This window comes from Lutra lutra, chromosome 18, assembly GCF_902655055.1.
Source record: "Lutra lutra chromosome 18, mLutLut1.2, whole genome shotgun sequence".
NCBI classification, from domain to species: Eukaryota; Metazoa; Chordata; class Mammalia; order Carnivora; family Mustelidae; genus Lutra; species Lutra lutra.
Window position 1 is genome coordinate 4,050,616 of NC_062295.1, and position 140,502 is coordinate 4,191,117.

The window sequence follows — 140,502 nt, forward strand, 5'->3', positions numbered from 1 at the left end:
TCTCGGTGGTCAGGCCACCAAGACATCTGGTCCACATTCTGTACCCAGGGGTCTTCCATCACTACCATGAGGTTGAGGGGGGGATGCTTGCGCCACCGTAACTGGTCCATGTTAATCCCCAACTACCAATCCCAAAGCTTAATGACGAGCTCTTGTACATTTGTGTCAGCACGTGTTCCTACCCACCCCTAGAGGTTAAGTGTTTGAATTTTAACCTCTGCTCCATGCCTCATCTAAGCTCCGAAAAATGCCTGAGTCCAAAATGTGTCTCTCCTTGAACAGTATAAGTGTTAGACTCTGTGGGTTGCCAGAGACCCCCAAATCCAACACGAAGTGCCTCAAGCAAAAACGGGGATTTACTGGTCCATGTAATTGGTCCAAGAATGATAGTGGCTTCAGGTATAGCTGGATCTAGGTGCTTAAATTATATCCCCCTTTTCTTTTGATTTGGTTCTTCTCCACATTCACTTCACTCTCTTTCTCCATGTGGCCCACATCCTGGCAAGTGGACAATCTCAGCAAAGTGTTTTCCCCCAATCTCAGCAAAGTGTTTTCCCCCAATCTCAGCAAAGTGTTTTCCCCCAAAATCTTCCCCCAAAGTGTTTTCCAGGGTGGGCTCTAGTAGCCAACTGGGGCAGGGGACTACCTCCAACCCCTATATTCATGCCATCTTGGACTTGATGGGATGGTACTAGAATGGGGGAGAGGTAGCACCCTAAAGGCAATGGCAGGGAGGCTCACAGCCTTGGCTCTCAGAGTCCTGCCTTCACTGGGCATTCTGATTACCACCGGGAGGTGTCTAGATGCAAGAAACTGCAAGTTCTGATGGGTACTTCTGGTTGGTGAAGCACACTCAGCCCCTGTATAGGGGAGGCTGGACATGCCAAGGAGTTAACCCCCAGGAGAAACCCCCATCCCACACAATGAGAGCGTGTTGGCCAACAAACACCCCACCAGAGGCACAGCCCCAAGATGTTATCTGTATTCTCCTGGCTGCCCACAGTGGGGAGCTGCTCACTAATGCACTGTGTATTGGCTGCCTTTCCTTCTCTACCTCACTTCTCTGTTCCCCACCAGGGCTTCTTGGGGTCACCTCCCAAATAAACTACTTGCCCTCACCTCTTTATCTCAGGTTCATGGGCTGGGAGGGATCCAGGCGAATACAGGGCACCGGGTGTTGGGCAGGCATGACAGACCCCTATACAAACAGGGAGGGTGAACGTAGCCTCTTTGCTGAACCAGGGACCCCTCCAGCACGCCGTGATGGACCCTCTTCAGCTCCCTCTGGCCTGAAATCCAACAAGCCCATGCACAGCACTGTACTCTCCCAGCTCAGCTGCCAGCCCAGCCAAGGACAGAGAGAGACGCCCTCTGTGGAGGTCAGAGCTTCCAGGTCACGGGTTTCTACAGCCCATTGCCTCAGAACCTCTGAAGGTGCTCCCTGTAGATTCCCAGACCCCATACCCCTGAGATTTTGACTCGATGGGTCTGGGACAGGATGTGGACATCTACAATCATACAACATTCCGGGGGAAAACACTCTGACCTGCCGCTGGGCTCGGGAACTGTGTCTCAGGAACATGCCGACGTGATTCAAAGATGCTTGGGAACTTCTCCAAGCTCTTGTCAGTACTTCCTACCCCTGAACAGTGGGAGCAAAATGTCCAAGCAGCCCAGGGACCAGTTGTGCCCTGGAAAAGACCGAAACACAGAAAAAGACTTCCAGGTGGTGTTGAAACACAAGGTCCCCAGAGGAACATGTGAACTTGGTTGTTTCCATTTCTGGAAGGAGGACTTACAACGTGAAGAATTTGCCTAGTTCCTTAAATGAGCAGCTGCCCTCAGTTCCTGGACGTGCTGTGAACTCCACTCCTCCCTTCCCTCCAACCTGGGTCACAAGCCCAGAAAAGGGGCTGAATTAGGAGGTAGAAATGACAGCTGCCTGGCCATGGGTAGTGTGTGGGCTTTGGGAGATGGTTCACTAGGTGTAGGATCAACTATGCCCAGGGATATTGACAACCTGGCCTCTGGCTCCCACTGCAGGACCAAGACACAGCATCCTGGAGGAAGTATCACAGGCTGGCTCAGCAGGTCTCAACTTTAGGGGGACAGACAAAAAGACACACAGACCCACAAACACATTCCTGCAGGAACTTGGAGTCTGGGAAATTGTCCTGTGATATTTTACTTCTCAGAACCAAATTCTTCCTTTCTGAAGTGAAACTAGACCAGCAGAACAGTAGATGGACTGCAGGATGGGCTCGATTAGCCTCCTGGACCCAGGTCTCTTTGCAGCTCCTCTCACTAGAGGGTGGAGTCTGTCTCGGGGATGGAATCTGGGTGTCTTTGGACCAGCTCACAGAACACGGTGGAAATGAGGTCATGCCAGTTCTGAGCCGAAGCTTTGTAAAGCCTTTTGTGCTTCTCTTCCAGGATCCCCACCCCCACCCAGACCCCAAGCCTGAGCCAGCCTCCTGGGGGACCAGGCACCGGGTGGAGCTACGTCATCAGCTGTGGCCATCCCAGACCAGCCCCCAGTGGGCCCATCAGCTGTGGAAGACACACCAGTGAGCCCAGCTGAGATCACCATCCCCAGCCCCCATCAACAGAATCGCATAGTTGACCCTAGAATCATGAAAAATAATTGTTTTTTAAAAGAAGCAGTAACTGCTTGTTGTTTTAAACCACCAAGTTTTGGACTGGTTACACAGGACTAGATAGCTACCAGTTATAGTGTGTCTTAGCCGGCTCAAGCTTTGACTAATACCATACACTGGGCGGCTTACAAATAACAGACGTCTACTTCCCATAGTTCTGGAGGCTGGAATCCAAGATCAAGGTGCCGGCAAATTCAGTTCTTGGTGAGGGCCCCCGTCTTGGCTTCTGGAACAGCTGCCAGCTCGCACATGGCCTCTTCTCTGTGCTTGTATGGAGACGGTGCCCTCCTGTCTCTTCTTGTAAGAGCGCAAATCCCATCCTGAGGGGACCACTGTTGTGACCTCATCAAAAACTAATTAAACCAAAGGCCCCACCTCCTAATACTACCACATGGGTTGCGGGGAAGGAGAAGAGGGTTTGGGCTTCAACACAGGAATCATTGTGGGAGGATACACTCAGTTCATAACGTACGCGAGTCTCTAATATCTGCTGGGAGCTACAGGACCTCCCTCATCTCTCATCCCCAAAGATCTGCTGAGCACAGGGTAATACCCATTCGTCGGGGTGGTCAGGGGGAACTGCCAGGTACTTCCTGAAGACCCTCCACAGCCACGGGTTCCAAACGCAGATACTCACGGGGCTGGCAGGCCACAGACTGCCGGGGGCTGCGATGACCTGGAGAAGGCAGGCCCACAGAGGGACCGGGGATTCTCATCTCTGACAAGTCGTTGCCCTGGAAGGATGTTGGTAGGGGCTGTGGGCTCGCCCTCTTTTCAAAAGAAATCAGAAATCTTAAATTGTTTATCTCTTGACGTTTAAACGCTGGTAACTAATTTAAACCCCGGTAAGTCATGGTGCAGACTACACTTTTTCCTTCTTTCAAAACATGGTCCAGACCTGCCCATCCCCCCAAGTCTTGGCATCACCTGGGAGCTCGTGAGAGACTCGGACTCTTGTACCCCATCCTGGGCCAGAATCTGCATTTTAACAAGATCTCCAGGTGACTTGTATGCACCACAAAGTCAGAAACCCTGGATCAAATGAACAGATCAGGGAGCTGGACGTGCTCTGGGCTCCCCGTTTATGACCCTGGATTCAGGTGACAGAACCCCATCCTTAAGACCTAGGTACTTCCAGAAATCCACAATTCAGGCTTTAGTTGCCACCTGGGGGGGGGGGGCTCCTTTTATTATATCAATTTATTCAAGTGATAAAAAAAACCCCTCTCTCTGCGGAAGGATACCAAAATAGAAAGCTTGTAAACATGATTCCATCCCCCGCCCCTTCGAAGGAGCTCCCTGTGACAGGAAGTAGAATTCCAATTGGCAAATACTGCAATGAGGTCTGTAGAGAAGGGTCCCGTGTCGTGGCCATCGTCTCTGTGATCCATCCCTGTCCAGGGGGGCTGGCTGGCCCCTGCCACTCAGTCATGGTGCGGTCACGGGGCATCCTGTCACTAGCGGCCTCTGCCTCAGGAGGTCAGAGGCTCTTTGGCACACGGCAGGCCCTTGGGGGACAGGCCACCCAGGCAGCAGACACAGGCAGGCAGGGAAGGAGGCAGTCTCTCTCTGGGGAGCACGGTATTGCTAGGGTTGTGTGTGTCATGGCAGGCGACCAGGGGAGGGCCTGGGGCCAGTGAGGGGCTGAGGCACAGGTGCTATCAGAAGCTTGGCTTGGCACCGGGGCTGAGAGCACCCAGACGATCAGCGGCCTTGAGGTTTCCCTTGCAGAAACGAGGCCATGTCGAAATGAGCTTTCAGAGCAGGCCATGGCGGGCGGCTGGAGGCGTCAGTCCTTAAAGGGGTTGTGGGCATCCCCCTGCTGTTCCTTCTCCGCAGCCAGGAGCTCCCCGTTCATCTCCTGCAGTGGGTGGTAAACGTAGGCCCCATCCAGGTGCCGGCTCCGCTCTGCTCTCGAGCCAAGGAGCAAGGACACGTTCGCCACCGTGCTGATCAGCAGAAGGAAAACTAGGGCCAGGGTGAGGGCCAGCCAGGCGGTCCTGGGTGCAGAAGAGAGAGCCTCAACAGGGGGTTGTTGGGCAGTGCTGGAGGGGTTTCCCCTCCACCACAACAGAGGCAGAGTCGGGAGCCTCCAGGGAGAACACAACCACTGTTCGGGAGCAAAATGGGGCTGGCATGGCCAGGGGGCACCCTCCAGACACACATTCGGGGAGCAGTAGTGACAGTCCCTGTGTGTCATGCAGGCCAGCCCTGCAACATGTCCTGATATTTAAGAGAAACCATGAAAAGAAAAAAAAAATTTTTACGTGAATGTTGCTGATTTTCAGAAGCTGCTAATAAACCTTACTTTTATACAATTATACAATACAGTTGGGGATCTCACGATGATGCCCCAAGAAGCATCAGTTTGTATCCGTGCTCTGGGGGATGTTCCAGAAACCTCAAAGGAGACAGAGCAGGGAGAACTGCACCCCTCCCTCCCTCCAGGGGAGCTGACGGGGTCTTTCAATGATCCTTGTTTTCCTCCTTCATGTGAACTCTGTGGCTGAAGCCCTCAATGCAAAAGCAGACACGAGCACATTGCTGGGGGTGGGGACATGCTCGTCAGCCCCCCAGGGCTCCCCTTCCCTTGCCGGCAGTTGTCAGCTGGTCTGCAGGTCTGCACTGGGGAGGAGGGGCTCAAAGTCTCACACCTGAGGAGCCAGAACTTAAGACCAGGGGCCAGGCGCTCCTGGGAGCCACTGTCCCTGCTCTGGGAGCATTTTCAAAGGATGTTTCCAGGGGTTTTCTTCAGGTGTGGTTCTGGGCCTTCAGAGCCTCACCCCAGGCTCACTGAGTCAGGACATCCAGGAGGGACCTGGGATCTGCATTATTAATGGTAAGACTGTCCTCCAGGACATCGCCAGGAGCTTTTCATTCATACCCACACCTGATTCCCACCTCCAGTGTGGGTGGGGCTGGGCCATGAGCTGAGAGCTACAAGAAAAGAAGTTCTCAGAGTGGGGTCTCCATGCCAGCAGCATTACCATCCCCTGGGATCACCCTGGAAATGCAGATTCTCAGCCTCCACCCCAGACCTACTAAAGCAGAAACTCCAGAGACGGGACCCAGCAATCTATTTCAGCAAGCCCTCCCCGAGGTTTGCACTAGCAAACAGAAAGCCTGCCACAGAGCGGTGCTCGAGAAATGGTGTGAATTCCTCGGAGGTTGGCACTTCTGTACCAGACACCAGGACCCGAGAAAATAAGTGGCGAGTCTTGCAGGAAAAGGAGCCCCGATGCCCTTCCCCTTCGACTCCCACTGGGGTGGTGACCAGGGTCCTTCTCACCATCTCCCGGGCCCACTTGGGTGGCTGTGAGCATCAGCTGTGACTCTCTCTGTGCTTACACTGAAGAAACATCACCTGGGTGGCTGATGTCACCTCCCAGCCTTGCCCAGTCCCTGAGCAGGAGTCATACCTCACGGGTGGAGGGAGAGGGGGATTTCCTCCCATCCCAACCCCAAGTCCCACCAAATCTCCTACCCGGTGAGAAGGGAGAGTTCTCCTGTTCTAGGGGTGGTCTCGGATGGCCGGAGACATTGTTTCACTGTAAGACAGCAGAGAGAGGCTGACATGCTGGAAGGGGAGGGGTGTGCCCCATTTGCCCCCGAGGAGCCTGGGAGGAGCCATACCTTGGGAGAAGATGCTATTAAGGGCTGGTGCCTGGGCCAGGCTGCAGTTGCCAGTCTGGGGGTCACAGGGACACTGGTGCTCACACTTGCAAGGCATCTGGCAGCCTGGCCCGTGCCAGCCGAGGGGACACTCTGTGGAGAGGAGGCAGAAGGGGAGGCCTCAGTGGCAGGACCTCTCTGCACAGACAGGATGGGCCCCAGGTATGTGCAGAGCTGGGCTGAAGCAGAAGTGACCCCAGGGTTTCCCCAGGCTAGACCCTGGAGATGCCCCTGGGTGGCACTTCCTCCCAGCTGACTTGGGGACTGTGTAGCTTACCCTGCTCACAGGTGTCTCCAGTGAAGCCAGGAGGACAGGTGCAGGTCCCCTGGATGGGGTCACAGGCAGCTCCGTTCTGACATCTACACTTCATGGCACAGTCTGCCCCGAAGGAGCCATTGCTGCAAGCTGGCCCGGGGAAAGGGGAGTCATTTCAAAATCCAGCCCCGCCCCACCGGGGTGAGGGCCAAGAAGACTGCAAACAGATCTCAGTCACCCTAAGTGGCTCTGTAGGTTCACAAATGCTTCCAACAGAAAGTTAAGGAGAACACACTTCAAGGCAGACCCTGACACTGAGCCTTCCTGTCTAGATGGACAGGTGGCCAGGGAGCCAGGAAGCAGACATGGATGTGCAGGTGGGGACAAGCGCAGCAGCAGCAGACCGCTGGAGGGGGTGGGGCGGGCAGGCGTCAGGGGACAGGGCAACTGAGCTGGGGTCTGGAGGAGTGGAGCTGGGTCAGTGAGTTGGGGAGGGGCTGCGGCACCCAGCAGGTCAGGCTAAGGGCTTCATTCCTTTCACGTCCTCAAAAGAAAGCCCTGAAGGATTTGAAACTGTGGATGGCTGTGGTGGGTTGAACTGTGTCCCCCCAAAAGATACTGTGTCCTGGGGCACCTGGGTGGCTCAGTGGGTAAAGCCTCTGCTTTCGGCTCGGGTCATGATCCCAAGGTCCTGGGAATGAGCCCCAAATCGGGCTCTCTGTTCTGTGGGGAGCCTGCTTCCCCTTCTCTCTCTCTGCCTACTTGTGATCTCTGTCAAATAAATAAATAAAATCTTAAAAAAAAAAAAAGATATTGTGACCTAATCCTCAGAATCTGTGAACATGACCTCATCTGGACACAGAGTCTTTGCAGATACAATTAAGTGAAGACCATAAAAGATGAGGGCGCCTGGACTTAGAGTGGGCCCTAAATCCAATGACCTGGGCTCTGTGTAAGGGAATGGAGAGACAGACATGGGCAGAGACTGGAGAGATGTGGCCACAAGGCAAGGAATGCCTGGAGCCACCAGGAGTTGGAAGGGGTGGGAAGGAGCCTCCCCTAGACCTCTGACAGGGAGCGAGGGCCCCGCAAGACACCTTGATTTTGCAGTTCTGCCCTCTGGAACTGAGACAGCATAAGTGCTATTTCAAGCCACGCAGTTTGTGGAATTTGTTGTGGCCACTGTGGGAAACTCACGCAGTGATTTAGTCAGGCGAGAACAAGAAGCAGGAGGAGGAAAAAGGCAGCTGCCACGCTCACCCTCTCCCCACGGGGCCAGGGGTGCGGAGCACCCAGCCTGGCGGCTTTTACCTTCACTGCAGTTGGAGCCCGTCCATCCAGCTTCACAGCGGCAGCCAGCTGCCAAGACAAGACCAAGGAGGCAGGTGAGGGCCCGGGCAAGGCCAGGGCAGGGAGGGCTGGGAGCCCCAGTCACAGCTGCCACCCCGGAGATCCCACTCACTCTCTGTGCAAAGCCCGTGCAGGCTGCAGTTGGAGGGGCCACAGTCCAGCCTGTCGCAGGCCGCGCCCTGCCAGAAGCGTCCCGTGCACTGGCAGCGACCCTCCACACAGGTCCCGTGGCCGCTGCAGTCAGGTGGCTGGCAGCGGGGCTCGTGCACACACACCACGGTAGACACACGGCGTGGACAGCGCCACATGTTGTCCTGGCTGTGGGGTGGGGGGGACACAGTGTGTGAAGAGGCCAGGACACTGACCATCCCCCAGTGGACCCCGCGTACCCCCTACCATAGTTCCCGAGGGCTGTCTCTCTCTCCACTGCCCGTTCTCCAGCCTTTTATAGGTTCTTCCCACCCTGACAATCTCTTCCAACCCCAGGGCCTTTACACATGTTGTTCTTGCTGCCTGGAAGGTTCTCCCGGCCCTGCCTCGCCACCTCTTCAACCCTCAGAGCCCAGCTGAGGTTCCATTATGCTCAAAGAGGTCTTTCCTGACCTACAAAACCCCTTTCATTGGCATCGGGGACACTGGCACAGTATGTATAATTTGACTCTCTTCCTGGAAGCAGTGAGAGGCAGGGATCTCAGCTCTTTCTGCTCATGGCTGAATCCCCAGTGCCTGGCACGCAGTAGGTGCTCAGTCTTTGTTGAATGACACAGCTGAGGACAGGCCTGGACACAGACCTCAAGAAGGGGGCTCTGGCATGCTTACCAGTGATCTGATGGATAACTGGCCAAGGTCCCGTTGAGCACAAAGGTGGCGGAGCCCCCTCCATCCAGGTTGATGGCATTGACCACGTCCTGTTTCAGCAAGAACTCTGCCATCTCCCACAGGTTAATGCTGAAGCACAAGAGCATTAACGTTGACTGTGTCCACTGCCTTTCCTGTTTAACTGGCCTTCCTTTCCATGGTGGACAGTATCACCCCCACTGTGGCAGGCAAATTCCTAAATGGGATTTCCTCCCAAATGTCCCATCTTAACCCCTGCAAGCTGTGACTATAATGAGAGGTCACCCCCATGACTGTGTTATTTTACACGGCTCAGCTGTCCACAAGTGGGGACACTGTCCTGGATTATCTCAGGGGGCCCAGTGGAATCACAAAAGCTCTTAAAAGCAGACCTTTCCCTGGCTGCTGGCAGAATGTGGAGCGGGAGAGACTGCAAATACAAAGGGGAAGAAGGGACTGGATGCATGTTTGCTGGTTTGAAGATGGGGTGCGTAACATGCACAGGAAGGAATGTGGGCAGCCTGAAGGAGCAGAGGGTCCCATGGCCAACAACCAGCAAGAAAACACAGACTGCAGTCCTACAACCACAAGGAAGCGTATCCGGCTGACAACTCGAATGATCTAAGAGGATTCTTGCTCTGACGCTCCAGATGAGAGCCTTCCTGGCAAATGGCTTGATTTTTGGGGTACCTCCATGGGATACCTCCAACATGGAACCCAGCTGAGCCCTCCAGAATTCTGACCTACAGAACTGTGATCTACCAGATGGGTGCGGTTTGTGCTTGTCTGTTATACAGCAATAGCAAACCAACACACTCTCTTCACAGAGGAAGAAACTGTGGCTCAGAGAGGTTGAGAGACTTGTCAGTGGCCACAGGGCTAGCAGGTGGCAGAGCTGGGATTCAAGCAGAGGTCTTCTCCCTACTAACTTTGTATTTACTTCCCATCACCCTATCCAGGGCTCAGCAAGGCAGAGGCCTAAGTTGGGGAGAACTGAGAGGAAGTGTGTAGAGGGCGACGAGTTCCCAGAAGTGAGACAGATCTAGGAACGGTTTTGTGTGGGAAGGCAGGGGACAGGTGGATGTGAACATCCCCTGTTGGGATTCTGATGGCCAGCTGTCAGTGGGCTGAGGTTCCTCAAAGCAGGACTCGGCCCAGGCCTGGAGGTCCCAGTTCCTGGCACTCACCCCCGCTGCTCCGTCTGCCCATCTGCGTGGAAGAGCACCAGCTGCCCTTTCCGGTCATGTCCCACAGCTGTCCTGGCTGACATCACGTTCACGAATTTGCTAAAGGAACCTGAAAGAGAAGAAGCCTGGCTGATCACCTGGCTCTCTGGGAAGCCTCCTGAGCTCTGCCTGTTATTTTTGGCCAGTCCAATGCCGTTCTCCACCTCCTGGTCTGTGCCATCCAGTTTTTCACTTAGACATGTATCGTTCTGCCTCCCCTCTGCCCTGTCCCACTGATTCTCCACATAGCCGCTGGATGGCCCTTCTCAGGTGTAAATTAAGTGACATCAGCCTCCAGGGGAAAACCCTCTAATGACTTCCACTGTTCTCAGCACAAAACCCAAGGCCCAACATGGCCACTCTGGCCTGCTTCTCCTTCCTCATCTCTGGGGGCTCCCCCCTCACCATCCTGCAGCCACTTTCTGCTTTAGGGCTTCTGCACCTCCTGTTTTCTCTGGCTGGACTGTGCTTCTCCTCAGTTCTTCCTGTGATTTGCTTTTTCCAATCTAGGGCACCTCCTCAGTGAGGCCTCCCTTGACTGCTCGGTCTGAAACAGCCATTTCCACAACAGGGCCAGAGCATCCCTTCCCACCCTAGTATTCTACATCCCAGAGGTTCTCAAACTGAATTACCCAAGGGGTTTGTTAAAACACACAGGCCTGGGCCTCACCCCCAGGGATTCGGGATTCTGATTCACAGCTCCTGTCCTCTACCTGTCCCCTCTGCCCCCACTTTATTTTTCCTTCTTAGCACTTACCACTTCCTTTCAGCAAATTACATATCTATTTTCTTTCTTCTGTAAAGTCGCAAGAGCAGGGACCTTATTTGTCATAATCCCCATAGATCCCCTGTATCTTGAAACATACTTGCTCAAAGACTTAAGAATAGCTTCCCCCACCAGCCCAGAGGTCCTGGTTCTCAACAGGACTGTGCCGCACCCCGCCGCCAAACCTGTCTCCTGCGTCTCATCACATTCGGTCGCCTGGCTTTCGTTGATGTACACACTTCCGTTGCGGATCAGCCACACGACCCCACTCAGCAGCTGCACAAATGGATTCTTGGTTTCTAGCACCTCCTCTTCAGACAGGTACCTGGACACAGAAAAGGCATGCGATTCTCTTACCAGCAGGGACAACTGCAGGTAGCAGGGCTACCTCCTAGCTCCCCTCCTCGGTTGGCTGCTTGATTGCTCCTGGTGTCCCAGGAACCATTCTGTCCTGAGTGCAGCCTTTGTAAACAGTCTACACATCCCAGTTAATACTCATCTAATATAAACAATGATTCTCAACAGATTTCAAGTTCATCTTTGGCCTTCAACCTCCTAGGCCATCACTCTAGTCAAACGACCACCTGATGTCTACTGACAACTTGTAATTGGTCTCCTTGCTTCTACTCTGGTCCCTCCAACCCAGCCTCCAGCCAGGTTTAGAGCATGTTTTTGTTTTTATTTTTTTTAAAGATTTTATTTCTTTATTTGAGAGAGACAGAGTGAGATCAACGGAGAGCATGAGCAGGGATAGAGGGAGAGAGAGAAGCTGACTCCCCTGCTGAGCAGGAAGCCTGATTGAGCCTGATGGAGGGCTCGATCCCAGGACCCTGAGATCACCACCGGAGACAAAGGCAGACAGACTCTTCACCAACTGAGCCACCCAGATGTCCCTAGAGCATTTTTAAAAGATTTTATTTATTTATTTGATAGAGAGAGAGATCACAAGTAGGCAGAGAGGCAGACAGACAGAGGGGAAGCAGGTTCCCTGCTGAGCAGAGATGTGGATGCGGGGCTCGATCCCAGGACCCTGAGATCCTGACCTAGGCTGAAGGCAGAGGCTTAACCCACTGAGCCACCCAGGCGCACCCCCTAGAACATGTTTTTAAATAACCGAAGTCACTCCTGTCATTCTCTGATACTCTGTTCCTTCCTTCAGTCACCACACACACACCAAACCCCTGTGCATCTTTGAGCCTTACACTTGCTGTTCCTTCTGACTGTAGTTCTCTTCCTCCAGTTCTGACCTTGGCTAACTTGTGATTAATCTTCAGGTCTCAACCCAGAGGTCACCTTCCCTAAAATCCACCGTCCCTAAAATCCACACTCCATTTATATTGGTTCACCCTGTTCCTTGCTTCTTTACACGCATGCAATCTGAACTTATCGTATCATTTCCTCAGCTTTTATTTATTTTTCCTAGTAACGGGAGAGTTCCCTGAAGACAAAGCCTGTCTGCTTGTTCACTGCTATATCCCCAGCGCGCAGCACACTGCCTGACACAAAGCAAGCACTCGGTGATACCGGGAGATGAACAAACGCGGCAAGAAAAGTATTACTAGCCCCATTTTGCAGAACGCAAACGGACGCTCAGCTTTGTCAGGTGACTTGAACCCAGCACCACGGCTACAACCCAAATCTCAAGTCCTCTGCCCTCGACAGTCACGAGGCTCCCTGCCTTCTCACCCGGTGACCAGGGTCCCGTCGCGGCGGATCCCGAACTGCGCGTTCTGCAGCCCCCCGGCGCTGCTCACCCGGCGCCCGGCGCTCACCACGTTCCCCAGGCACTCGCCCGTGCTCATGCGGAAGAAGCCGCCGTTCTGGGCGACTCTGCAGCCAGCTGCCCGTGCCGTCTCCTCCACGGTGGCGCGGCGCCTCAAGGCGCAGCCGCCGGACCCACCGGGCTCCAGCACCGAGAAGGTGCGCAGGGGCTCTGCCACCCGCGTCAGGTGGCCAGGCACCGCGCGGTCTGCGAAGTGCGAGACGAAGGTGCGCACCGCCGGGCCGCGGGTGCCGGGGGTCGCCGGGGTAGGTGGCCAGCTCTCGTGGTCGCGACTTCCGGCGCGCACCCTTGAGCAGTCCCGGGCGGAGCGCGCGCGCGCGCGGGAGTAGGGCAGCAGCAAGTCGTCGTCTCGGGAGGCCCTGAGGGGACAGGGCGACCGTGAGCTCGGAGGGCTGTGTCCCCGGCAGAGGATCCCCGAGCCAGGCTCACGCCTCCAGACCTTTACTCACCCCCAGTCGAGGCCGCTGGTCGCCTCCGTGAGGAAGCCGAGCAGCTCAAGGAGGAAGAGAAGCCAGCGACCCATGGAGGCCGCCATGTTGGAACAGGGCCTCCGATCACGTGGGACTGCCCCACGTGACTCAAGATTTTTGGTGGTCGATTTCAACCCGGACAGACTAGCTTAGGCTCCGTTGGATATCGGGAGCTCTTCTCCTAAAAAGTTTACAGTTTTGTGTTTGTTTTGTTTTTTGTTCCAAAGGCACGTGACGTTGGGTTGTCGGTGGGAACGTTTCGTGTTAATGTAATTTCAAACTTCCTGGAGGTTCTAAGAGTAGTGTAAAGAGCTCCCATATACCTTCTACGTATATTTACTAGTTAACTTTTGTCCCATTTAGTTTTTCATTTCAACTTCATTTGCATAGGCCACGCCCCATTCCCCCCCAACCATTTGCAACCAAGTTGCAGACTTCGGGATCCTTCACCTTGATACTTTATATAATCTTTTAGGGACAAGGACATTTTCCTGCATAACCACAGGCTAAGTAAAAGTAAGACATTTTACATTAATAGTTTAACTAATCCACAGTTCATACTCAAAATTTGCCAGTTTTCTGTATGATATCCTTTAGAGCTATTTTCCCCACATCTAGGGTCCAATCCGGGAGTTACATTTCTTGTCGCGTCACTGTGGTCTCCCTGATTCTGGACCAGTTTCTCAGCCTTGGTCTCTTACGACCTTTGATGTAGTTTTGATTTGTTGGGTCCCCAATGTTGGGTGCCCCAATAACGGGTCCGTGATTAAAGGAGCAAGACTGACACAAAGCGAAGGTCTGGCAAAGCTTTATTTCGCACCAAGCATTGAGAATCAAACCGACTGGCCGGTGGCACACCTCTTACAGAGAGCGCAACCCCTCCCTGCCTCACAGACTAACTTTTATAGAGCAAAGGCCATGCGGTTGAGCCTGGCCACACACAGGTGGCCAATGAGATTGCAATACACAGAGAAAGCTGCACAGTCATGCTAGGTCACACACAGGTAGCCAATTGAACTGCAATTCACCCCATAGTAGCTATTTGAACTAGCCTATCACTTTAGTCAGAATGGGCACCCAAAAGGCACCCCAAGACGGGGTCCATACTCCTTGGTAGCTAGGAGACAGTATGCCCCCCCACTGATTGAATGTCTCCACCTGACCTGACCCACCCTTGTATTTGGGCTTTGTGACCTGGGACTGGTTTCCCAGACTTGCTTTTTTTTTTTTTTTAAGATTTTTTTTTTTAATATTTTTTATTTATTTGACAGACAGATCACAAGTAGGCAGAGAGGCAGGCAGAGAGAGACAGGAGGAGGAGGCAGGCTCCCTGCTGAGCAGAGAGCCCGATGCGGGACTCGATCCCAGGACCCTGAGATCATGACCCGAGCCAAAGGCAGAGGCTTTAACCACTGAGCCACCCAGGCGCCCCCCCCCAGACTTGCTTTTAAGTAAGTTCCCCTGGGGGGTGGGCAGGGTCAATTTAAGTTTTACCGAATAAACAACAAAATGGCAGTTCAACTGGGGTGGCTCCGCTCTGGCTGAATAGGCCCTTACAGATTGTCCGTGAGTTTTGGAGCTGAGGGCCAAGAAAGAATTCTTGAGACTTCTTTGGTGTGAAAAGGTGGTTTTATTAAAGCATGGGGTCAGGACCCGTGGGCAGAAACAGCAACTGCACTGGGGTTGTGAGAAATGGCTGATGATATACTATAGGGTTTGGGGAGGTAAGGACAAAGGGAGGTGTCCAAAAGCACTTTCATATACTAAAGATTTTCAGGCTACTGGAGGGCTTGCTATTATTGTCAAGCTAAGGTTGTGTCTACTGTCCTCCCCGCTCCCAGTAGCAAATTAAGATAGTTGAGAGTTTCAGGAGTAAGGTCATTCTTCCTACTGGGAGTCAGGGGAGGAGATGAATGGGAGGTGGGAGGGGTGGTTGTAGGTACAGGCCGTCTCTAGAGAGTTCTGACCTTCAGTCTCCTCCCAACTGTGTCACTCCTTTGACAAACACATAACGAACACGTAATACCTAAGCACGTAAGTCCCACGGAAATTCTCCATTTGCTGAGCAGCCTATTACATTAATTAAACAAGGAGGCCATTAGATTGATATGGCTTTATGCCATGTCTGCTGTTAAAAAACAAAAGTCAACTGAGTGAATTTAAAGATCAAATAGACTTTATTCAATGACTCAGGAATAAGGCAGCATCCCGTCGAGCAAATAGAAAGCTCCAAAGAGCTGTACAAAATGAAAGGCTTTTATAGGCAGAAAGGGAGGAAGACAAAGAAAGAGTGGATTGTTTCAGGCAAGGTCACCTTCCTTTGAGGGAAGGACAGGGCCTATAGTACAGATGACTTTACTAGCGCTGACCAGGTAATTGACTGGTTAAAGGTTTCATTCCTGGAAGAGGCTTAAACGGTAGTTAAGTCAGATATTAAGTCTTGGTTGGCTGACATGGGGCTTGGCATATGTTACTCCGTTGGGGGGGCTGTTGTCCCTTTTTTACTTTTTTAAAAGCTAATCTCTCCACACAGTGTGGGGCTGGAACTCAACGACCCTGAAGTCAAATGCTGGGGTGGGTGTTGGGCTGGCAGAACGAAAGGGCTACTTCAGATGGCGAAAGTTCCCACCACAAAACCTGAGCTCGGACAGGAGAACAAAGACCCAAGCAGGAATCTGAACCCCCCCCCCCCGCCCCCCCACCCCCGCCCTGGGCTCCTGTGGACCAATGGGACCCTGACAAGCGGGAATCTGAGACCCCTGTCCCGGGCTCCAGTGGACCAATGGGACCCCGACGAGCATGCGAAATATCCAAATAAGGGAAACTTGCCAACAGACCCCTGAACTCCCCTCGAGGCCCCTTAAAAGCCCCCTTCTCCCTGCCTTGGGCGTGACTTCCGCCACTCTGCTTTCCAGAGTCCCGGAACCTCGCCCGAGGGTGCCCACCTCCTCCCAGTGCAACTTTCCTGGCTCCCCTTCTCCTGAGCCCTGAAACTTCGCCAGAGAGTGCCTTTAATAAATCTTGCCTTGCACCCACTTTGCCTGGTGTTGTGTTTATCTCGCTGGAAAAACTTTACAGTGGGTGATCCTAAATTTCTAGAAACTTAGGAGTAGAGAAAGCATGGACTTCAATCTACTCTTGTTTACTGTGCTTTCCCCGGTAACCTCCCATAAGGGACCCTCCCAGCCCCAACATCTCTCGTCTTTAGCTGGGAGTGGTATTTAGAGTGACCGCTTAGGCCACTGCAGGGACTTACTCAGTTTTCCTGGGTCTCTCTCATGTAGACAGGCAGTATGCACATTTCTTACACTTCTTTTTTGTTTTGTTTTTCTCCTGTTAATTTGTTTCATGTCAACTTAATTTCCAGACCAGCCTAAAGAATCTTGCAGGGTAGTGGGGGAGGAACCTTACTTATACGTCTGGATATACGTATTGAGGTCACTGCCCCAGTGTCAAACATAGATGTTCCCTTTATCTACCACCTGATGTCATACAAGTCTAGGCCTTGGCAACCCCACAGTCCTCAGCCTTGGTGAGCATCAGCATCCCTTGGGAGTTTGCCAAGGAGACATGTCCCAGGAACCCTCCTGGGGGCTGAATGAGAATCTCTAGGGACAGAGCTAGAGAGTCCGCATGTTTGTTTGTTTTTTAAAGATTTTATGTATTTAAGAAAGAGAGATGGGGCGCCTGGGTGGCTCAGTGGGTTAAGCCGCTCGCTGCCTTCGGCTCAGGTCATGATCTCAGGGTCCTGGGATCGAGTCCCAAATCGGGCTCTCTGCTCAGCAGGGAGCCTGCTTCCCTCTCTCTCTCTCTCTCTGTCTGTCTACTTGTGATCTCTCTCTGTCAAATAAATAAATAAATAAATCTAAAAAAAAAAAAAAAGAAAGAAAGAGAGAGCACAAGATGGGGAAGGGTCAGACGGAGAAGTCGACTCCCCACGGAGCAGGGAGTCCGAGACTCAATCTGGATCCTGGAACTCCTGGGATCATGACTTGAGCTGAAGGCAGACACTTAACTGAGTCACCCAAGCACCTGAGAAGTCTACATGTTTAACAAGATTTCCCCAAGCTGGTCCTGATGCCAGTGGCCACAGGCCACACATGGAGAAACTCCTCTAGGAAGGTAGAGAGCCAGTGCTGGGTGTTTAGAATATGGGAAGCGAAGGCCCACCTCCACATTATGTTAAATGCCCGTGGGATTCATCTCCAGTGCGAGGCTGAGGTCTGGGGTGGGGTAGTGGTAAGGAGACTCATCATTGGTGTGTTTACCTCTTCTCAGTGCCCTACAGCCCTCATAACCCAAAGACGTGACAGTTCAAGTGGGGTTCATCTTGCAAATTTTTCTTCCCATGTTCTAGTTTGCCTTAGGATTCCCTTTTCCTGAAAGTGACTTATAAACCCAGATTTCCGCTAGAGTCATTGCCCCCCTCATCCCCACCCTTGTTGGGTTAATTAAGCCTTCTAAAAATGTATCACTGTCAGGGTCCAGTGACTAATCCATCTAGAATGCAGGAAGGACACGGGGTGAGACATAATCACCCCTAATCCGGTTATGGGCTGTCCACCCTCTCTAGGCTGTGTGCCTGTCTTGGTAAACTTTGTTTTGTGATGCAGTGTGTGGAAGAAATCCTTGAAGCCTATGGAGTGCCAAGTAGGTATTAAATTCCGGCCCTTGGTTCCTCAAGAAAACTAGCAACCCAGAAGCAAGTCAAACTTGTCAGCGAAATCCAGGACCATTTCCCTGTGCCTGACAACTTAAGAGCACTTTCAGGAAAGCATTCAGGGGCACCAGAAGAGGATTAGACAGAGGAGACTAACTCCCAAGAGAAAGATTTAGAAGAACCACTGGCCCCTGCAGGATTATTCAGCTGAGCACAGAAGGAGCACGGGTGTTTGAATTCAGATTCTCCAGTACAACTCCGTACTCACACAGGGATGATCAGCAGCTGTTTTTCACTCCGAAGCAAAGGAAGGTGATGGACTTAAAGAACCTTCAAGTCCAGGGGCACCTGGGTGGCTCAGTGGGTTAGAGCCTCTACCTTCAGCTCAGGTTGTGATCCTAGGGTCCTGGGATTGAGCCCCATGTCGGGCTCTCTGCTCAGCAGGAAGCCTGCTTCCCCCCTCTCTCTCTACCTGCCTTTCTGCCTACTTATGATCTCTGTCTGCCAAATAAATAAATAAATAAATAAAATCTTTGAAGGAAAAAAAAAAGAACCTTCAAGTCCAAAAGACTGGATTTTTAGATGATTTTTCGACCCCAGTCTTCTCTTGACATGCCTCTGTACATAGCCTGGTATCTGTACCACAGACAGTGGCTGGACCCATGATAACATTCCAGAAGGTCTTTCCTCCAACACTAGATTAGTGTCAGAGTTCCGAGGAATTGTATGTCAGCTGTACTTCAGGAAAACCAAACAAACAGAACTGTAGATGACATGCTCAGATATACTCACACTGAAGCAGAACACCAGGGAGGAAGCACGTTCTGGGAATAAGAAAAGGGCTGACAAGTCAGCTCTCCATGCCCACTGCTTCAGGACAAGCTCCCCAGATAACATGACATCATCCCTGCTGCTGCAGGAGGAAACACCCACCTGGCATCTACTGTGTTATAGGAATGGTTCTCGGTACCCTACAAAGATGATGGTCACAGCACTGCAAGTAATCTTCAGGCAGGTGCTGTAATTATCCCAGTTGTACTGATGAGGAAACAAAGTCACAGAGACGCTAACTGACCCTGCTGAGGACACAGAGCTCATCAGCGGGACAGCTGGGATTTGGACGCACACAGCCTGGGCACAGCTGCACCATTAATCACGATGCCACACTGCCTTTTGTCAAACGACACGGCTGTGGCAGGACACGACATGGCACTGTAGAGTTCCTTGCATGGGTATAAACATTTTATGTTCTGCCTTTTGTGACCATATCTCAAGTTCGGTATGACTTGAACTGTTACGTTCAGAGACCCTTGCTTCTCCCACTGGGAAAGATGCAACAGTTGACATCTGAACGAACTGCCTTTAATGCTCACGTTATGGGTCTCCTTGGAATTTGTGTCGTGACTTGAAACAGAGCCCTAGAAGTAGTCCCCACGGCTGAGAAACACGACTCGACTGCACTCTAAATTTATTCATCTGCTCCCACGCCTGCCTCCCACGCCTGGCTCCAGCCCCACATCACCTTCCCTGGCCCTGCTCCCCGAGGGGACAAAGCTGGGCTGCTTTGCTGGCTGTTTCTTCTGCTGCCTCCTCGTCAGGGCATGGCCCGGGCACCCGGGATTTAAGGGAGGGAGGACTGACGAACGGCATCCATTTTCATCTTCCAGTGGCAGACGTGGAGACATTTGTCTCAGCGACTACGGCTGGTGCCAGTGAGGACTGCCACAGCTCTCCACCTGCTGGGGGGTGTTCCGCCAGGACGTAGAGGAAGCCCCCCAGGGCGGCCACAGCCATGGCTGTGTTGTGGGAGGAACAGCCGTCTGGGGAGAGAGAGCCCTCCCTGTGAATCCTATGTGAATACTGGCCACAGTTCTGTCATGAGTGCTTTTCAGATACTTCCCCAGCCAGCCAGGTCCTGGGCCAGCCACCCATCCACCAGCTGCCATGAGTGCTGGCCACTATTGGCTCTCTTCTCCAGAGAAATGACCCCGGCCAGTTGGAGCCTCCTCATCAAGAAGGTTATGCCTCCTCCCAGTGACTTACTAATACGGGACACAAAAGACCAGCCTTCCATCTCGGGGGGTGGGGGTGACTCAGGTGCAGTTTCCACTCCAGAGCCCCCTCCCCTGGGATCTGACCTGAGGCCACGCCCTTGTCCAGCTCCTTCCCACTTCCCCTTGCTCTTAGGGCCTGCATGAGACCTTCTAGGATAGCATCCTGTTGCCCATTTTTGCAGATAGGGAAACCAAAGCTCGGTAGCAGGGCTGAGCTCCCCAGCCCTGGAGTCCCCAGGGCTCATTTCTTGACCTTAATAGCCTCTCTCATTCCTGCCTTAATCTTGTCTGGTCCCAGGTGACCCTGAGCACCTGCCTGACACCTGCTAGGGCAAGAACCCCTTTGAGGTTTCTTTGTTCTCTAACCCCCAAGTGGGCCACCCACCTCTGTTTCTGAGCAGGTGGGGAGGGAGCCAGGACTTTCCTCGCCCCTCACGGTCTTGGAGATGGGAAGAACCCCAGCTAGGGCCTTTGGAGGGAGGGAGAATGCAGGTTCCAAGGAGCCTAATTATGCATGCCAGCAGCTCACACTGTCATATGCCAAATACCATGGGGAGTGCTCTGCTTGGTGATCTGATACTAACCCCTAGCAGCTCTATGAAGGAGGCACTGGTAGGTCCTGATTTTATAAAGAAACGGAGGCTCAGGGCGCCTGGGTGGCTCAGTGGGTTAAGCCGCTGCCTTCGGCTCAGGTCATGATCTCAGGGTCTTGGGATCGAGTCCCGCATCGGGCTCTCTGCTCAGCCAGGAGCCTGCTTCCCTCCCTCTCTCTCTCTGTCTGCCTCTCTGCCTACTTGTGATCTCTGTCAAATAAATAAATAAAATATTAAAAAAAAAAAAAAGAAACGGAGGCTCAGAAGGGTTGAGTGATCCCCACAGTGAGGAAGAAGCAGAAGCAGATTCCAGCTCTGACAGCATGATTTCAAATCCTGTGCCCTAAATCTCCACGCTGGCTGCCCCCTGCTTCACGGGTGTTCAGGGGGAGTGCTCCAGAAGGAACGGAAGCACTGCTCCCTCCTGGGCAGTTCCCTCCACTGCCATCAATCTGTAGGGACCCTGGAAGGATCTCGGCCCTTTCTGCACCTCCCTCTCCAGCCCCAGCTCAGTCCTACGGTCCAGCTGTGTGCCTCTGGGCAGCAGCCAGCTCTCCAGTGTGTGCACAGCAGAACCTCTACCACCTGGCCATGGGTAGCCACAGCCCCCTGTGTCAGGGGCCTCTTGAAGTCTCCTGAGGACTTCTCTCCCTCCCCCAGCCCAGCCTTTGGGTTTGTGCTTCCACTTCCCTCCCTTGCCTACCTGCAGGCAGATGATGAGGCTACAGTGGGGCTCATGGGGAGACATTTAGTTACTGGAATCATCCACCAACCTATGCTGGGCATCTGCTCTGGGGGCTGGCTATCACATCTCTTTTTCTGCTTGTGTTTTATGGATATTTATTTTTTAATAATAATAAAAAAAGGAAAAAAATAAAAAGTAAAAAAGGAATCAGTTCTTCTCTTTCTTCTTCCTCCCTGTCTCCCATATGAAATCTTGCCTTTCTTCCCTTCCCGATATAACTGTATCTGATTCTCGGTTTCTCTACACGGTGGACTGACCACGCAATTTATCATCTCAACCAGGGATACTTCAGGGAGGAAAGGGGGTACTATTCATAATGGCTCTGGGACAAGAGGTGTAAGCTGGGGACATCTGGACACGTGGCCACGGGGATTGCATTGCTCACTTGCCTGTTGGCTCAAAGATTCCCTCCTGCCCTTTTTTGGCTCCAAAGCACAGTGCACTGACCCTTCCAAACTACATTTCCCAGGATGCCTTGCCCATCAGCTTTTGTCTAGGTTTGAGCAATAGCAGACAGAAGCTGAAAGAGGGGAGAAGATGGGGTACTCCTCCCCATCTTTGCCTCCTTCATGGCCAGCCCCTGCAGGCTCTCCTAACCCCGCCTGGCTCCACAGTCCCTCCAGCTCTGTTTCCGGTGAGGGTCGTGGCTTCTTGCAGTGATTAGTCTCTGGGTTTTCTCACTTTTCTGGGTTCATCTCTTGCAACACCTCTGAGAAGAGTTCCCTGCATTAAATTCCCCCTGCCTCAAGTTCCCGGTGCTGGTTCCGTTTTCCTGACTTGACCTAGACAGAGAGGGGGTGCTCTCTGTTGTGATTTTCAGTAACACGCTGAAACTTCTTTTATGTTCCCTTCCTGGAGACAAGATCTCTGGACTCCCACTTCCTACCCTGCCCTGAGGGAATAAGGCACATTTCCACTGAGGTCAATCTGTGTGCAGACTTTCTGGGGTGTGTCTTGGTTTCATGCCCAGAAGGCCCCTGGGTTATTTTCATTACCTGTAAATTGTTTTTCTCGCCTCTTCACTCTCCTCAAAACATGCTGTTGGCTTTGAACAGCTTTCGATAATTCTTCATCTTCAGCAGCTGGGAGAAGAGTTGAAAGGTGACCTTCTCAAGACGGATTTTCACACCTTACTCACCAAACCTCCCCCCGCCCTTCACAATACCTCAAGAAACTCAGGACTTGCCTCTGGAGGTTCTTCCAGAAGGTTCCTGGAGCACCTGTCTGCAGATCCTTATACACTGCCTAAATTTGTCCTCTGCTGATGTTTCTCCCGCTATGGTCCCCCAACTACCCATATCAGGACAGCTGATGAGGAGGACCTTCTTAAATATGCACGATCCACAGGCCCACCTTCTGTCTGCTCAGTCGGAAGGTCTGGGGGCCTCAGAATCTTCACTTTATCACCTGTTCTATTCTAAAAATAGACTACCTTATTTCAAAAGCTTTGCCTCTTTGAGCATCCCAGGCTTCAGCCTGTACTGGGAACCTCCTCTGTGCCACACACAGGACAAATGGCTTCCCATGTATTATATCTACTCCTCATAGCTCAGGAAGGAAATTATTATACCCATTTATCTACAGATGAGGAAGTCAAGGCTCAGCGAGGTAAAGAGGACCAGCTTCCCAGTGTCACACAGCTGGAAAGGGGCTGTGTCCTCTCTGCCTCCTCTTCTAGGTCACTTACGGCAGACATCTCCCTGAATATTCCCTCCCAAAGAAACTTCTTCCACATTCTTTTCTTTCTCAGCCTGTTTCTTCTTCACAGCCCTTATCAGAACTCACAATTAATTCACTTATTGCTTAATTTAGGCGGCTTCTGCCTCTTTTCTTCTGGGTCAAAGTATTCCCTGGAGCCTAGAAAGGGTCTGGCCCAAAGCAGGTGCTTAGGAAATAGTCACTGAAGCAATGCATTTGTTCCTGCAGGTTCAGGGGGCCAACACCTTCCAACGAGACTGTCTCCCATCCCGCAAAGTTTTGGCTTCCAAAGATCCAAACCCATTTCCACGTGTGTGTGGGTTCGCCCGTGTGTTCGCATGTATATATGTGTTGCAAATCTCTCTCTGAGCCACTAGGACCACTGTATGACCTTTCTTCACTTGGCCTAGAAACCCAGCCCCCCACCAGCCTCCCGCTTCAGCCAGGGTGGACGTGCACCTCACCGGGCCTCCCGAAGCATCCTTCGTGTGGTTTCTGCCAGTTGAGAATGGCCTCCAGCCACTGGAGCTTGTAGAAGTCCAAGAAGCCACTGATTCCACAGAACATGACTGGAAGCACAGACAGAAGATCCTCTACAGGCCTGGCCTCAGGCCCACCAGCTTCCACCGCCCAAGGCTGCACAGTGCCACAGGCCTCCTCCCGCCAGCAGATAGGGGCTCAGTGCAGTGGTTGGAAGAAGGCGACTGGCAGACTAGGTGCCTTGATGGGAGTCACTCAAGAGTTAGTGTCAGTAGAGGGATCCAGACCCCCACGGCAAGGAGCAACCACTAAGAGATGCCTTTCCTGCCTCATCTCTGAGCTGGTCAGTCAGTCCAGAGTTCCATCACCGTGTCAGCCTTGAGGGGCAGGAAGCAGTCACGTGGTGGCAGGTAAAATACAGGACACCCAGTTAAAGTCGAGCGTCCAATAAACACAAACGTTAATTTTAAAGCACAAGAGTATCCCCGGGAATGTTCAGGATATACTTGTACTAAAAATATATTCAGTTTATCTGAAGTTCAAAGTTACTTGGGGCATCTGTATTTCTTTTGCTAAATCTGGCAGCACATGAGTGGGTGTGTGTGTGTGTGTGTGTGTGTGTGTGTGCGCGCATCTGCCCCCGGATCAGGCACACCCCTCCGCTCTCAGTAGAGAGGAGTTCCCCGGGCTCACTGTTCTCCATGAAGATGTCCCGGGTTGGGTAGGCATATCCAATGGCCTCAGCTCTCCGGTTCAGTTCCATCATGTTGGCACAAAAGAGATTCATGTAGTGTTGGCTCTGGCGGAACAGCCCCTCTGTGCATCCCTTCTGAGGGGAAGAAACAGCCAGAAGGATGGATGACACACCCACACTCTGCTACAGGGGAAGGCTTGTAGTTCTGAGATGGTCTGGAAGGAGGCTGCCTTTGAGGCAGGTCTTTCCTCTTTTCCCAGAATTCCTTCCCCATCTATACCCCTGGACTGCTGGGGGATCCACCTCCGGGTGGAGTGTGGGGGGAGTGGGACGCGGATCAGAAAGAGCAGGGTTTGAGTCCCAGCTCTGCTACTCAGGAGTGGTGTGACCTTAGCCGGCCACGTTAACCTTTCTGAACCTCGAGGGTCTCAGCCACAGGGGAAGGGCGATGTGTCTGGGACTGCACCAGAGGCGCTCGCTTGGATGGGTGGTCCCATAGTCGGGAAGTACCCGACACAGCCTGATACTGGAGCGATATAACCACTCGCTGCTGCTGCATTCAGATTTCAGGCTAACCCAGCTGGCTAGCTTCAGTGCTGCTCAAAGTGTGGGCCACGGATTGGTCTCAGGGACGGGACAGGAGACAAGAGGTGGATTTGCCAATTTCTGTAACAGTGTATCAGAGTAGCTTTCTACCTGTCCAATCTAATAAGCAAAATAATTTTCCTTGTAATTTGATTGTTATTGTATTAACAGAAATACTGGATAGGGACAGCTTGCAAACAAACAATTTTTTTTTAAACCTGCCTAACTAAAACATTAAGTGTACCTGCTCAACTAAGAATATCTTTCTTTTTTTTTTTTTAAAGATTTATTTATTTATTCATTTGACAGACAGAGATCACAAGTAGGCAGAGAGGCAGGCAGAGAGAGGAGGAAGCAGGTTCCCCGCTGAGCAGAGAGCCCGGATATGGGGCTCGATCCCAGGACCCTGAGATCATGACCTGAGCCTAAGGCAGAGGTTTTAACCCAATGAGCCACCCAGGCGCCCCTCAGCTAAGAATTTCTGCACAAGAAATAACCTCTTTCAACGGAGATAATGAGCCTTACCTTTCTATATGGGGAAATATATATGCTTAAAAATTATTATCTTGGGGCTCCTGGGTGGCTCAGTGGGTTAAGCCGCTGCCTTCGGCTCAGGTCATGATCTCAGGGTCCTGGGATCGAGCCCCGCATCGGGCTCTCTGCTCAGCGGGGAGCCTGCTTCCTCCTCTCTCTCTGTCTGCCTCTCTGCCTGCTTGTGATCTCTCTGTCAAACAAATAAATAAAATCTTTAAAAAAATAAAAAAATAATAAAAAAATAAAATCTATTAAAAAAATTATTATCTTTAGGGGCGCCTGGGTGGCTCAGTGGGTTAAAGCCTCTGCCTTCGGCTCAGGTCATGATCCCGGGGTCCTGGGATTGAGCCCCGCATCGAGCCCTGCATCGGGCTCTCTGCTCCTCGGGGAGCCTGCTTCCTCCTCTCTCTCTCTGCCTGCCTCTCTGCCTACTTGTGATCTCTGTCAAATAAATAAATAAAATCTTAAAAAAAAATTATTATCCTTATTTAGGGCTCCTGGGTGGCTCAGTTGGTTAAGCGTCTGCTTTCGGCTCAGGTCATGATCCCAGGGTCCTGGTATCGGTCCCGCATTGGGCTCCCTACTCAGTTGGTGGGGGGGCTGCTTCTCTCTACCCCTCCCCATACTTGTGATGTCTGTCTCTCTCTCTCAGATAAATAAATAAAATGTTTAAAAAATAAAATTATAAAAATAAATTTATAAAACTAAAATTATTGGGGCACCTGGGTGGCTCAGTGGGTTAGGCCGCTGCCTTCGGCTCAGGTCGTGATCTCAGGGTCCTGGGATCGAGTCCCCCATCGGGCTCTCTGCTCAGCGGGGAGCCTGCTTCCCTCTCTCTCTCTCTCTCTGCCTGCCTCTCCGTCTACTTGTGATCTCTCTCTGTCAAGTAAATAAATAAAATCTTTAAAAAAAAAAAACTAAACTAAAATTATTATCATTATTTAGTGAAGTTTGAGCTCCTGGGCTTGGAAGAGCATTGGGGGCTGCAGAGGTCGGGGTGGGGCTGGTTTGTCTTGGTTTGTTTTTCTGGAAGCTGCTATGCACCAAATATTCGAAATCCTTTTCCATTTGTTATCGTTTACTGAGTTCTTTCTGCTGCTTCTCTTTAACTCTTTGTCTTTGTTTTCCCGATGCCTACAATCCAGTTTTGCATGCAGTGCGATCTGTCCAACTAGAATCCCAAATCCTGCCTCCCCACCCCCACCCCTAGTCTGGTTCAATATTATAGCTGACAGATGGCAGGCTACTCTAGCACAAGCCCCAAACCCCGCTTATTTTCCTGGTGTGTAGCATGCAAAACCGCACTGCCACAAGCCCCTTCTAATCTTTGGCTCTCCTCTGTGCGTGTGGCTGGCCCATGCAGGGCACTTACCATTCTGGCTGAGAGGAAGAACAGCAGCTGGTGGGAGAGGCCATAGCCCGAGCAGCGGGGCTTGGTCATGAGGGTCCTGCACAAGTCTGAGAGCCTGCAGGGCTGGCTGCTGTCTGTCCTGCGGAAGAAGTGGTTCAGGTGCCCTGAAGGAAGCCTGAGGACATGAAGCCTGTTCCGGTCCCGGTCCCCGGCCCCCCCACTGGTTATTAGAATCCCAGTATGTTCCAGGGACCCAGCTGTGCTACCCCAGCAAGGGGAGGCGACCCTGGAGTTATCCTGGATTGGGCAAGCTCCAAGGGGCTGCAACTTGCTCCATGGGACCCCCAAGTACAGTCCTTGGGGTCCACCCACTACCCTCTCCAGCAATTCTATGAACCTAGGGGTGATTCAGGGCTGGTTCCCAGCCCCCTGAACAGCAGGATGAAATTGTGAACTTCACTAGGCTCTACTCCTGCTTGCAGAGACCTACAGCCCAGTGAGGGGGCCAGAACCCTAGACAAATGTAAATTCTATCTATGGCTACCAGTGGTGCTAGGAGAGTCAGTCTACTACTATGGGAGGTCAGGGAAGGCTCTGGAAGAAGGATGCTAGAGTGGCTCGGAGGTGTAAGCAGGGTTACTTAGGCAGGGGGGTGGGGTGGGGCAGGTGGGAGGAGGACCACAGATGCCAGCGGGGCACAGGCAAAGATTTAAAAGTGGGACAGGGTAGGTCCTTTTGAGGGCCTGACAAGAGCCCCAGGGGCTGGACTAGAGGGGCCTGGAGACCCGTAAGGGCAGCAGGAGCTGGGCCTTTGTTCTGAGAACAACAGGAAGCTTCATACTGGGGGTGGAATGTTCAGATGCGGTTTTTGAAAGGATCCCTCTGGTGTGAGAGACCAGTTGGGTGGGGGGTGGGGGGGGCGGGGCGTTCAGGGCGTGGGGTGGATGTTTGGACCCTGCTGGAAGTCTCCAGTGGAGAGGGGGGCGGGGGGGAGGCAGCTTAGGTGCAACGGGGGTGAGAGAGGTTGGTGTCAGGGTGGCTGGGAGGTGGGGAGGCTGTGCCTGGTTCTGCACAGATCCTTGGATGGTGGAGACAGGAAGACTAGCAGAGAGCAAGTGATCTGGGTTTTTGGAAAGTGAGAGCAGGTGTAGGGGGCCCACCCTGTTCCCAGCAGCTGCACCAGACAGGAGTCACTGCGTTCCTCGGAGAAGGAGTCCTGTGGCTCAAACGTGGGGTAGACCATGGAGGCATCTGTGCTGGTCCAGGCATGCGGAAGCTTCCAAAACCCAGGCTGGATGGTTGGCTGGAACTCTGGCAGAAAGGCAGGACGAGGAGAAAACACCCAGGGGCAGTGCACCATGCCTTGCCTAATTGCACCCAGGCTCCTACAGCCCAAGCCCAGGAATTGGGTGTCCCTGCCCAGGTAGCCCTGACTACACACAAGCCTGCCCAAGGCTCTGAGCCTTGCCTGCTGCTTGCACATTATGTTTGAAACATTCAGGAAGCTCTCCTCTAAAAAAAATTTTTTTTTTAAACAATAGGAATTGGGGTGCCTGGGTGGCTCAGTCAGTTAAGCTTCTGCTTTCAGCTCAGGTCATGATCTCAGGTCTGGGGATCGAGCCCCAAGTCAGGCTCCCTACTCAGCAGGGAGTCTGCTTCCCCCTCTGCCTCTGCCCCTCCCCACAGCTTGTGCTCTCTCTCAAATAAATAAATAGATAAAATCTTTTTTTTCAATATTTTATCCATTTATTTGATAGACAGAGATCACAAGTAGGCAGAGAGGCAGGCAGAGAGACAGAGGGGGAAGCAGGCTCCCTGCCGAGCAGAGAGCCCAATATGGGGCTCGATCCTAGGACCCCGACATCATGACCTGAGCTGAAGGCTCCGGCTTTAACCCACTGGGCCACCCAGGAGCCCCAATAAATAAAGTCTTAAAAAAAAAAAAGAAAGAAAGATGTTGAGGGACTTCTTTAGGGTAACACAGGTTGGGATGGTCTTAAGGGCCAGGATGGGGCACATGGAGATCAGAGGTAGGGAGGGCGGGGATGTGGTGGTGTGCAGCTGGGCTGTTGTGTGAGAAGGAAGGGTGTACCGGCTAACCATCTCCTTGTTCATTCCCACACACCTGACTGGGAGCTGGGAGTCTAGGCGGCCGAACAAGCGTGAGGGGCTGGTTTTATACATCACCCCCCTCTCTCACCTCCGGAATGATTCACACCAGGCTTACAGGGTGGATCAGAGAGATACTAGCAGAATGCTAATATTTGGTGTGCAAAGGGCTGAATTATTTTTGAGATTTCTTACTCTCTGGGACAGATCAGACCTTCCCCTCTTGTCTAGGACACAGGCTCCCAAGCCTGGGGTGAGCTGAACAAGGGGAGGCATGTTCCATACTCCCAGCCACTCTGCCCTACCGTTCAACCCCTCCCCGTCTCATCACTCCCTGTATGGGTGGGAGAGGTCATCACAAGTTGGCCAGGGATGGCCAAACATTCCCCAGGTTCAGCCTGTGTGCTTGGCCCGCAGGAATCAGTTGGTTAATGATTGTCCCAGATTCTCTGTTACACCATGAGGAGTGCCCCCAGATGCTGTGTTCCTGAAGTAATGGGACTCTAGCCCCTGCTATTACCTCTTAGGTACTTGGGATCACTCAGCTTGAGGTAGGAGATGGATCTGTGAAGGAGAGGTTCTAGCTTTTCCATCAGCTTCCCCACACGCAGGCTCAGCTGCTGCATCTGGGGGTCCCGGGCCCACTTTTCCTGAACACCTTTTAGTTGCACTGGAAAGGAAAAGACTTCATTCATTCCATCATTTGACAAGCAATTTGAATAGAAAAGATTATCCAAACTTATGATGCTTATTGAACCTCCCTTTTCCCTCCAGTTCCTGAGAGGAAAGAATTGGCTGAGCTTGTTGGAAATTAGGCCTGTGGGGCTCAGCTGGGTGATGGGGGTGGGGCCAGTGTGCTGGAAGTTGGCAGCTAAGAATTTGGTTTCGGGAGGTGGGCCTGAGTTTAGATCCTGACTCTAATTCTTTCTTGTTGGATGACCAGAGAAAGATATTTAATTTCTTTCCATTTTACTTTCTTCATCTATAAAACGGGGAAATGATGGTCCTTACTTCTTAGAGTGGGGAGTTGTAAGGATTAAATGAACTAATGCATAGAGAGGACTTAGCATTGTCCATGGTGCAAAGTAGGCACTTAATAAAGTTTAGTTGTAAGTATTAATTAGGGAGATCTAAGGTTTGCTGTCGAAGAATGAGGAAGGGATTCGGATGCTGGGTGGAGAGCCGCAGTGTACAGCTGAGCAGGTTGTATACTGCACAAGGGCAGCATATATTCCTATCATGGGTTTGTGTTTTTTTTTTTATTAAAGATTTTATTTATTTATTTGACAGACAGAGATTACAAGTAAGCAGAGAGGCAGTCAGAGAGAGGAGGAAGCAGGCTCCCCGCTGAGCAGAGAGCCCGACTCGGGGCTCGATCCCAGGACCTTGGGATCATGACCTGAGCCCAAGGCAGAGGCTTTAACCCACTGAGCCACCCAGGCACCTCATGGGTTTGTATTTGTATTAAGACAATTTTCCAGCAGATGGCAGGCAAGCAGCTTGAGGAAAGAGACACCTTTTTCTAATTTTCACATTACAATTCACACCACTAGCAGTGGTTCTGCAGGGGTGGGAGAAAATGGTGATGGTGGGGAGATTAAGAGGTGGTCGAGAGAGGAGATGTGAGGGAAAGCCTCAGCACAGGGCTGGGAGGATGAGAGATGGCCTGAGTCCAGATAAGAACTTTGATGGGGAGGGAGGATGTGGTTTAAGAGTGTGTTAAGCAAGTCTTGTGGGGGGGGGGATGAGCTCTATAACACTCTTCTCCAGTTTTGGCTCTCTCCCTGCACTTGAACCTAGGCTGTCTGCTTCTGAAGCTCTGTTCCAGACTGCCTGGCTCTGTTGCAGCTGGAGGGTACTGTCCTGGCACCCAGAAGGGGTAGCCAAGTTAGCAATGAGGTGCACCCAACCTGGCTTCATGATGGCATTTCTCCCTGCCTGGGTGGCTGCTGCTGCCACCTTTTGGATCACCGTCCTGGCTGGCAGAGGCAGCTGGAGGGACCCTTTTCTCTCTTAGGGAGGGTCAATGTCCACTTGTCTAGCCCCAAGCAGAAAGGATTCAGGAGACCAATGGGTATCTTGTTGTAACTGGAACCCCCCCCCCCCAGCATGTGAACCCCTTCTCTCTGTCCTGGGAGGCTGAGAATGGAGATAGGACCTTCACAAAGAGTGCTGTGGCAACCCGCCAGTTTCCACACCCTTTCAAGGCCTTCCTGCATCATATGGAGCTGACCCTTGAAACCAATAAGAAATTGGGGAAATGATGGTGTGTGACCTCCAAGGCTTGGTTGTAAAAGACACTGAGGCTCCTGCCTTGCTTCTCTGAGGTCACTTACTCTGGGAAAGCCGGCTGCCATGTTGCCAGGGCACACAAGTAGCCATATGGCAAGGTCACATGGTGAGGCTCCTGCCAGCACTAACTTGGCAGGCCTGGGAGTGAATGGGGTGGCTCCTCCAGCCCCAGTCAAGCCTTCGGATGATCACAACCTGGCTGACATCTTGACTCCAATCTCATCTGAGACCCTGAGCCAGAACCCTTGCCCAACTCTTCCTAGATTCCTGACAAACAGTCATGGTGAGATGGTAACTGTGTTGCCGTTTTATGCACCTGTTTGGGGATACTTTGTTACACATCTATAGGTTATGGCAAAGGGATAGAGGAGAGCTGTAGAGAGGAGAGGAGAGGAGAGGAGAGGAGGGGAGGGGAGGGGACGAGAGGGGAGAGGAGGGGGTGGCCCTGGTCTGAGGCTGTTGTGTGGTGTTCTATTGGGCCTCCATTTCCCTCCTTCCCAGCCACCTCAACACTGTGATGATTCAGACAGTGGGCGCTGAGTCAGACAGAGCAGGGTTCTAAGCCCACTGCCTACACTTACTTGCTATGTGACCCTGGACGTTCTCTAAAGCCTGTCCCTGCATTGGTAAAAGGGGATAATCATAATGAACTTACTTCAAGGATTGTGGGGAGAAGTCAGCAAAATACCCCACACGAGCGTTAACCTTGTGCCAGCACTTAGTGGGTACTTAGCAAACTTTATGTTTTATTATCTCATGGACCCCAGAAAGCACACGGCCAAGGGAACCACCTGCCGTTCCTTCTCTTTCCGTAAGGAAATGACACGCCCATAGGACGGCTGCTGACAAAACCTGTTGTCTTGTTCCAGGAACAACAACAGCTGCTTAGACAGAGCCCAGTGCTGTGCCTGGGGTGGTCAGAAAAGTCAATGCAATGTCCACCCTCCCCTCAAGGGCTGTTGGAGGTCGATTTGAATATGATCAGCTGTGAAGCATTGGGAGGTTACTGGACCTCTCTGTGCCTCAGGGTCCCCACTTGCAGGGAGAGCAAAACAGAACACTTCCCCCTCTGGGCTGCTTGGAGATTACCAGCATCTAAAGGTACATTTGCCAGGCCACATGCTGTGGCTCTGTGGGGCCCTTTCTTTATTAAAAAAATAGATCAAAGAGGACGTCTTAAGACTGTATAAGTGTGGGGCGCCTGGGTGGCTCAGTGGGTTAAGCCACTGCCTTCGGCTCAGGTCCTGATCTCAGGATCCTGGGATCGAGCCCCGCATCGGGCTCTCTGCTCAGCAGGGAGCCTGCTTCCTCCTCTCTCTCTGTCTGCCTCTCTGCGTGCTTGTGATCTCTCTCTGTCAGATAAATAAATAAAATCTTAAAAAAAAAAAAGACTGTATAAGTGTAAATATGGATATGTTGACATTATATATTAGAGCATTCTCTTTGACTTAAAAGTTTATTTTTATTCCTTCTGACTTTAACAGAAATCAAAACAGGGCACCTGGGTGGGTTAGTCGGTCAAGTGTCTGCCTTCGGCTCAGGTCATGATCCCAGGGTCCTGGGATTGAGTCCTGCATCAGGCTCCCTGCTCAGTGAGGGGTCTGCTTCTCCCTCTCCCTCTGCCCCTCTCCCCTGCTCATGTTCTCTCTCGTGCGCACGCTCTCTCTCAAATAAATGAAATTTTAAAAGACAGAGAGAAATCAAAACATTTTCACGGGCCTCTGAAAGTAGGCCTCATGGGGAAGCCAGCCCTGTAGTTTATTACTATTATTCATTTCTAGAGGCATTCATTATAGGACAGGGCTGGGATTAAATGGAGACCCTGGTCCTAGCCTGAGAGGATCTTGGATCTTGGGGGTCTCCAGGATGGCACCTGGGGGCTCAGGAGTACGGGAAGGACACTGGGAGTCCAGGCATGGAAGCAGTCCTGTCCCAGGGCCCCTCCTCTTGCTGGGACCTGGAGTCCAGGTGGGTGGAGGTGGCAAGCTGCGTTGGCCACCCCCAGAGGGGGTGATGGGGAAGGGGGGCCTGGCCAGAGCCCCAGGCTGAGACTAAGTCAGCTCTTTGTCACTTAGGTCAAGGTGGCCTTTGGAGAGGGGCTCCTGTAACTGGAAGTGTGTGTAGGGCGTGGTTCCTTGTTTGCCTTGGCCTATTGTCAGCTCCTTCTAGAGGATCTTATATCCCTGAAAGCTAAACAAACACTTGGCTCTTATCTTGGAGCCTTCAGGTGGCTTAGGCTAGAAGTGGAGGGAGTGCACTGCAGCCTGATCTTAAGGGTTTCTGGTTTTTCCATAGCCACGCTCCCATTAAGACCCCTTGAGAGGGCATACACCCTCTGTCCATCTTGTTTGTGACATATCAGGACCAGCCCTATCAAATGAATCATTTCCTCCCAGGAAAAGAATAATTTCCAAATCTTTTCCCACGTAGTGTCTGAATCCTTTTTGCTCCTAAAATAATTGAGTACAGCAGGGCCCCAAGAGGGCTCCAAAAGGAGCAAGCCTTCTAGCAGAGTAGGGAGGTGACTGGCTGAGAACTGTTTTTCAGGTGGCCCGTCCAGGGGAACAAGAATGCACCCACCTTCCAGCACCCGGAACCCCACCACGCCGTCCAGGTTGATTTCAGGCAGCCTCTTCTTCAGGAAGGAGGTGGCTCCCTCCAGCGCCGAGAGGATAAGGCCCATGATGGTGGCCTGGCCCGCTGGGGTGTCCGGTGGTGCCAGCGAGGAGGGCTGCAGAGGGGGTGGTGGTACCAGCAGCAAGAGCAGGAGCAGGAGCCGTGGTCCGGGCATGGCTGGCCCTCTGCCTGAGGCTGGAGGAGTGTTTCAGTCCCAGGCAACCTGCCCCCATAGACACTCCTCCTGTCCCTTCCTCCTTGCTCCTCCCCTGCAGAGCTGGAGACAATTGGCGGGCAGGGCTGACCCAGCAGCCTGGGGTAGCCTGGACAGAGGGCCATGGGAAGGGCAGCTGGAGGAGTCTGCTTACAGCAGGCGGGGGTGGGGGGGTGAGGGGGCGGGGTGGGCGGCAGTCAGGCCAATCCAGGACTGGAGCCAGCTGGCTGCAAGCTCCCAGCCTTTCCTTCTCATTTTTTTTTTTTTAATTTTTTTATTTTTTTTATTTTTTTTTTAAGATTTTTATTTATTTATTGAGAGAAAGGCAGTGAGAGAGAGCATGAGCGAGGAGAAAGTCAGAGGGAGAAGCAGACTCCCCGTGGACCTGGGAGCCCGATGCGGGACTCGATCCCGGGACTCCGGGATCATGACCTGAGCCGAAGGCAGTCGTCCAACCAACTGAGCCACTCAAGCGTCCCTTTTTAAATTTTTTTTAAAGATTTTATTTATTTATTTGACAGAGAGATCACAAGTAGACGGAGAGGCAGGCAGAGAGAGAGAGAGGGAAGCAGGCTCCCTGCTGAGCAGAGAGCCCGATGCAGGACTTGATCCCAGGATCCTGAGATCATGACCTGAGCCAAAGGCAGTGGCTTAACCCACTGAGCCACCCAGGTGCCCTTTCCTTCTCATTCTTGATTCTCCAGGCCCATGGGCTAAGTCTTGGACCTACCAATTGCAGTTATACTCCAGATCTAAAAACATGGAAACGTAAAGGTTTTTCCTTTTCTGTTGTTTGAAATAAGTTTGGAACAAGCTTGTTTGAAACAGGATATTAACTGTAAAGGCGGGACACGTGGGCACTTAAAAATCATCCAGTGGCCACATTTTATTTTATTTTTTTAAAAGATTTTATTTATTTATTTGACAGACAGAGATCACAAGTAGGCAGAGAGGCAGACAGAGAGAGAGGAAGGGAAGCAGGTGCCCTGCTGAGCAGAGAGCCCGATGCCGGGCTCCATCCCAGGATTCTGGGATCATGACCTGAGCCGAAGGCAGAGGCTTAACCTACTGAGCCACCCAGGCGCCCCCACATTTTAAAAAGTCAAGAAAAGCAAGTGAAATTAATTTTTTTTTAAGTAGCCTCCACACCCAGCATGGAGCCCAACTCACAATCCTGAGGTCAAGGCCTGAGCTGAAATCGTGAGTCAGATGCCTTATCGAGCGAGTCACCCCTGCACCCAGGCGAAATGAATTTTAATGATCTATCTTACTTGAACCAATGGATCCAAAACATTTCAACATGGAATCAATATAAAATGATGAACTTTGTAACTTTTTAAATATCAGTTTTCTCAAATGAGGTCTTTGAAATGTGACATTTTATACTTGAGGTGCATTTCAACACAGGCTGGGCTCATTTCAAGAGCCCATCAATCACATGTGGCTGCTGTATTGTACACTGAAGACTTAGAGCCCTGCTTTGGCTTGTTCAGTGTGAACGCATATGTTTCCCTGCAGAAATTTTTAGAACAACATTTATGTCTTTATTTTAGAGAGAACACAGGTAGGGTAGGGACAGAGGGAGAGGAGGAGAGAGAGAGATAGTGAGAGAGAGCCAGAGAGTGATAAAGAAGCAGACTCCCCAGTGAGTGGAGAGTACTACATAGGGCTTGATTCCATGACCCCCAGATCACAACCTCAGCCCAAACCAAGAATTGGATGCTCAACCAACTCAGCCTCCCAGGTGCGCCCCCTGCAGAAATTTTTTAACGTTGGTTTACTGGGTCCTGTCCTGAACCTTGCTGGATGGTTACACGCACATGCGCCATATTGTCGTTCTAAAATCCAAAAAGTTCTGAATGCAGAAACATACCTGGCTCCCAGGGCTTCAGTTAACAGATTTTAGATCTGTAAAAAAAAAATAATAAAAATACCGCCACCAAAACTTTCATCTTGACGGTCCTTGTGGGCATGCTGTAGGTCAACCATTTAATTTCATTCTTGTCCCTCCCTCCCCCACCCCTGCCAACCTTTTTATACATTTTTTTCCCAAACATTTAAGAATGACAGCTTTATTGAGATATAATTCACATACCATAAAATTCGCCCTTTTAAAGTGTACAATTCAGCAGTGTCTTTTAAAGTAGATTCACAAGGTTGCTCAACTACCACCACTATCTGATTCTGAAACATTTTCGTTTCCCACAAAAGAAACCCGTCCCCATTACCAGTCACTCCCCACTCCCACCCCTGCCTCCTCAACTGCCCAGCCCCTGGCAACCATGAATCTACTTTCAATGTCCATGGATTTGCCCATTCTAGACATTTCTTAAAATTGGGGGAACTCTTCAGTATGTGACCTTTTGTGCCTGACTGCTTTCCTTCAGCCTGACGTTTTCCAGATTCATCCATGTTGTAGCATGAATCAGGACTGGATTCCTTTTTTAAAAAATATTTTATTTATTTATTTGACAGAGAGAAAGAGATCACAAGTAGGCAGAGAGGCAGGCAGAGAGAGAGGGGGAAGCAGGCTCCCTGCTGATTACAGAACCCGATGTGGGGCTTGATCCCAGGACCCTGGGATCATGACTTGAGCCAAAGGCAGAGGCTTAATGCACTGAGCCACCCAGGCACCCCAGGACTTGATTCCTTTTTATGGCTGAATAACATCCCGCTGTGCAGCTAGATCCCATTATATCGTAGCCATTCAACTGTTGATGGACATATGAGTTATTTCCACCTTTCTGCTACTGTGAATAATGCTGAAATAAATATTGCTTACAAGTTTTTGTTTCAAAACCTGTCTTCACTTTTCTTGGCCATATACCTATGAGGCAGGTGTTGGATCCTGTGGTGAGTCTATGTTTAACTTATTGAGGAAGTACCAAAATATTTTCCACAGGGGCTGCATCATCTTACATTCCTATCAGTGATATATGAGGGTTCCTCATGCATACGTTTTTGTTTGCTGACCCCATGACATTTTATTTATTTATTTATTTATTTATTTATTTTTAAGATTTTATTCATTTATTTGACAGAGAGACAGAGATCACAAGCAGGCAGAGAGGCAGGCAGAGAGAGAGAGGGAAGCAGGCTCCCTGCCAAGCAGAGAGCCTGATGGGGGCTCGATCCCAGGACCCTGAGATCATGACCTGAGCCGAAGGCAGAGGCTTAACCCACTGAGCCACCCAGGCGCCCTACACCATGACATTTTAATATTGCAGTTATACCACATATTTGTTTGTGTACTGTGTCTATATCTGTGCCTTACATATAGGGAGAGTTAAGTTTTTTTTTTCCTCCCCAACAACCATTTTTTTATTTTCCTGGGTGTGCCATTGAGAATTAATGTTCTAGGAGAAGCTCGTCACTATTGTCACTTCAGTTAATCCTGACAACAGCCTCTGAAGTGGGTCCTATTCTTTTTTTAAAAAATATTTTATTTATTTACTTGAGAGAAAGCAAGGGAGAGAGAGAGCCCAGAGGGAGGGGGAGAGGAAGTACCAGATTCCCCGATGAGCAGGGAGCCCAATGTGGGACTTGGTCCCAGGATTCTTGATCATGAGCTGAGCTGAAGGCAGATGCTTTACCGACTGAGCCACCCAGGCATCCAAGTGGGTCCTATTCTTATTCCCTTTTACAACTTAAAATCTGAGGCTCTAGGGGACAAGGTAAGTGGTGTCTCACAGCTAGTATGAGGTGGTGCAGGAAATCCAACGCCTGAGTCCACATCTTAAGAATCAGGTGATCCTACTGGGGTTCAATCTCCAGTCTCTAAAGGGGAAACTAACCCTCCTGACCTTTGGAAGGACTGAATTTCATATGTGATGTATAATAAATGGGCAGGCAGGACAAGCAGAGCTGGCTGAGCTCTGAAACACCTCTGACTGGTGATGCATCTTGCTCCTTTCTCCCTAGAGAAGCAATCCTGACTCCTTTGCCAGCCAGGGTTTCATCCTCTAGAGCATGGCATTTACTCTTGGTTTGTCATAACCATGGGACCTGGTCCTTAGACTCCTATTAGATCATCAGGGCAGAAGGGCCTGTTTGAGACAGGAAGTACCCTCCTTAAATTACAGGTCAGGAAAGCCAACCGATGGAGAGTGACTTGCCCAAGATAATGAAACCCACCAGGCTGAGGTCTCCAGATTCCAGCCACATCCCACCACAAGAGGGTGGACAGAGTGGGCAGGGTGTGTCCTCCAGCCTTACAGCCCCCGCACCTGCAACTGAGGGACTAAGGAGGCTGCCCTCCATGTCTGTCTGCCTATCCCTTCTATCTCTACATATTTACTAATCTTTCCTTTCCCTCTTTAGCTTAATTTTTAAGCCCTATCTGTGTCACTTACTTACTAATGGTGTGATCTTCAACATCCTTTTTGGTAAAAAAATGAGTCACAAGGCTATTGTGAGAAGCAAATGAGACACACATGCTAAGTCTTGAGCTGGGCTCTAGGGACACTGGAACCACATCTGCAAGGTGCTGCCCTGTCTAGGCTCTTATCAAAGGAGTTTTTTTCCTTTTAATTTTTTTTTTTTTGGTCCAGTGCATGAGTGAGAGAAGAAGCTTGAGGGCAGTGAGGGGGGCTTTACCAAAATGCTCTCAGTGTTTCTCAGCAAAAGGATCCCATCCAAAGTTAAAAGGCTATCACATGTACACACACTAAACTCTTTAGTGTGACTACTTTAGGGGGTGAAATGAGACTGTCAGTGGGAAAATCTTTCCTTCTTAACCACATACACTTTAAATCATTGTGTTTTACTTCCTTCTTTGTCCTTTTCCCTTTCTCTCTCTCTTTTTTTATTTTTTATTTTATTTATTTATTTTTATTTTATTTTATTTTTTTTTTTTGTCAGAGAGAGAGGGAGAGAGAGCGAACGCAGGCAGACAGAATGGCAGGCAGAGGCAGAGGGAGAAGCAGGCTCCCCGCCGAGCAAGGAGCCCGATGCCGGACTCAATCCCAGGACGCTGGGATCATGACCTGAGCCGAAGGCAGCTGCTTAACCAACTGAGCAACCCAGGCGTCCCTCTTTTTTTTTTTTTTTTTTTTTTAAGATTTTATTTATTTGTAAGAGAGAGAGAGTACACACAAGCAGGCAGAGAGGCAGGCAGAGAGAGAGGAGGAAGCAGGCTCCCTGCCGAGCAAGGAGCCCGATGCGGGACTCGATCCCAGGACCCCAGGATCATGACCTGAGCCGAAGGCAGTGGCTTAACCCACTGAGCCACCCAGGCGTCCCTTCCCTTTCTCTTTATAAACGTTTTATTCAAGTACAACATACATCCGGAAAAATGAACAAGTTTGCTGCTAAAAGAATTTTTTCTGAAGGACCACACCCACCCAGATCCAGAAAGACAACTTGAGGAGCCCTATTCCACCAGCTCGGTACTGGCCCAGTCCCACTCACACCCCGTCCTCCAAGGCAGGTCGTTCTCCTGACTTCTAACAGTAAAGGGGAGTTTTTTGGTTTTTTAAGATTTATTTATTAGATAGAGACTGAATGCACTAAGTGGGAAGACAGGCAGAGGGACAGGGAGAGAGACAATCTCAAGCAGACTCCCCGCTGAGCTTGGATGCCGGACACCCCCCACCCCCACCCCCAACCCCCGCTCCAGGATCCATCTCCCCACCCTGAGATCATGACTTCACCCGAAATCAAGAGTCCACCCTTAAGGGCCTGGACTATGTCATCCAAGCGCCCCTAAAGGGTAGTTTTGATTTTATATAAATGGTACTGGCCAATATGAATTGTTTCTGGTTTTGTTTTTTTTTTTTTTAAGATTTTATTTACTTGACAGAGATCACAAGTAGGCAGAGAGGCAGGCAGAGAGAGAGGGGGAAGCAGGCTCCCAGCCCAGCAGAGAGCCCGATGCGGGGCGCGATCCCAGGACCCTAAGATCATGACCTAAGCCGAAGGCGGAGGCTTTAACCCACTGAGCCACCCAGGTGCCCCTGTTTCACTGTATTTTAGGTTATCTTAGAATTTTGAGAAAAAGCGTTCCTAGATCCTTAGAAGGATCTTTACCATAGCACCACCAATTTTTGGCCAGCAGTGGCTCCTTCGAAGTTGCGTGGGCCTCCGCTTAGGGAACCACCTCCTCACCTCCTTTCTCTCCGCCCATCTCCGAGAGGCTGTATCTGAGGCTGCGCACTGCGTCTCTGGCGCGGGGAGGGCGGTCACGTGACTGCTATCGTCCCGCCAAAATGGCGGCTTCTTGTGTGGCCCTGCTGGCGGTGGCCACATCTCTGCTGCTACTGCTGCTGGTCTCGTGGAAGCGCTGGCGTCAGGGGCGCGCGAAATGGCACGTGATCATTGTGGTGCTCGGGGACGTGGGTCGCAGTCCCCGCATGCAGTACCACGCGCTGTCGTTTGCCAAGAGCGGCTTCTCCGTGACCCTTCTGGGCTTTTGCAGTGAGTGCCCGGGAGACTGGGAGGGAGGCTGCACTCTCAGCCTTTAACCAGCGGCTTTGACCTACGCAGGGGAGCTGGGGCGGGGACGCCCCTTCCTCCCTCCTACCTCGGGCAGCTCTCTGAAATTGGATGTCCTCGGTAGTGGCCCAGTCGGCCAGGTTTCTGCCCAGCTTTTGCTGGATGGGTATCTAGGAACAGCCAGCGTTAACGGAGTGACTGCCATATGTCAAGATTGTGTTAAGTGAACTCATTGCATAGTCTCACATCATCTTCCTAATGAATGGAAAGACGGATTGGAACCCAGCTGTGTGTGACTCCAGGGCCAGTGACGATAACCATACTTCCTTGTGGCTACTTTGTCAGTCTGTGTCTCAGAGGACTTGTCTCCTCTCCATTTCACACCCTCAGTGCAGAGTCTGCAGGCAGGAGAGGTTTCATTTGTGCTGCGCATCCAGCTTTTACTCTCAGTATGCAGAAACAGGATGACATCTTTAGAGGGTACCTCAGTCGTGTATCAGGGAAAAGGGGGAGTAGCACTGGTTGCCTCTGGCCCTGTTTTGAAGGTGTCATCAGAAAGTGGAGTGGAGTGGAACTTCCTAGGGGTCTGCCTGTTGTGGGGTAATTCCACCATCCAGAGAGCTCTAGATTGTCTGGAGTACCTACTGTGTGCCAGGCATTGTGTTAAGTAAATAAAAGTGGGTAAGATTCAGGCCCTCCCTCTGTGGGGAGAGACTGGACAGGAAGTGTCCTCAATGCTCTATTCTGGCTATGGGGAACAGAGAGAAAATTTCTTATTTTCCAAAACATTCTTCACTATTTTCCAAAACATTCTTATTTTCCAAAACATTCTTCACTATTTTCCAAAACATTCTTCACTATTCAGCCTGAGCTGCTGGATCATCTGACTTTATATTGCCCTGTCCACCGCATTAAAGGGGACATTCTTTTCAGACTCCAGACCCTATGATGAGCTCTTGCAGAACAACAGAATTCAGATTGTGAGTTTGACAGAACTTCAGAAACTTCCAGGTAGGATGCAGTGAACTCCAGATTCCTCTGAATCTGTGTCTGTGTTGGGTGGGTGGGGGGATCTACACATTGCCAAGAATTCCTTTGGGAGTAACAACTGTTTTTTGACTTGTAGTTGGGCCCTACATTTTCCAGTATGGAGTCAAAGTTGTATTTCAGTCCGTGCACTTGCTGTGGAAGTTGATATGCAGGGAGCCAGCAGCCTACATCTTTCTCCAGGTAAACATCAGCCTTGAGTCGTCCTATGAGAACCACTGTTAAGCTTCCTTTACTTCCCAGCCTTTTAAAATGTGCAAAATGTGGAGCACCTGGTTGGCTTAGTCGTTTGAGCATCTGCCTTCAGCTCAGGCCATGATCTCAGGGTCCTGGGATCGAGCCTCACATGGGGCTCCCTGCTCAGTGGGGAGCCTGCTTCTCTCTGTCCCTTTGCCACTTTCCCTGCTTGTATGTGCACTCTTTTTTTTTTTTAATTTAAGATTTTATTTATTTATTTGACAGAGATCACAAGCAGGCAGAGAGGCAGGCAGAGAAAAAGGGGGAAGTAGGCTCCCCGCTGAGCAGAGAGCCTGATGTGGGACTCGATCCCAGGACCCTGAGGTCATGACCTGAGCTGAAGGCAGAGGCTCAACCCAGTGAGCCACCCAGGCGCCTAGGCCTCTGTGTGTACTCTCTGTCTCTCTCTCTTTCTCTGTCATATAAATAAATAAAATTTTTGAAAAAAATGGAAATTGGTGAATAAATTGCATATTTGTGTGTGTATAGACTTATAAAAACATGAGTAGGAGCTTACGGTGTGTGTCCATTGTATTAATGGTACTCATTCATTCTGTTATTCTGTCATTATAGACAGAGTCTTAGACTGTACTTACTACATATCTATATGTCTGTATTAATTCATCCAATTCCTCACAATTCTAATAAGTAGGGTCTTGTAGGACCTGTCTTTTAGAGATGAAGAAACTTAGGTCTAGAGAGGTTCTGTAAATAGCCCTGTCATCACACATCTAGGAAATACTGGAGTAAAGATTTGAACCAAGTAGTTGGTCTGGTTCTGGAATTAGGCTCTCAGACTCTTCCATTCACTGCTTTTTAACATATGAAAACACCTTTTAACTAGCTGCACTGGATTCCAATATATGATATGCTCTTAACATACTTATTTCATTTTAACAGACATTCAGATACTTCTAGATTTTTCACTTTTACAAATAGCACAGCAAAGAGCATGAGTGACCATATGTTTTTTGCAGTTTCTTCATGGGGTAAATTCCTGTGCTTAATCAGAGTTCATGCTCTTTTTAACCTTTTTTTCCCTTTTTTTTTTTTTAAAGTAGGCTTCATGCACAACATGGGGCTTGAACTCACAACCCTGAGATTAAGAGTCACATGCTGTGGGGTGCCTGGGGAAGCACAACATGGGGCTTGAACTCACAACCCTGAGATTAAGAGTCACATGCTCTGGGGTGCCTGGGTGGCTCAGTCAGTTAAGTGTCTGAGTTTTGCTCAGGTCATGATCTTGGGGTCCTGGGATTGAGCCCCGTTTTGGGCTCCCTGCTCAGTGGGGAGAGCAGATCCCCCCCTCCCTCTGCTCCTCCTTCCCACCTGTGCTCTCTCTCTCTCTGTCTCTCAGATAAATAATAAAGTCTTAAAAAAAAAAAAAGAAGGGTCACATGCTCTATCAACATAGCAGTTAGGCACTCCGGAGTTCATGCACTTTTAAAATGTTGTGGTGTGTTACTAGATAGTCCTAGAATAAGGTTGGGCCAGTTTTCCCCCATCCAGTGGGGGTGCCTCTTCTCCCATGTCCTCACCACTGCTATCTATTGTTAGGTGTCTTAGAGGTCACGTTCTGCTAGGTGAAAAATGCACCTCTTTGGCTATTTTTTATCTCCTTGATTATTGGTGGCCTTGGGCTTTTCAGGATGGTCAGTTTTATTTCCTTTATGAGTTTTTTTTTTAAGATTTTTATTTATTTATTTGACAGAGAGATCACTAGTAGGCAGAGAGGCAGGTAGAGAGAGAGGGGGAAGCAGGCTCCCCGCCGGGCAGAGAGCCCAACATGGGGCTCGATCCCAGGACCCTGAGATCATGACCTGAGCTGAAGGCAGAGGCTCAACCCACTGAGCCACCCAGGCACCCCTCCTTTATGAGTTTTTACACCTTTTTTGGTGAGGAAGAGGGTCTTTCTTCTGCTTATTAATTACCAAGAGCTTTGTAAAGATCATTGACTCTTTGCCATGTATGTTGCCACTGTTTTCAGTCAGTTTATTGTTGACCTTGGTCTGGGTTTCCTTCTCTTCGTTCAAATATCTCTTTCCCAGAACCCCCCGGGCTTACCTGCCATCGCTGTCTGCTGGTTTGTGGGCTGCCTCTGTGGGAGCAAGCTCGTCATCGACTGGCACAACTATGGCTACTCCATTATGGGGCTGGTGCATGGCCCCAGTCACCGCCTTGTCCTGCTGGCCAAGTGGTGAGTGTCTGGGAAGAGGGTACAGACACCTTCCCCGAACTGGGTAGGAAGAAGGGCCAGTGCAGAGACCTGGTGAAGCTGGTCCCCCATGTGCTCTGTGGAGTAAGGGCAAGGCTGGGGGATTAGGCTAACTCTGGTTACAAGTAACAGCGATGGGCCTAAGCCAAGGCAGACTTTTGTTGGTCCTGAAACTGCAAAGTCCAGAGACATGGCTGACTTTCACTCAAAAAGCATCATCAGGACCCGCTCTCATTTCTCCGCACTCCCTCCTGGAGGTGTTTCTCATGTGCTGGGGGCTCTCCTGGCACTCGTCCCCACCCTGACAGGCTCAGTAGAGAAAGGGAGCCTCTCTGATTGTCAGGCTCTGACATCCCGCTGGGGTGAGGGTGCTGCAGTACCCTGATGCCTCAGGCTTAGGGGAAGTGCTCTGCTGTCAGACCTGGGGTCCCAGGTGCCCCCACATTAGATCCCCAAATAAAAACTGGGGGTGCTGTTGGGGGATGGGGACACAGGCCACAGTCTGCTGCAACCAGTGAGACAGCAGGAAAGAAGGGCCTGCGGGAGCAGATTGGATGCAGAGCAGGAAGAGTCGTGCTCTGAGCCCGAGTGGGCAGTATCTGACCCTGATGGGTCATTCACCGAGGGTAATAGCTGTGGCAGCAGCAGCAGCAGCAAGTGAACGTGGAGTACTTGCTGCATGCCAGGCCCTTTATCCCATTCAGTCTGTGCTGCCCCTGGTGGGGATGTCCTCTGGTCACTCTCCTTTTACAAGCCAGGAAACCAAGGTCCAGCACCACTTTGCTGCTTGCCACACAGGTAGTAAGTGTGAGGACCACAGTTCAGTCCCAAGCTGTCCACCTCTCTTGCCTTCTCCGCATCCTGAGTGAGGAATGGGCTGTGGTACACCAGTGGCATTCAGCAACCTTGAGTGCTTCCTCCCCTTTCACTTTCACTTGTGCCATGGGATCAGGGCTCAGGTCTCCACTGGGGGCTAATCTGCTGCTAACACCTCTCTCAGATTTTTAAAACCATCCCTTGGTAACCCACAAGCCCAGCCCCACAGCCTCTGCAGCAAGAGTACAGTGTGGGTAAGATTTAATAATGAAGCCTTTATTACATTTCTTCCTTTGGTGCCAGGAGAGCCTGGATTTTCCCTTCTGTAGAGATATGGTTCTTTCTTCCTTTTTTTTTTTTAAAGATTTTATTTATTTGACACAGAGAGAGATAGCAGGAGAGGGAACACAGGCAGGGGGAGTGGGAGAGGGAGAAGTGGGCTTCCTGCTGAGCAGGGAGCCTGATGTGGAGCTCCATCCCAGGGCCCTGGGATCATGACCTGTGCCGAAGGCAGATGCTTAACTACTAAGCTGCGCAGGCGCCCTGAGATAATGTTTCTAACTGTATTTAAGCTGAAAAGCGATAGGACTTAAAGGTGTAAAAGAAATAGTACAGGGTGGCTGGGTGGCTCAGTGGGTTAAGCCGCTGCCTTCGGCTCAGGTCATGATCCCAGGGTCCTGGGATCGAGCCCCACATCGGGCTCTCTGCTCAGCAGGGAACCTGCTGCCTCCTCTCTCTCTCTCTGCCTCTCTGCCTACCTGTGATCTCTGTCTGTCAAATAAATAAATAAAATCTTAAAAACAACAAAAAAAGAAATAGTACAGACGGAACTCAGCACAGACTCTGGGGAGGCACCTCACCGGCAACTCGATTTGGGAAACCTCCAGCCCTGTGCTCTTGTGTACCAGAAGGTATCAAGTCATGTGGGGGTGGTGGCAGTAGTGATGGGTCCCGGGGCTCCTGGTTGAATGGTGATACGTCTTTTCAGGTACGAGAAGCTCTGTGGGCGCCTGTCCCACCTGAACCTGTGTGTGACCAACTCGATGCGGGAAGATCTGGCAGAGAACTGGGGCATCAAGTACGGGCCTGGGGAGGCGAGGGGTCCCAAGCATGGTTGGTCCCAGCTGCAGTGCCTGCTGTGTCATGTTGGCGAGGCAGCCACAAATGCCCAGGGGTCTGGGGAGGTGATTACTGGTTTTGGGAACCCGAGGGGGAAGGAGACCAGACTGCCCATGCGGTTTTGGTCTTAGAACATGTCTCTGAGCTTCCCAGGTAATTCTGAAGCTTCTTAATGTCCTGGTCTGAGACTTGGATCCTCTGAATGCCCTTATTTTTTGGATCCCCTGAATCTTGTATGCCTTAGCCCTTTCTCTGGCTCTCTCTAGAGCCGCCAGTGATCTCATTGCAGAGCTGTGACCGTCTATGACAAGCCAGCCTCTTTCTTTAAAGAGACACCCTTGGACCTGCAACACCAGCTGTTTATGAAGCTGGGCTGCACCTACTCTGCATTTAAGGCCCGGTAGGTGTCCCATCTTCAGTCTTTATCTGTCTTCTCTTGTGCTACCTGCTATCCCACCTCTCCCCCACCTCCTCACAGCTGTCCTCTCTCTCCCCTGACCCTGACTCCTCACTGCTCCTGTGGCCTCTCTTGTCTCTGGCTGCAGACCTGGGAATCCCCTAATCCAGGGGTTGGCAGACCGTGACCATAGGCCTGCCCCTCTTTTGGTAAATAAAGTTTTATGGCTCTACAGTACACTCACCGAGTAATGCACCGTGCATGGCCGCTTTTGTTCAGCAACAGTAGAGCTGAGTTTTGCAACAGAGACTGGAGGGCGGGGCTGACATGGCCGCATCCTGACTGTTGGGAGCCTGCGGGCCTCACTCCTCACTCTGGCAGGAGATCGCCGTCCTGGGGCCCGAGGCCTTGCTCTGTGACTTCTCATGGGCTCTGTTTCTGTTCCTTCAGCTCTGAACGCCTGGACCCAGCAACAGAGAGGTCGGCCTTCACAGAGCGGGACTCTCAGAGTGGGGTGGTGACATATCTTCGTGGGCGGCCGGCCCTGTTGATCAGCAGCACCAGCTGGACAGGTCTAGGACCCCTCCGGGCACTTGGGGCTTGTATGAGTGCCTGGCTGAGCCTGCGCCCCATGTGTATTTGAGGACACTGGGGACCCGATGAGAAGGAGGGTGGTCTTGAGCTGGGATGGGAAGCATCTAGAAATTAGCCAATGACACTTTGGTCTCTTATCTTATAGAGGATGAAGACTTCTCCATCTTGCTGGCGGCATTAGAAAGTAGGTGTGTGGCTGTGAGCAGGAGCTTGTCAGGGGCTGTTGAGCCGTGAGGTGCTCACCTGGCCTTGCATGGTGTCTCCTGCAGCATGTTCCTGCCCGCAGGGCCACTGAGTGGGTCAGCCTAAGGGCATGGGTGGTGGAGGTGGTGACTCTTGAGTCCCCATTTGGGTCACTGACTAACCAGGCCCTAGATCTGAAATGCCACCTCTGGGAGAGTGATCTTGTGGTTGGGAGAGGCTACCTCCCCCGCACTGTCCTGTCCCCCAGCCTGCACTCACCTGATTAGATAGTAATCCTGGTTATCATTTTATTTTTTTAAACATAGAGTTTGAACAGCTGGTCCTAGACGGAGAGAACCTTCCTTCTCTGGTCTGTGTGATAACAGGTACTGCCAGGGATCGTCCATGTTCCCGTATGAAAGGGGGCGGTTACGGGGAGGGCGTGCAGAAGGCATCTGCCTTTATTAGGTGCCTTCCTCACACCAGGCATGTGGTGTTGGTTGTCTTGTCAGTCCTGACCACAGCTCTCTGATGTGGGGTTTTCTATACTGGCTTGACAGAGGAGGAAACTGAGGCTCAGAGGGGCCTGACAGCAGGATTGTGGCTTCTGGTTGAATCTTGGATAGCATAACCTCATAGATACTGAGTTTTACTTGGGTGCAGCGGTTTCCAGGCTTTTTTTTTTTTTTTTCAATGAAAGAGTCCACTTTAAAGAGCTCAACATAAAATTATTTCCTGAGTAGGCCAACGGGGAGAGAGAGAAGCAGAGAGCTGTGGTTGGAGCAGAGTCCTGGCGAGCTGCCCCACCTTGTACTCCCCTCCTCCTGGCCACAGTTCCCAGGGGCAGCTGGGAGCCCACTGTATACACTGTGCCACCTGGGGCATCACCCAGACATAGACCAGTCTGGGTGAGAAGTTGTATCCAGTTGGCACTCTGGTGCCTGGCCAGAGTTTATCCTGGCCACCTTCCCAGCCTGAGGCCCTCTTAATGCAGGTTGCTCGGGGGGAAGGACCATGGCTTCAGTGGTCCGGGTGCATTGCCCTTGGCGGTCTGGAAGGGGCCAGATGGGGACCTGATCACATCTTCAGAGTGTGGGCCTTCCGCTCACACCTCTGCAGGGTTCTGAGGCTTGAGGCCGTGGGATGGGGCCAGAGATGGGTCCAGTGCAGTGACTGAGATCTTCTTTGCAAGGCAAAGGGCCTCTAAAGGAATATTATGGCGGCCTCATCAGCCAGAAGCGTTTCCAGCACATCCAAGTCTGTACGCCGTGGCTGGAGGCTGAGGACTATCCCCTGCTTCTAGGTAAGGGCATCCAGCCAGCAGCCTACAGGGAGAGAGCTGGGGTTTAAAAGGGACATGGTGGGGACATGGTGGGGACAGAGTTTTTCTGGAAAGGGTCAGATAGTGAATGTCTCATTTGCTTCTATTGCATAATCTTTGTTTTGTAATCCTTAAAAAATTAAAAGCCATTCTTAGCTCCAGGGCCATAGACACACAGGCCTCAGGCTGGATTGGGCCCTGCTTAGGGGCTGCGTGGGGCTGGGAGATGCCACCTGCCAGGAACCTGTCAGAGGAGCTCTTGGCTATCCTCCAGGAGACCAGGCTGCTTCCTGATGTGCCAGCTTCTCCCACCTGCAGGGCACTAGACCTGTTTATCAGGGTTCTGTCTTCTCAACCTCCAAGCCCTCCATTCAGTCCTGCTCTTCCATCTGGGCAGAAGGGCTGGGCCTGGCCTTGGGTTGGGGTTCCCCATTCCCCAAGTCTGGGAGGGTAGTGGCTTGGGAGATGCAGAAATAATGTGTTAAGCACCATTGACTCCCCTAGGTCCTTCCATCCTCCTTCATCTTCCTTTCTCCGGGAGGGGGTGCTGGCCTCGTGCTGACATATCTTGAAAGGCCTCATCTTCCGGCAGTGTCAAGTGGAAAGCCTTTGGTTGGCAGGAGTTCCCAGGCAGTATTTAGTGATGTGAAGTTGTTTATTTGGCTTTATTTCCACAGTGACAGCTGGTTTTCTGTTGGATGTGCTATGGTCTTTTTTCTCCCCTAATATTGTGGTAAAACATACAGTAAAAATTTGCTATTTTAATGATTTTTCCAGTTTTAAGTATACGTACAACTCAGTAGCATTATTTACATACAAAGTGTTATACAGTCGTCACCCCTATTTCCAAAACATTTTCATCACCCCAAGCAGAAATTCTGAACCCCTTTAACAATAACTATTACTGGTTCTTTCAAAATACATCATGGTTAAGTAGACAAAGGGAGTCTGTTCGACTGAAACTACCCGTGATGGGCAGGTCATTTTCAAACAGGGCCGAGTGGCCGGGAATGGCTGTTGGGGACCACCGCTGTGTGTCTGCCCTTCTCCAGGCTGCTTGGCCAACTTAGCCAGTAGTATGTGGGGCTGGGGGCATTGTTAACCCTGCTTTCCATTCCCTATGCTGAGGTGACGATCCACAGTCCTTTCAGGATTTGTGTTCTAGGGGTGCATGGGCCTGCGCTCTGACTGCCCCCCTCGCCCCAACCCTGCAGGCTCGGCAGACCTGGGTGTGTGCCTGCACAAGTCCTCCAGCGGCCTGGACCTGCCCATGAAGGTGGTGGACATGTTCGGGTGCTGTCTGCCCGTGTGTGCTGTGAATTTCCAGTGGTAGGAGCAGAAACCGAATGTTCACGGAGTTAGGTTCTCAGATCAGCTGTGGTGGCGGGGCGGGGGTGGTTTGTCAGTGAGGTCAGAATTGCTCATGGAATTCTCCCAGAGAATCATGCAGCCTTGCCAGGTGGTCCTTGGGAGTAGGGCCTGTGGGCTTTCTGTGGGTGGGCTGTACCCTGTTGAAGGAGTGGACTTCCACTTAGAGCTGATGTTGAATAAAAAATATGAGTCTTAAATATTCCATTTAGGGAGCCTGTGCTCATGGATAGAGTGGTGGATGGAATTGCCTGCACAGCTGACATGGTTTTATTTCTGTGTCCCTTTTGTCTGGGCTCATAAGAGTTGAATTGGAATCAGTTAAATGAGTGTGATTCTGTCTCCACTGTTCCTGGCAAAGATGGGTGTTTGGAGAGGGCGGTGTTAGGAGAGGTTCTAGAAATAGTAGTCCCACCACTGGCTCAGGAGCCAGCCTCTGAATGGGAAATACAGGATGTTCGACCCTGAGCTCCGGGCACATTGGGATTAACTCCCTGTTGACCCAGAAAAGTCATCCTTAATGTGCCAAGTCTCCCTCTAGTGCGGTTGCCTTTTACCTTGTTTCTCTGCTGTGCAATTAAGAAAAAAAAATGGAGAGCTCATTGAGCACGTTCTCAGAGAAAAGAGCCTGTAGCAGAAAAGGTCAAAGTGTCCAAAGTCTTGGAATCCGTTTGGATTTTTTTTTTTTTTCAGTTTGGATTTTTAATGTGTATTTGTCCCTCGAGGCCTTTTTTTTCCTATTCAGATGCCAAATCTAAGAACAGACTCGCTGCAAGCAGACTGACCGTGGGAGGGGTGGGGTGGGAGTCTGGGTGGGCACTGCGGGCACCGCGGGGATTTTCCGGGCTCTCAGGTCTGTGATTCTCTCTGCAGCTTACACGAGCTTGTGAAACATGAGGAAAACGGCCTGGTCTTTGAAGACTCTGAGGAGCTGGCAGCCCAGCTGCAGGTAGCCATGTCTGCCCCCACGCCAGGCTGAGCTCTGCCCTGATTGTTTGCTCCTGTGTCTGGGCAGGCCTGTGCTGGGTCTGGGTGACAGCTGAGGCAGGGAGCAGTGGTCTCAGAGGCTGGGCCTCCCTGCGCTCTGTGTGGGTGCGGCCCTGACTGCCTTCTGGGTTTGTGGAGCTTATACCACTCAGTGATGCTGGAGCTGGTGGACCATGTGCTCTGTCTAGGGAGTGAGCCACTAGGGAGTGAGTGAAGGGAGCTTCATGAAGCAGTTTTGCAGGGGTGGGGGTGGGAGTCTTCAAATGGTGCTTACACTTATTACAAAAGATGGGTTCATCATTCTTGGCAGTTGAGACCAGGGACAGCAAACTTTCTGGAAAGGCCCAGGTAGAAAATGTTTTTGCTTTGCCATAGTCTCAGAAGTCCTCAGCTCTGCCGTAACATGAAAGCAACCACAGTCTGTGAGTGGGGGCTCATAGGGATGGGGCTGTGTTCCAGTAAAACTACTTGCAGAGACAGGTGGGGGCTGAAGTTGGCCCCTGGGCTTACTTTGCAAACACCTGATGTAGTTTAGCAACATGTAGTTTAGCTGGAAAGAACACAGATGCCGAGTTCTAGCACGTGGGCTGGACAGTGGTGGGCAGAGGCTGAGGGTGGGTGCTGTGGGTGGACAGAACAGCAGTGGCCAAGGGCTGCCACAGGGCATGGTGTGTGGATGGCGTGGATGGAAAACGCTGCAGTCTGGGCCGCACTGTCAAGGAGGAGCAGAGTAGGGATGGAGCATCGCTGGGACTTGAGGGGTCTCCTATGCCCCGTGAGGAAGGGGCTTGCTGGGTCTGGGATATCGGGGTCAGAGCTGTGTCAAGCTTAGCCAAGGTTGCTGTGAAAGCTGGGCCAGAGCAGGAGCTCTGGGGGCTCCGGGACACTGGTAGTGGTTCTTGAAGTGCAGTGACAGAGAGTTTCGGTAGGATCACTGGTCTGGGAGCCTGTGTTTGGAGGCAGACAGGAGTCTAGGCTGCTGGGAAGGAGGGACAGCTCTAGGGTGGGACCTGAGACAAGGGTGGGAAGCAGTGATGAGTAAGTTCTGGTCGTTATTCTTCTAGATGCTTTTCTCAAAGTTTCCTGATCCCGCTGGCAAACTAAACCAGTTCCGGAAGAACCTCCGGGAGTCAGAGCAGCTTCGTTGGGATGAGAGCTGGAAGCAGACAGTGCTGCCTTTGCTTATGGACCTGTGACTGCTTGAGCCAAAGACAGTGCTCCTGAGTGTGGCCCAGTTCCTCTTAGCCCTGGGCAAACGCTTTAGAACAGCGCCTCCCTGTGGACAGCAGCTGGAAGGACGGCTGTAGAGTGAAATTTTTTAATGAGTGGGAGTTTGTGGACCAGGAAGCTGGTTCAGCCTGGTTTCCTCCCTGGAGGCTCTGATTCTGAGAGACTCATGACCCGAGTGTTTCTTTCTCCCCACTGTATTACTTTCCTGTTATTTGCGTGTGGTACCTTCAACATCTCTGATCTGTTTTTGTCTTACAGTGTCTGCCTCTCTCCCAGCATCTGTCCCATTGTGTCCCTAGTATTTCATTCCTGCTGTAAGGACAGGTACCACAGCCTGCTGCTCTGTAACGTCTACAATGGGTTTGAAGCAACTTGGCTTCATGAGGGACGTGGGTGCAGGCTTGGGGGTGGGATGGGGAGACATACTTGATACATGTTTTTATTTGCATAAATGAAATGCTTATTTCTGAGCAAAAATTTTCATTTTTGATTTATAGAGATTTACTTAAGAACTAGAACTAGTGACAGAAAGAGGCACCCACTTGAATAGTTTATATTTTATTAGAACACAGTTTGCAGTCCTGATTCTGAATTTAACATTCTTCAAGCATTTAAGTCCAGTGAAAATTTTATCAGCTTTGCCACATGAAAATTCTTTCCAGGAAGGTGATTTAATTTTCATGTTAATCTTTAAAAATGTTTGTAAACCTACAGCATTAATTTCAAAATTTTCATGTCTGAGTGCTCTTCGTAGGGAAAGAGCTTCTGGTTGTGATGAGGCACTGCTTCCCATGGGATCCCAGCCCGGCCTGGAAATACAACATGTGTCTCAGGATGGTGGGGTCTGGGGACATGACACCACCTATATAATGTGGGGCTGCAGGACAGGCCGGGGGGTATATACAAACCACAGACTTCTGGGCCCCATCCAGACACCTAGAATCAGCCTTCAGGGATAGGACCAAGAATTGAGTTTTTAAACGGTACATGGCAGCCACATTTGCCGCCCCTGTCTTCTGGGCCATACCTTCCCTAGAAGGTCACAGACCTGTCTGGGTTTCCTGACCACTCAGCCTGGTGCCTGTTGGCAGAGGCTAGATATACACCAGAAGGGCTTACATCCTCCTCATAAGCACAGATGCCTGAAGAGCCTTTGGCAAGGATCATTTTGTCATCAGTTTTTTATGAATGAAAGTAATTATAAAAATGAAATATTAAAAGTACACAAGTGTCAGCGTTCCTGGCTGGCTTAGTCGGTGGAACTTGGGACTCTTGATCTTGGGTTCATGAGTTCAAGTGCCACACCAGGCCTAGAGCTTATTTAAAAAATATACGTGTGTGTGTGTCTATACTCCTGCCACCAAGTATCACAACTGTTAATTGGTCTATGTTCTTTCAGGTTTTTCCCTATATACATATGAACATGAAGAGGATTATTTTTAAAAATAGAAGAAGTTGGGGCATCTGGGTCACTCAGTTCGTTAAGTATCCGTCTCTTGATTTCAGCTCAGGTCATGATCTCAGGGCTGTGAGATCAAGCTGCATGTTGGGCTCCCCACTGGGCATGGAGCCTGCTTAAGATTCTCCCTCTCAAAAACAAAAACAAAAGAAAAAAAAAAAGGTTCTCCCTCTTCCTCTCTTAAAAAAAATGGGCTTGTTGGGGCGCCTGGGTGGCTCAGTGGGTTTAAGCCTCTGCCTTCGGCTCAGGGCATGATCCCAGGGTCCTGGGATCGAGCTCCGCATCGGGCTCTCTGCTCAGCAGGGAGCCTGCTTCTCCGTCTCTCTCTGCCTGCCTCTCTGCCTACTTGTGATCGCTGTCTGTCAAATAAATAAATAAAATCTTTAAAAGAAAATGGGCATATATATATATATATATAAATGGTGTTTGGTACTTTGCTTTCTTCACTTAAACTATAGTATAGAGATTTTTCATATAGTGTCTGAAGGAGGACTTCATTCTTTTTCTTTTTTTCTTTTTTTTTTTTAAAGATTTTATTTATTTATTTGTCATAGAGAGAGAAGCGAGAGTGAGCACAGGCAGACAGAGTGGCAGGCAGAGGCAGAGGGAGAAGCAGGCTCCCTGCCAAGCAAGGAGCCCAACGCGGGACTCGATCCCAGGACGCCGGGACCATGACCTGAGCCGAAGGCAGCTGCCTAACCAACTGAGCCACCCAGGCGTCCCGACTTCATTCTTTTTCAAAGCTACAGGGCACTCTGTCCATGGGACACGGGCACACATAGGGGGTGTTTGCCTATAGAGGCAGCTGTTGTCGGGGCTGTGCTGGGGAGGGGCGGGTTGGGGCACACGTGGTATCACACTGCAGCCAGGCTGTGTGAAGAAAGCCCGGGTTGGGCCTGGCACGTGACAGGGATTGCAGGACAGTGGCCGGTGGTTGTGGGGTGGGAGAGTGGAAGGTGGGAGTCAGCTGCCTGGCTCCACTCTGGAGCTCAGGCAGTCACTAGCCCCCATGCACCCCAGAATTTCCATGGGTGAGACTGGAGGATGACAGCACACCCCTCTGTGGTGCTGGGGGACTGACCGGTCTGAGGACAGTGCCTGGCCACAGCAGGGCCAGTTTGGGGTGTAAACGGCAGAGGCCCCCCTCTTCCAGAGTCCTCCCTGCTTTTCTTCCATTTACTGGGTGCTTAATACAGTGATAGCAGCAGCTACCATGTTCCCAAGTGCTCTCCCCAATGCCAGGTCCTGTGTCCCCTCCCAGGTGGATGTTCCTACCACACAGATGAAGACAGGGAGGTTAGTGGCAGCCCAGGTTCACCAGGCGCAGTTCCAGAGCCTGCACCCTACTGCTGTGTGGCCAGAACTCATCTACCCTGACACCCACTGGCATTCACCATCCTCTCTTCTCCGTTCCACAGACCAGGAAACGGGCCTGAAGACCCTTGAAACCTGCTCTAAACGCACAGTAGGACTGCTGGTCTGACCTCTAGGACTGCTGCATAAACTGCCTCTTCCCCTTCAGAGCTCAGCTCCCCGGCCTGCCTCCTCTGCTGACCTGGCCTCCTCCACCGAGCACCCGGGGGCGGGGTGGAGGTGGGGGTAGTGGGCCAATGGCCCAGAACTGACTGACTGTTTTCAGGGCCCCATTCTTTTACTCTGCTGATTCTGCCTCGCTGGAGTCCTGTGTGGGGGCCCAGGTGGCTTCTTAGAGACAGCAGCCCCTCCCAGGGCCCAGGGCTCACCCAGCTCGCTCGTGAACAGCTGGCAGGTCTCTGGGTTGCGGATGGTGAAGGCAATGTAGGCCTCAGGAGCCTGCTGGTTCTTCAGGCAAGCAGAGAGCCTCTGTAGGACTCTGACCAGGGAGAGGACAGTTTCTGGGCAATACAGCACATCTGTAATGAAAAAACTCAGGTTACTTGAAGGGCCTCACTCTAGGATTCAGGATCCAGAAAAGAGGGTGCCTGATTGTGCTGACATCAGCAGCAGGGCTGGGGCCTGGAAACCAGCAGCTTTATTAGAATCATGACATTGGACCAAAGAAGATGACATGGTTAAAAAGGAAAACTCTTCGGAGAGAAAAAAAGCTGCTGAAAAACCCTGAATGAAATGGAAAATATTCAGGACTCACTGGTGTTCCTTTAAAAAAAATCAGTTCTTTGACTATGGTCTATTTAGAAGATGCTTAATGAAATACCCCCCAAGCAGTTCTCTGTCTCAGACTTCTTGTTTGCAGGGATCTGCTGTTTTGTTGGCTGCACTGAGGGGCAGGGGGTAAACTCACTCCCTGTCAGCACCGTTACTTGGGAAGGTGCTGCTCAGGCTCTTGTTCTGGCCACTGTGGGCCTGGATGTCTCAGGGCTGTAGGCCAGGATCAGAGCCACAGCACTGTCAGCTGGACTGGGGACTGGGTGAACTCAGTGGAGGACAAGGGGGCTGTTGGCCAAACACCCCTTGTGTCAAGGACCGTGTCCTTGCGCCTGAAGTGTCTGGGCCCTTCCTTCCCCCACTCATCCCCTCAGAGATGAGATGTGGGGCTTGTCTCTGAAAGACATGGGGGCCTGATCTGGGACAGAGACGTGCAGGCAGAGCCCTTGGGGTCAGATGTGCAAATATCAGGCAACAGAGCTGTGTAGAGATAGAAGCAAGCGCTTACCAGGGTGGGGCACTCAGAGCTCCTTCCCTGACTCTGAAACCACTGTGGTTCAGCCCTAGGTCTGCCCCAGGACTGGGTGTCTATGACATGTATAGGAATCAGACGTGGTCCTGGGAGAATCACGCTTGTCCCTTGCAGCCCTGAAAAGATAGGGCTGCCATGGCCATTTTGGCCCCACATCTGAAGACTGGGGGGTGGCGGAGGCAGGGCTGCTGTTCAGCTCCCCTGCTTCATGGGGCTACTCTGGCCATTTCATTCAGATTCTAGGGAGGGACATAAAAATCTCTCTGCTCAGCTGCAGCCTGGCTAATAGGTCAGATGGCTTTGGTGCCCTGGGGCCTGTGCACTCCATCTCAGGCTTTGCTGAGAAAAGCTGGGTTCATTTATCCGAAGGAACCATTTTAACAGGAATACATGTGACCACTGTGTCAAGTGGGAGGACTGTGGCTTTAGGGCATCCAAGAGCCATGCCCTGTAGTTTGATGTCTCCCTGAAGGCCCACAGTGGCACTTCTACAAGTCTCATCATTCCTCTGCCTGGCAGAGTACACTGTCCCCTTCCCAGAGCTGAGCGCTGGGTAGAGCCGCTCCAGTTGCTGCGGGGCAGGAAGCAGTACCTGCTGCTATGATGACATCTGGCTGGAAGGCAGCGAGCTCAGGGGTCGTCACAACGTCCCAGTCCAAATGGGCCACCGTCACCCTGGGGCTCTCTGAGTTGTAGGCATTATGTTCTGGGTGCCTTGCAGGATCAGTGGTATCTGGTTCCAATGAGAGGCCATTGAGAAGGATGTTTCCTCGGAGCTGCTCAAGGACACAGGTGTGATAGTCGCTGAAGATGTACGTGCTGGGACAGCATGTCTTGCAAATGGCCAGGCCTGTGAGGCCAGCTCCACTGCCGAGCTCTAAGACAATCCTGGGTGGGAGAAGGGGACCTGTGTCTGAGACTGTGCTGAGAAAACTGGCCTTCCTGCCCTGCCCGGCACCCCGAGGTCACCTGTGAGCAAAGGCAGACGGGTTTTCTATGGCCCATTCTGCAAGGTAGAGTGCGGCGTCCCACGTGACCAGGCCGGTGGTGCCATGGGAAACGATGGCTGTGCTCTCAGAGAGTGTGACTGAGTCTCCGGAAGGCTGGGCCAAGACAGGGAAAGGATTAATCCAGCTATTAATTACCTGATTTTAAAAAGAAAAACATCGGGGCGCCTGGGTGGCTCAGCGGGTTAAAGCCTCTGCCTTCAGCTCAGGTCATGATCTCAGGGTCCTGGGATCGAGCCCCACATTGGGCTCCCTGCTTGGCGGGGAGCCTGCTTTCCCCTCTCTCTCTGCCTATCTCTCTGCCTACTAGTGATCTCTGTCTGTCAAATAAATAAATAAAATCTTAAAAAAAACAAAAACAAAAACATCACAACAGGTGCATGGTAGATAAGACTGTGGAACATTCTGCCACAGAATACTACACAGCAATGGAGAGGAACAGGTTATCACTGTACATGTCACCTGCATGGGTCTCGAGGACGTTAATGGTGCACAAAGAAAGCCAGTCTTGGAAGGTCACATGTTGTGGGATTCCGTCCCTCTCACCTTCTCAGAATGACAGGACTGTGGAGACGGAGAACAGATCAGTGGCCACCAGGGTGGGGTTGGTGGGGACTGGGGACAGGGGGGGCCCGAAGGAGGTCTTTGTGGTGACAGTAGGTCGGTATCTTGATTGTAGGGGTGCCCACACGGACCCGCATGTGTGGTAAATGAGGTATACCTACACATGCATGGTGTGTACGTCAGGGTCCTGGTAGTGAAGTCATATAAGTTAGGGCCTGTGTTTCCAACAGGGGAGTCTGGGGAAAGGGCACCTTTACTGTTCTTGCAATGTCTATGAATCTGTCATTATTAACAACAACAAAAAGTCACAACTCTCTGGCATCCTGAGCTACGCGTGAAAAGTCTTAGTGTGTGGGGCCTTCCTCAATTCAACCCAACATCTGGGGCCTGGGAATTCTCCGGCCCTTGAACTTTTCTGTCACCCTCAAAGCAAGTGTTTCCTGGAACATGCAGTCCTGAACTGTGTTCTCCAAAGTGGGGCATCTGAGTATGGCACTTCCGACACGCAGTCGCCTGGGGGCGGCTTCTGGCTATCTCTGAGCTCACAAACTCATATAGGAGACTCCGGTCTCTGCAGTACTGCGAGCACTTATTTGTTCATTCATCCATCCGTGCATTTTTCCTGAGCATCTATTACGGTGCTAGGGATTCACATGTGACAAGACGAAGTCATTCCCTGTTCTTATGGAACTTCCATGCCAATGGGGGTTAAAACCATAATAAACAAAGTAATTTCTCAGGTTTTCAGTGCTATGAAGAAGACAAAAAGGACTACATGATAACAGAGACTGGGGGAGGGCTCTATTTCAGATAGATTGGTCAGAAACGGCCTCTTTGAGGATGTGTCATGTGACCTGGGATGTGAGTATAAAGGAGAAGTGAGGCATGTGAGGTTCTAGGAGGAGAGCATTCCAGACAGAGGAGGTGCAAAGGCCCTGAGGCAGCATTTTAGTTGGCGAGTTCAAGGAAGGCAAAGAATGCCAGGGGTCTGGAGCAGAGGGAGAGCAGGAGGAACTAGAGGAGAAGGAAGGCTGCAGCAGGGCATGCAGGGCTTGGCAGGCCACGTGAGAAACTAGGATTTGAGTCTGAGTATGGAGGGCAGCTGCTGGCAGGCTCTGGGTGGTCGAGCGACACGCTCTAATTTACGTCTTAAATCAAGGGGAGCACTCTGGGGGTTCTGGGAGTGTGGTTCTGAATCTTCCTGAATCCCCACATACGAACAGAGTAGTGAGATTATGGACAACATTCAACAAAACTAGGTGAAGCCGAAGTATCAACAAGTGGGGGCAAACCACCAACAGACGTAAGACGTATGTGTGTGTGTGTTTGCACACGCGCGTGTGTGTGAGCAATGGCGCGCACAACAGGCCTGAAGACAGAAGCCCAGTAGCCAAGTGTTCACTGGAAATGCAGGTGCCAACTGTGAACCACAGCCCATGGAGAAGAGAACTTGCTGCTCTAGTCATCGGGGGTATGAGGGACTGAGGGTGAGGCCTACTGGCAACTACAAACACTGAGAAATGTGTGAGAAGAACAGAAAACACTTCAGACATCAAGGTACATGAGAAGAAGGTGAGAAAGAAAACAAAACATAAAAACAGATCGGCCCATTAGAGAAATGGAAGGTGAAAGTAGTGAAATTTTAAACATCAAAAAGAAATTAAGAAAGAGATTATTAGGAGCTGCATGTGCCCTCCTCACAAACTCATATGTTAAAGTCCTAATCCCCAGCACTTCAGGACTGGGACCTTATTTGGAGACAGGGTCTCTTCAGAGGGGATTCTCTCTCTGAAGTTAAGATGAGGCCATCAGGCGGGCCCTAACCCAATAAGACTGGCATCCCTGTAAGAAGATATTAGGACACAGAAGGCATAGAGGGAAGATGATGAGAAGACAGCCGTTGGCAGGCTGAGGAGAGAGGCTGGGAGTACATCCTTTCCTCACGGCCCTCAGAAGGAACCAACCCTGCCAATAACTTGATCTTAGACTTTTGGCCTCCTGAACTGTGAGACAATAAATTTCTGTTACTTAAGATACCCATTTTTGGGTACCTTGTCCCAGAAAATGAAAGCAAAGAACAAATACTAAACATTTTAATTCAAGAAAACATTCCTAAAAAACAAAAGATAAACACTGAAGGAGTCCACAACGCATCCAAGATCACTGGGCCAGAACAATCAACCTCAAGATATATTCTACTAAAATTCTGGACTTTAAAGGGAAAAGTCCTTTGGCCATTTAAGAGTGAAGGGCGTGGGGCATACACAGGAAAGAATATGAGGTTATTGCCAGGCTTTTCCACAGCAACACTTCATATCAAGGAAGATGGAGGAACATATTTAAGAAATTCAAGAAGAGAGGAAAGAGCACATTTTGAGCTTCACTAAGGACACAGTTTGCAATGGGCTGTATTCTTCCTGGGTATGGTAAGAAACCAATTCACTGCATTGACAAAGAAAGAATCAAGTCTGTATCCTGCCTCTCCTCTATGGGCTCTCTCAGTGGGTGACCAAACAGTGGATAAAGGGAGACATCTCGCAAAACTTCTCTAGCCAATGAATGAAAACAAAGTGACAGAATTAGAAAACCACCCTTTCATATTCTCCAATGAATTAAAGAATAAGCTTTGAACATTCATAACTGCTACCATGACAGATACGATGTGTGTCTCCTAGAGCCCCATGTTGTGTTCTTGCCAAAGGGATCAAGCAGATGTAAGTCTGACCGGGCCTCCCAAACCAGCCAGTTAGTGGGAAACAGAGGACAGAAGAACCAGCCGAATAGCACCACACACAGGTGAGTAAATCCAGCCTGTGGAAAGCAACACAGACACTGCCAGGGAAGAAACAGCTGGAGGGGGACCTGCACGTGAAGGGAGACTTCAAACTAGGCGGAGCTGATGGGCAAGAGTAAAGGCTGGTGTCCAGAGGTGCACGTGGGTGGGAGGAAACCACAGAGTGACTGCTCCAAAGGCCCTGGTGGTCACTTTGCAGCAATGGAGGGCTTGCGGGCTGGCTGCCAAAGTTCTGTCCCTTGACTGGAGTGGCGGTCACCATGGTGGCTGCCTTGCAACAATGTGGTAAGCTGTACATTTATTTTATGTGGTTTCCTACATCTGTGTTTTATTTTATAATAAAAGGCCCCAAACAAAACCCGAGACCCCTCTAAGTGTTGTGTGCAGAACGGACTTCTGTGGACCAAGAAGGTGTAACACCAGTCCAAGGGCTGCGGTATTTGCCAGGCCAGCGAGGATGGTGCCGGTGGGCAGCGGAGAGAGACTGCTGTCCTGTAACACCATCAAGTATTTACTGAGGACTGAGCACCAGGTCTCTACTATGCAATTATGTGCACGACCTGACTTAACCCCCAGCCACCCCATAAAATAGGTACTATTATGTATTGAAATGCTTGGTTTGCTGACGGGGAAAACAAGGCTCAGGGTGCTTAACTGACCTCCTCTAAGACCTCAGAGCTGACAGGTCAGGATTTGCACCCACTTGACGCTGACTGGAGTCTGAATTTCAACTCTGTGCGCAGGAGTGGATGTGTGGATCATTCGGGGAGGGAGCCCGTCTCCTACCAGCAGATAGCTCCGGTGGGACTGGGTGGGCTCCTCGGCCAACAGGACCTCTGCCAACGCCTCGTACAGCTCGTCCAAAGGCTCTGTGTGGGCAGCCTCGTGCTGTGGGTAGGCAAAGCAAGAGCTTCAGGCAAGAGGTTAAGTTGACCCTCATGAATCAAACAAAGGTTCCATGAGTTTACTTTTTTTTCCTGTTCTCTGGCTGGAGGATTTTTACCAAATTTGGATGGGAGGTTTGGGATGGATTAACTTAATACAAGCCACCTGGCATATGAAAAGTTCATGTGGTGGGGGAGCTGGACGGTATCTCAGGTATAGAGAGGGTGAGGGTAAGGTGTAGTCTAGGGCAGCAGAAATGGGACTGACTGCATGAGCTGCCATGTGACGGCGACAGGGAGCTCTGCCCTTCCATCATGATGTTGTGGGTGGATCAAACAACTGGTGCTTTTAAGTGAGCCTGGGCAAAAGCCACAAAGATGGGCACTTTACATGGCGTAGCCAGCTTCATCAATGGGCAAGCCTCTGTTGTGCACCTCACAGGGGCAGCAGCGGGACGGCCATGCTTCTGGTGGTTCTGTGGAGACCTGTGGGCCCCGACTAGATGCGCATGTTGGTAAGAATCAGGTGGGGAGGCAACGGAGAAGCCAGGATTGTTTCATGTGCTAAGCTTGGGTGAGACATGGCTCATGCATTCAGTTGCTGAAGATAGCAGGTCTGATGCTGATCACGAAGGAATCACCTCTCCGAGGTCCAGTCTAACGTGAAACTCAGCAGCTTTGGGCTCATTTTTAAAATACATCCTGTAGGGGCGCCTGGGTGGCTCAGTTGTTAAGCATCTGTCTTCAGCTCAGGTCATGATCCCAGAATCCTGGGATGGAGCCCCACATCGGGCTCCCTCCTAGGTGGGGAGCCTGCTTCTCCCTCTCCCACTCCCCCTGCTTGTGTTCCCTCTCTCTCTGTGTCTCTCTCTGTCAAATAAAATAAATAAATAAATTAATTAATTAAAAAAAAAACATCCTGTATCAGTCGGGAAAAGAGCCCACATCAGGTAGTTCATTGGGGAGAAGAGGGCATTGCAAGACCTAAAACACCCAATAGAGGGCAGTGTGGCAACCCAGATCTCGGCAACAGCAGGAATAGGTCTAGAACCTGTGGGCTGGCAGCCCGGGGGAGAAAGGAGCGGGGAGCTGGGACCACAGAAGAAATGCAGCTGCTGCTGGAGACCTCTTGAAGCCCAGAGGCAGAGATACCCTGGCCTCTCTTCCTTCTGCCCCCCATAGCCTCTGACAGGTCAAACCCAGCTAGGAACAGTTATACAGGGAGGCCCCTCTGACATACTGGGGTTTGCAGAGCAGGCAAAGGGCACGAGTTCCAACAGGCAAAGCCAGGCAGAGTCCACTTCTGGAGAATCAGGCAAGTCCCAGGTGCTGTCTGGCTACCAGACAGCGCCCATTACTGACCTTTCTGATGAGCTCGGAGAGAAAGCACCGGGCATACTTCACTGATGGCGGATGCTTCACACACAGAGGATGTTTCACAGTCTGTGACAAAGGACACAATGTGAGTTGCTAGACAGACCCCATTGTAAGTCTCCCACGAACTTCAAGTGAATACAAGGCAACCCCCATTACTCAAGCCCTCAGAAAAGATGTGTACAGACACAAGGGTTCTGGGTTCAGGTGACCCTCAAGAATCTGAAACAGTTAAGTCTTCAGATACAATTCCCTTTCTAAAAAAATTTCTCCACTACAGTGGTATAGGCTGACAGAACATTCTGGGCAGAACATGGAGCACATGGACCCAAGATAACACCCTGTTATAGACCGTATGTTTGTGTCCCTCCCCAGTTCATAGTCTGAAGTCTAAATCCCAATGTGATGGTATTAGAAGGCAGGGCCTTTGGGAGTGACTAAGTCATGAAGGTGAAGCTCCCATGAGGGGGATTAGTGCCCTTATAAGAGATCCCAGAGAGTTCCCTCAGTCCTTCCACAGTGAGGACTCAGCTGTCTATGAAGGAAGAAGTGGGTTCCCCACCAGACATTAAGTCTTTGGGCACCTTGATCTTGGCCTTCCCAGCCTCTAGAACCATGAGAAACAAATTGCTCTTCTTTACAAGTCACCCAGTCAATGGTGTTCTCTTATAGCAGCTTGAATGGTCTATGCCACCCCTGCCCAGCGCAGGCAGCATGAATTAGTTTTCAGTGGGGATGAACGTGGGACTGTCTGGCTCTGGAAAAGGTGAGATCGCAAACAGCGGAAACAGGCAGACCCGGCACTTGCTCTCCTGGAGCTAACATGCCTGGCTGAGGACGAGTGCTATGATGGCTGGGACAGAGGAAGATGGGGACTCTGCCTGCGGTGTGGTGGAGGGGAAGGGGGCTCTCAGGGATGACACTTCAGCTGATGTCTAGAGCAGCAAAGAGCGGGAGGAGCGAGTTCCAGGCAGAGGGGATAGTTTGTGGAGGCTCTGAGGCAGGCATGGTTTGGGAATGAGGGCAGAGCAACAGGGGTAGTGAGAGTAGGGGCCAGGTCACATGGAGGGACATGATTTGACTCATGGGCAACAAAATACACACACGACCCTTCAGGGGCTTTCTGGTTGGCTGGTGTTAGGTTTTAGCCTCAGGGTGAAAATCAAGAGTGGGCTGCCCCACAAGGACCTCAGAATCTCTGAGCTTACAGTCCTGAACGATGGGGTTGCTCTCAAGCCTCCCCTAGCCATGGCAACATCTTCCCCACACGGTGGTTGGACGATCTTGGTTCACCCTCCACACAGGAATTCTTAACCTAGGCTTCTTGGGTGGGCTTGGTGGTTGGAGGAGTGTCTCTAACTCCCAGGAATTTGTACATAAAATGTATTCTTCTGGTCCTATTTTTTATGGCGGTGAGATTAGAACAGGAGAGTCCATAGCTTTGGGTTTTCAGAAGGGTTCATGATCCTTAAGAGAGTTCACAGCCAGGGGCACCTGGGTGGCTCAGTTGGTTGAGTGACTGCCTTCAGCTCTGATCATGATACCAGAGTCCTGGGATCGAGTCCCGCATCTGGCTCCCTGCTCCATGGGGAGTCTGCTCCCTCTGACCTTCTCCCCTCTCATGTTCTGTCTCACTGTCTCTCTCTCAAATAAATAAATAAAATCTTAAAAAAAAAAAAAAAGAGAGAGAGAGTTCATAGCCAGAATGCATGTGATCTCCACTTGATCCACATGGCTAGGGTCAGGGTGGGGCAAGGCCAGCAGAGTGGCGGTCTTACCTGTACCCCTGCCCCGAGGTACCTCAGAATTCAAACCCTACATCAGAAAAGCAGAGCATAACTACATCTAGAAGAGACATGACTGGGCAAGACTTGCCTCCTTATTTTTTCCTTAAATGTAAATGTAAAGAAGAAAGTCTTTGAGCAGCTACCAAGTGCTAGAAGATTTTCCCATAGCTGTCATTTTGGTTTTCATTGTGGATGATTTCTAAAACAGCTCCCAAATTCCCTCCTCTCATGCAGATTTTTATATATTCTAATGTCTTCATCTAGGAAAACAACAGAGCCAGAGCTGCCTGAGGTGCTGCCACCTAAATGCAGTGTCTTTCTTTTTAAAGGATACAAGTGCACCCACTGTGCTTCTGTCACGTCTTCATGGGCAAGTCAGGAGGCTGGTGATTCTGTTTCTTACCTTTTGCAAAATATTCAGCAGCAGCTCAGGACCTGATGAGTCCCTTAATTTCTCTTCTAGGCTCTATTCAGAGAGAGAGTGGAGGGGAGAGAGAGAAATCTCAAGGGCATTTTCACAGGAACATTAAACATGCAATAGGACATGTTAGCAAAGTGCTAAGTGATCTCTCCCCAGGGACCGGGGGCCAGTTGGAAGTGAAAGCCACAGACTGGCTGAAAGCCTGAACTTGAGAAGTCCTGGGTTACACCTGGATGAGTCAAAGAAGAAACATCAGAAGACAGACTCTTGGGTCTGCATTAGCCCTGGCTGCTTAGGCTCGCTTAGGTCACAGAGCAGCTCCGTGGATGACATGGCCAACCAGGAATTACAGGAGGAGCAATGACATTGACACCTGATGGGCTCACCTTGGACTTGACATCTGAGTTACAATGGCCAGTTTATGCTGTCCTCTCTGACAGGGAACTCCAGCCCAGCAGTGAGGTCAGGTTCTAGAAGCAGACAGACTGGTCCTGGCTGGTATGTGACATCAGGCAAATCACTTCATTTCTCCAGAGTGAGTTAGGCTCTAAAAGGTCTATAAGCCTGGCCCTTGCTCTCTGACCTTGACTGCCACCAGCCCTGGCCTCCTTGCCATTCTTCAAGTGCAGCAGCCTGTTCTCACTGGCAGTGCCTTCCCACAGCGGGCTGCTTTACTGTTCAGGTTCTGGCTCAAGTGTCACCTCTTAGGAGAGGCTTTCCTGACTCCCCCTACTTTGATGATACATTTCCCTGTTTTATTGACTTCACAACCACTGTCATCTCCTGGTGTCTTCTTGCTTATTCATTTACTTGTTTATTCTCTGGCTCTCCCATCCAAGCAGGGCCTCATCTGTAATATGTACTGCTGGTTCCTGGTGCCTGGCTCACGGAAGGCATTCAGTAAATATTTGGTGGTGGAATAAAAATATTAGCTAACACCCACCTCACCAAGACCTGGACATTGACTTGGGTGCTTCAATCTCCTGTAATTCTGATACCAGCACCATCACTGTATCTCCCGCTTAATAAGAAAACTAAGGTATACGAGAAATGAAGTCACTTGCCCAAGGTCACACAGCTTGTATGGGGTTTGGCCAGGATTCAAAACAGGCAGGCTGGATCCCAGGCCTGAGCTTCCCACTACTGCACTCTACTTCTTTACTAATCAAGCAATCTTTCTGGTCAAATGTGAATGGTAGTAATAGTACCCACCGCATGACTGTTGTGGGCCAGTCTAAGTAAGCATTTATCATGGGCCTGATTCAGAGTAAGCACTCATTTCCTGTGAATAATTATAGTTGATATTGAATCCGGACCCATAGATGCTGTAATGAAGGTTTACATTTTGGGTTAAAAAAAATGAACATATTCCTTTCTGATCTGAAAGATCTCTCAGAATGCTAAATGGGTTAGGTCAATGAGGCACAAATGACTAACCATCACCCCTTAAGATGGGGCAGACCTGGGGGAGGAATATGTACCCAATCTGAGTCATCCCAGTGAACTCATGGCACATGAATTATGAAGGAGGCAGCATCATTAGAGCCCCTGCAATGGCAGAAGGAAGCTGCTGCCATGGTCATTTCCATGTGGAAGAAGGGCAGGTCTCCAGAGCAGGGGAGGTGAGACTTCTTTCGTCTCTCTTCTGGCCTGTTTTGAAGCAACAGCCCCCTCCCCACAGCCCCATCTCTTCCATCACGAGCATAAGAGCCTCAAACTGCCTCTGCGAGGGTTTTGTCCAATGCTGATGGTACAGATGAGAACACGGAGGCCTGGCAAGGGCGGGAGGTGTGGCGTCTGTGACTTGGTCATTGCTGCTCATTACAACTGGTCTCCCGGTGTCCTGAGGACGTTGACTGTTTAAATGGGCAGCAGCAATGGCTAGAACAACTGGCTAAACAAAAAAAGTAATGAAATTTATCGTGAATTGTCCGACCTAACCCCAGAGTGACAAAGGGAGGTGGGAGGAAACCCCGCTCTTCTTGAATTCGTGGACTCTGTGCAAAGGCAGCCAAGGGCGGGAAGGGCCAGGGGAAGAGGGAGCAGAAGGCAGAGTGCAGGCTGGGCCCCCCAAACTCGCGCAGGTGTGCCTACTGCTGCCCACCGCCAGCTCGCGCCCCCGGCGGAGCCCGTGGGACAAGAAGCGGACGCGCGGCCGGGTCCAGAGAGGGAGCCGGGACATCACGTGGCGGGGGGAACCGGGTCCGGCGCCGGAGCCCGCCCAGTCCTCGCCCCTCCACTGCCGCCCCTCGCCCTCCCTCCGCGCGCCCCACCGCCCACCTGCCAGGGGAAAGAGCGCAGTGTGCGCGCTGCCAGGAAGCGGCGCTCGAAACTCGGCAGCAGGCGCGCGGCCTCCGCGCTCTCCTCCGGCGCCATGGCGGGGCGGGGTGGGTCCGCGGCGTTGCCCCGGAGACGGGGCGGCAGAGGGGCGGGGCTGAGGCGTTGCGCAGGGGCCGGGGGCGGGGCCAGGAGCCGCCGGGAGTGTGGGAGGTGGGGAGGCGGGGCCACGGTGGGCTCGGGGCGGGGCCTGGGGCTTGAAGGGAGGAGTCAGGGCTTTGGCGCCAAGAGAGGGCAGGCGGGAGGCTACGGCTCTCCGGTAGCTTCCAGTCAGGCGAAGGGCAAGGTAACATTCTCGCTGTTCCCTCGCCTTCACGAGGGTCTTTTTGGCTGAGTGGACGGATGCGTAGCCCTCTCCCAGTTGCGCTCCTGGGAGCGAAGGAGCCTGAGGGCCCAAACGTTCCAAGGCTGCGTCCTCAGGCCGGTGGTTGGCGGCCTCAGGCCGTCGCCGCCCCTTCAAGACAAGGTGCGGGTTTGCCGCTCCGGGTGGGTAGGTGGCGCGGTTAATGGGCGAGGGAACGTAGGTTCTCAGACCTGACCCACCAGGGCGCCGCAAGATGAGTGGAGGGCTGTGAGGTGCGCCCCTCTGCCAGAATCTTAAACCTCCCCCTGGAAGCCGTGCGGGGTTTAGTCCTCTCTGCGGTCCGCGTGCTCTCCACAGCGCGGTGCCCTGTTCCGGCCGCGGCGACCTCGAACGGCCCCCGTGGTGGGAGCCATGCGCTGAGGTGCTCTCCAGAGTCGGGAGGGCGCGAGGAGCTTGGCAAGGTCAGCCTGAGGTCACGTCCTTTCCATGACCTGCTCAACACCAGGCAGGACCGCCCCCCCCCAACTCCTCCTGCCTTTGGGTCTGCCCCTAACCCATCCAGTCTTGTCTTCACCAGACACTTATTAAGCACCTACTGCATACCCAGTGCTGTCAGGGGATGCAACCGTGAGGAAAACCAGGAGTGGTCCCTGCCCTTCAGGGGCTCAGGAGCTCGCGCGGAAGTAGGCACCGCACTAACTACCACACAAATGCGTGTGGACGGGCTTGGCCACCTGTCGTGCAGGTGAGCTCCCGGAAGTAGGAGGACTTAGAGTAGAAGTTTGACTTTGGAGGGAAGGGAGTGTGAAAGGAGAGTAAGAGGGCTGCTGGGGATGGTGAGGATGGGGAAGAAAAGAAAAAAATAATAATTATTTCCATTAGGCATTACTGTGTCTGGAGTGAAAGGCAGGGTAGACAGCAACCCACGGGCGCTGCCTGCGGAGTCTGAGCTGTGTTCAAAGCCTAGCATGTTCACTTTAGCGCATCTCTCATAAAACTCCATTTGGAAGAGTCCAGAGCTAATTTGCTAAATATACTTGCAGAAGGTAGATGAGGGGGCAGATTAAATCTTATTACCCCTTTCAGATGAAAAACACTGAGCCCTGCTCAGCTATGAGAACAAGAGAGGAGAATTAATTCTAATTGAATGCATTTATTCTCCTATATGTTGTTCTTTTTTTTTTTTAAGATTTTATTTATTTATTTGACAGACAGAGATCACAAGTTTGCAGAGAGGCAGGCAGAGAGAGAGAGAGAGAGGAGGAAGCAGGCTCCCCACTGAGCAGAGAGCCCGATGCTGGACTCGATCCCAGGACCCTGGAACCATGACCTGAGCCGAAGGCAGAGGCTTTAACCTACTGAGCCACCCAGGCGCCCCCTCCTATATGTTGTTCTAACACCAGCACCCAGTGAGCACAGGATCCGACATAAGAATGATGTCTTTTATTCCCTTGACACTGTTGATTTTTTTTTTTTTTTTAGAGATTTTATTTATTTATTTGGCAGACAGAGATCACAAGTAGGCAGAGAGGCAGGCAGAGAGAGAGGGGAGGAAGCAGGCGCCCTGCTGAGCAGAGAGCCCGATGCGGGGCTTGATCCCAGAACCCCAAGATCATGACCCGAGCTGAAGGCAGAGGTTTTAACCCACTGAGCCACCCAGGAGCCCAACACTGTTGATTTAAATAAAGAGGGTGGACTGTGATTATTGCTGTCTTTACCCAGAATTAATGGTTTCTGGGACTGATGTTGCAGAAATCCTCTCAGTCACAATATCCTGAGGTAGAATCACCTGAAATATGACAATGTCTCAACCAGGGCTGAGTCTTGGTCCTAAGGGAATGAAGCTTCAGAACTGGGCCATGTGGATTGGTCCACTTCTGCTGTTTTGATCAGCTCTCTGCCTGCAGTAGACAATGAAAACCAATGGAAAGGGTCAAACTCATAAATACTAGGCTTGTTCTGTTAACACATACAATCGCTATTAATTGCCTTTCTTCTGAGGAGCAAAAGGGCATGTAGAGTCAATGCCATAATAAGTAATACTGTATGATGTTATTCTAAGATATTAATAAATCTAGGCTGGTTCAACCTTTCCTGATGCCATAGATGGGAGGTAGATTGGGAAAGGATCCCAAGTGAGCCATAGCAGTGACTTGCACACAGAAGAAGCCTTTATTTTGGTGTGTGGGCTCTTGGGAGGGACAAAGGTCATAAAGTTACAAATTTCAGATCTGAATCTAGAAGAATCAAGGCACTGAAGTCATTTTCAACATCCAGGGACCTCATAGGTGTGTGTTCAGGTATAAGTGAAGATTAGGATTGCCGTTTAACACAAAAACTACAAATTCTAGGGAGTGTTTATATGAAGAGAGGCTTTAGGACACATCCCACAGTCCTGCCAGCATCGAGGGGATATGTAGGTGCACATACTATATTACAGATTTGGCTTCTGGATTTGAGGCTTTTAATAACAACAGCAACAACAACAATAACAACAACACCAACAACCACAACCCTCTAATACATTTTAGCTGCATGGAATGGTTGCTTTTTAGAAATTATGCTGTGGGCATGGCAGTTTAATCAGTACCTTGAAGTTTTTCCTATATCTCTCCTATAGCTAATGGTTTCTGTAGAAAAGGACCAATTGATTTCTTTTTAAAATGTTGCTTCAGGGTGTAGAGACCTTTATAGGTCATGTTTCAACTTATAGGAAATTTTTATAGTTCAAATATAAATTACGTTAAATGTAGGCTTTGTAATGGAGTTAAGGTTAAGTAAAGTTCTGACTTTCCTTAGGTTGTTTATAGTGTTCAGGAGGCTCCCGCTCTATTGACAAAAGAGCTTTGTTAAAGCAGAAGAATGGTCAGGGTTGGGTATAATAAGGAATGTAGGTGGCTCAGTCTAATGATGTAATTATTGAGATATAGAAAGAGGTGCATCAGGGCTCTATAATGCTTTGGTTGGTGGCAGAACCAGTGTTACAAGTTGGATTGTGTTCCCCCACTCCCCCAGAAAGTATGTTGGAAACCTTAATCCTTGGTACTTAGGACCTTATGGTACTGGTGACCTTATTTGGAAATAGAGTCTGCAGATATAATTAAAATGAGGTCATCCTGGCTATAGAGGGCCCTAAATATCATGACTGGTGTCCATATAAGAGAAGAGAACACCATGTAAAGACAGACACAGGGAGAAGATGGCCATGTGGTGATGGAGGCAGAGACAGGAATGATGCATCTCTAAACTGAGGAATACCAAGGATTGCCAGCAAGCACCAAAAGCTAGAAGAGGCAAGGAAGGATTCTCCCCTATATATTTTAGAGGGAGCCTGGCCCTGCTGACACCTTGATTTTGGCCTTTTACCCTCCAGGTCTGTGAGACAATATCTGTTGTTTTAAGCCAGGTAGTTTGGGGTAATTTGTTATGGCAGCCGTGGAAAACTAATACAACTGGTATGTCATTTGGGAGGCCCAGTACAAAATGAAAATGCAGGGTCCTTGTTAAAAAAATCAAGAATTCTGAAATGGTGACAGTAGATTATTAAACCAGGTTGGGGACTTTTCTGAGCATTGGGCCTTGAGTGATTGCTCAGGTCGCAAATCAAACATCCTGGTCTTGTTGCTGGATTCTCAAAGTGCTGGATCCCCTTTGGCATGCAGGAAGTGGTTGAAGTGGATTATTACAATGTGCCCTGATTAACCACAGGAAACCCAAAGAACACTTACTTCTTTTTCCGACGAATGGCTGTGTATGTCACGCTAGCAACAAACAGAACTGCAAGGATTCCTGTGACAATCGCGAGACCAAGCACTGCCTTTTGGAGAGCCGATGTCTTCTGTGTCTCCGCTCCTGATAAAATATCAGATGGTTTTTAATTGTCTGATTATTAAGAGGCTGTTCTGGCTGCTCCTGTATCCGTGGGAAGTTTTCCATCCAGGCTCTGGTGAATATTAATTATGGAAATGAAATGTACATTTAACCCAAGAAAGTGCTCACTGTAAAGAAACCTTGTAGGGCAAGTCGTTGAAAGCCGATTTACTAAACGACCTATTCACCAAATGACCCATTTTCCTAATGACCACTTTGCCAAGTGACCAATTTGCTAAAAGCCAATTTGCTGAGAATCATCAGTTGGTGGGACATTTTGCTTATCAATAACCGACAATAGCCAAAGACCTTACCGCAGGCTCCCAGTGGGCTATGAGACAGCGGTAGGGGCCGAATAGTTCTAGCAACACTCTAAAACTTAAAAGAAAAAAAATCCTCAATAATTTGGTGAACTGTCATTCATTTAATTAGATTCCTACAAAATGGCCTGCTTCCTATAAGTTCACAAGAAGATCATGGGCAGTGGCTTAGAGTGAAAAGAGTGTCCTGTGTACTCTGTTCTAATTGAGCATAGTTATTTCAAGTATAATAAATCACCAATGGGGCACCTGGGTGGCTTAGTGGGTTAAAGACTCTGCCTTCGGCTCAGGTCATGATCCCAGGGTCCTGGGATTGGGCCCCACATGGGGCTCTCTGCTCGGTGGGGAGACTGCTTCCTCCTCTCTCTCTGCCTGCCTCTTCGCCTACTTGTGATCTCTGTCTGTCAAATAAATAAACAAAATCTTAAAAAAAAAAAAAAAGAAAAATCACTGAGCCGCGCCCAAGTTTCTCTCCGCAGAAGAAAAGCTGGCCAGTGTTTGCAAACAATTGAATTCTCAGAGATGATTCCATTCTTCCTTTATATCATTCGCCTTTAAGATTTTGAAGTCTTAAGAACTAGCAACCTTATTTACAGGAACCACCTCCTTCCCCCCTTTTTCAGCGGTGAGTGGAATGGTAAGGCTTCGTTCTTCCCCTTTGAGCAGCTTGCTTTCAGGCACCAGCAAGGATTGAGTTGCTGAATGAAGGCTGCTTTTCTGTATCTTGAAGGGGCGTCAGAGTATAGACTGCGTGCGATTTCTGAGGACAAGGATTATCACTTGACATTTTCTACGCAGAGGGTTCCTTTTGCCCCAAAGGCACTATGTGAAATGCCACCAACATGTGGAGGGATTCCCCACTTCCTCCTCTATCTGTTTAGAGCTGCAGCTGTCTTGCCCTGGGAGCACCAAAGCTATCAGGGAAACAGGATTATTCTGCTTGATTCTGCCACTAACCCCCACCCCCACCCCAACCTTTTGATGCTTTTCTCAGGACAGAGCACGCCATCAATTTTCTGTTGGTTGTTTTTGTATCGCACCTGACTGCTGGTCCTGTGAGTCCACAAGCATTTCCTGGGTGATGGCCAGGGAGCCATTGTGGGGTTCAGGGGTAACCCCCAGAAGCTTACACATGAGTGGGTAGATGTGGATGCTGTCAAAAGGCTCAGCTACGTGATTCTTCTTGAAATCTGGCCCAAAAGCTCTGAATATGGTCTTCATGTCCATGTGGACATTATCAAAGCCATGATCTCCCTTGTTGAAATATATTATAAGTCGCTGAAAAATAATAACAAAAAAGCCATTTTAGATTCCAGTCCCCCGAAAGAAAACTATCCTTATGTCAGGCATGTCAGATCCATGAGATCTTTGAAAAATTAAATGACAAGGAAGGACACTGCTCTGCAGGGCCAAAGAAAAGAGGAAGGAATGAAAGATCTTTAAGAAAGAGAATAAAGAAAGCATACCCATTAGACACAGCAAGAAGATAATACTGACAATAATAATAATAATAAGCTCAAACACAGGATCTCCGGTGATGGCCTCATGTGTTTTGCCACCTCCTCAATCCTAGAGAGAGAAGAGTAACACCTACTTCACTGTGCACACCAAAGCAGGCAGGTGGATGGGGATCTGAGAAGTGTATTCAGTGAGAGGCACTGAGATTCAAAGAATTTTCTGCCTAACGGCCAGTTCAGAAGGTTCCCTATTCCCTCAAACCTGGCTGGTTCTGTTGGGAATGTGACTATTGCGTTAAATCCCTTCACCTCACTCTCAGCTTGTTATATCATGAACCAGGCTTACAAAGAGGCCAGTGACGTTAGAATCTCTTCTTGGCAAGACCTTAGCTTTGGGCACATATTGTCAGTGTTCTGGGCTGTGTGAGAGATTGCAAAATATCAATAAATTGTTGCATTTTACTGTGACTATTTCCACCAATATTAAACAATAACCTTATGAGTTTTCTCATACCTGTTATACTCTGAATTTGTAGCAATATGGGAGTATACAGATTGCAGACATGATTATAATGTTTAACTCCTGTCTGTAGCCTAGGACAAGCATTCTCCAAGCTATACCTGGGATGGTCTTCTGTCATGTGATATTTAAATAGCACCTAAACTTTGTTCTGCCATGAATCATTAGTTGGTAGTTTACAAAAACCAGACCACCTCACTTATGTCTCACAATTAGCCTTGATTTTGGTATTTTCTTCTTTAGATTTGCTTATTTTTCATGACAACTTTCTTGAGATATGATTTGTATACCATATGTACAATTTGAAGATTTTAAAATTTTTCTCAGAGGTGTGGAACTGTCACCACAATCAGTTTTGGAACACTTATCATCCCAAAAAGAAACCCTGTACCCTTCAGCAGTCACTCCCCATTTTCTCCTGTCATCAACCCCCTATTCTAGACAATCACCAATTTGTGATCTCTCTCTATATATTTGCCTATTCTAAACATTTCATTTAAATAGAATCAGACAGTATGTAGTCCTTTGTATCTAATTTCTTTCCATCATCATAGTATTCTCACAATTCATTCAAGTTATAACATCTATCAGTACTTTGTTCCTTTTAATGGCAACATAATATTCCATTGTATGGATATACCATATTTCATTTATCTACTTATCAACTGATGGGCAATTGGGTTGTTTTCACTTCTTGGTCATTTTGAATGATTCTGCTATGAGCATTTGTATATAATTTTGTGAACAGGGTTGCTTATTATTTTCATTATTAGTTTTGATATGTGCAAAGGGGAACCAGCAGGTGGGTTTTTTGGTGGATCTACTTTTAATCCCAAATCACTTTTCTCTAGCTTTGGTTTATTCTTCATTAAAATGGGGGGGAGATAAGAGTATCTTTAGGGGCTGGGAAAACAAAAATGAAATAATTCATGTTAAAATTTTAGTACAGCGCTGAACAAGGCCTTGGTCAGGAAGGGATGTTTGTCATTATTATTACATAGTGGTAACATGGGACAGGGTTGGTTGGGTGGGATGTGAGCTTAGGGATGGGGAACACTTAGGAAACAGTGGATTACAACTTATATTTTCATTTTTTTCAGACCTGTTTCTCTCTAGAGGCTGTCTCCAAGACCCAAGATGATTTTATTCATTTTAGAATCAACTCACCCCATTGATGTTATAACCAGAGTCAGCATACATCACGATTGGCAGGACCCGCTGGTGTTTAGCAAAATGGAAGCGTTCTGGGAATTCCTCCTTCTTGTACACGTTGAGATGAGGGTGTGCATTCTTCAGCGCTTGGTAAACGGCTTCCTCTTGCCCTGGTTTGGGCAGGAGCATCCCAAAGCCACCATAATCCACAATATCAAACTTGACTAAGTCCCTGAACTTGATATAGTTAGTCAAGAGGATCTCAGTGACGTTGGGCTTCTTTTTCACTGTGGTCATGCCATGGTCTGATGTGATGATGACATTGAGGTTCTTGGTCAAGCTGTGCCTCTCAATGGCTTCCACCAGGTACCCGATTGTTCTGTCGATTTGCTGAATAATCACCCTTCTGTTCTCTGTCTCAGGCCCGAATTTGTGTCCCACGTTATCTGGCTCTCCATAGTACAGAGTGACAAAGTCAAAATCTTCCTTAGTGAACCAGTTCATGACAATGTCAATGTTCTCCCTCCACTCTGTCTCATTGCTGTCTGGGTGAGTGTAAGACTCTACCAGGGACCGCTGGACAGCCTCTCCTTTGTACTTCGCACCTCCTCCAGGATAGTGGAATGATGCCGTCTTCCTCCCCTGCAAGGATAAGAAGAAAATTCTATCAGGACTGTTTCTCATATCTTTTTCATAACAAGCAAAGCCTGGCTTGTTGATGTCCCTGCCCTAGTCCAGAGATATAGAGAACATGCGAGACTTGGAATCAGAAGGCGTTGGACTTCATTCCTGGTTTTACCAGGATTTCATCAAATCTATAACACCATTGCAAGACATGCTATTATTTTATGTGCTACTAGAAAACAAGTGCTGCCAGTTAAACCATGACACTCCACTGATGGTGAGATGCACTCCAGCTTCAGACATGGCAAAGTGAAAAGAAGTTCCTTGGAATGGAGGAAAATTGGTACATTCTGTTTTGGTGATGGTGAGTGAATTCTTTAATCTCTTATACTTCGTGTTTCCGCACGTAAAATGCCAAAAAGTTGATGTTATTTTTGTGAGGATTAAGTCAGCTAACTTTAAGATAAAGTGGTAGAGATTGTGTTTTGGCCTGTGGTAGGCACTCTTTTGTTTGCCTCCAGGTATAGCAAACCACCACAAAGCCTTCCCCGATGTGTGTAGTGAACACTTAATATGTTTGCCAGCCCAGCACCCACTCCCCCTCCAATGGTTCAGAGAACCCTGACTTCCCCTAGAGACTCTGCCCTTGCTTCATGACTGATTTGGGATGTGTTGTTTCCACTCAGGCTCCAGAGGTGGGATTTGGTTGTGGCCTGGCCAATCGGAGGACACTACTTCCACTGGCCACAGCAGTTGGTTCAGCCTTGGGCCCATGTCCCAGTCAGAGCCAAAGAGATTTGATCTTGGGACTTCTGAGGAGGAGGAATAAGGGCTAGAGGAAAGCTTTGGACCAGAAATCAGGTTGTTTTAACAACACACATGATGTCAAAGTAATGAAAATATTCTTAAGTGATCCCCCAAACAGAAAGGGGGTTGACAAAGTTTGACAAAGTTTGGTAAAATTGTTAGGAAAAAAAAAAAAGAATTTTATGTTTGCTCACCAATGAATTAACAATGAGATGGGCACATCTCACAAAGTCTTGTTGTTGTAAAGCAGCTCATTGACCAGGACATGGCACATAGTAGGGGCTCAGTGGATTTTGGTTTAATGAATGAATGTCCTACTTATTTGGGGAGCAAGTACTTTCCTTTGTCTCAGTAAAGCTATTAGCTTGAAGGCTGTACTGTGACACTTCCTCTACCACCCAATATTTGGATGTTCTGAAAAACACAAAAGTTCATTGATTTTAGTAGAACCGAGGGTGATGATGGTGTCACTATATTGATTTGGTATGGAGCATAAATGACCAGGAAGGTTTTTGGGATAATGGCACCTGGGTTGTGGCTATTTGGTTGACAAATGAGCAGAAAATTATATCCATGAGTAATGACAAAACTTAGAATGTCCTGTTTGAGAGAGAGAAGCAGGAAAGCAATTTGGAAGTTATGAGGGATGCTTTTGGTTTTCTACCCAGATTCCCTTGTTGGGCCAGTGCACTCACATTCACTTCAGCTGTTCCATGTTCTGGAAAATTACCTTCGGCTAAGTGGCCAAATCTTGCTTCACCTGGTAAGGTGTTCCATACTGCTTCTTCACTCCTAGCTGCCTATGGCCAGTGATTGACTGATAGGAGGACCAAAGACCAGCTTCCTTGCCTCAGGATGGGATAGCATGGGGGTGTAATTCATGCTCCAGAGCTCTGTGGGATTAGGCTGAAGCTGCTCTCTAACTGCAACCATAGCTCCCTTCTCTTCTTTCAAATCCTGCCCTGTCAGTTTCCCTCACTCCCATCTCCTGAGAACTCTCCCTTAGTGCCTTATATTCACCAAATCCCTGCCTCAGGCTCTGCTTTTAGGAAGCTTGAAATAAGATAGAAAATTTTTTAAAAGATTTTTATTTATTTATTAGAGAGAGAGTGTGAGCACAAGGAAGCAGTGGGGCAGAGGAAGAGGGGGAAACCAACTTCCTGTTGAGCAGGGAGTCTGACGTGGACCTCAATCCCAGGACCCTGGGATCATAATGGAGCTGAAGGCAGATGCTCAACTGATGGAGCCGCTGCACCTCAAGATAGAAGATTTTTTTTTTTAAAGATTTTATTTATTTATTTGACAGAGAAAAACACGGTGGGAGAGAAAACATAAGCAGGGGAAGTGGGGGAAGGAGAAGCAGGGTTCCCACTGAGCAGGGAGCCTGATGAGGGGCTTGATCCCAGGACCCTGGGATCATGACCTGAGCCAAAGGTAGATGCTTAATGACTGAGCCACCTAGGTGCCCCAAGATAGAAGTTTTAATGCTAAATACTTTTTAAGGCTCCAGAAGCTCTGCTATCCATTGCTATAGGTGAAACATTGGACCCTCTGGCCTCCAGCGTTCATTTTCTTTCATGTGATTTAATTTTATTTTCTTTAAAGTACTTTACCCAATCTGAAATTATCTTAATGTGTTTCTTGTTTACCGTCTATTTCCCTCCCTTAGAATGTGAGTTCCATGAGATCAGGGGCCATGTTGATTTTATTGACGACTCTTTTTCTGGGACGTGGAATGGGCTTGGCTCAGAGTAGGTGGTAATTGCTGGTTAAGTGGATTTTGAATGAATGCATGAATCACATCTCCTTTTGTGGGTGCAAAACCCATCCTATTCTCACTCCTGATTAACTTATGTAAAGAGTTATAGAAGCTCTTTCTTTTCTGGGTTCCAGCATCTTATTTGTAATCTCTTCAGGCAACACATTTTCATTTTTGATAATAGAATTTCTATGGTTGCTTTAACTTGCAAATCCTCTAATATTTATTTATTGCATTTCTGATTGGCATTACTCATAATTCTCAGTTTTTAACGGTGGTACTTTGTTTAACTTAATATAAATTGACTTTGCTCTGAAGTATGGAATTGACTGGAAGGATAAAACTTTCAACATTTTGTAGAACATAGTTTGACTGGCTACTTTATTATCTAGAATAAGCTGACATTGGCATTATGAGGGACTTAGGCAGCTCTGCATATCCAGTTGACTTCTTGATGTTTGCATGTTAAATCTCAGAAGTTCCTAACTTGAAATTGTTTTCTTGTGCTGTGTTCTCAACACACACCTTCTTTTTCTTTCTTTTTTTTTTTTTAAGATTTTATTTATTTATTTGAGAGATGGAGAGAATGAGAGAAAGAGAGAGAGCATAAGAAAGGGGAGGGTCAGAGGGAGAAGCAGACTCCCTGCTGAGCAGGAAGCCCGATGTGGGACTAGATCCCGGGACTCCAGGATCATGACCTGAGCCGAAGGGAGTCGCTTAACCTACTGAGGCTCCCAGGCGCCCTCAACACACACCTTCTTTAAAGATATCTCAAGCTGGGGGCGCCTGGGTGGCTCAGTGGGTTAAGCCACTGCCTTCGGCTCAGGTCATGATCTCAGGGTCCTGGGATTGAGCCCCGCATCAGGCTCTCTGCTCAGCAGGGAGCCTGCTTCCTCCTCTCTCTCTGCCTGCCTCTCTGCCTGCTTGTGATCTCTCTGTCAAATAAATAAATAAAATCTTTTAAAAAAAATATCTCAAGCTGTAGTCTTAGGAAACTGTGATTTTTTTTTTTCACTTTGCCCACTAGGGATTTTAAGAGTTAAACTGTTTCATGAAAGGAGCTCCAGAAAGAAATGTATGTTTGTGTGTGTGTACACACACACACACACACACACACACGACTCTATTTGGGACCCGGGATAATCAAAAGTGCTATTTTCAACAAATACTTCTGAGAAATAATCTGAGCATTTAATTGGATGCAAAAGAGTGGGTATTTACTATTCTACCCTTTAATTAGCATAATCAGTGTTTCCAGTAGCAATAGCAATTGGAAAATCGCGGGTTTTATTAGGTTCATTATTCTCCCTTAGTGTAGTGTTGCATCAATGTGGCTATTACTCTTAAGTTGCTTTTTTAAAACAAGAGTTGGTACTTCCTATAGGCAAAATCCTTTGCTTTTGTACAGAGTCCACCAAACTCCTCAGAACTAATCATTAGAACAGAAGTTTCAGTTTGGTTTTGCGTTTTGTCTTGTCTCTTCTTTTAGGACAGAGTGAATAGTCACAAGGTACATGTGTTTTAGGAAGGCCTCCGAACATTTCGTCATGGTTGTGCTTTGGTGGGAAGTATGTAATGGTTTAGGGAAAGGAGTTCCTCCTTCTAGGAAGTGATTGGGTGGAAAGACATGGACTCTATGTATGTGAAATTCAGAAGTCAAGGTTGATCTGAGTTGTTTTCATTGCTTTTCTGGGCTCTAGAGGAGTCACTGAACAGAAGGAACCAGACGGCCAAGATTCTATTTTCTCCCCCTCCCACACCCTTTCACAGGTCAGATCATTATTCTTAGAACCTTTATGATGCATAATAAAGACATGGTTTGGGCCAATATTGGAATGAATTATCTTGTTATTAATGCTCTAGGCAGAAGCAGCTGGCACCATCCTGCTCACAGCTCTTCCAAGTTTGGAAGCTATTGTCTATGAGACTCGGCTTACAGTGAAAATCATAGCTGCCCTCCCCACCTTCTCTCCAAATCCCCTCCTGGTTATAGCCTACCCTGGTCCTGATACAGACTTTTGGAAGCCATGGGGATCTCACTCAGATTATCCTCTGCCATTTCACTCCTTAATACGCTCTATAGCTCCTCCACAGGAAGGTGATACATGCTCCTAGGTTTTTATGGTTTTTCTGGGTCTTAATGTCATGGCTGCCTGCCTTTCTCTGAGGATTAGGACTTCTGAACTTGGTGAACCACTTCAGCCATTAATTATATTCCGTTATCAGGCATACTCATTTAAAATCTGAGCTTGCTTTGAATGGACCCTCTCCGTTCATACCCTGACCATTACTGAAGTCCTGCTGGAGTGTGGATATGTTCTTGGACTATGAATAATGGACTCAAAGGTGGCCAGGAATCCCATCTTTTAGGCATCATCCACAACGCATGTCAATTCTTATGTATCTTGTTAGACTCTGGCAGCATTAATGTCATGGAAGGAAAACATTTTAGTCCTATTAAAGGTGAATGCATCAATCTCCACAAAGCCCAGCTGGAGAAGGATGGATTTTCCCAGTGATGGTTAGAGGTTAGGCCACTCCATTATAGTTCTGCCTGGTAATTGGACCCCTGAATGACATTTAGGGCCATTTGGTATGCTGTTACTGCGGGGCTGACCTAGGGCCACAGGTTTGCTCTGATTGCAGCAGCTTTCCTGCCAACTCCTTGGGGAGCTGGCCAGTGGCCCTGTCCCATGGCAGGAGATGTCAGTGGTAGAATGAGATATACCAGCTTGATTTTCACTTGCCAAACCCATGGCGTGTTGTCAATTGTCTGGCCCTGCACCAGATCCTGTTTTGCACAACCACTTATGAATTCAGCAAAGAGAAAGAACACTCTGATTATGAATTGAGCAGAAGGAAACAGAGTCCTGAAAATAAATGGCAATGAGACAAGAACCATGAATAAGAAAAACTACAGGAAAGAATGCTACCAGAAACCTTGTGCCAATGAACAAATAGTGTAGCAGGAGACTAGAAAGGCCCTGGGTTTTGAACACTAAATTAATGAAGACCGCCCAGACCTCCCTAGGAGCAGGACAAATAGGTGATTCACTATAAAACCCATGGCTGGGGGCGCCTGGGTGGTTCAGTGGGTTAAAGCCTCTGACTTCGGCTCAGGTCATGATCTCAGCGTCCTGGGATCGAGCCCCACATCGGGCTCTCTGCTCAGCAGGGAGCCTGCTTCCTCCTCTCTCTCTCTGCCTGCCTCTCTGCCTACTTGTAATCTCTGTCTGTCAAATAAATAAATAAAATCTTAAAAAAAATAAAAAAAAAAACCATGGGGGCGCCTGGGTGGCTCAGTGGGTTAAGCCGCTGCCTTCGGCTCAGGTCATGATCCCAGGTCCTGGGTTCAAGCCCCGCGTCGGGCTTTCTGCTCAGCAGGGAGCCTGCTTCCTCCTCTCTCTCTGCCTGCCTCTCTGCCTACTTGTGATTTCTCTCTGTCAAATAAATAAATAAAATCTTTAAAAAAAAAAAAAAAAAAACAAAAACCCATGGCTGAATGTTTCAGCCAAGGAAGTAATATTATGTTAAGAGTTAAGAGTTGCTGAACCCTGAGTGAGTTAAAATCTTAGCTTTGCCTCTTGCTAGCTTTGTAACTTTAGAAGTTACAAAAAAGTTTGCTCACCTGTTAAGTGGGCATGATCCTAACACCTACTTAAGAACTGTTATAAATTAATAAATGTAAAGCACTTAAATCAGTACTAGGCACATAGAAGGTGTTATTGGTGTTATTTTCTTGAGGGGGCAGAATTTATTTGCATGGTTTCTGCCTTAAAGTGAAAAAATGTGACAGAAGAGGAAGGAATCTAGAGCATAACAGTTAAGGGAAAAATGAAGCTGAGATAGAGTCACTGACAACCCCCTTTGATTCATTTAGAGCTATGCTGTCCAGTACGGTAGTCAGTAACCACATGTGCTATTTAGATTTAAATTGAAATTAATAAAAATTAAATGCAATTAAAAATTTGGTTCCTCGGGGCGCCTGGGTGGCTCAGTGGGTTAGGCCGCTGCCTTTGGCTCGGGTCGTGATCTCAGAGTCCTGGGATGGAGCCCCGCGTCGGGCTCTCTGCTCAGCGGGGAGCCTGCTTCCTCCTTTCTCTCTGCCTGCCTCTCTGCCTGCTTGTGATCTCTCTGTCAAATAAATAAATAAAATCTTAAAAAAAAAATTTGGTTCCTCAGTCTCACTAGTCCCATTTCAAGGGCTCAGTAACCACGTGTGGCTAGTGGCTTCCATGTTCGACAGTGCACAGTTGAACATGTCTATCATCAAAGAAAGTTCCATTGGACAGTTCTGGCTTAGAGCTGTAGTGACCAGCTGAAGTGCTAAAATGATTCAGCCTCCTTTAATGACTAATAGTTTTTGAACATTTGGTTTTTAGCATGTTACATGCATTATCTCAGTTAACCTTCGTAATGGGCATTTTATGGGTGGGGCAAATCAAGCACAGGGAGGAGGGTTTTGCCCAAAGACAGGCAGCTGGAGAAAGGTAGAGCTGGCCAGATCCTTCTCCAGGAGTCCAAGTTCACAGCCTGCCTTCTGAGCGACAACAGCACACCACCTTGCAGCAGGACACACTCTGTATGCTGGAGCACAGAGATGAAGCTCCAGTGCAAGGGGATCTTTGGAGCAAAGGCTGGTGTCTTGGGGAGAGAAGATTCTACTCTGAAGCGATGACTGTGGAAGCTGTTTAAGAAAATGCAAAGCTGACAGCAGTTTTGGGGCTGGGACTTAAACATGCAGCTCTGATTTCTGCCTTTTTGAAGCAATAGTAAATGGCCACTGGGATCCTTTCAAGTGAATGTTCTCAGAGCTTTTCATGGTCTAAAGCTTCATTAAATGGTCAGCTTCATTCTTAAGGGCTTTTATGCTTACGTCTGAGGCAAGTGTATAAACAGATATTTATGAAAGGGCTGCTGAGTTCAGACCCTATGGTGAACCTTGGAGCTACAATCGCGATTCAGCCAGACTCTGCCCTCATGGAGACTCATCCACTGATAATGGTTAAATGCATATTTCATTTAATACTTACATCAAATCTATTACATAAGCACATCATCATTATTCCCATTACACATTTAGGGAAACATGTTTAGAGAAGTTAAGTCACTTTCTCAAGGTCACAGCTTCCAACCCTCATCCCACATGCTTAGGAATGAGAGGCGATATCCCTGGAAGCCAACCCAGGGTTTCTGATAGTACCTGTCTCTGGGCTGTGATCCAGAGGGGGAGAACACCATTGTCCCACCACTCAGTCTTGTTCTGTGTAGTTTTGAAGGAGTACTTCCATTGTGTCTCTGTATTAAACATCATGTTGTGAATGACTCCATGATCTTCAATCCAGCGACCTTGGGAATGAAAGAGGGAAGGTACTGAGAAGTTCTGTGAGTGGATACTGCCAGGGCTATCAAAGTGATCTTAAGACCTCTCTCAATACCCTTCTGGTCGGCCTACTTCTTCTGGGGGATTTTTGCTCGGGGCGGCTACCCTGGGGCTTCTGACTTGGTTCTCTGGAGGTGCAAATGTTGGTAGGCATAAAGGAAGGGCTAATTATATCTCACAACTGCCAGATTGGATCTGTTCCTGGAACAGACCTCACAGTCCTGGAGGAAGCTGGGATTGGCTGTGGAACCTGATATGGGAGGGAAGGCAGGGCAAGGGGAGGTCAGGTTACTTGGGTTGTTCTGTGTCTAGAAGGTAAGAGCCTAGAATTTGGATATTTCCTGTGGGATGATTTTCCTTATCTTCTGCTTGTGATGATCTGATTCAGTATTAAATATCCAGTGGACCTAATTCTTGGCAAACATCCCAGGGGTTTCCCTAGGACTCCCATACTGTTTGAGGAAAACAACGGAATCAGGAAGGATTTCTAGACATAAATGGCTATAGACTTACTTCTTTCTACTTAGGGAAAACAGATGTTGGAGAATGTGATTAAGCTAGATTATTCTTTTTTTTTTTTAAAGATTTATTTATTTATTTATTTGACAGAGAGAGAGAGAGAGAGAGAGAGTTCACAGGTAGGCAGAGCAGCAGGCAGAGAGAGAGGGGGAAGCAGGCTCCCAGCTGAGCAGAGAGCCCGATGCGGGGCTCGATCCCAGGACCCTGAGATCATGACCCGGGCCGAAGGCAGTGGCTTAACCCACTGAGCCACCCAGGCACCCTAAGCTAGATTATTCTTGAAAGCATAAGAATTGAACCAATATAGAAAAAAACCTGTGGTCTTAAACTGTACCAGGGAAAAGAGGAGTGTGTGTTGGGGGACACTGTAAAGAGTGAACCAAAAGATCCAAGGGGACAGCTGAGTACACTTCCTTACCTGCTGGACAGAATCCTCTGGGTGACCCTGCTGATTATAAGATAGTGACGATTTTTCCTATTTCCAAGTTAAATCAATGCAGGACATTCTGTGACTAGAACTTGATGGTCACGGGAACCAAGAAGGGAAAGCTCTCCACTAGCTCAGACTCATTGCCAGGCTGATGGTGGGTAAAATCCCCCTAGGATGGCCAAGGCTTTCAGGTGGGAAGAAGCAAAAACAGTTGTTGCTTTAGTGTTTCTGTCTTGTAGGTAGATCATGCTAGGGGCACTGAAAAGAAGTTGTGCTGCTGTCAGGGATTGGGGCTTTGGGGTCAAGATTCCTGGTCAGGGATCAAATTGGATGGTCAGCAGGGGAAGAGCATGGACTTAAGAGCCCAAGAGAGCTGGGTGCCAACCGCAGCTTGGCTTTTGAACATGTTGTGTGAACTTAAATAAGCCCCTAACCTGCCTGGCCTTGGTTGCCTGAATAATAGCAGGTAGGGTTTGTGTGATGAAAGCATGGCACATATTTACTGTCATGTCATAAACCAATACATTTCCTAAATTTATAGGGGGATTAACTCATCTAATGCTCCCAACAACTCTGTGAGGTGTCTACTATTATAGCCCCTATTTTAGAGATTTCCCCCTTTAAGGAAACAGGCACAGAGTTTGCTCAAGATCATGTAGCAGAACTGGCCTTTGAACCCAGGAGGCTTGGTTACAGCCCATGCTTTTTTTTTTTTTTTTTTTTTTTTTTTTCAAATAGGTGAAATTCACCTAGCATAAAATTCACCATTAACATTTTATTTATTTATTTATTTATTTTTTAAAAATTTGTTTTATTTGTTTTATTTGACAGAGATCACAAGTAGGCAGAGAGGCAGGCAGAGAGAGAGAGAAGAGGAAGCAGGCTCCCTGCGGAGCAGAGAGCCGGACACAGGGCTCGATCCCGAGACCCCGGGATCATGACCTGAGCCGAAGACAGAGGCTTTAACCTACTGAGCCAGCCAGGCGCCCCTCCATTAACATTTTAAAGTATACAATTCAGTAGCATTTAGTATGGTCACAATGTTGTGCAGTGATCACCTTTTTCTAGTTCCAGGGCATGTTCATCACCCCAAAAGGAGACTGTACCCAAGCAGTCACTCCCCCGTCTCCTACTAGCCTCTAATCTGCTTTCTGTCTCTATAGTTTTACCTGTTCTGGACGTTTCATAGAAATGAAATCTCACAATATGTGACCTTTTGTGTCTGGTTTCTTTTACTTAGCTTTATGTTTTCCAGGTTCATCCATGTTGTGGCATATTTCCTTGTTATAGTGTGGGAGCTTTCTCGTGGCTGATCCATGCCATATCATAGTAGGTAAAATGGAAGCACAGAGACAATTCACCTAGGCGTAGCTTGCTTTTGCCTTGGTTTTGTTTTGTTTTTTTGCCTGCAAATCCTGGATTCTGTTCTTTGTGACTCTTCCTGCCTAGTAAAGAGCAAATCACCCTGGAATTTACAAACACCTGGCACTTCCCCTTTTCTAGTGTTTATCCATGGTATTTTATATCACCAACGTTAGAATCAACTGAACTGCTTGCTAAAAAACACAAATTCCTGGGGAACCTGAGTGGCTCAGTTGGTTAGGTGTCTGCCTTCAGCTCAGATCATGATCTGAGTCCTAGGATTGAGCCCTAAGTCGAGTGGGGCTCCTTGCTCAGCAGAGAGTCTGCTTCTCCCCCTGCCCTTCCCCTCTGTTCGCGCCTGCACTCGGTCTCCCTCTCCCTCTCTCTCTCAAAAACAAAACAAAACAAAAAGCAACCAAACAAACCCTCACAAATTCCCTGGTCTCCACTCTAGCCCTTGCTGAATTCACACCTCTTGACTGAGGTCTGGGAGCCTACATTTCATAAGCTCTCCAGGTGGTTCTAGTGCCCCTGACATACCCTACTGACATGTCAGAACTATCGTTTTAGGAACTGTTAGTCATTCACACATACATGTGGGTTAGGTCTAGCAGATTGCCCATTACTCCAAAATCTGGGTTGACAGTAGTTCGCCTGAGGGACCAAAGTGGGGAGAGGCAGCTGTCAAAACCTGGAGTACTCCAGTATCTTGGGGAAGCAAAGCCACTAGGAGGATTTGGAGGGGGGATTGGAGGAAGCAGAGGATGCCATGGACACAGAAACTCCCCCCTCCTGGACCTTAATGATTCTGGCTTCCAGGTTCTGGGATCCAGATGTCAGTTATAATATCAGTCAAGTAGACTAGCTTGGAAACCAATCACAGAATCCATTTTCTACTCAAAGAGATGTTACCCAGGTTTCAAATACCTAACCTAAAATGAGTTCAGGGAGCATGACCCTTCTATTCTGTGGCATGGTTAGTCCCAGTAATTGCACAAAGGAAACTGTCTCCATAGTGTTTGGGTTATTTTCACCCTGACACTTAAAGGCATGTTCTAAATCCAGCCAGCAGCTGGGGACCACTAATGACCCAGCAGAAATTTCCACTGCCCCTTTGGTTCCATCTTCCTGTTGCTCTAGCTGTTTATCCTGGTTAAGGACCAATTCTAGAATGTGGGTAGAATAATAAGACAGAAGAGGGGAAAAGCTAAGAAATGAACAGCTGCAGGGAGTGGCAATCAGTTTTACTAAAACTGCATTTTCAACTCTGAAGACAATCAGTTACCAGGCTGGAAAGCTGCGTGAAGGCAACACTGTTGACCATGCCTGGGGTTCCAGTAACTGCAAAGGAACTGGTTTCACTTGGGTCAGATGACATAGTCCTTACTACAGTACAGTGCTACAGAAGGGGGACTGCTCTCAGAAGTGGGACATCCAGGTTTGGTTTTGGCTCTTGTAAGCACTTGCTCTCTCCCTGGGACTTAGTTTTCTCCCTGTAAAATGAGAGAGTTAATGATTTCCAAGGTCCTTTCCGGCATTATCCATTCTGAGTCTGTCATCCATGTCATTTCAATGTCTGCGATGTGGAAGTTAAAAAAGTAGGATAAGCTCTCCTAGAGAACGTGATTCCTACTGCTTGTTAATTATGCTTTAATCAGGGTACAATGCCTACTCACACACCATGCCATTTATGGCAAAGTGTGGGTAAATTCACCCAACTGAGCCTTTCAGGTGTGGGAACCAACCCAGCTAGATTTGACTCCCTTTTCTTGATTCTCAGAGACTGACATTTATTTATTTCCCAAATACTTGCAGGGTGAATTTAGGAAACCATCAAGTCTAGTGTTGGATCCAAATCCTCTTTCTCAAACGTTTGAGCCAAGTATTATCCTTGATGTCCCAGGGCATTTACAGCCTAGGGGAGAGGGGAGAGAGAGTTAAAAAAAGAGAGAGCATGTTCTCGAGTACCTGCAATGCTAGCAGGCACCTTCTCTTAGGATTCCCCTACTTGTAGGCCTTGCTGAGAGGCAGGTCTAGGCACCATATTTGTACCATGTGGCATCTCCTCCCCACATTCAGTTGGTTGGTGAGAAACCCAGTTCTCTCTCTCAAGACTTAAACCAAGAGCTGAAGTGACTAGTCATCTGGTGGTGGGCTCTGAGAAGCCTACCATGATGGGCCATGAACAGAAAGAGAAAGCTGGTGGTGAGTGAGTGAAACAGAGAAAGGGGAGTTCCTGGGGCTGACTGGAAGGACACTGGGCTTCTGAGAGCCAGAAACATAAGGTCTGGTTTCTCTAACTCCGTAACTCTAACTCCATTTGCCATTGTCTCTCGTTTGGTTCCCTTACTTGACTTTGCCTGGTAGAGCCTTACAGGGCAGTCCTTTCCCTTGAGCTAGTGTGAAAGGATTTCTGTGTTTTATGGCTGTTATTCCCTGACATAGCTGGTGATGAGTGCTCCAATGCTGAATAAAGTGCAGTGAGAACACAGAAAAGAAGGGAATCAGGGAAGGCTTCACAGAGGAGGTGACACTGGAGCCTCATAGAAGGCAAGTGCAAATGTAGTCCAACCTTGAACAACATGGGCTTGAATTGTGTGGGTGCACTTATACAACAGATTGTTTTTGATAAATACACTACAGTACTGTTAGTGTATTTTCTCTTACTTATGATTTTCTTTCTTTTTTTATTTTTTTAAAGATTTTATTTATTTATTTGACAGAGAAGCAGGCAGAGAGAGAGGAGGAAGCAGGCTCCCCGCTGAGCAGAGAGCCCGATGTGGGGCTCGATCCCAGGACCCTGGGATCATGACCTGAGCCGACAGCAGAGGCTTTAACCCACTGAGCCACCCAGGCGCCCCTACTTATGATTTTCTTAATAACATTTTCTTTCGTCTAGCTTAATTTATTGTAAGAATATAGAATATAATACATAAAATATGTGTTAATCGTCCATGTTATCGATAAGCCTTCTGGTCAATGGTAGGCTATCAGTAGTTAAATTTTGGGAAGTCAAAGTTATACATGGATTCGACTGTGTTACCTGTATCTGCCATGATTTTTAACTATTAAAACTAAGCAGTTCACTGCTTGGGTAGAAGTAGATAGAGGTTGTTTTATAATTCCCTGCCCCAGTTGTATCCATTGTCAGTTATGCCGCTGAAAGGATTATGTAGCCTGAGATTGCTTAGTTCTTTTTGTTAATGACCTAAACTTCTCCCGTGATATGCACTTGGAAATAAGTGAACAATATTGTTCAATTATGTTGTTGTAGACAAATGACCAGTTTGGCCATTGTTAGATGGCTTGAGAGATAGTTCCAAAGTTTGAACTAAAAATAGGGTTTGGCATCTACCCAGTAAGACTGCTGAAGGTCTTTCCTTTTTTTGATTATGATGATGAAAAAAATGGCTGAGATGGTGAATGACTTGCTTTTTCTCATCATCTCAGTCCTGGATTCTTGGCCCAGAAGCCCTGCTCTAGAACTTGCAAAGTTTTCAGTTTTTGTCACTGTTCTGGGCTATTCCTTGGCTTGTGATAGATGAAAACCACTCCTTTTATTCCCTTATCCTAAGGTCAGGACTGACCTGACTTAGACTGTAGACCTAGATTAGACCTGTCTAGATGCAAACCTTCATGGGCATTCAGATCATATGAGAAATGGGTGCCTGTGCAGCATTGATGTGGGCTGTCAGGGAGTGTCATTGGAATTGGGCACACATGGTATTCATGCCATTCCATCCTGCTTATACTTTCCACTTAGCATCCATCTCATTTCCTCTTGAATTTCAGATGATTGCCTACAAATATGTTTTTTCCATTAGTTTACAAGCTTCCTAAGAGTAAGGTTATGGCTCATTTATTCTGGTATCTCCCTGGCACAAAGCATAGGGATTTAACGCTTATTAGACATTCAACAAATGTTTGTTGAATTTAATTGAACAAACTTCCTCTTACCTCTGCCCCAGTTCAGGTATGATCTGAGAAAGTAGAAGATAGAACCTGATTTAGTCTGAAGTCATTTTTGGGAAAAAAGATATTTTATCAGGATTAAAAGAAACCATGCCATAACTTAATAACTTAATAAGGGCATTCCTCCCCCTCTCTTCCAAACATTTGCTCTGTTCCTAATTTTCAGATGTAACAGTGTATATTTACAGGTTGTCCACTTGGGTGTAGATATACTTTAATGCATCTATTTATTTAACAATAATTTGAGGAACTGCTATGTGTTATTCACTAATTCCTTTAAATTAATCTACCGTATAAACTATAAGCATATCTTCATTTTCCTTCTGATTTGTGATTCATTAATTTCACATTCCCAAAACCAAAGAAGAAAATAGCTGTTAACCAGCTAGTATGAAATCAGTGAGGAAGAACAGTTGCCAAATCAAGTCAACCAACCACCTTAAATCAACCCAATGTTTCATTCTTGAGCTGACAAGCCCATTGAGAACTACAGCCAAGACACTAATGGGAAACAGCCCCCACTGATGCTCAAAACCACACTTACTCAAGTTTACACACCCAGAGTGCCAGCCATTGATAACAAAAATACTTGAAATGAGGACAGGTGAGCCAATCAAAATTTAAAACCTTATCAATTCCTGCTGTAGAATTGGCTTGTCTCCAACACTAGCACTCATGATGGCAGCCCTTGTTTGGACAGAGAATATTAAACCCTAGCATATGCCCATTTTACTAAACTGCTCTTGCTCATGTGTAAGTGCAAATAAAAAATGCTGTTGTTGCTTCTTTTTGACATTGCTTTTTAATTATGGCTATCCATAAATCATTTTATCCTTGAACAAGACTTGAGAATGGCCCTAAGGCAGAGGCATGATTCTGTAAGAACTAGGCCAACAGAGAGTGGGCTTTCATACTCTCCACCTCTTCCTTTAATCTGCTGTCAAAAACAGAAACTTTATCTCTTTGAGTAGCTGGAATCCGCGGGCAGTGCTTAAGTTCCACCTGGGAACTCTTTTAACACACAGTTCTACCCTTGTCCTGCCTTACTGACCACTGTCACGGAAATGGAATCTGTCCCCTGCATTTTTTTCCTCACTTCATTTTCTCCTCTTACCACTATAGTGGACTGAATGATTACCCCCCCCCCCCACCAAATTATATGTCCATATTCTTATTCCCAGAACCTGTGAATGTTGCTTTATTTGGAAACTAGGTCTTCATGGATGTAGTTAAGGATCTTGACATGAAGAGATCATCCTGAAAATCATTACATGAAGAGATTATCCATGTTGGCTCTAAACCCCTTTATAAGAGACAGAAGAGGAGAGGACACAGAGAGAAAAGGAGGAAGCAGTGTGACCATGGAGGCAGATACTGGAATGGTGCAGCCACAAATCGGAATGCTGGCAGCTACCAGAGGCCGAAGAGGCAAGGAAAGATTCTCCCCTAGAACCTGTGGAGGGAGCATGGCCCACTGATACCTTGATTTTGGCCTTCTAGCCTCTAGACTTTCTGTTGTTTTAAGCCACCCAGATTATTGTACTTTTGTTACAGCAGCAATGGGAAACTAATATACCCATGCTGTCAGTTTCAAGTGCTTCCAACTTCTCTTACTTAAGGCCTTGGGATTTGGAGCAGTCACGATTTTTTTCTCAGTTGCTGTGGTGTTTGGGCTGACACTTTCTCCTTTGTAATCCATAGTCCTGAAACATCTACATCTACATTCTACGTGTTGGAAATTAGCATCATGACAAGTTAGGAAATAATCCTAGTTTTCCAGCCTTGCTTTTTTTTCAATTATTTCCATTTTTCCCTTCTTGTGGAAATGACTGATGTTGGAAGCACATCTTTTCTGTCTCCATCTGTGAGTTTCTTTGCTTTGTTCATCTGTGTTTTGGGGGGAACTGTTTTGGGACTTATAGGAATTTTTCAGTGGAGAGTTATTTCTGGGGAAGCAGGATGGGAGCTGATTAAGGTTTATAGCGTCTTCTAACTAGGTTTCCAACATCTACTGGGCTTGTATTGTTACCAGCGGCAGGAATTTAATTTCCTTTACCTATCTCTTTTACCTCTTTCAAACTCTGTGTTTTTTACTGGTTAGAGTCACGTGGGTGACTTTCGGCTCTCTGATTACAACATGTGATTTGTATATTATACATCTAGTCCACGGTTTCTCAACTAGGGGGGTGATTTTGCCCCCCAAGGAACATGTGGCTATGTCTGGAGACACTTGGTTGTCACAACTGAGGAAGGGATGCTGCTGGCATCTAGTGAGCAGAGGCCAAGAATGCTGCTAAACACTCTATAAAGCATAGGACAGCCCCCATAAGACAAAGAATGATTTGGCCCAAAATGTCAGTGGTGAGACTTTGAGAACCCAACCCTGGTCTTAAAGATCATCTAAGTACATTTGGCCATGCTTTCTTTGCTCCTGTTTCAGGTGGAAGGAGAGTCACGGATTCATGATGGGTTTTAACATCTATGAGGAATTTTTACCTCTTACAAATTGATTTTGGGATAGAATGTAAGCAACTTATCATTTGTGTAAATTGTGCCTTGTGCACCTCTAGGGGATACTACCCACATAGCATTCATGAAAATAACTTCCCTAGAATTGTGCTGTACATAGTCTATAGAGTTACACAATGATGGCTCTGGTTTTGGGGTTGCCCTAGTGGGGTTCTGGAATTAGGAGAGACTTAATTTCTGCCCGGTAGGGAAAATGATCCTATCACTGAGTACCCTTTCAAGAAAGGAGAAAATGTTGAGCAGAGAGGATCTCACTTTTATTATTCTGAACCACCCTCCAATTACCAGAGTCCCCTTTTCACCTCTGATCTATATCTATTTGACTAGATTTAAGATTGTCAGATTATAATATCACAGCTTACATTTTCCATAGCCTTTGTCTGAATCATGGTGGTGATAGTTTCTTACTGTCAGTAGGTTCCTTGGGGGAGAAAAATATATGCTGCCACCATAAGACTTCCTATCCACCCACCACTTGCTTGGTGGGATTTCCTTAGTTTCAGCAGCATAAGTTATTCTCACTGGTCCTCAATCACTTTGCAATAAAAACTGAGATTGCAGAAATGTTCACTGTCATTACCAGTGATGGAGCAGTAAGTACAGGCTTCTGGAGAGGGAGAAGGAATCTGGTGATTTAAACTAGCAGAACGAGCCGCTAACCCTCAGAGAATGGCTTTTCATTTTGGTGAGATCTGAAGGGAATTGGGACAGTTCAGGGAGAGTGGGGGGGCGTGCTGGGAGGTGGCTGTTTGCACGTGTGGTTACTGAATCCACAAGGAGCCCATGCCCTATGAACCACCCCACAGGTGAAGGTGTGATTTGTTGGGACTGAGTACTGGACTGCTGGACTGCACACCCTCATCAAAAGCCCCATCAGGCTGAGGAAACTGAGGGATAATACATGGGTGTTGTTCTAAGCCGTTACATTTGTGGTAATTGGTTCTGCAACCATGGAAAACTAATACGTCATTCTATTTCAAGAAACTTCCAGGAGCTGTGGCCAAGCCCCTGTGTGTGTGTGTGTGTGTGTGTGTGTGTGTGTGTGTGTGTTGGGGGTGATGAAGCCAGATGGGAAGAAAAAAACATCTTATCTTATCTTATAATGACTCATTTCTTGGGGGAGGGAGCGAAGTTGATTAACATGCAGGCCTGCCCAGTGCCCAGTGTTGGGGAGCTGGAGGGAAAATGTTTCCCCCAGAGCCAGGGCTTGCTTTGCACTTGGGAGCTTTGATCCTAGATAGGTGCCCCACTTCCACCTCTTGCAGGTGGTGCTGCGAGGGCTGATCATTGGAGGAAAAATGCACATTCTTTGTAAGGATGCAGATTGTCCCACATGGAGAGTTGATAAGGTAGGACACTTAAGAAATCCTCCCTCCCTCAGTTTTTTGCTGAGGACTTTTGTCCTCTCTGCTTAAAGGAGAGAATGCCATGGAAGAAAGCATGGACTGTGGGTATTTCTCCTAAGCTCTGTCCCATAGAGGAGCTGGGGTGCAGAAAAAGTTTTTGGGGGGACACAGCTGAGTGAGAACACATTTGCCTGTCAGATTCCCTGAACTGTCAGAGAAAGGAAACAAAAAGGCAGAAGGATCCACAAGAAAGGGCTCTTCATCTTTCTCCCTGGCAGAGCGACAGAGAAAAGGAAGCACCCCCCACCAAAAGATCCGTGGGATCTGTTGGATCTGGGAACATAGGGGACATGAGCCTGTGTCGTGGGCCAAGCCCTGTTAAGTGGCAAGACCTTGGAAACACTTAAGTGTAGTTGGCCACTGTACCAGCTTACAGTCCCAAAGGGGTCCCAAAGGGGATGCTCAAATAATAATTGTTGAATGAAGGAATGAATATGTTGGAAACCCTTTAAAAAAACTCTCCAGGAAGACTTTCTTTACCAGCATCAGGGAAAACTGATGAGGGCCATGTGACCTTGGCTGTGGGGTGGGGGGCTGAGATACCCACACACCTGACAGCACCCAGCCATGAGGAGGTCTGGCTGCCAGATGAAGGCAGCAGATGCTGTAGGAGGTCCACAGTCCTGACCCTGGGCAGCTAAGTCAGTTGTCTTAGGGAGGCTTGCTCATGGGTCCCTGTGCCTGGGACGTGGCTTTTCTTGGCCTTGATCCTTGCCTGAGACCACCTGGCCCTTGCCCCTTGATCTCTGTCTAGGAAGCTCAGAGGAGTGGCCACATGGCTTCTCGGACCTGAGTCTGTGCTGGAGCTGTGTGTCGTATTGCAGCTGAGACGTGAAGCCGTGTGACAGGTTCCTCCTCATCACCTCTCTTTCCTGTTAAGCTGCCTGGAGGTGTTCGCAAGAATACCAATTAATTAGTTGTTGAGCTGAGAGAGCCCCCTTTATCATATTTTGTGTCGGGCCTATACCACGGAATCTGATGAGGTCTTTGGGTGCTGGCAGCATGAATTTTATCCATTATTTTTTTCTATTATGGATGATTCTTTCCCACACTGGAGTCATACAAAGATCTGTTTGAGCCCAGCTCCTGAAGACAAATGCTGGGGATTTTATTGGGGCCTGGGGTGGCCTCTTGTTTCATTAACAACATACTCAAGATATATACTTGTTTTCCTAGAAGCTATGAGGATGGGCAATATTCAGAGGGGTTTGGAATGATTACATAATTAGAATCAAAGACACTGGTGGGTCATAGTCATGCTGGAGGGCAGGGATTGAGAAATCAGTGTCTGTAACCATCCAGAGTTTGGTAAGAATCTTACCTCTGTCCCAGAAAAGATTTGTATGTCTTTGAACCCAGATATCTCACCTGTAAAGAGTGTAACTGTCCTGACTTCAAATCACGATTATAAGAATTGAAGGATTTGATGATGATGGTACCTGCTTGGCATTTTCATAACCCAGGTATTAGGTTCCACCATTCAAGGCAGGGGTTTTCAGCTGGAGGCCAGTTTGCTCCCTGAGCAGACATTGGGCGATGTCTGGAGACATTTCTGGTTGTCACATTGGGAAGAGGGGGTGCTCCTGGCATCTATCTAGTGGGTTTACAAGGCCAGGGATGAGCTTGGCATTCCACAGTGCACATGATACTCCCCCTACCCCACGAGAGAAAAATCTGGTCCCAAATGTCAATAGTGCTGGCGTTGAAAAACCTTTTCTAAAGTTGAAGCAGAGTGAATGTTCACCTGCTCAATAAATGGCAAGTCTGCTTATAAATTGAGGGTTCAAAAGAACATGTTCTTTCCACAGTGGGCGAATTAAAAAGGTTGTTTGGTGTATGGCATTTTGTTATTTGTAGGTAATACATTTCACATGGTCCAAGATCTAAAAAGTACACAGGGGTTACAGTTCAAAGTTTCCCACGCCCTGCCCTTCCTGGAGGAACCAGTATATCCAGTTTCTTGTTTATTTATCCAGAGGTCTATACATCTATAAGTAATTGTATGCACATATGTATGCATTTATATTATATGAGCACATATAAACACACACATTCTTTGCCTCCGGCTTTTGTCACATAATCCATTTTGGAGATGGCTTCCTATCAGGGCACAAAGAACTACCTCATTTTCCCTTTTAAAGGTAACCGATTTTGCCATTCCATGGATGTCTGGTATTTTATTTAGCCATTCGCTTATGGGTGGCTAGTTAGCTTGTTTCTATTTTTTGCTGTGGTTACGAATGCCAATGCAATGAATAACTTCGTATGTACACTGTACTTAGTTTTCTACCCAGCAGATATATATCTGTAGGATAAAGCCCTACAAGTGAAATTGCCAAATAAGAAAATTTGTAGGGGCGTCTGGGTGGCTCAGTGGGTTAAGCCGCTGCCTTCGGCTCAGGTCATGATCTCAGGGTCCTGGGATCGAGTCCCGCATCGGGCTCTCTGCTCGGCAGGGAGCCTGCTTCCCTTCCTCTCTCTCTGCCTGCCTCTCTGCCTACTTGTGATCTCTGTCTGTCAAATAAATAAATAAAATCTTAAAAAAAAAAAAAAGAAAATTTGTATGTTCCTGATTGTATTAGTTGTTGCCAAATTACCCTGCATTGCAACTGTACCCATTTCCATTCCCCACTGGCAATGAGTGTAGGAGAGGAGCTATAGTGATTTTATAATTTTTAAAATTTGCTCCTACTGTTTATATCTTCTCATTGAAAACCTTTTGGGAATAAATAAAAGGTGGGCATGCCTTATAATATTTTGTGCCCATCATATTCTCAGTGTTCAGGGACCCAGAATCTGCCCATGGGAGATCTTTTAAGTATGATGAAGTTAATGCCACTGGGAAGTAGCACTCACTTTCTCCAGAAAAGGGCTATTTAGTTCCTGTTTCCTGGCACTAATAGTTCCCAAATGACTTGCCTCTCAAAGAGTTTACATATAGGAAAATCTCTCTCAGCAAATATCCCTCTGAGTGGTTGTTCAGCTTTATTTTTTAAGTTTCTGATTCAAGGGCCCCTTTGAGAGTCTGATGGAAGTGATAAAACCCTCTTCTGAAAAACATACCAGCAGTTTTGTCTCATTTCAGAGGCTCACTGGAGATGCTGTGGACCCCAAGGGAGTGGTTCTCTGGGTAGGGGTGAGGCTCACGCTGCCAGGCACCATTCCCTACCCCATGAGAGGTAGTATCCATGTGGATCCCAGGCTCATAGCTGGGCAGAACTTAGTTCTGGGTGGCTAGGGACACACTCGTTCCAGACCTGGCTTCTCTCTTGCCCACTTCTTGGCTAAGTGACTGATGAGTTTTTCAGCCTGAGCTTTAGTTTTCTCATCTGTGGAATGGGGACAACACTTGCTTTGCAGTACTTTTGTACTGGAGATACAGAAGCCAAAGCACCTAGCACATGCCCAGCTTCAGGCCCATGTTGGAGGAACAGAAACTATTCTTATTCTTACTTTAGTGAAATCCATTGCATTTTGGCAACTGGGATTCTGGAATGACCACGATCCTTCCTCTCACAGAGACCTTGAACATACCCTTCCCTCTGCCTTGAATACTTTTCCTTTCTCTTTGTCTCCTGAGGTCTCTTTCAGTTCTCAGTTCAACTGTTCCTTCTCAGCATTTTCCTGCCTCCAATTTCAAGTCAGTTTCCCTTGTTGTCTTCTGAAGAAACTCTCCTCTTCCTTCTCAATGCCTCTCCTAGTTGCAATGAGATCTGTTAGTGTATCTTCTTGTCTAATGTCTATCTCCCCCATTTGGACTACATGCTCCAGGTGATCTGTGGAGACTGGTGAGGCCAGAGGCCCTGAGGCAGTTGGGGGCTGGGTGGAGATAGAAGCAAATTACCTTTGTGATCTGGAGAGAACCGAGTGAAGGGAAGAGAGATGAGAGCGGCCAAAGGAGAGTGGGTCAGGGGCCAGGTCATGGGACTTTCTGAGCCACAGAAAGATAATTTTGAATTCTCTTCAAAGATCACATTGATGGGGAACCTGGGTGGCTCAGTTGGTTGTGTCTACCTTTAGCTCAGGTCATGATCCTGGGGTCCTAAGATCAAGTCCCATGTCAGGCTCCCTGCTGAACAGGGAGTCTGCTTCTCCCTTTCTCTCTGCCCCTCCACCCCACGCATGCTTTCCCTCTCTCTCTCAAATAAAGAAATACAATCTTTAAAAACAAAAACAAAGGGATGCGTGGGTGGTTCAGTGGGTTGAAGCCTCTGCCTTCAGCTCAGGTCATGATCCCAGGGTCCTGGGATGGAGCCCCACGACGGGCTCTCTGCTCAACGGGGAGCCTGCTTCTCCCTCTCTCTGTCTCTGCCTCTCTGCCTACTTGTGATCTCTGTCTGTCAAATAAATAAATAAATAAATAAATAAATAAATAAATAAAATCTTAAAAAAAAAAAAACAAACAAAAACAAACAAAAAAATCCCCAGAAAAGGCCCATAGAACACTGGTGTTGCTCCAACTCCTCAGTAATAAGCCAGGGAGTCATCTAATCTAATCTAGTTCTCTAAAGTTAATTTTTTTATTATTTTTATAAAGTTCTTTTAATGATTTAGTTTTGGGAAGGAACATTAGCCACCGTGGATGGAGGGTGGGTGGGCCTGGGGAGCAGGGAATTGGGGCTGGAGAGGTTGCAGCTATGGTCCTGATTCTCTCTGCAGGCTGGTGCCCTGTAGCCAGCAGGGTTTTAGAAATCATAATATTCTAAGCTAGTGCTTCTTCCAGTTGCATGAATTGCCTCAGTCTCCCAAGGGCTGACTGAGATTGGGCTCTGTTTCAGGGAATGACAGATACTGGGGCTTCCACCAGCATTGGTGGACTGGCTACAGATTGAAACTTACCAGAGATGGTGGTGAAGTGGGATGGGGAGGTCATTGTCACAAAGGGTGGCGTGAGGTACTTGGCCTTCACGCCCTCCAGGGCCAGACGGTCCATGTTGGGGGTGTCCACATCCTGGTCATAGTTCCAGCGGAAGCCATCGAAGGAGATCAGCAGCAGCTTGTTGAAGTTCTTCCTCCCGGGGACAGGGTGGCAGCTGGCCCAGGCCAGCAGGACAGATAGCAGCAGTGTGAGGACCCCAAGCCCTGTCATGCCGCGAGCACCACACATCACAGAGTTTATGGGCATGCTCCCATTTTCTCCCTTTTTTATCTGTGGTTGAACAAAGTCCAAATTGATAATTGTGCCTGAGCTCTGTTGTGGGTTAAAACACCTGGAGTGTAACAAGATGTCATGTTTTACGTGATGAAAAGTTCTGGAAATGGGTGGTGGTGATGGCTGCACAACATTGTGAATGCGTTTAATACCCCTGAACTGTACACTGTAAAATGGTAAAAATGGTAAATTTTATGTTGTGCATATTTCACCATGGTAATAGAAGTCAAACCATGTGAAATACTTTGGACTTTTATGTCAATTCCACTATTGTGAAGATTTGAGGAAAAAGACTGGTGTTTTCCTTTGCTCAGTATATTCTGTTTTTGTGGGGAGAACAAATTATTGTTTTCATTCTGACTCTGAAAGCAGCCACCATGGATTGAGGACCTGAGAGGGCCAGGAACTATATACATATTATCTATTCCATTTAATTAAAAAAAAAAAAAATCTAAGGGGGCGCCTGGGTGGCTCAGTGGGTTAAGCCGCTGCCTTCGGCTCGGGTCATGATCTCAGGGTCCTGAGATCGAGCCCCGCATCAGGCTCTCTGCTCAGTAGGGAGCCTGCTTCCTCCTCTCTCTCTGCCTGCCTCTCTGCCTACTTGTGATCTCTCTCTGTCAAATAAATAAATAAAATCTTTAAAAAAAAAATCTAAGGTAGGTTATTAGTTGGAAATTTTCCATAAGAATTTTAAATAGTTACTGTGGTTAGATGCAGATAAGATAAGATTACCATTTTAACCTTTCAGACATGTACAAATTCAGTGACATTTAGTGCATTACAATGTTGTGCAATTATTACCTCTATCTAGTTCTGGAACTTGATTTCATCCCATCAAAAGGAAGCCCTATGACCATTAACAGTCCTTCCTCATCCCTCCCTTACCTAGTCTCTGGTAACCACTAATATGCTTTGCTTGGATTTACCTCCTCTGGACATTTCATATACATGGAATCATAAAGTATGTAGTCTTTTGTGTTTGGCCTCTTTCACCGAGCATAATGTTTTCAAGGTTTATCCGCGTTGTGGTATGCATCGACATTTCATCCTTTTCATGGCTTGTTAATATTCTACTGTGTGGATATGCCACATTTCATATATCCATTCACCAGCTGATCAATATATATTTTTTCCCATCTTTTGCCTGTTGTGAATAGTGCTGCTATGAATATTTGTTTGAATACCCTCTGCTTTCCACTTAATCTTTGCAACATATCTATGAGGTGGTGTTTACTTAGTAGCTAAGTAAACAGCTCAGAGAGGCTATGGAACCCCTTCAAATTCACAGAGCAGATGTGAGGCTGGAACTGTAGTTATTTATTTATTTATTATTATTATTATTTTTAAAAGATTTTATTTATTTATTTGACAGAGAGATCACAAGTAGGCAGAGAGAGAGGGAGAAGCAGACTCCCTGCTGAGCAGACAGCCCGACGCAGGGCTCCATCCCAGGACCCTGAGATCATGACCTGAGCTGAAGGCAGAGGCTTAACCCACTGAGCCACCTAGGTGCCCCCTATTTATTATTATTATTTTTAAAGGTTTTATTTATTTATTTGACAGACATCACAAGAGATCACAAGTAGGCAGAGCAGCAGGCAGAGAGAGAGGGGGAAGCAGGCTCCCTGCTGAGCAGAGAGCCCGATGTGAGGCTCGATCCCAGGACCCTGGGATCATGACCTGAGCTGAAGGCAGAGGCTTAACCCACTGAGCCACCCAGGCGCCCCTGGAACTGTAGTTTTTACACTTGGCCACATGGTTGCTGGGCATGGGAGGGGTGTGTTAAATCCCCCAAGGACACAAATTGCTTTGAATACTCTTAAGCATCTGCCCATTCACCCCACATTCTTTGAGTCCTAGGTATAAGAGATACAGAAATATAAATGAAGAGGTTACCTTTGGGTGGCTCAGAGTCCAGGGGACAGGCATACAAGTAAAGTGTTACATGCAATAGAAGGGCCCTGCTAGAGATGTGCGTGAGAAGTGATGTGGGAGCAGAGGTAGAGGGTCCCAACCTGGAGAAGCTGGGTAGGGGAGGGTTTTTTGGAGGAGGTGATGCTAGACTTGAGTTTTGTAGCCTGGGAGGAATTAACCTTTCGGAAGCACTGTCACTCAGCCACTGATCTGGACATGACAACATCTGCCTCTGGCCTCTTCCTGCAGATACATGGGTGACATTTACCTTTGCACTTTTAGAAAGATCTGTGCCTTGTATAAAGATGTCATCAATGGACAGGAGTTGAAGGTCTGCTTAGGTATTCAGGGGAAGTTTTTGGAAGATTTTTGTCTTGACGTAGGTGTACTGAAGGCTGGATATCAGACCCAGGTGGATAACCTATTTCCCCCTTGCTGCAATTGCCTGGAGTTCTGTTTCAGGTTTTTGCTTAGGTTGAATCTTCGGGGTGAAGAAGTGGTATGTCAGGGGAGCTCTATTTTTTATCTGTATACCTTGGCTTCTCCTACTAATTAGCATATGTTTTGCTATTTGAGTGATTTGCATAGAATTTTGTGATGAGTATGCAGCATTGTGGTTGAGTGTGTTTTGAAGCTTTCCAGGTTGAGCATGTTTTGAAGCTTGGGTTCACATCTTGATTCTGCCACTTACTATATATGACACCTTGGCGTAAGTCCCTTAACCTCTATGTCTCTGTTTTCTCTGCTATAAAAAGGAATAATGATATATTTCTGAAGGTTGTAAAACTTTGATGAGATACTGTACATTGATTGGTAGGAATGTTAACTGCTAATGGGATATCCATGTTCTCCCCCTAATTTCCCAGCCCCGTTGTAATTACAGCCTATGTACTGTGAGTGGAAGCCACATGCATCACTTCCAGTCTACATTTGTCTAGGGATAGTACCTAACCATTTCACTCTTTCATCCCCTGCCACCCCATTAACTGGAAGTCTTGTGTTAAGATGATAGGCTTTCCATCATTCTGGGTCTCTGATTGACCACAAGGAGCATAGTCTCTAGCCAATCCATAGTAGAATGGAGTGTTGGAAATCAACCTTTGTTGCTGAGCCATTTGGATTTTGGGGCTCATTTGTTACTGTGGGATAACCCAGTCTATCCTGGTTAAAGCAGCAGGTAAAGCATTTACGTTGGTCCCTAGCAGTATAAGTGCTTAACAGTTGTTGGTTGCTTGTAGTGTGATGATAAATTGCCCCTGAAAGTTTTGTTATTTGATCTGATGATGCCAATGATACTATTTTGTGCTTGGACAAATTTGACTTGGTATTCCTTGGCATTCCACCATATGGGAGGGACAGATAATTGAGGGGCAATAAAGCATTGTTATCTGTAGTTTGTGTCCTTGCATACCCTTGGTGGCTATGAGAACAATGTATACTACCCTTGAGAAGGCCAGACCTGGAGCAGAGTTGCTGTTGATCCCAGAACTGGGACTATCCAAGGAGAGAATCTTGATTCCCTGGTGTGTAGATTCTCCAAGGTGACTGGAATACTTGTACTAAGTGATTTGGCCCTTTGGGAATTATATACAATTGTGTAATTGTAATCAGGTAGGCCCTTTTTGGGACAATCTATACATATCTCTATATTTTGGAAACACAGAAAAAAATAGTTAGCAGTCATGCAACAGTCTGCCACATCCACTGAAACATCCCTGAAATGCCATATTTGGTGTAATCAGCAGAATTTGGTGGAGGTGGTTGACTACAGAAAATTCTCATTATGGTCACTGTGATGCTTATGGTCACAGCATTGTAGTGTGCCTGGTTTCTTTTTGGTAAGTTTTGGTTTGGAAAGCATAAATCCATCATTTGTTTATCAGATGTTTATTGAGCACTGTGGATGGAGTGGAGGATGAAATATGGAGGAGAGAGTAAATCTCTTTCGGCCACTATGTTTTTAAGCTGTCTAGTACTCAGCTGTGGGACATGAGGCTTGAGTGTCTCAGTTCCACAAGCATCTTCTAGCCATACCATCCTGACTGTCATTTTTTCTTGCAAGTGCAGCCATCTCTAGTTCCTAAAGATTTTATTTATTTATTTGAGAGAGAGAGAGAGTGAGAGAGAAAGCATGAGAGGGTAAAGGTCAGAGGGAGAAGCAGGCTCCCCGATGAGCAGGGAGCCTGATGCAGGACTCGATCCTGAAACTCCAGGATCATGACCTGAGCTAAGGGCAGTCATTTAACCAACTGAGCCACCCAGGTTCCCCCACCCATCTGTGGTTCTTACCTTCTTTTGTGTGGTTCATATATTAGTCATGGAAACTGCTATAGAATTTCAGTGTGTTGTGTCAAACTTAAAGATACCATTAAACTTTGTTAATTTTCAAGAATGCCGTTAAACTTTTTGGGGTGCCTGGGTGGCTCCATTGGTTAATCATCTGACTCTTGATTTTGGCTAAGGTCATGGTCTCGCAGTTGTGAGATGGAGCCCCAGGTTGAGCTCCCTGCTGGGTGTGGAGCTTAAGATTCTCTTCCTCTTCCTCTGTCCCTTCCTCCTCCCTCTCTTAAAAAAAAAAAAAAAAAAGGAAAGAATACCATTAAACTTTTTAGAGAAATCTGTATATTTAAGACATAGTCACTGGAGTGGAGATGAAGAATTCCAAATAGATTTTGCAAACCATCCCAGAATGAGGTAATAGGTAGAACTCTTGGTTGCTAGTGACAAAAAACCCATTTCTTATTAGTCTGGGTAAGAAGAGGGACCATGTTTTAGACTGGTTTTGCCCTGAAGCAGACCCTGAAACAAGGATGGAGGTCAGGTAGTTTGTTGGGAGGTGATCCCAGGGAGCACTAATAGGGGGGTGGGGAAGTGATTCAAGGAAGGGAAGGAGGCCAACACGGATGTTTCAGTCTTGAGTGTATGGAGTGCTAGAATGATGAGTACTATGGGCTATGGGCATGGCTCTGCTACAGGTTTTTTAGGGCATGATTTCCCATGTCACTAAAATCATTTTGCAGAAAGGCAGGGATGCAGCCGGGTTCCACAAGCAGGGACTCACATACCACCAGATCTCTCTATTTCTGTGTCTGCCTTTGTTTGCATATCACCTTAATTTTCTTTCACTCAGGACTGGTTTTCTCCATAAGGTGAGGAATGTGACCACAAAAGCTCCTGTTTTTCCTCATTCCAGAGTTCCTGTCATCACAAAGAAAGACTATATTTTCCGGTTCCAGTTAGGAAAATTAATCCAGGGAAAGAACTCTGATTGGCCTATTTAGATCTCTGGACCAGTCAACTGTGACCAGAGGGCAGGGTCATAGAAGTCATGGAAGCCTTCACTAGAGCCACATGGCTGGAGTAGGAAGAGGTACAAGAGTCAGTAGAAGGGAGGGGTGGTAGGTTGAGAAAACAACAGACATCTGTGATGTAAGGATCTAGAAGGCATCCTGTTAAACCTAGTAATTATTGGGACTTAAGGAAACTTTTTAAATATAAAGTTTCCTTTTAGTTCTTTCAGGTTGATTCAGCAGAAAGGAAAAACATAGATGAACTGAACACTTCCTGTGCACAGGTTGTTGCTATAGATTCAAATCCTTATTGATGGATCCAAAGATCAATGAATTCTCAAGTGATGTAAACTCTAGTAGGGACTGCTTATGATGGACCAAAGTTAAGTAAGAAGAGAATTGGCATGTAAGAATTCTAATTTCTTTCTTCCATTGCTTAGGTCTGGCTGGCAGTTATGCACCTCAAAGGAGGGTTGCATAAAAAGGGGTGTGTGTATGTGTGTGTGTGGTAGGTGGTTTCCAAAGATGAATGCAACATCCCACAAATGCTCTTTTGCCATGCGATTGGGAGCCATTCCATTAAGAAGTGGACTCATTTCCTTCCTCTTGAACCCGGGCTGGCCTGTGACTTGCTTTGACCAGTAGAATGTGGCTGAGGGGATCGTTTCTGACTTTTGGTTCTAGGCCTTGAAAGTCCCTGTAGCTTCCCTTATTTTTGCTCTCTTGGAAGCCCTGGCTCTTCTGCTCAAGAGGCTGTGTGGAGAGGGCCTCTGGAGGATAAGAGGCCATGTAGTGGAAAACTAAGTTCCCTAACCAATAGCCAGCATCATCTGCCAGGCATGTGTGTGAGGCCATTGTCAACCTTCTAGTGCAGCTGGGCCTCCAGCTGCAGGCAGCCATGACAGTGAGCCCAGGTAAAACCAGCAGAGGTAATGACCACCCAACTCATAGATTCATGAGAAATAATAAATTGATGTGGTTTAAAGCTACTTAGTTTTGGGTGCATTAGGACTAGCCCATGGGGGTGTGAGCATGTGGGGTCTGCATTTCCCATCTGCTGAAGATCCGTAAGTTCACAGAATTCAGTCCAGAGCTGACTTATTTCCTTAATGTCCTCTTGTTTGAAACTTCTTTTTTTTTTTTTTAAAGATTTTATTTATTTATTTGACAGAGAGAAATCACAAGTAGGCAGAGAGGCAGGCAGAGAGAGAGGAGGAAGCAGGCTCCCTGCTGAGCAGAAAGGGCTTGAACCCAGGACCTGGGATCATGACCTGAGCCAAAGGCAGCGGCTTAACCCACTGAGCCACAGGCGCCCCTTGTTTGAAACTTCTATGAAAAATTTTTAGAGACTTAAATTTTTAGAGCGGTTTCAGATTCACAGCAAAATTGAGAGGAAAGTATAGAGATTTCCCATACATTCCCTGCCCCTACACATACACCGCCTCCCCCACATCAACATCCCGCACCAGAGTGGGATATTTGTTACAACTGATGAACACATCATAGTCACCCAAAGTTCATAGTTTATATTATAGGTCACTTGGTGTTGTACATTCTGTGGGTTTAGACAACTTCCATGAAATTTTCAGATTAGGACCATCTCAGGGAAATCTCAAATCTCAGAAATTATTTTGCCCCTTCCCATGTGGTTGAGACTTATGAATTCCTAAGAAGTCTCTGACATAAAAGAAAAATTTTACAAGCATATTCTTGTGGCTTCACTTCAGCAAGATTCACATCAGGTGTTGAAATAAGTGCTAGTGTTATTCTAGATCATGTTCTTGAAGACTCACATGGTCTCCAGATTAGCAGGTTTCAGAATGGCCTCCTAGCATCTGTGACATACCTGGAAGGGTTGGTTCAACTAGAGTGGACCCTCGTCTCTGGGGGCTTATGTACTATTTCTTTTTTTTTTTTTTAAAGATTTTATTTATTTATTTGACAGAGAGAGATCACAAGTAGACAGAGGGGCAGGCAGAGAGAGAGAGGGAAGCAGGCTCCCCGCTGAGCAGAGAGCCTGATGCGGGACTCGATCCCAGGACCCTGAGATCATGACCTGAGCCAAAGGCAGCAGCTTAATCCACTGAGCCACCCAGGCGCCCTTATGTACTATTTCTTTAAGACAGTGCCACCTCCTGTAAATCCTATGAATCTCCATAAATCTCCTATAAATCTCCACAAACACAATCCCAGAAGCATTGATGAAATACTACTTTAATTGAAGATTGTATTGAAGAATCGAACTTTGGTAAAGCTCCTTGCTATATGGCCACATCACTTTCTCCTTCCTCCCCATAATTTCTCCTCTCCACTGTCTCTAGCCACAGCCCTTTCTCCAACCTCATTCTGCCTTTCAAAACACCTTCAGCTTGCTTGCTTCCTTTAATAAAATCTCCATCTAAACCTGCATACCCCTGGGGGGCACTGTCCATTTAGCACATATGGACATCCACCAACATCATCTTCACTACTCCAGGCAGGTATTCTGGTGTGAATTCTATGCCTGTTGGAGAATTTGTTCTTATACTCAGCCAATCCCTTATCCTGTACCTTCAATCTCCTGCCCCTTGTTTGACACCGTGGGCCACACTGAGTGAGTTGAATTCCTATTTCTTGCAGCAGATGTTTGAATGTGGCCATATTTCCACTTATTCTCTTTTCTCCCTTTCTCCCTCCCTCGATCACTCCCTTCGTTTTCCAGACCTGGGTTGGCATACTTTTTCTGTAATGAGCCAGAGAATAAGTATTTTAGACCTTGCAGGCCTTACAATCGCTGTCACAACTACTTAACTCTGCCACTAGCATAAAAAACATGAAAAACAGCCAGACAGTACATAAATAAATGGATGTGGCTGAGTTCCAATAAAACTTTATTTATAAAAACACACATCAAGTTGGATTTTGCCCACAATCTATAGTTCCCTGACCCCTGCACCATTCTCTTTAACCTGAACATCTCTAAATCTTTTCACCATTGCTTACTTGGTGTGGCTTTGATTTTCTTCCCTATTGTAGTAACTGTTTCCTGAATGCCTGTTAGTTTGTCCATGTCTCTTAAAATATGGCCCCTAGAACAAGATGCAGCATTCTGCAAAAGCTATAATGTAATTCTCTCTCATGCCTCATTCTGAGCAGGACAAAGAGAACTTGGGAACTCCAACCTCGTGAACATATGGTGACCTTCTCAGTGAAGGTTGTAAAACTGTTAATCCATAAGGTGAAAGGAGAGAAACTGGAAGCATGATCTATCCAGCTTGAATTTAACATTTGATGCACAGAGATCTCTGACTTTTCTGATAGAGATTTAAAGGGGAGACTTGTCCACATAAAATACCTTCTATGCCCAAATGAGGATCCAGAAGATGATCTTGTGAGCAGAACTCCCTGAGAACTGAGAGGAGGAGAAGAGGTGGTGTTAGGAGAGTGAAAATGTCAATAATTAAGGCTATGACCGTGTTGGGAGAGGCGAAAGATGAAAATTAGACTGCCAGGCATGAATAATGAGAAATCTTTGATGGAATTAGCAGTGCAGAACAGATACTAAAGGCTTCTTTATTCCTCTTATAGTCAAAAGTTTTTGCTTAGGCTGGATGGGAGAAGAAGAAGCAAGTCCCCTTTCACTAAATATGGAAGGAGGATTTTGGAAAAGGTCTCAGAAGAAAGAGAGACACATAGGTGTTCCTTGGAGGTACACAGAAGCTGAACCCCCTTTTAGCATAATGAAAGGATTGGGAAGTAGGGGATGTCATTCAATCAGGTCTTCACTTGTCCAGCAATATCACCTTTTAAATGTTGGCTGTTCTCATAACCTAGTCCTGACACACTTCCCTGCTCTCTCTAGACTTGCTCGCTAGGTGAGCCCATCTATCCCCATAGCTTTAGCTGACATTTATGGGCTGATGACTCCCAAAGGTCTATCTCAGGCTCAGACTTCTCTTTTGAACACCAGACTTATACATCCAGTACTTTTTCTTGTTTTTTACACTTGTCAACAAAATTGACATGTCACATTTAACACATTCAAAGCCACCAAAGCCAAACTCTGGCTATTCATCCTCTTCCCTCCTTGTCCCCAACCCAAGCCTCTCCCATTCTTTAAGTGGCACCACCATCTACCCAGCTGTTTATTTTTTTTTTTAAAGATTTTTTTAAAAAATATTTTATTTATTTATTTGACAAACAGATCACAAGTAGGCAGAGATGCAGGGTGGGTGGGGGGATCAGGCTCCCTGCTGAGCAGAGAGCCTGCTGTGGGGCTCGATCCCAGGACCCCGAGATCATGACCTGAGACAGAGGCCTAACCCACTGAGCCACCCAGGTGCCCCTACCCAGCTGTTCAAAGCAGTAAGCTAGGCATTATCCTCTTTTGCCCTTTACCCCCATCATTAAGTTCTGTGATTCTAAACTTTATCTTAGGTTGTCTATTCTCCCCATCTTTACGGTTCCTATCTTAGCTCAGGACAGCTGGGTTATGGCAGCTCCTAACTGGTCTTCCTGCTCTTGCTACAGCCTTCAGCAATCCATTTCCCACCTGGCAGGAGCTAAAGTGATCTTAGGACTCCTGCTTTGGCTTCTCATTGGGTGGAGAATACAATTGAGTCCTTGAGTCAATTGAGTCAGTCAGTGGGCTCCTGCCCACTTCTGTACCTCCTTCCTGCCTTCCTCCCCTTTACTTCCTCTTCTCCGGTCACCCTAGCTTCCTTTCAGTCTTTGAACCCAGCAAGCCCCTTCCCATCTTAGGACCTGTTCTTCTCTGGGAATGATTTCCCTCAGCTTCTCCCCAAACTAACTTCTTGTCCTTTATGTCTTAGCTTAAATGTCCTCACAGAGAGGTCTTTTCTGACCCCCTTTACGAAGTGGACTTCCTGTTACTCTCCCACCTCAGCCTCTTGCTTCTCCCTTTATGGATTTTCATGTTTTTTCATTTTGTATATTTATTATTATTATTATTATTATTATTATGTCTCTTCACTAGCCCATGAGTTCCTCAAGGGCAGGGCCATGCCTAACTTCTTCATCATTGGATGCCAGCACCCAGCACAGTGCCCAACACATGAGGGCTGCTCAATAAATAAATCCATTTTGAAAAGTAAAGTAAACAGAGATTTACTTCTTTGAACTACACATAATAAGCTTGAACACTTTGTTCTTTTCTTAGTCAGACATTTTGTGTGCAATTAGGCATACAATAAATGATGATGGGACAACATCTGTGTCTTGCCTGATGTTCATCACCAATCATAAATTAGTTGTGCCTCTTTTGACAGTTCTGTTTTCAACCTAATGATTTGTTTCTTTTACCTCACGGCTGTTGGCTTTTTTGGTTCTGTTTGCCTGACAAAGTGCAGATTATGTTGGTATTTGCTCTTTTATTTATAATGTCATTAACTTAAAAAATGTTTTTGCTTTCAGTAAAAAGCCCTATTTAGGGAAGTGTATTAGTCAGGATGGTTTGGGTTATGCTGTTGTAACAACAATCCCTAAATCTCAGCTGTGCAGGGCAACAAGGTTTATTCTTGGTCACGTACATGTCCAATGTGTGTCTGGGCACTGTGGGGTGGTCTCTCTGTTCTAGTCGCTTAGGGATCTAGGCCGAGGATCTGTATCCATCTGTATATGTCTGCTTGACATCCATTGTAGGGGAAGGGAATGTGTGAATCAGAGTCTCTTAATTCTTCCACCTAGTGGTGACATAAGTTACTTCTTCTCATGTTTCACTGGACAAAATAGATCACACGGTCATGCCTAACTTCTGTGTGCCTGAAACATGAACCAAATAATTGTGAACAGCCTTGTTGACTACTCCCATCAGTTACACAGAAGACCTTATTAAGGTGATTCCCCTGAAATTGAAATCCATTAGCCTTCAGAAGATATGTGCATTTCCAAGCTATTCTTCGGTACTGTTTGGTTTCAGAATGTCAGACTTAAGACTTTTGTTAGAGGACCGTATGGTGTGATGGTTAAATGCAGGCCTCTGATGCTAGTTTGTGTACGAACAGGTGCCATTTCTTTTCTTCTCTTCTCTCTCTTTTTTTTTAAGGTTTTATTTATTTATCAGGTGCTGTTTATACTGCTTCTTGGCTGTGTGATCCCTGGCAACTTTTTTTACTTTTTCATGCTTCTGCTTCCTCATGAATAAAATGGAGGAAATAATTAAAATAATTACGATATTATTATTATATATTTTTAAAATATATTATATGTATATATTTTAAATATATTTTTATTAAATATATTTATATATTTTTATTAAAAATATCTGTATAATCTATCCCTATAGGGATAGCTCAGTATTTCAAACATATGGGTTCAAAAATAGTATTTATTATTATTAATTTTGGTAGGTAGTTACTAAATTTTCTCAAAACCAGGAGTTCAATAACTTTGAATATTTGGTTGAGATCCATCATTGAAGGAAGTGATTTCTGAAGAGCAAGGCTGGGGGAGGGGGCAAAATTTAATGGGTGTTTTAGATTGTGGACTTCAGTTGTATGCACCTGGGGCTGAGTTCTAGCTTGTGCACCTTTGCTAAGTTCTGTCATTTCTGTTCACTGACTTCACTAAATTCTATCGTTTCTGTGGGCCTCAACCTCATCGGTAGCAAATGGAATTAATAGCATCAAATTTTCAGGCTGTGATAAAGATTATTATGTAAGAGAGAATGGAAACTTCCCTCAGTGATCAAAAGTGGTGGCTTACTTCTATATTAATTTTCTATTGCTTTATAACAAGTTATTACTGGCTTAAAACACCACCAGTTTATTATTACGTGTTTTCCATGGGTCATGAGTCTGGTCAAGGTCTCACAAGGCTGCAACCAAGGAGTCAAATGGGGTTGGAGTCTCATCAGAGGCTTGGGGTCTTCATCCAAGCTTATCCAGTTTGTTGACTGAATTCAGTTTCTTGTGGGTCTTGGGCTGAGGACCTCAGCTCCTAAGAGCTGCCCCTCTCCACAGACAACTCATAGCATGGTTGTCTGCTTCTTCTTGAAGGCCAAAAAATGAATCTCACTGAAACTTCACCTCTTTAAAGGGCTCACATGATTAGGTTAGGCCCACCCAGAATGATCTCCCTTTTGCTTAACTCCAGGTCAACTGATTAAGGACCTTAATCACATTTGAAAATCTCTTTGCCTTTTTTGCCTTTCCCGTGTAACTCAATCACAGTCATGTAACTCATGTTACATGTAATCCCATGTAACTCAAACACTGTTCACACTCAAGGATGGGGGGTTATAGAGCACATGGACACCAAGGAATGGGGATCTTGGGACCATCTTAGAGTTTTGCCTACCACACTTACCTTCCTCTAAGAAGAACAGGTGTTGGAGGGGGAATTATCACAGATGAGCACATCCAGAGGTCTAGAAAGCCTGATGTTGGGTTCAGATGGAGGAGGCCAGGAGGAAGTATGTAAAACTTTGTCCATTTTTGCTTCTGTTGAGGCTGTGCCTTCCTAAGCCAAGACCAAGATTAAGACCAGGTTGTTTAGATTTTTCTTCCTTCCTCCCCAAGCATGGCCTGTACTCTCCCAGATCTCCTGCTCCCAACCTGAGACCCTTCAGCTATGAGGTAGAATCACCAGGTGCCATGATCAGAGATGTAGGTGAGCAATAGGTGGAGTCAGGACAGAGAAATTCCCACAGGACGTCTTCCCAGTGGCTTTGCAGACTGAAGGCAAAGGAAAACAAACCTCAAGTGGAAAAAAAAAAAAACAACCTCAGAGAGAAAACGAATTTTAAGTGGTGATGTTTTTTCAAAATCTGCCAGATGTCAGAGGCTCTTTGAAATCAAACAAACGCTGTCTCAGTTCTGCAGAAGGAGGCCTGCAGGAGCTGATGTGATGTGCCGAGAACCAAACTGCCGGCCACCTGTGCAGGAAAATAGTCTCTTTTTGTTCATGGGGCCATGGGGCACACTTGATAACAAGCAAAATACAAGTCAAGGTCAGCTAGAAACAAAAAGCTACTAACACTGAGGTCTTTAAGTTCCCTGGCAAAGCCTTGAGCATGGCAGGGTCACGCCCTGGGAGCGAGCTGAAAGGGTCATTCTGAGACCTCTTTCAGAAGGCCTGTGACAGAGGCCCACAGTTTCCCTAATGTGACTGCAGGGGAGCAAATGAATACCCAGGGAGGTGTTGAGCTGGCCTGAGAGCCCCTTCACTGCCTCTGCAAATCCAGCTCTGTCCGCACTTGGAAACTGCTCTTAGTACTTGTCACCATCTGCCCTACAAAACGGATGGCAATTGCTTGCTTGTACATCACTGCCAAGCAAGATGGAGAAGGACCCTCCTCTGTCAACAAAAAAGGTGGCATGATAGAGTAAGATGGGGTGTCAGTTTGGATTATGAAGGATTCTTAGAATTGATATAATTCCAAAGGGGGAGGGGGAGCCTCAGCCAGCCTGGGTTTGGAATGACATTGATAAAGCTGGTGGTGCTCAGTGGGATACAGATTAGAAGAAGCCTTTGTCCTCGCCTGATGCTAAATGGACTGCCTGTAAGATGAACTAAAATTCAGAGTTGAAAAACAATTGCAAAAGACCACATATCATTGAGCGTTGTTGATAAATGTTAATGAGACAGGAGCAAGCACTGAGATTGGGCAGTATTGATTAAGAGAGGAAATAAAATGCACCAAGTGGTTCTTGACAATCTGCATGTCAATGACTGCATTTTGTTTAAAGTATCTCTTGCCACAGCATACATCCTTGTAAATCTGGGGTGTGATATATGCTGTTGTCTCCTTCCCTTCTTCCCTACTCTCTCTATTTCATTCATTGTTGCTCATTCATTCATTCAACAAGTATTTGAGTCCCTACCACATATCCACACAGCACCAGGTACTAGAGTTACAAAGGTGGGCAAATAGACAGAGTTGTTTCCCTTGGAGTTTACCTGCAGTGGTAAGAGGGATGCTTTAAAAGGCAGTTCCAAGGCGGGTGGTGGCTGGGTGGCTTAGTTGGTTAAGCTCATTTTGGCTCTGGTCATGATTTCAGGGATGGGAGATGGAGCTCTGTGTTGGACTTTATGTTGTGAGAGGAGTCTGCTTGAGGATTCTCTCTCTTCCTGTCCCTCTGCTCTTCCCCTCCTTCTCTGTCTCTCTCTAAAATAAATAAATAAATCTTAAAAAAAATTCTGATTTTTGGGCGCCTGGGTGGCTCAGTTGGTTGGGCGACTGTCTTCGGCTCAGATCAAGATCCTAGAGTCCTGGGATTGAGTCCCACATGAGGCTACTAGCTCCGCGGGGAGTCTGCTTCTCCTTCTGACCTCTCCCTCACTCTCTCATGCTCTCTCTCACTCTCTCTCTCTCAAATAAATAAGTAAAATCTTTAAAAAAAAATTCTGATTTCTAACTTCTACTGAAAGCTCAGAATATGTGGCACAGTCAGCCAAAGCTGAGGGCTGGCTGTTCTCTTACATGGGGACTCAGTTTGCCCTTGTCCCCATCTAGTCCCTTAGGCAACTGATTCAACAACCCCAGTTGTCACGGTAATTCTAGTGTTTATGTAGCTTTCCTCCTGGGGGGGTTGGATATTGAAGGAGCAGGTATGCTCCTCCCACATTTTCTACCTTTCTGTGTTTGCTTTCCACCATGGCTGCTGTAACAAAGTACCACAAACCAGGTGGCTTAAGACCACAGAAATTTATTCTCTCAACAGTTCTGGAGACAGAAGTCCAAAATGAAGGTGTCGGCAGGGCACTGCTCCTTTGGAAGGCACTAGAGAAGCCTCCCTCCTGCCTCTCTCCCAGCTTCTGGTGTCCCCCTCAGGTTATAGCTGCACCCCTCCAGCTGCCTCCATCACACATGGTCTTCTCCCATGCCTCCTTCATGTCTTTGTGTCTGAGTCTTCCTCTTCTTTTTCTTGTGAAGACACAAGTCATTGGATTAGCTCTCCCCCCACCCAATCCAGTATGACCTAATCTTAACCTAATGGCATCTATGAAGATCCCATTTTCTTTTTTTTTTTTTTAAAGAGCAGTTTCCCATGGCTCTTTTTTTTTTTTTTTTAAAGATTTTATTTATTTATTTGACAGAGAGAAATCACAAGTAGGCAGAGAGGCAGGCAGAGAGAGAGGAGGAAGCAGGCTCCCTGCTGAGCAGAAAGCCCGATGTGGGGCTCGAACCCAGGACCTGGGATCATGACCTGAGCCGAAGGCAGCGGCTTAACCCACTGAGCCACCCAGGCGCCCGAAGATCCCATTTTCAAATAAGGTCACATTCACAGCGGAGGGTGGGGGAGATAGGATGGGGGAGTGGGGGCTGGGGCTGGGGCATATCTTTTTTTTTTTTTCTTTTTTTTTTTTAAAGATTTTATTTATTTATTTGAGAGAGAGACAGTGAGAGAGAGCATGAGTGAGGAGAAGGTCAGAGAGAGAAGCAGACTCCCCATGGAGCTGGGAGCCCGATGCGGGACTCGATCCTGGGACTCCAGGATTATGACCTGAGCCGAAGGCAGTCGTCCAACCAACTGAGCCACCCAGGCGTCCCGGGGGGCATATCTTTTTAAGGGAACACTACACGGTTAACTCCACTCACTTCTAGCTCCCCTTCTAATCCCTTCCATTCCAACTTCCTACACCCTACCCTTGGAAATTCCACTCTGCCCCACATGCCATTGCCTGATGCTTTTTTTTTTTTTTTTAAGAATTTATTTATTTGACACAGAGAGAGAGCACAAGCAGGCGGAGTGGCAGGTAGAGGGAGAGGATGAAGCAGGCTCCCTGCTCAGCAGGGAGTCTGACGCAGGGCTTGATCCCAGGACCCTGGCATCATGACCTGAGCTGAAGGCAGAGGCTCAACGGACTGAGCCACCCAGGCACCCCTGCTGGATGCTTTTTCAGCATTCTTCCTCCTGGCCCTGCCCCATTCCCACTCTTCTTTCAATCTCAACCCAAGCCTTACCCCGCCCCCTGACCACCCATAAAAGGTCCTTATTTTTTCCCAAATGGTACCCCATTCCTTGAAACTGCCTTTTAAAGATTTATTTTATTTATTTTAGAGAGAGAGAGAGAGAAAGAGAGATTGAGAGTGTTGGGGTGAGGGAAGGCCAGAGGCAGAAGGAGAGAATCTCAAGCAGACCCTGTTCGGAGCACAGAGCCTGATGTGGGGCTTAATCTCGTAACACTGAGATCACTACCTGAACTGAACCCAAGAGTGGATGCTTAAGCAACTATACAACTCAGGTGCCCCTAGAAAGGAGATTAAAAAAAAATGCATAAAGTCCTCACTTTTGAATATTGGCAACTAATCAATAAAAATTTAAAAATGCCATGCAGACAAACCCAAACAGGTCTGCAGCCCTGATTTGGACAGTGTTCTAACTGTTTGAGGCCTCATGGGAGAAGTTTAAAATATGAGAAATCATCTACGTAGTCACACAATTATTTTTTTTTAGGGACAGTATAAAAATGACCAATTTCCCATTAATATTGAAAAAATACACTGAAGAAAGACTCTGAGTGTTGTCTAAGGAGACCTAGAATGACCATCTCAGAGACAGCTGAGGTTTGTAATTGTCCTTCTCCCAAACTTTCTAAGGTCCATGTCCCTACACATAGAGAGGACTTGAGGCCCTATTCAGAAGACACTGGGGACTTCAGACTTTACGTACAAGTCACATAGGGATCTTTTTTCTTTTTAAAGATTTATTTATTTATTTATTTGAGGTGGGGAGGGGCAGAGAGAGAATCTTTAAGCAGACTCCGCACTGAGCATGGATCCCACAACCTGTGAGATCATGACCTGAGTCAAAACCAAGAGTTGGATGCCTAACCAACTAAGCCATCTAGGTGCCCCTAGGGATCTTAATAAAATGCTGATTCTGATTCAGCAGATCTGGGGAGGGGGGCTGAGGTTGGGCATTTCTGACGAGCTACTGAGTTGGTGCCAATGTCAATGCAGACTGGTTTGAGAACCTCACTTGGAGCAATGAAGTTTTCAAGGACCTGTGCTACCACTGTGCACATCAGAAGAGAAGTTCCCCAGCTGTGACACTCACTGCCCCTAGCCTATCTCCCCACTACCTGGGGATGGATGGGGACCTAAGTGGGAGAGGTGGGAACCACGGGTACCTTCACCTTTTGGAAGCAGGGAGTAGGGAACATTGCTCAAGGTGCCAGAAAAAAAGGTTTTAGGGAGGTTCCTCGTGCTGCCTTTGGCTCAGTGGATGGAGTGGTAAAAGATCAGGTCTGAAAGTGAGGAAGCAAAGGAATTTGGAGAGCCAGCTGCCTTCCCTGGACCAAATTCCAAGTTTGGCCTGTTGGAACCCTGTTGTCTCTGCCTCACCCAGGCCTGGAACATCTGGCCTCTCTTCCCATGCAAACATTTTTCTTTGTACTCTTGGAAGAATTGGACCCATAGATTGAATCCACCTTCAGGCAGTTTAACTTGCATGGCCAGCACTTACTCAGCAGATAACCACCAGCCTCATTAACCTTGGCTCGTTCTCAAGAGGCTTTGGGGGTGGGGGCTGGGGGTGCTGATGGTCACAGAGCTTATGAATTATTCGTTGATAATTCCTGAAATATGTTGGGGGAGCAGAGTCCTTTATTTTGTTGAGTAAATATAGTTGGCATTCCAAGCCCTATTTGTTGGTATTGTTGATGTATGCATACATGTGTATTGTGTGAGTGTTGATGTGCCTGCACTCATTTAAAAATGTATTCATTTATTTGTTTATTTGTTTATATTATGTTAGTCACCACACAGTACTTCATTGGTTTTGATGTAGTGTTCCATGATTCATTGTTTGCATATTAACACTCAGTGTTCATTGCAATACCCATCACTGGGCTAACCCATTTGAAATGCTGAATAGTGACTTCTTCCTGGAGGTGTCTCTCATCCACTTGGTATTGCCAGGAGATCTGAAAAACCAGTGCCCTGGGTTCTGTGAGCACCATGTTCCTCAAAATGTGGTCCTTTGCTCGTCTTTGTCAAATCACCTGAAGAGCTCACTAATATGTAGAATCCTGGGTCCTACCAGGGACCTGCTGTATTAGACTCCCTGGCATTGGAGCCCAGGAATCTACCTTTTTATCAACCTACCCCAGTGACCATGATGCACAAGAATATGGAGAATCGTTGCCAAAGATGAGACTTAGAAGGTTCTTTCTGCATGTCAGCTGGGTCTTTCCCCTTATCTTTGGGTGGTTGTCTTGCTTTGTGATATATTTTATATTACAAAGTATTTGTGTTTCTCAGGGATTATTGGTCTGAGTTTTTAAATGATCACTGTGGCCCAGTGTTGTGACATTCGCTGCTCACCTTCATTTCTTCATGTTCTGTCAACAGCCCTGGTTATCCTCTGGGGACTCTTGCCTCCTCTACTCTCCCCAGGTCCTACAGCTGCTAGATAGTGGAGTCGGGATGCAAGCCCAGGCAGCCTGCCTTCAAAGTCTGCGGTCTTATTCACTGTGGCATGTGTCACAGACACTGCTGGAGGCCCTGCCTACTTGTTCAGCACTCACATTCCTTTGTATGCAGAGGTTCTTTCTGCACCCATGTTCTGCTTGCTCAGCCAGTGCATGGCGTAGAGCCGATTACCTGGAAGTTACCATGCCAGGAGCAGTCCTCAGCCAGCCACCAGCAGGGGTGCATTGTCAGCCTTCCAGCTTCCTTCTTCAGAGACATGCCGTATATAGTTTCCCTGAATTGCCCAGTGCAACTGAGCCCCACTTGCCCACAGCAGGGCCTGCTTATCACTCTTCTAGTATTGGCTTCTTCCTGTCAGCATCTTATGTCCCCACTCCCCTATCAGGACTTCTTTTAGGATCACCTCCCAAATCAACTATTTGTAACCAGACCCTTATCTCAAGGGGTCTGCTTCTGCGACATCATGTGCTTAGACTGCCTTAAGCATATTATCTTATTTAATCTTTGCCCCATCCTTGCCTGGTAGGAACCATGATCAGCCACATTTTACAGGTGAAGAAAATGAGGCTTGGAGAATGGAAGCCACGGCCAAGCTTAGGAGTGGAGCTCCACTCCAGCCAGGACTGGAGCCCAGGTCTGCTGGCACCAGTGTTCAGTTCTGAGTCTGCACTTTGTATTGTGGAGCTTGTGGGTAACTGGTGGGTAGCGTGTGGCACGTGTTGGATTGGGCTTCCGATCTGTTCTTGCCATGCTTCCCACTCCTAGCTGAGAGGGGGATCATGGTACTTCTCTTTAAATTTACAGTATGGGTTGAGAAGGTGAGAACCTGACCTCAGGTGTGGCTGCCGTACTCCTTGTTAAGCCAGTGTGCCCACCTCAGGCCTGGCTAACTTGTGTACTAGCCTTTTGATAGGGACTTGAACTGAACTTGGCAGAGTGAACTTCAGCCAAGACAGATCCTTTCTTGTGGAGCGCTCCCCAATCCTCGCCGCCCCTGGCCTAAGTAGAGCGCCCCCCACCTCCCCCCATGAGCCGACCCCTGGGTCCCGATGAAATGCTTCTTTCAAAACAGACTTTTCCTGGTGGGAAACCCTTCCAGGGTTTTTGTGTTGATCAATTTCAAGCCTATGATCTTGTTTGCAGCTGCCCGGGTTGTTCCCAAGGTCTGCCTTCATGTTATAATTTTGCACTTGAAGCCTACAGGCTATTCTGACAAGAGTAGAATTTCTATTTTTAAAAGAATAAATAATAAGCTGCTCTGGAATAGTAATAACTTCCAGAGCCTCCTTAGGTCCAGTCTCTTACTTGTTCTTTTGGTGAATTCATTGAATTCTCAGGCTCCACAGGTGTGAGGAAGTGAAGTCAAACACTCACCCAACAAATATCCATGGAGTGATTAATGCATGGAGGCCTGTGAACGTGTAATGACAAACACGAGGAAGTTTATTATGGAAAAGAAATAGTGATATGAGAGAAAATAACAGTGGGCCAAATTTTAAAACCATTATTGGGTTTGCTGTATTGATTATTAAAGGATTTGTAGATTTTATAATTAAAACATTATAGATCTTATAATTATTATTTGTAGTAAAAATTATAGATTATTCTCCATACTTACTTCATATCATAAGTGGGATTATTCACCAACTAGCTGTTTTTTTACTTTAGAATATATCATGGACCCCTTTCCAAGAGTGTACATAAGGGCTGCTTCATTTAAAAAAATTTCTTATCGGGGGCACCTGGGTGGCTCAGAGGGTTAAGCCTCTGCCTTCGGCTCAGGTCATGATCTCAGGGTCTTGGGATCGAGCCCCGAATCTGGCTCTCTGCTCAGCGGGGAGCCTGCTTCCTCCTCTCTCTCTGCCTGTCTCTCTGCCTGTCTCTCTGCCTACTTGTGATCTCTGTCTGTCAAATAAATAAATAAAATCTTTAAAAAATAAATTTCTTATCAAAGTATATTTGACACACAATGTGAGATTAAAATTGTTGAAGACTGACTCATTTAAAAGTCGATTGATTGGGACACCTGGGTGGCTCAGTTGGTTAAGCAGCTGCTTTCGGCTCAGGTCATGATTCCAGCATCCTGGGATCGAGTCCCGCATCGGGCTCCTTGCTCAGCAGGAGCCTGCTTCTCCCTCTGCCTCTGCCTGCCATTCTGTCTGCCTGTGCTTGCTCTCTCTCCCTCTCTCTCTGACAAATAAATAAAATCTTTAAAAAAAAAATAAAAAATAAAAGTCGATTGATAGAAACTTTCAAACATGGGGGCGCCTGGGTGGCTCAGTCGGCTAGGCATCTGCCTTCAGCTTGGGTCGTGATCCCAGGGTCCTGGGATTGAGCCCCGCATCGGGCTCCCGGCTCAGCAGGAGCCTGCTTCTCCCTCTCCCTCTGCCTGCCATTCTGCCTACTTGTGGACTCACTTGAGCTCTCTCTCTCAAATAAATAAAATCTTAAAAAAAAAAAAAAGAAACTTTCAAACATCCACAAAAGTTGTGAGAATAATAAAATGAATCCCCTTCACCCAGCCTTAACAATGATCAACTTCTAGCCAAACATATTTCGTCTGATTGACCCCATCCAATTCCTCCCCTGCTCACATTATTTTGAAGAAAATCCCGAACATTATTATCCCTGGATTTATAATATAGACTATAATCCTTTTTTTTTTTTAAATGAAGTCTTTTTTTTTTTTTTTTTTTTGACAGGGAGAGATCACAAGTAGATGGAGAGGCAGGCAGAGAGAGAGAGAGAGAGAGAGAGAGGGAAGTAGGCTCCCTGCTGAGCAGAGAGCCCGATGCGGGACTCGATCCCAGGACCCTGAGATCATGACCTGAGCCGAAGGCAGCGGCTTAACCCACTGAGCCACCCAGGCGCCCCCTTTTTAACTACTGTATAATATTCCATTGATAAATATTCCATAGTATATTTATCCTGTCTTCTATTGATGGGCATTTCAGCTATGTTTAATCTAGGTAAAGACACATTTTCTAGTTGTAACTGTGGAATTAAATGAAACTCCCCGCCCCCAGACTTGAGTAAAACAAAAGTACGCTTTATGGGTGCCTCCTGCTACTTCCATACCTAATGGGGAGGTAGAAAGGGGTCTCTGAGCTAGGCAGTAAGGAGTTTAGTTTGCTGGCCATGGGGTGGGGATGGGGTGGTCATCCTCAGAGCCTGAGAGACCCCACAAAGAGTGTGATTCAGGCCATCTGGTCAGAGAGACACAGTGGTTTCACCAGTGGGTCTCAGGAGAACACAGAACAGACTCAAGCGAATGCTGTAGTTTCCTAAGGCTTCCACAACAAATCCCCTCAACCTTGGTGACTTAGAACAACAGAAACTTCTTTCACGGTTCTGGCAGCCAGAAGTCTGATATCAAGGTGCTGGCAGTGTCACACTTCCTGCTAAGGCTCAAGGGGAGGATCCTTCCTTGCCTCTTCCAGCTTCTTGTGGCTCCTGGTGTTCTTTGGTTTGTGGCTGCATTCCCCCCAGCCTCTGCCTCTGTCTTCCCATGGCCTTCTCTCCTGAATATCCGTGTGTCTTTTTCTGTCTCTTATAGGGACACTCTCATCACATTAGGACCTGCCCTAATGACCTCGTCTTACCTTAATTATATTTGCAAAGACCCTATTTCCAAATATGGTCATATTCTAAGGCTTGGCATAGACAGGATTTGGGGGTAGAGAGAGGGATACTATTTAACTCACTACAGGGAGTGTCCTGGTATACTTGCAGTTGCCCTAGGCAAAAGGCTGGGGCTTTTCTGAGGCTGAACGGGTGTTACTGTGGCAGCCAGGCACTCACAGGCGAGGTATGGAGCAGTTAGGGAGGTATTCACCAGCAAGCAAGTCTCAGCAGGTGAATGCGAAGGTCCACAAGGAGCCCGGAGGTTGGTCTCTCTGGGCATGGTTCAGCAGCTTCATTGATATCAGGGCTCCGGGCTGGTTTTCTGCAATTCTCTTGGGTTTTCTCTCTTGGTTACAAGATGGCTTCTGTGAGCCAAACAGGAAATCTTTACATAGCTCCATCCGAAGATGTGAAATATATGTGAGGGAGGGAGTGCTGGGGATGGCCAGGGTTATGTGTGTGTGTGCGTGCGTGTGTGTGTGTGTGTGTGTGTGTGAGATGGTGGGGAGAGAGACAGGTATTCTTACGAAGGAGGAGATGTCTTTCCTAGGAGACCTTCCTTTTACATCTCCTTGGTCAAGACTGGGTCACATGGCCACCCTAGCCGCAAGGGAGGGTGGGAAAGCAAGCATCTCTTGTTTGACCTCCATAGACAGAGGCAAGAGAGAAAGAAAGAACTGTGGAGGGATCTCTACCTATGGACAGACAACCCTCTCAAATCAGTAGCTTTAGTTATTTTCCTCACACATAGCACAATGCTGAAAAAACATGCTTGTCCATAAATATTTGTACATCCATGATTGTATTTTGGGATGTGAGGTTGCTGTGTTCAAATACCCTGTATGATCCTGTTGGAAGCTTTCTTCAGGCCTGGATGTGGATCTTGTTTGCTTATCTTCAAGCCGATCATAGCCCACAGTTTTCAGGGACAACTGAGCAGGAATATGCATTTCTTTTTCTTCCTCTTCAAATTCATTTTCTCGACCCGATGTCCCTTGCCTGTTTTGGCAGTGAGGTTCTCTGATGACTCTGGAGCTGTTGTATACATTATTCATACGTCTTTTTATATCACCTACTGTGGCACCAGCTGGGGACAGCGAATACTACAAACATGGCACCAATAAAAAAGAATGTGTAATCAGTCTTTAAAAATTCCTTCTTGTCTGCCAAGGGCGGCACGTGAGGGTGGAAAGTGAGCAGCTGGCTGGTCCTGCTAATTTTGAGGAGGCTTTACACTGAAAATCATGGTGGCTTCACCATCAGTCTCTCTCTGACCTCTGGGAAGAGGCAGATCCCAGGGGCCTGAGCAGATTTGATGGGGGAGAGAGCATATCTAATGCCACAAGTGAGAGGAAAAAGTAAAACATCTTCTCTAGAAGTGGGGGTATCATTACCAGCCTTATGCTTCAGATGCCGACAGAGAGGTGGGGTTTATTGGTTATTGCTTATTTGTTGTTTTCCTTCCATTTGGTTTTATTGAGACACAATATTTATACATAAAAGTGTACTCATCTTAAATTTGCAATTTGATGATTTTTTATACACCTATACACCCTTTGTTGTGGTTCAGTTGTGTCCTCACAAAAGATATGTGGAAGGTCTTAATCCCCAGGACCTCAGAATGTGACTTGATTTGGAAACAGGGTTGTTGCAGATGTAATCAGTTAGAATGAGATCATGCTGGATTGGGGTGGGCTCTTAGTCCAATATGACAGTCTTTTTTTTTAGTCCAATATGTCTTTTTTTTTTTATTAAAAAATTTAAAAATCTATTTGAGAGGCATGCACATTAGCAGGGGTAGAGAGAGAAACAGACTCCCCACCAAGCAGGGAGTCCGATGTGGGGCTCAATCTCAGAACCCTGGGATCAGGACCTGAGCCGAAGGCAGACACTTAACGAACTGAGCCACCCTGGCGCTCCTCACAGGTGTCTTTTTAAGAAGAGGGAACTTCGGACACAGACACACACACAGTGAGAAGGCCACGTGAAGGTGAAGGCACAGACTGAAATGATGCCTCTACAAACCGAGGAAGGCAAGGATTGCTACCACAGCCACCAGAAGCTGGGAGATGCCGGGAAGGATTTCTCTCCTAGAGCCATCAGAGAGCATGGCCATGCTGACACATCCATATCTCAGACTTCTGGCCTCCAGAACTGTGAAACAACAAATTTCTATCACATTAGGCCCCCCACTTCCTGGTCCTTTGTTATGGAAGCGTAGCAAACGAATATACCCATGTGATCACCACCGAGATGTGGATACAGAACCTATTGAGCACCCAGAAGTTTCCCTTGGGCCCCTTCCCAGATTATAACCTCTTTCTCCACCTGAGCTTACCATCTGCTCTGATTTCTATCAGCATTGGTGTGTTTTGCCTATTCTTGAACTTTGTGTCACTGAAATCGTGCAGTAGGAGCTCTTCTGTGTCCGGCATCTTTCACTCAGCATCATATCTGTGAGATTTCTTCATTGTGTTGTGTGTGATGATTACTGCTGATTTTTTTCCCATAAATGTTTACTCATCGCCTGTGATGTGTTGTGGTAGGCCCTGAGGCTATGAGGACTACAGGGGTTCTCTGTCCAGTTTGGAAGAAAGAATTGTAAATTACACACCATGAGATGATGTGGACATGTGTTGATAAGGGTTTGGACTTTGGGAGCCAGCAGGGCAGAGCACAGGGAATCCAGGACAGTCTCCACAAAAGTGGTAAAGATCATACTGCACATTTTGGGGTGGTAGCCTCGTTTGAGTGGAGGCATGGAGGGGGGTGCAGGGATTTGTGCAGGTATCTGTGAAGAGTCTGGTGTGGCTCAGGAATAAGACATCACAGGCAACTGAGAGATCTTTATTGACTAGTGTAGGGATTGGTAAACTATAGCCCTTGGGCCAAAACTTGCCCACCACCTGCTTTTGTATATAAAGTTTTATGGAACACAGCCACTCCCATTCTATTTATTTATTAATTTATTATTTTATTTTTTCAGTGTTCCAAAATTCACCGTTTATGTACGAACATCCAGTGCTCCATTTAATCCATGCCCTCCTGAATACCCACCATGAGGCTCACCCATCCCCTCACTCCCCTCCCCTCTAAAACCCTCAGTTTATTTCTCAGAGTCCACTGTCTCTCTGGTTCATCTCCCCCTCAGATGGTTCATCTCCCCCTCGGATCCAATTCACTATTCCTTTCCTTCTCCTAATGTCCTCCATGTTATTCCTTATGTTCCACAAGTAAGTGAAACCATATAACTAACTTTCTCTGGTTGACTTAGTTCACTCAGCATAATCTCCAGTCCTGTCCATGTTGATACAAAAGTTGGGTAATCATCCTTTCTGATGGCTGAGTCATAGTCCATTGTATATGGACCACATAATCTTTATCCATTCGTCTGTTGAAGGGTCTCTCTGCTCTTTCCACAGTTTGGCTATTGTGGACATGGCTGCTATGAACATTGGCGTACATATGGCTCTTTTTTTCACTGCATCTGTATCTTTGGGGTAAACACCCAGTAGGTAAACACTCTGCAATTGCAGAGTCATAGGGTAGCTGTGTTTTTTATTTTTTGAGGAATCTCCACTCAGTTTTCCAAATTGGCTGCAGCAGCTTGCATTCCCACCAACAGTGTAATCCCATTCTTTTACATATGATGTATGGTTGCTTTGGCATTATGACTGCAGCCTTGAGTAATCATGACAGAGGCCATATGGCCCCCCAAACCTAAAGTATTTACTATTTGGCCCTTTAAAAAAAATAGGGGATCCCTGGTCTAGTGTATGCCGGAAGTTGGTCCTAAGTGCTCTTTAGTTATATTTCTGTTCTGTAATTACAGTGACCCTGCAAGAGAGCCATTATTGCCCCTACTTTAAAGATGAGGATCTTTAGGCTCAGAGTGGTAGTCATTTTTCAAGGTTGCAGCCAGCAAGAGGAGGAACTGGATGCGCCTGAGTTCGAAGGAACTTCTCCAGAGTAACTGGAATCTCTTCAACAATTAGCAATCATTGTAGGAGATAGTTTGAGGCCAGATTACGGAGAGTCACTCATGCATTTTCACCTTTGGGCAATGGGGAGATGGTGAAAGTTCTTGAGAAAGGGAATACTGTGATCAGGCCAGTTTGAAATTATCATATCCCAGTGCTTTGCTGGGTGTGTGGTCTAGAACTCATCAAGTAGGGTTTGTATACCTCCACAAAATTTTTCTCAGGAGGATCATTCATTGTGAGGATCATTCATTCAAAAGTGCCGACCAGTATCCTGCATTGCTGAGTTTTGTCTTTTTGGAGCTGGACTCTCTCTTGACACAGCCCTAAGAATGGTGAGTAGAGACGAGGGAAGTCTATCAGCCCAGTGTCTAGATTAGATCTGAAAGCATACACATGCCAGTCTCTGTACTATAGGTTTCTACGCATACACGTGACCTCATCTTATCCTTACTACTGTCCAAAAAGCATGTGGTATTATCTGCCTTCCTGTATGGATGGTGAGGTTAAGAGATTTATCCCTTCGAAGGTAGACCAGTAGTTTCAGGAGAGGGAAATGGAGAGTGACTTCTATGGGGTTTCTTTTGGGGGCGAAGCAAATGTTCTGGAATTCCAGAACTATCGTGATGATAGTTGCACAACTTTGTGAATATTCTCCAAAATGCTGAATTGTACACTTTAAAAGGGCGAATTCATGATATGTGAATTATATCTCAATGGAATGCTACTTTACACCCATGAGGATGGCTATCATAAAAAAGACATATAATACCAGGTGTTGGTGAGGATGTGGAGAAATTGGAACACTCATGCATTGCTGGTGGGAAAGTAAAACAGTGCAGCTGCTATGGAAAACAGTCTGGCAGGTTCTCAAAATGTTTACGTAGAGTTACTATATGACCCAGCAATTCCATTTCTAGTTATATACCTAAGAGAATTGGCCACACAAAAACTTATACACAAATGTTCATAACAAATTTGTTCATAATAGCCAGAAAGTAGAAACACCCCAAAATGTCCTTCAACTGATGATCAGATAAATAAAATGTGGTCCATTCATACAAAGGAATATTATTCTGCTGTAAAAAAGACACATGCTGGGGTGACTGGGAAAAAAGAAAAAGGACACATGCTATAATATGCACGAATCTCAAAAATGTGATGTTAAGTGGAAGAAGCCAGAAACAAAAGGCCACATGTTGTATGATTTTATTCATATGAAATGTCCAGAATAGGTAAGTCCATAGAGATAGAAAGTAGATTAGCAGTTGCCTGCAGGGAAGGGGACTGGGGAGTGAGTACTAATAGGTATAGTGTTTCTGTTTGGGGTGAATAATGCTAATAATGCTAATAATAGTGCTGGTTGCATAACTTTGTGAATATGCTGAAGATTACTGAACTGTGCACTCTAAGATGTATCAGTCATATGTTAGTAACAACAACAAGAACAAGAGAGACCCTCATCCGTGATGGCACAAGGAGAATTGTCAGGGCCGAGGTTGAACTCAGGTTTTCTATTTCCAGGCCCAAGCCTGGTTCTCATCCTGTCCAGATCCTTATCCCTCCATTTCCATGGATGTCCATATCATACCAAGAAATCCCAGATTACTGGTTTTATTTGCTTTAGAGGGGAAACACATTATTACAGGAGACGGTAGGGCAGAGTGATTAGACTGGTGAATGGAATCTCTTCTCTGCCACTCATCAGGTGTCTCAGTTTCCTCATTTGTCAAATGTGGTTGGTAGTACCCATATGGATCTCATAGGGTTGCTGGGAGGAGTCCATGAATTCATACAAGTGATCCCTTTTGAAGTATGTGTGGTTGGTAACAAGTGCTCAGTAAATTTCTCCTGTCTCTTTTTGAGTTGTTGGGGACCTTGATCTGGACCTTAGCTCAAAGTCTTTGCTTGGGCGTGTCTGTAGCTGCCTCATCCTGGTTGTCCAAGAGTTAAGTGGTTAAGATCCAGCTGATGATATATGATCCAGCTGATGATATATGGTCCAGGTACAAAGGTGAGAGGAGAGAACACCTCCAGGAACTGATGATACCAGACCAACCTTTGTTCTTTGAGTCATTACTATTTTCAATTCTCTACAGCCCTGATTTTGAGCGTGATATCTGTAAAGCTTAAAATTATCTGATGGTACAGGGGCCACATAGTAATCATAGAAACTTTAATATTCATATTAGAATTTGAGTGAATGTGTATAATCAAAAACTTTTGAATTCTACTTCCTATTCTCTGCTAGGTCTCCTCAAGGCTGAATAGCTTTGAAATGGTCATAAATTTGCATAATGGCTTCCATAAAGCTAATCACTTTAGGTCTGGAAGCATTTTTGCCTGCGGCTGTTACAGTCTTCCACTGTTTCCCTAGCTGACATATAAAATCAGAGGAATTGAGGATTTTTTAGGTAGAGTAAGGGATGTTGAAGAGTCTAGCTGTGACTTACTTGGAGCCTGGAAGGACAGACCAAGCTCCAGGATAAGTGGCATCAGAACTTGTTTTTCCTGCCATTTTAGGGGACGTTGTAGGAGAGGCAGCATCCAGAGGAGACCAGAGAAGGTCTATAATAGGGGCTTATGTATTATTTGGTTAGAAGTTATTTCTTTAAATCAGTCTTGAAAGGGGCCACTGGCTAACTCCTTGTGAGTTGGTGAATGCCAGAATCCCATATAGCTAATGAAATCTGGTTAAGATTTTCCTTTCATTTTTGTCTCTCCTTCTCAGGTACCCCGGTCTCCTAGGAGCCCCAACCACTGGGTAGTGATCACTTTGTTTCCATGCTTCTTGAATTTGTATGTCTTAAATTTGAACCTTGAAAATCTGTATTTCATGGTAATGGAGAGAGGTTTACTTTAATTAAAATTTTATTGTTTCATTAGCCAATAAATTCAAATGGTACAAAATCAAAAAGTACAAAGGGGTTGCTGTAGGCTGAATATTTGTGTCCCTCCCCCGCATTCACATGTTGAATCCTAACCCCTAACGTGATGGTATTAGGAGGTGGTTGCCTTTGGGAGGTGATTAGTTTATGAGGGTGGAGCCCTTATGAATGGGATTAGTGCTTTTCTGAAAGAGACCCCAGAAAGCTCCCTTACCCTTTTTGCCATGGACACAGAGAGAAGATGGCCATTTATGAACCAAGAGACACTGAATCTGCTGGCACCTTGATCTTGGACTTCCCAGCTGACTGAACTGTGAGAAATAAATTTTATTGTTTATAAGCCACCACAGTCTATGGTATTTTGTTATAGCAGCCTGAATGGATTAAGGCATTGAAATTCAGCCTTCCATGCCTCTGCCCCTGCTACCAGTTCTCCCCCACCCCCCGCCATAGGTAACCAGTGTTATCAGTTTCTGGTTTCCTTCCACATTAATCTATATCATCTATATCTATACCTATACCTATACCTATACCTATACCTACTCATCTTCTATAAATGATAGCTTGATGTAAATACTATTTTGCACCTTTTTCCCTTTAAATTACGTGTTGGTTTCCTATTGTTGCTATAACAAGTTGCCACAAATTTAGTGCTTAAAACAACACAAATTTATTTTTGCATAATCTGGAGGCCAGAAATTCCAAATGGGTCTCAATGGGCTAAAATAAAGTTGTTTCCTTGCCTTTTTTTTAAGCTTCTAAAGCCTGCCTGCATTCCTTGGCTCATGGCCCCTTCTTCCATCTTTGAAGCCAGCAGCATAATATCTTCAAATCCCTCTCTGACTCAGATCCTCCTTCTTCCGTATTGTAAGGACTCCTGTGATTGCACTGGACTCATCTGGATAATCCAGAATAGTGTACCTACCTCAGATTCCTTATCTTAATCACATCTGTAAAACCCTTTTTGCCATGTAAGGTAACATATTCTTAGGTTCTGGGGTAAGAATGTGTACTTCTTTGGGGACCATTATTCCACCCATCAGAATAGATCTTGGGGATTGTCCCATGTTAGGGCATAGAGTGTTCTTTCCCTTGTATCACCCTCACAGATGCTTTTCCCATGTTTGGATATGCCATAATTTTCTTGATCAGTTCACTCTTGATGAACACTTAGCTTGTTTCCAGCCTCCTGTTATTCTGACCCGTGCTATAAGGAATAACACTCTGTCTGGCGTCTTTGCTAGTATATCTGATGAATTTCAAGAAGTGGAATTGCTGAGTTAAAGCTGTGAACCTCTCTAATTTTATTAGGTATTGCCAAATTGCTCTAAGGGTGGTTAAAAATTCATTATAGAAAATTTCAAATATATAAAAGTAGAATAGTTTAGTGCCTACTGTGTATCCATCATCCATTTCAACAATAACAATTATGAACTCATGGCCAATCTTGTTTGATCTCTGTCTCCCATATGCTTCCTCCCCCCAGTGCCTTGGTTACTTAGAAGTAAAATCCAGACATCACATACTCTGAAAAAAAGATGTAGAAGTTTGAAACACAGTAGGATGTGTTAATGAGATTGTTGTGGCAGGATGGAACCAAGAGGAGAATCCTTCCCAGATGTTACATTCAGAACACTTGTGTTCCTGGGAGAGTGACCCTCCACCTGGGAGAGATCCGTCTGCCAATTGCCACCATTATCGCTGTCGTTGTGGAGATAGTGGCTGACCCACCCCACCCTCTGAGATGGTTTGGTTTCACCCAGAGGATGATCTCAGAAATCAGCTTTGCACTGCAGATTCGTGCAGATGATGTTCTGGAAGGTTGAGTGGCTGGGAATGAGCTGACTCAGCTATAGCTGCTTTGGAACTTATACTGAGCAAGCGCCCTGGAGCTATAAAAAAGTACTTTTTGACCCGCCATATCTGCACATTATCAGCAAGTGAGAGCCTTTTCTGTAACAATACCAGAACTTTGATATCTTGCTTCATCAAATTTTCGTACCACTTTTCCCAAGAATAATAAAAAAGGATCCAAGCAGGGATAGGGTTTTGGGGAGACTGGCTTTCTGTGGGGAAGGGGTGGTTTTCTCCACCACTGATATCTTGACAGAAGACAAACTCTTTCTTAGCAAATCCGAGGGCATGGTGTTCATGACATTGTGACCAGGGTGGTGAGTGATCCTCCCTTCAGCATCATGAGAGCCAGCTCCTGAGTTTGGGCAGCCTTTTAGGTCGCTGACTCTAATGGAACATCCCAAAGGAGCAGGCAAGGTGATATTGTGCCCAATTTCAAGATAGAGAAAAAGAAGGCACAGAAATCCGAAAGGACCTAGAAAAAAAGTCTCTCCTTAGATTTATGTCACCCTGCCCGTCCTACCAGTGAACCAGCAATTCCCAAGGGCTTCTCCCTACTTCCACAACTACGACCCTGCTCTAGGCCTCCTTCATCCCTCCTCCAAGTTATTATAGCAACTTCTGACTGGGCCTTCTGCTTCCATCCTCCCTCATCTTCAGCAGCTAGGATGTGTCACTCCTGTGCTCACAAGACCTCCAGTGACTCCATCTCATTGGGCCAAAGGCAAAGTCTCCCACCTCCTGCTGCTCTACCCTCCCTTCCCTGTTCCTGGTGATTCGTGCAACAAACAAAACTTCAGCACACTCAGTTTGCTGTTCTTCCACTTGGAATACTCTTCCCATAGGAGAACTGCAGGGTTTGACCCTGGTCTTCAGGGTCATCCTTAACTTAGTGGAAGCTTTCCCTGGCTGTACACCTGAGGCTGCAATGTACCCCTGACACTTTTTATTCCTTTTCTTGCTTTACTTTCCTCTTTAGCACTTAAAACTAACTATATATAATGTATATACTACACATATAATATCAATATATAGTTACATGTTCTTATTATATTTTTATTATATTACTTATTTTTAATTTTTATTATATTTTTATTATATTACTATGTTTTATTATATTTTTATTATATTCCTATATATTAATTAGCTATGACTGTATAGTAATACATTCCATCCATGGTAAGTTAACAACATGTTACTGTATTAACTTGTTTACTGTCTGTCTTAACTAGACTGTAGGTCCTTTGAAACCCATGAATTTTGTCTCTCTTGCTCACTGCTCTACCCTCAGTGCCTGAAGTGGATACCTGGTGCATAGAAGGTTCTCAGTAACCATTTTTTTGAGTGATAACTGCATGAAGGAGGTTTGATTACAGCACCTACATATTGGAGTGGACAAGGCCAACACTTACCCTGAGAGCAGTAGCTTAGGTAACTTATTTTTGTTCATCTGATTCTTTTAAAAAAGAGTATCACAGGGTAGTAGTATCACATAGTTTAGAGGGAATTTTGTTTCCTTGATTAACATGATTTTCCTGGTTGTTACATCCAAGGCACTGTCAGCGGCCTCAGCCTTAAACTTTTTACTCCCACCCCTTCAGCCTTAGGCAGCATGGGGAGGGTTTGGCTACCTCCTGCCTGGCCCTGAACTGGGCACCATGACTGCAAGGAAGCTCCGTCAGAAATTCAACTGGCGGGCGCCTGGGTGGCTCAGGTTAAGCTGCTGCCTTCGGCTCAGGTCATGATCTCAGGGTCCTGGGATCGAGTCCTGCGTCGGGCTCTCTGCTCAGCAGGGAGCCTGCTTCCCTTCCTCTCTCTCTGCCTGCCTCTCTGCCTACTTGTGATCTCTGTCTGTCAAATAAATAAATTAAAAAAAAATCTTTAAAAAAAAAAGAAAAGAAATTCAACTGGCTCCAAAAAGATAGAAAGAAAAAAGTGTGAGGGAGTGAATGATGAGTTTTAAGAGAGAATTATAAAACCTGCATAGAAATATTCTAATTCAGGTTGAAATTTGTGATGAAGTTTGGTGTTTCCTATGTGGGAAGGGAGAGTGCTCTACAACCTGGGCCTTTCTGGTGCCCAGGATGAATCCAGAAATGTTCCAGGCTCATTCCCAGAGTGCTGAAAGATTTGCTACAAGGTAGGGGCTACAGCATGCTCTCCCCAAATCAGGACGGGGCAGGAGTAGGTCAAGGAGTGTAAAGGGCCTTGAGATGCTAGCATTCAAGGGCACATGGGTGCATATTGGCAGCCCTCAACAGGGCAAGCAGGCTGCTGACCTGCTCCTTCCAGAGCCATGTTCTATCTCCCTCCTATCCACTGTTAAAATCTGTGGTTGTAACATCAGCCATGGAGTTCACAAATATACTTCAAACCAGATACTCTAGAATTAAACTTCATTGTAGAATTAAACTCTTGGCCAGTTGTAGGACTTCTGGGCGCTGGGTGTACCTGCTGCAGGGTGAATAGGGCCACACAAGATGTCTTCTTGGGAGCCCCTCCTTGAAGTTGCTTTCAAACGAATTCTCAGTCACATTCCCAGCTGGGTCTGCTTCAAAGTCAGTTCAGATGTTGTCCCAAAAAAGCTTTAGGTATTTCTCTAAGTTCATTTTTCTTGTAATTTATTAATTTCCTTTTAAATTATGTAATATTTCAAACATACAGAAAAGATAAGGAAATATAATACAACAGACCCCCACTAACAACATAAATTTGCAATATTTTCTTTAGATGTTTGTTTCTTAAGAAATGACATCACAGATATAGCTAAACCACCCCACCCCATCTCATTTCCCTCCTTCCCAGAGGAAACCACCTTCCAAAGTTCTTTCCTGCACATGCTTTCCCAAGCACATATTTGTCGCATAGGATTGACTTGCATGGTGGCTCCTAGAAAGGGCCTTGTCTGTTTGGGACACATGAGCAAGGACCAAGGGATAGATGCAGGAGCAAGTTGTACTTTGCCGCTTGGTGTATTCTAAGACAAATGGCCTGAGGAGCTAAAGAGAGAGAAATATACAGTCTGGTCTCACTAGTTTCTTTTACACATGTGTGTACATTACCTTCCGCTCTCCTCAGTGAATTTTCTTCCTCTTGATTGCAACCTCCTGCCAAAAGTTACAATAAAATGGAAGTATTGAGATGGCTCAGGATTGACTTTTAGTTTCTGTCTGGAGGCTTGGCGTAGCAAAAGAGCTCCCCCAGCAACTGTTTGTCTCTGTCATTGTACAAGTTTGCAAGTTTGTATACACGTATCCCCTGTCTCGTCTCCCCTACCCTCCAATAACACATAGTTGTTCTTTTCATGGTTGTGCTGCAGCAGCAAATTCAGCTCAGTGTTTAGCTCTCTGGAAGAGGTATGTTCTTATCAATTACAGGTTCCAATAAAAGTAGGTGTGTAATGAGCAACCATTGCCCCTAGAATAACATGATGAAAGCAAAAGTCAGGTAGCTGAACAAATTCACACGAAAAGAGTTATGTATATAAATTTCTATTGTGATTTTCCCTTTAACTCATGGATTATACATAGGGATATTTTTAATTTTCCAAGTGTGTGTTTATGTTTAGCTATCCTTTTGCTGCCAGTTTTTAATTTTGCTGCATTATGGTCAGAAAACGTGGCCTGTAAATCAGTTATGTAGTGGATTTTGTTGTGACTTCTTTTTTTTTTCCAAAGAGTTTATTTATTTATTTGACACGAGAGCAAGATCGGAAGTAGGCAGAGTGGCCGGCAGGGGGAGAGGGAGAAGCAGGCTCCCCGCTGAGCAGGGAGCCAGAGGTGGAACTCGATCCCAGAACTCTGGGATCACGACCTGAGCCGAAGCCAGACACTTAATGTCTGAGCCACCCAGGCGCCCTCTTGCGGCTTCTCTTATGGCCTCATACGTGGTCAACTTCTCACAAATAAGTCATGTGTACTTCAAAGGCATGTGAATGTTCTGTCTTTTTAGGAGAGAATTTTAATTTTAATTTATTATTTATTATTTTAATTTAAAAAAAAAAGATTTTATTTATTTATTTGACAGGGAGAGACACAGCGAGAGAGGGAACACAAGCAGGGGGTGTGGGCGGGGGAGAAGCAGGTTTCCCGCTGAGCAGGGATCCCAGGACCCTGGGATCATGACCTGAGCTGAAGGCAGATGCTTAACGACTGAGCCACCTAGGAGCCCTTAGAGTTTTAATTTTTGAATACATAATCAAGGTCAGCGGTGTAATTGAAGTCTCCTTTCTTTCTTTGTCTGCTAGATCTCTCAGAACCTTATACATCAGTCAGGGTAACATTGGACAATGTTATTGGCAAATAAGCCCTGAAATCTCAGAGCTTTCACACAACAATCATTTATTTGTCACCCATGTCACAGTCCAGTGCAAGTCAGTGTTTCAGAGATCTTGGAGGTTTCTATTTTGTAATTCTGCCATCTCAGAGTTTTTCTACTTAGAGCCATGTGTAAAGGGAGGAAGCATGGAGAACCCACACTTGCCTTTCATTATCTGGGACCAGAAGTGACATGTGGTTTCTCACATTCCTATTGGTGGAAATGCAGTCACATGGTCCCAAACATAACCACAAGGGAGACTGGGAAATGTCAGAGGAACAGTATGGTGGACACACTTTTGTGTCTGGCACACAGAAAGTGTGGTAAACATATTAAAAAAAGATTTTATTTATTTAAAGATTTTATTTATTTATTTGAGAGAGAGACAGTGAGAGAGAGCATGAGCTAGGAGAAGGTCAGAGGGAGAAGCAGACTCCCCATGGAGCTGGGAGCCTGATGTGGGACTCGATCCCGGGATTCCGGGATCATGACCTGAGCCGAAGGCAGTCGTCCAACCAACTGAGCCACCCAGGCGTCCCAGATTTTATTTATTTACTTGAGAGAGAGAGCGTGCGTAGAAGTGAGAGAACATAGGCCAGGGGAGCAGCAGAGGGAGAGGGAGAAGGATACTTCCCTGTGAGCAGGGATCCTGGTGTGGGGCTCGATCTCATGAACCTTAAATCATGACCTGTGCCAAAGGCAGCCACTTAACCAACTGAGCAACCCAGGTGCCCCAACAGGTCTTTCTTTTATTGGGGATTTGTCTGTCTTCCCATATAACTTTCACAGGTTTTGCTTAGGTAGTTCCAGGCTATGTTGTTTGGTGTTTGCAGCTGGATGATTATTGGATCTTCTTGGCAAAGTAGTCAAGATCCCTACTAGTGTGAATGGAAAGTATTTTATAGAGAGATGGGGTCATGGAATGGTAGCACTTTTGGGGGGGCTTGAAGACCCTCCTACTCCTCCATTTTGCAGATAAGAACAACTGAGTTCTGGAGAGGGAAGTCATTCATCTCACTAATTAGTGGAAGAATTGAGACCAACACTGCGATAGTTTTGCTTTCTGCCATCATGTTGTTTTCCTTCTGTCTTCGCTCTACTGATTTCTTCAGTTTCCCCCTACGAACCTCCCATTGTTAAGTTCATAAAGATAGTGATTAATTTGTGCTTCTCAAATAGTCCTTTCCTGGCTGGCATTGGGAACAAGAAATCTCAGTGGATAAAAAACATCAAGTAGTAGCACTTCTGTGAATGGTTCCCAAATTAGTCCCTTTACTTTTTTTTTTTTTCCCTATGAAGCACAGTTGCAGGAAACACACTTAACCTGAGATGAAGTACATATTAGAGAAAGGTTCTCTCCATAGCATTATCTATTACTCTAATGAGCATGAGAAAGGGGAGAGGGGACGCTCTCTCTCTAGCTATTATTACCTCCACTATAGAGTTGACATACACAAGCTCATTATTGCGTTATGTTTTATTCAACAAAATAACTTTAATGTTGTAGCTTAAATTGAATTCGCTAAAACATCTTCATCTCTAGCATAATGTGCCTCAAGTGTCTTCTTGGTGCCTGCGTTTTCTCCAGAATTATAGTGCTGAAGCTATGGAAATGGCGAAATTATATGCAATCTGCAAAACAATGTGGCTATAACGTGGTAATTGGCCTTCCACATAATTAAAGGAACATTTCCTCATCAGAACTGTTCCATCAGATACCCAAAGGCTATCGTTGTACAAATCATCCACTTAGGAAAACCTTTATTCCCAGTAGCCTATAAAAATCTGGTTATGCAAACAGATTTGCTTATTCAGTAACATTAATGGCACCTCACAGTTAAAAAATAATCAAGGTGATTGACCTATACTCTGCCTCCTTCATGAATGAGTGTCATTTTTATTTTGATGGTCGGGAGCTTTTCGACTCTGGGAAAATTATTCACCGCTGGCATCAAGACCGAGGGAAGGGTATCTCAAAAACCAACAACCTGTGTATTCCCAACCTGTTAATCAATAGAAAATCACTTCAGCTGGATTAGGGTCTTGTACCTGGCAGAAAGGCTTGTACAGACAATGGAATTGGATTCTTACACTTGATGTGACACCCTCTTGAGTCAGATCAGATTCTTGTTTGGTAGACACTAGCTGGAAAATTGCTTCAAGGTCTGTGCAATAGCTGAACTCCTGCTTTTTTTTTTATTTATTTAAAAAATGTTTTTAAGCAGCATTATATGTTTTGAGAACTTTCCAGCAGTTATTTTGAATATGATCTTAGATATGGTCCTGAATAACTCATAGTGAGGAAACCCTCGATCTGTGTTTTCTGGAAAGATGTCTGATTTTTTTTTTTAAGATTTTATTTATTTATTTCACAGAGAGAGATCACAAACAGGCAGAGAGGCAGGCAGAGAGAGAGATAGAGGAGGAAGCAGGCTCTCCGCTGAGCAGAGAGCCCGATGCAGGACTCGATCCCAGGACCCTGAGATCATGACCTGAGCCGAAGGCAGAGGCTTAACCCACTGAGCCACCCAGGCGCCCCAGATGTCTGATTTTTTAAAAAAAAATTTTCAAGTTTTTTATTTTTTTATTTAAAAAATTTTTAAAAAAGATTTTTACTTATTTATTTATTTGACACAGAGAGAGAGAGACAGACAGACAGACAGAGATCACAAGTAGGCAGAGCAGCAGGCAGAGAGAGAGGGGGAAGCAGGCTCCCTGCTGAGCAGAGAGCCCAATGCGGGGCTCAACCCCAGGACCCCGAGATTATGACCTTAGCCAAAGACCGAGGCTGAACCCACTGAGCCACCCAGGTGCCCCTTCAAGTTTTTTATTTTTTAAGTAATTTCTACACCCAATATGGGGCTCAGACTCAACCCCAAGATCAAGACTGAGCCAGCCAGATGCCTCTGTTTTTTGTTTTTTTTTAAAGATTTTATTTATTTACTTGACAGACAGAGATCACAAGTAGGCAGAGAGGCAGGCAAAGAGAGAGTGGAAGAAGCAGGCTCCCTGCCAAGCAGAGAGCCCGATGCGGGGCTCGATCCCAGGACCCTGAGATCATGCCCTGAGCCGAAGGCAGAGGCTTTAACCCACTGAGCCACCCAGGCGCCTCCTGCCATGTGAATTCTTACCATATCGTTTTATACTCTGAGTTGCAAATGATTTTTTTTTTTTATTGTTTATTTCCCTCTTCATAAGCAAGGCTCATGGAGGAAAGGACCCATGGTCATTCACTGTTGTACTCCCAGCACCTGACATTGTACTAAAAGCTTGTGTTTTTTCTCACATGCCATGAAGTCTGCTCTAGGGTAGTGCACACAAGTTCAGATGTTGTGGAGTGTCCTTCTAGAACCTCTTCTGAGTTGACTTGGAGAAAATCCAGAAAGTTCTTCCCAAAATATGGAAGGGAAAGTTAGCTTAAACTTGAAGTTCTTCAAATTCAGGCTGAATTAGAATCTCCTAGGAAGCTTGTTACAAATGTTGACTCCTGGGGCCGTCTTTTAAAGAGTCAATGAGTTGCTTTATCTTCAAAATATATTGGGGATCCAGCCCCCTCTTCAGTACCAGCCTGAACTGAGCCATCACTGACTCCCACCTGGATCGCAGCTCTATTTCCTTGCTGGTCTCCCTGCTTCTGCCTTTGCTCTCCCAGAGTCTGTTCTCCACAGAGTAGCTGGAATGATTCTTTTAAAACAGGAGTCAGGTCATGTTAGTCCTCTGTTCCAAACCCTCTGGCACCTCCCATCTCCCTCAGGGTTGAAGCTGTAGTCCTGGCTATGACCTACACGGCCCTGTATGACTTGGCCCCTAATTGCTTCCTCTCCATTCTCATCTGCTACCACTCTTACCATCACTCCCTCTGCTCCAGCAACAGGGCCCTCTTCTCTGTTCCATGATTATCCTGGGCCTGCTCCTCCCTCAGAGCCTTTGTACTTGCTGTGCTCTGCATGGAATTCTGTTTCCCAGACATCCACATGACTCACTCCATCTCTCCCTTCAGCTCTCTATTCACATGTCACCTTTCAGGGAGCTTTTCTTGGTCTCCCGTCTAAAATCGTGATACCCATACTTCCTCCAATAATCCCTATCCTCCTCCCTACTTTGTTTCCCCTTCACTTTCATCTCTAATTCATAAACATTTAAAGCATTTATCTTACTTACTTTCCTTTCCTCCCACTAGAATGTCAACTCTATGAAAGCAGAATTTTTGTCTTTTTTTGTTCATGGCTGTATCTTCAGCACCCCAGAACAGTGCTTGGCATGTAGTAAGCTACTGTTAGTATTTGTTAAATGAAAGATGAATCTCAGGGCGCCTGGGTGGCTCAGTGGGTTAAGCCGCTGCCTTCAGCTCAGGTCATGATCTCAGGGTCCCGCATCGGGCTCTCTGCTCGGCAAGAAGCCTGCTTCCTCCTCTCTCTCTGCCTGCCTCTCTGCCTACTTGTGATCTCTGTCTGTCAAATAAATAAATAAAATCTTTAAAAAAAAAAAAAAGAAAGATGAATCTCAGAAAGCTGCATTTTTAATTGTGGTAAAATGCACATAACATAAAATTTACCTTTATAACCATTTGAAAGTGTAGAGTTCAGTGGTATTTGATACATTCATAATGTTGTGCAGCCATCACCACTATCTGGTTTCAGAGCTTTTCCATTCCCCTAAAAAGGAACCCCACACTCATTTCTTGGCATTCACCACCTGGCATGCACTAATCTGCTTTTTGTTCTTATGGATTTGCCTGTTCTGGACATTTCGTATTGATGGAGCTATATAATATGTGTCCTCTTTTGTTGCTTTCTTTTACTTCGCAAAATGTTTTTAAGGTTCATCCATATATACGAATCTTCATTTTTTAAAAAAGATTTTATTTATTTATTTGAAGGTGAGAGAGAGGGAGAGGGATTGCGAGCAGTGGGAGGGGCAGAGGGAAGAACAGACTCTCCACTGAGCAGGGAGCCTGCAACCAGGCTGGATCCCAGGCCTCTGGGATCATGACCTGAGCCTAAGGCAGACATTAACCCAGGCACTCTGGAACCTGCATTTTTAAGAAGCCTCCCTCCTAGGGATTCTTTTTTTTTTTTTTTAAGATTTTATTTATTTATTTGTCAGAGAGATAGAGAGAGTACAGGCAGGCAGAGTGGCAGGCAGAGCAAGGAGCCTGATGTGGGACTCGATCCCAGGACCCTGAGATCATGACCTGAGCAGAAGGTAGCCGCTTAACCGACTGAGCCACCCAGGCATCCCCATCCTAGGGATTCTGATGCAAATAGTCTGAGCACCTCATCATGGGCTCCACCCCCCCCCCCCCCCCCGCCCCCCGCCACTGCCTTACAGGTGCCCTGAGAACAAGACTGCCAGCTTAGGCATACCACGAATCCCTTCTGCTTTTATGCTGTTGCTCCCTCGAGTTGCCTTTTTATCTGAATCCTTGGGTTTCTGTACACATGGTTTGTCTTTGGAGGAAAGGCCATGCTGCTTCTCAGGGACAGGCTATGACTCTCCCCACCCCTTCACCTGTTTTTATGTTCTCACCTGCTTTATTTCTCCTTTAAGGCCATCAACTTCTATTTCTTTCCTAACCCCCCACCAACACGGAGAGGGTGACTTCTGTGTGCATCCACGAGCAGAATGGTTTCAAACAGAGGCTTCAGAAGAATGATTCTAATCCTGGCTCACTAGTTATGTGACTTTGGATTAGTTACTCTACCTTTCTGAGATCTGTTTCTGCTTCTATAAAGTGGGCATTGCAAGGGTATCCACCTTGCAAAGGAGCCCTTGTAGGGCTCCCAGGAGGATGAAATGAACTAGTACTCAGCTTAGATTTCAACCTTAGGTAATGTTAATCATAAACCTCATTGCTAGACCCAAGTCCACAGCATCACTCTTGCTGATTCCATGCGAAATCAGTTTCTAAGTTTCCAACAACCAAAGCAGATTATAAACAATGGTTTAGCCCACAGTTTGGGAAAAAAGCGGAGTCTCCAAGCGGAGACTCTAGGATGCTCAATGGAAATCCACCCTGAAACCTTCTTTCTCACTGAAGTTTAACATTATCTGGAGGCTTGTGGGGTGGGGCTGGTGACCATCTAGAGAGAAGTGCCGCTTTGAAAGTCAACTGGGTAACAATGTCATTGACAGATGGCACCTCAGAGCACAAATTAACTGAAAGAGAAGCTCACCTCCCTGGGGAAAATGCCCAGTCTAGCAGCAACACTGGGACGGGGGGCTTTTCCCGTGGGCTCTCATAGGTGCAAACAGCTGGAAGGTTTTGCTTTCTGAGCTAAGCAGAACCATGTTCCTCACTGCATATTGCCACTCTGCAGCAAATGTTTATTCCTGTTACATTGATTAAAAGTGCTTACAGAAGAGGTTTGAGGGGAGTGGTGACAGCGTGAGTTATGGCTCTGCCGGCTGCCAGTGGAGCCGGCCACTCTGCACGGTGGCTGTGCAAGGGTGTTTTGAAAAGTGGCTGGGCCTGCTAGGAGTGACTGAGTGTAAATGTTGCTGCCACATCTTGTAGCCTGATTGGGGCTATATTTGCAGAGCCCTGAACCAGGGCTCTTGTTCAGACTCCTCTGGTGAATTCCATTTGTCTCTTTACCCCATCTCTCTATCCAGAAGTGCTTTAAGCAGCAGAATTACCCACTACCCCCAGTCTCTCCTTCCAAAAAGGCCTCTCAGCAGTGGGTAGGAGGAAATCCTTGATGAAACCAATTTACAGGACTGTTTGGAGGACTCTAGCTAGCCCTTGAGGTGTTTGCATTTTTAAATTGGTTACTAGTTATCTCAAATGAGTTTCTAA

At 47.3% G+C, this 140,502-nt stretch overlaps 5 protein-coding genes across 11 annotated transcripts; 1 reads left to right on the top strand and 4 right to left on the bottom strand.

The window, feature by feature from the left end:
* Positions 1 to 3,811: 3,811 nt before the first annotated feature.
* NAGPA (N-acetylglucosamine-1-phosphodiester alpha-N-acetylglucosaminidase) lies at positions 3,812 to 13,121 on the bottom strand. Of its 3 annotated transcripts, none has more exons than XM_047714386.1 (11): positions 12,997 to 13,121; positions 12,451 to 12,906; positions 10,950 to 11,089; positions 9,960 to 10,068; positions 8,755 to 8,883; positions 8,048 to 8,253; positions 7,897 to 7,944; positions 6,607 to 6,735; positions 6,291 to 6,422; positions 6,142 to 6,205; positions 3,812 to 4,657 (listed from the first exon to the last, which is right to left on the bottom strand). In XM_047714386.1, the coding sequence occupies exons 1-11, from the start codon at positions 13,080 to 13,082 to the stop codon at positions 4,447 to 4,449; spliced, it is 1,710 nt and encodes a 569-aa protein (XP_047570342.1). In that variant the 5' UTR covers positions 13,083 to 13,121; the 3' UTR covers positions 3,812 to 4,446. The 3 variants fall into 3 exon arrangements, with proteins under 3 accessions (XP_047570342.1, XP_047570343.1, XP_047570344.1); XM_047714387.1 differs by having other exon boundaries at positions 4,559 to 4,880; XM_047714388.1 differs by lacking the exon at positions 3,812 to 4,657 and adding an exon at positions 4,887 to 5,594.
* Positions 13,122 to 19,128: 6,007 nt separating this feature from the next.
* Positions 19,129 to 33,774, bottom strand: C18H16orf89 (chromosome 18 C16orf89 homolog). Of its 3 annotated transcripts, none has more exons than XM_047714634.1 (8): positions 33,393 to 33,774; positions 29,041 to 29,190; positions 27,572 to 27,722; positions 26,433 to 26,550; positions 23,941 to 24,076; positions 23,227 to 23,336; positions 22,065 to 22,151; positions 19,129 to 19,497 (listed from the first exon to the last, which is right to left on the bottom strand). In XM_047714634.1, exons 1-7 carry the CDS (start codon positions 33,601 to 33,603, stop codon positions 22,098 to 22,100), a joined length of 930 nt encoding a protein of 309 aa, XP_047570590.1. In that variant the 5' UTR covers positions 33,604 to 33,774; the 3' UTR covers positions 19,129 to 19,497; positions 22,065 to 22,097. The 3 variants fall into 3 exon arrangements, with proteins under 3 accessions (XP_047570590.1, XP_047570589.1, XP_047570588.1); XM_047714633.1 differs by having other exon boundaries at positions 23,232 to 23,336; positions 23,941 to 24,073; positions 33,393 to 33,773; XM_047714632.1 differs by having other exon boundaries at positions 23,232 to 23,336; positions 33,393 to 33,770.
* A 6,045-nt stretch (positions 33,775 to 39,819) lies between these two features.
* ALG1 (ALG1 chitobiosyldiphosphodolichol beta-mannosyltransferase) lies at positions 39,820 to 52,811 on the top strand. The gene is made up of 13 exons (XM_047713806.1): positions 39,820 to 40,056; positions 41,008 to 41,085; positions 41,201 to 41,304; positions 43,407 to 43,555; positions 45,378 to 45,467; positions 45,798 to 45,908; positions 46,356 to 46,477; positions 46,645 to 46,683; positions 47,009 to 47,068; positions 47,875 to 47,985; positions 49,218 to 49,332; positions 50,245 to 50,320; positions 51,423 to 52,811. Exons 1-13 carry the CDS (start codon positions 39,849 to 39,851, stop codon positions 51,552 to 51,554), a joined length of 1,395 nt encoding a protein of 464 aa, XP_047569762.1. The 5' UTR covers positions 39,820 to 39,848; the 3' UTR covers positions 51,555 to 52,811.
* Positions 52,131 to 66,956, bottom strand: EEF2KMT (eukaryotic elongation factor 2 lysine methyltransferase). 3 transcript variants are annotated; one of them, XM_047713807.1, is made up of 8 exons: positions 66,836 to 66,956; positions 64,538 to 64,600; positions 62,336 to 62,416; positions 60,876 to 60,977; positions 56,694 to 56,827; positions 56,317 to 56,612; positions 54,790 to 54,939; positions 52,131 to 52,397 (listed from the first exon to the last, which is right to left on the bottom strand). In XM_047713807.1, the coding sequence occupies exons 1-8, from the start codon at positions 66,929 to 66,931 to the stop codon at positions 52,297 to 52,299; spliced, it is 1,023 nt and encodes a 340-aa protein (XP_047569763.1). In that variant the 5' UTR covers positions 66,932 to 66,956; the 3' UTR covers positions 52,131 to 52,296. The 3 variants fall into 3 exon arrangements, with proteins under 3 accessions (XP_047569763.1, XP_047569764.1, XP_047569768.1); XM_047713808.1 differs by lacking the exon at positions 64,538 to 64,600; XM_047713812.1 differs by lacking the exon at positions 60,876 to 60,977.
* Positions 66,957 to 68,620: 1,664 nt separating this feature from the next.
* Positions 68,621 to 98,430, bottom strand: LOC125090880 (ectonucleotide pyrophosphatase/phosphodiesterase family member 7-like). The gene is made up of 6 exons (XM_047714082.1): positions 98,146 to 98,430; positions 82,909 to 83,054; positions 74,531 to 75,157; positions 72,427 to 72,664; positions 70,925 to 71,048; positions 68,621 to 69,097 (listed from the first exon to the last, which is right to left on the bottom strand). Exons 1-6 carry the CDS (start codon positions 98,411 to 98,413, stop codon positions 69,043 to 69,045), a joined length of 1,458 nt encoding a protein of 485 aa, XP_047570038.1. The 5' UTR covers positions 98,414 to 98,430; the 3' UTR covers positions 68,621 to 69,042.
* Positions 98,431 to 140,502: the final 42,072 nt, after the last annotated feature.

Bases quoted from the DNA above. Each gene is read 5' to 3' on its own strand.
- ALG1 (XM_047713806.1), top strand. From the start codon at position 39,849: ATGGCGGCTTCTTGTGTGGCCCTGCTGGCGGTGGCCACATCTCTGCTG. The intron at 43,556-45,377 runs GTGAGTGTCTGG...ACGTCTTTTCAG, and splicing joins CTTGTCCTGCTGGCCAAGTG to GTACGAGAAGCTCTGTGGGC. The intron at 45,468-45,797 runs GTACGGGCCTGG...ATCTCATTGCAG, and splicing joins GCAGAGAACTGGGGCATCAA to AGCTGTGACCGTCTATGACA.
- LOC125090880 (XM_047714082.1), bottom strand. From the start codon at position 98,413: ATGTGTGGTGCTCGCGGCATGACAGGGCTTGGGGTCCTCACACTGCTG. The intron at 83,055-98,145 runs GTAAGTTTCAAT...TTCATTCCCAAG, and splicing joins CCACTTCACCACCATCTCTG to GTCGCTGGATTGAAGATCAT. The intron at 69,098-70,924 runs GTAAGTGTTCTT...TGTCTACTGCAG, and splicing joins GCCATTCGTCGGAAAAAGAA to GCAGAGAGCTGATCAAAACA.
- EEF2KMT (XM_047713807.1), bottom strand. From the start codon at position 66,931: ATGGCGCCGGAGGAGAGCGCGGAGGCCGCGCGCCTGCTGCCGAGTTTC. The intron at 56,613-56,693 runs GTGACCTCGGGG...TCTCCCACCCAG, and splicing joins CCGTCTGCCTTTGCTCACAG to GATTGTCTTAGAGCTCGGCA. The intron at 52,398-54,789 runs GTGAGCCCTGGG...TTGTATTTCCAG, and splicing joins GCTGTTCACGAGCGAGCTGG to GCCGGGCTGGGATCCCATGG.
- C18H16orf89 (XM_047714632.1), bottom strand. From the start codon at position 33,603: ATGCCCGGACCACGGCTCCTGCTCCTGCTCTTGCTGCTGGTACCACCA. The intron at 27,723-29,040 runs GTAATAGCAGGG...CCTTTCTGCCAG, and splicing joins TGATCCCAAGTACCTAAGAG to AGTTCCAGCCAACCATCCAG. The intron at 26,551-27,571 runs GTGGGCCCCCTA...CTTCTTCCGCAG, and splicing joins GTGCAGCTGCTGGGAACAGG to GACAGACAGCAGCCAGCCCT.
- NAGPA (XM_047714386.1), bottom strand. From the start codon at position 13,082: ATGGCGGCCTCCATGGGTCGCTGGCTTCTCTTCCTCCTTGAGCTGCTC. The intron at 8,884-9,959 runs GTGAGTGCCAGG...CTTGTGCTTCAG, and splicing joins GGGCAGACGGAGCAGCGGGG to CATTAACCTGTGGGAGATGG. The intron at 7,945-8,047 runs GTGAGTGGGATC...TTGTCTTGGCAG, and splicing joins GCACGGGCTTTGCACAGAGA to CTGGCTGCCGCTGTGAAGCT.